At 33.2% G+C, this 144,179-nt stretch overlaps 6 protein-coding genes across 11 annotated transcripts in view; 3 read left to right on the top strand and 3 right to left on the bottom strand.

Annotated features, from left to right (window-relative positions):
• Positions 1-2,475: 2,475 nt before the first annotated feature.
• LOC133173304 (F-box only protein 8-like) lies at positions 2,476-18,854 on the top strand. The gene is made up of 8 exons (XM_061308296.1): positions 2,476-2,512; positions 3,983-4,547; positions 5,305-5,306; positions 14,620-14,822; positions 15,651-15,780; positions 17,152-17,270; positions 17,849-18,033; positions 18,270-18,854. Exons 1-8 carry the CDS (start codon positions 2,504-2,506, stop codon positions 18,467-18,469), a joined length of 1,413 nt encoding a protein of 470 aa, XP_061164280.1. The 5' UTR covers positions 2,476-2,503; the 3' UTR covers positions 18,470-18,854.
• A 6,423-nt stretch (positions 18,855-25,277) lies between these two features.
• Positions 25,278-90,968, bottom strand: LOC133173514 (arf-GAP with Rho-GAP domain, ANK repeat and PH domain-containing protein 2-like). Of its 4 annotated transcripts, XM_061308496.1 has the most exons (45): positions 89,110-90,968; positions 65,138-65,256; positions 64,491-64,534; positions 58,581-58,659; positions 58,371-58,433; positions 58,071-58,199; positions 52,012-52,065; positions 51,443-51,526; positions 49,728-49,834; positions 49,394-49,478; positions 48,953-49,013; positions 48,701-48,754; positions 45,689-45,774; positions 45,275-45,457; positions 44,670-44,738; positions 44,536-44,566; positions 44,096-44,136; positions 43,971-43,998; positions 43,844-43,875; positions 43,661-43,733; positions 43,084-43,145; positions 41,806-41,876; positions 41,610-41,642; positions 40,002-40,110; positions 39,308-39,394; positions 39,120-39,176; positions 36,835-36,883; positions 36,648-36,723; positions 36,435-36,507; positions 35,705-35,795; positions 35,516-35,593; positions 35,045-35,179; positions 34,721-34,735; positions 33,924-34,029; positions 31,402-31,489; positions 30,256-30,336; positions 29,928-30,008; positions 29,629-29,703; positions 29,202-29,310; positions 28,760-28,893; positions 28,290-28,421; positions 27,961-28,049; positions 27,758-27,796; positions 27,468-27,558; positions 25,278-26,613 (listed from the first exon to the last, which is right to left on the bottom strand). In XM_061308496.1, the coding sequence occupies exons 1-45, from the start codon at positions 90,881-90,883 to the stop codon at positions 26,590-26,592; spliced, it is 5,181 nt and encodes a 1,726-aa protein (XP_061164480.1). In that variant the 5' UTR covers positions 90,884-90,968; the 3' UTR covers positions 25,278-26,589. The 4 variants fall into 4 exon arrangements, with proteins under 4 accessions (XP_061164480.1, XP_061164482.1, XP_061164481.1 ...); XM_061308498.1 differs by lacking the exon at positions 41,610-41,642; XM_061308497.1 differs by lacking the exon at positions 34,721-34,735 and having other exon boundaries at positions 89,110-90,967.
• Positions 90,969-101,488: 10,520 nt separating this feature from the next.
• LOC133173824 (autophagy-related protein 101-like) lies at positions 101,489-111,214 on the bottom strand. Its single transcript, XM_061308873.1, has 8 exons — positions 111,093-111,214; positions 110,383-110,419; positions 107,066-107,106; positions 106,873-106,956; positions 106,456-106,554; positions 106,192-106,306; positions 105,320-105,486; positions 101,489-101,988 (listed from the first exon to the last, which is right to left on the bottom strand). Exons 1-8 carry the CDS (start codon positions 111,120-111,122, stop codon positions 101,905-101,907), a joined length of 657 nt encoding a protein of 218 aa, XP_061164857.1. The 5' UTR covers positions 111,123-111,214; the 3' UTR covers positions 101,489-101,904.
• A 3,112-nt stretch (positions 111,215-114,326) lies between these two features.
• On the top strand, positions 114,327-118,487 carry LOC133173918 (uncharacterized). The gene is made up of 4 exons (XM_061308982.1): positions 114,327-114,342; positions 115,596-115,709; positions 117,945-118,026; positions 118,313-118,487. Exons 1-4 carry the CDS (start codon positions 114,327-114,329, stop codon positions 118,485-118,487), a joined length of 387 nt encoding a protein of 128 aa, XP_061164966.1.
• A 2,710-nt stretch (positions 118,488-121,197) lies between these two features.
• On the bottom strand, positions 121,198-123,072 carry LOC133173269 (cilia- and flagella-associated protein 68-like). Its single transcript, XM_061308255.1, has 3 exons — positions 122,815-123,072; positions 122,224-122,311; positions 121,198-121,743 (listed from the first exon to the last, which is right to left on the bottom strand). The coding sequence occupies exons 1-3, from the start codon at positions 123,034-123,036 to the stop codon at positions 121,595-121,597; spliced, it is 459 nt and encodes a 152-aa protein (XP_061164239.1). The 5' UTR covers positions 123,037-123,072; the 3' UTR covers positions 121,198-121,594.
• Positions 123,073-125,308: 2,236 nt separating this feature from the next.
• The window catches only part of LOC133173288 (protein capicua homolog), a 61,307-nt gene continuing 42,436 nt past the window's right edge, over positions 125,309-144,179 (top strand). Inside the window, exons 1-4 of one of the 3 annotated variants that reach the window (XM_061308276.1) lie at positions 125,309-125,471; positions 128,910-129,004; positions 130,492-130,650; positions 131,155-133,410. In XM_061308276.1, the coding sequence (XP_061164260.1) occupies positions 128,926-129,004; positions 130,492-130,650; positions 131,155-133,410 (2,494 nt within the window). In that variant the 5' untranslated portion in view covers positions 125,309-125,471; positions 128,910-128,925. Of the gene's footprint in view, positions 125,472-125,551; positions 125,920-128,909; positions 129,005-130,491; positions 130,651-131,154; positions 133,411-144,179 lie in introns of those variants that run through there. The other 2 variants (XM_061308278.1, XM_061308277.1) reach the window with 2 other exon arrangements.

The following is a 144,179-nucleotide window of genomic DNA, read 5'->3' as shown; positions in this document are numbered from 1 at the left end:
CTAGAACCTATTTTCCGGGGGGGGGGGGGGGGGGGTACTCTACAAGTCCATTTGAAGTTGTTGTATTGGAGGGTTACACTATAATGTGACAACATAGAAAATTCTTAAATATGTAGGAGGGGTAACTTAGAGGAATTAAATTATGGGTTTAATACGAGGGTCCTGGGTAACATTAGCCATCAAATTGATTTTGATTACTTAGACACACCACGTGGAGTAAACTGTCTATGATACAGGTATATTATTTGGGGAAAATGTTAAAAGACACCACATATGCAAAAATATATCAGTATGATTTTTGTTTTTGACCATGGTGCTTCTAATATACATTAGTTAATAAATTTATCTGCTAATGTTACCCAAGTTCAAGTTCATTTATTCTATCAAAACCATCTTAAACACACGGTACATGACAATGTAAAATATTACAGAGTACACAAATTCGGATCAGATGTACATGAAATTCCAGTATGGAGAATGAAAGTGAACAAAAATTATGATGATAAAATCATGGAGGACACACTAATTAACATACCTATAAAATAAAATAAACATATACATATTTTTTTTGGTCGTATAATATATAGAATGCCATAAGGGATTAGATTTTATTAAAGTGCTTTTTCCCAAAGAAATGTAATTGGTAATATTATGTTGGACTGTTCACACTGTGATACCTTCAAAATATCTTTTAAAATTTGGTTTTATATATCAGTGAGGGGTCAGAAAACAGGAGAAGGGACAGATCTACAGTGGTATATGTTCAATATTTTAAAAATATTTTGAAATCTGATATTTCAATATGCATATTTAATTATTTGAAAAAAAAAATCTATATATTTTCCATTGATCTTTGCTTTGTGACCGACCACAGGCCTTTAGATCGCTTTAATCCGACTTACCAAAAAATATGGGGTGTAAAAAAAAAATGTATCATTTTTTACACCCCAATTTTTTTTTTTTTTTTTTTTTTTTTTTTTTTGTCAGTCGGATTAAAGCGATCTAAAGGCCTGTGTGACCGACAATTTCACGAAAACAACATACCATTTTCCAAAAGTTTTTTTTTTTTCTCTCTTCTTTCTTTTACTCTTGTTTTAGTGACAAATAAGGAAAGGGATTTTCAATCAAACATTGATCTTATCATTGACGTGTCAGAATCGAGGGGGGTTATGAACGTGTTCTTCGTCACAATGAAATAAAAAGTGGCGTTTTAAGGCATTGATATCATCTCTATATCCATGACTACCGTAATCTCTGGCGAATTACACACTGTCGGCCCTCTCTTTAATTGATTCTGATCCCATCGATTGACTTTTATTGCTGTTTTAAAACAAATTAACGAGATGGGTTACGATCAATCAATTATGGCGAAAGAGAAATAAGAAAATATTATACCTTGTTATCTAAATGCTTTCTTTATTGGACAATGTCCTGTTGATATGTTTTCGTTCAAAGGTTGCCATTTCATCGCATTACAAAGACCACGAGGATTATTTTATTGAAAAATTTCTCTTAATCCGTTTACAAGCGAGTACACATTTACATTTTGCCCGATAAATCGGAGAATATATAGCTGTATTTAAAATCTAGCTTAGGGACTCTCCCGTTGAGTTGTTAAGTAGTGATTTGAATACATTTTGTGCGCATAATGCGTTTGTAGAATACAACGAACACATCATGAATAAATATGACTGAGATAAACGTGAAGAGATTTAATTAAAAATAAATTTTTGGAGAAAAAAAGAGAGAGTGTATTATTCCAGCGAAAGTGGTGATATCTGGTTTCACCTGACTTAAAAGGTCAGTATCGGGATTTGCTTATTCTTATTTCTTATTTATTCTCTTTGTAAGTTATTGTTTTGTTTTTTTAAATTTTGTTTTTATAATTGTCTGTTTGTTTTGTGTGTATATATATATGTATTTCATTAAAGAAGCAAGAATTCTTTTTTAAACATTTTTTAGGGCATCATTTCCATTTTCGTACCAGATTTAATATGAATGAGCTTAAATATGGGTTAATGTCATTCATAAAAACAGAACATAAACATTTAAAACAGTTTGGGGATGCAACTTTGTAGTGTTTTAACTATAAAATTCTGCACATTTCTACACACTTCCGTTTTTATAAGCAATCTTCATTACATGTGCAATGTGATAACTTTAACAAAAAAAAAGATCAAAAATGTTGAAATTATCGTATCTTCTATAGAGGAAGAGCATTTTTTAAACGTCTTCGGGCAATTTAAACAGGTAACACAAAAAAGAACAAATAGTAATCTTGCGTATTGTTTGCACTGCTTCCCGTAAATCAATCTATATTGCAAATTATCTTTTTTAAATACTTGATCTGAATTTTTATGAACTAGGTTACGTGAAGTGTATTTAATTTCATCCCACAAAACTGCATATTTGTAGTCAAAACAGACAAATGGTGTCTCGTGTGAAACAATTTATGTCTTGAATTCAATCTATTGCAGAGTGAAAATTCACAGAAGTCTTGACAATGGATTCGGTAAGTCCCAGAAACTTCTTACATTTTATAATATTAATGTCGTTGAATTATTCAAAGTTGTTTGATTTTTTTTTATTGTTTCCACCATTTGGTGGTGTAGAAATATATTTTTCTGGATATGTAAGTCATTTTTTCATTAATATGTTCACCATGATTTAAATTTTTAATTAACAATTCTTTTAAGAAGATTAGCTATGATGCATACATATCATGGCACTGATCGTCAAAGACGTAGATTAAGCCTTTAAAACAACTCAGACAAAATAGTTTAATCTACATATATACTTCATGGATTAGTTACCGTTAGTTACATAATAATAGTTATCATACACTATAGCTAGTATGTTTTTCCCTTTGTTTATATAATCCTGTAAAGTTTACCACCTTTATCGTATTGATGAAACTTAAGGGGTAAGGCATATTGAAGACACATGTCCTTGTGACCCCCCCCCCCCCCCCCGTACAACAATAATTATTTATTACGTCGATCCAGGGTATTTTTTAAAATTATTTTTCCTGTTACTTGTTCCTGTACACGTGACAAACAATTTCAATGTTTTCAAGGTAATAAAAAAAAATAGAAAAAAGGGTTTATGTTAAATTCGTAATTTTGTTTGCAGTTTATCAATAAAATATTAATGCCAAAAGTAATGGTTAACAGTGTATAATAATTTCAATATTTCTATGACCAACAACCTTGGCCCTTGATATATGACCCTGTGTCGAGATCATAACGCACCTCAAGGTCATCAGCAACAACATGCTAACCAGTCAAGAATTCCAGAGTTAAATTCCTGAAACCATTTTACTATCCAGCGCCTACTTAGTATATTGACCTTGGGATATGACATTGACTCACCTTTATGTTAAGGGGAAACATCCAAAGTTTGAATTCATTTCAATAAAGGATTTAAGAGTTACCATATGTCTCGGACAGACACACAGATAACTATACCAAATGCAATAAAATAAGTCTCCTCTTGTCGGGGGAGACTTAATCTGAGAACAAATTGTTTCTAGTATCAAGAGGGAAAATGAATCTAGTTTTACTGTTAACTATGAAAAATGTTCAAGCTATTCTAGTTTAATAGGCATAAAATAAAAATCTTGAACCTTTGACCCTTTAGAAATCATAGGGCAACGTTAATAGTCCATCCACGGATAAAACCAGTATATATTGATTGCATAGTTATATTTGCACAGGCATCGACCATTAATACTGGTAATCCATGTCCAGTGTTTAATATAATTAGATAGCCGATCATTTTATTTTTTCCCCATACATATATAAATAATCTACGCACAGAAACTAACGTTTGAAATCACTTGTTCAGATTCTGAATAGTTTTGGCGTCGTATGACCGGAATAAAATGGTTACAAGGACAAATCACACCGCAGCATTCCCGTTTTCATATAAATTTTTGAAGGTAAGCAGAAATTTAATCATTTTTGATTTCTTTTATTGACAGATGAAGGAGTCCATTCCTGTTGTGGTGACAGATGACGTCGCGGATGTTTCTGGGGGTAGCAAATCCTCCAGAAAACAGTCCATCAAACCCCCAGGGGGAGGAGGTCGCCGAAAGTCCATCATGAAAATGTCCGGGACCACCGCGTTAGCGGGTCGTCGTCTTACTAAAGCTCTTCTAGATCTCCCAGAGGAACAAAATAGCATTGCTTGTAAACCTAAAGTTCGGATGGAAAATACTTACAAGATGACTCCGGATGAAGACAGCACATTCGTGCCATGGAAAGTACGGAACGCCGTCAAAGAGATTTTAGGTGAACAGCTGTCCAGCGTGTCATATGACAATAAAACTGCCAGTAAATTATGTTGTGATCTTGCCCAACTGATTCGAAATAAAGTCAGAAATATGGAATTTCCCCGATATAAGATTATCTGTAACGTTATTATTGGACAGTGCTCGGAGCAGGGTTTGGAGGTGGCCAGTCGATGTCTCTGGGATGCTAAGACGGACAATTACTCCTGTATTGAGTATAAAAACCATTCTCTGTTTGCCATTGCCATGGTTCATGGTATCTTTTTTGAATAATCGTCAAAGACGCAAAACTGTGATCTGTCTGTTGGTATTATTTGAGACTGTGTATAAAGACTGTGACTGTTGAATGAAGGAACTATTGATGCATTTTCAATGCAAAGAAATTACACTTACTATATTAATGAATTTGTTTTGTATGTGATGTTATAAATACAAGTATACCGATATTTGAAATATCGAAACTGTACAATTATTTCCCAATCTTATTGGATTAAAGACTTGAAGGATTGAAATACTAGTATCCAATCTTGACACACTCTCAAATGCAGGAAAATCTCTACAATGGTACTCTAATGAAGTATTTAAATAATATCTATAGTTTTCCTATATTTTATTCATAAAATACTAGTACTAGTATGTTAGGACTTAGAGGGTTTTATCTAAGGGTCTGTGGATAAGGATTTTACGATGAGCTTGCTCTTTCCAAACTTCGACAGTCCCATCTATTTATTATGGCTGCTCTAAAATCGTGCCATGTAAAAGAGTCTAATAGCAGTGACTCAGTCACAACACTGGTCGTGAAACTGCAAAGCTGTACCACCTGATTATTGTGAGACAAATCTGTTGTCCGAACTTACAAAACTATGTATTTGAAATGACGACTTTGAAAAAAGTTTGTTCACTAATTTAGGAAAAATTGATGGGTCCGCCCTTGCTGTTGTCACGGCCAATCATGTGACTGAATAACAAGGACTGCATGGAAACTTCAGAGGTGGAATCAGGTGCCTAGCTAGGAGTGGAAAGCACTCCTTGTCTACCGGTCACCCCCACCGTGAATCCTCTGAGTTGATCCATTATAAATCTGGGTAGTCAAAATCAGTATAGAAACAATAGCCTAACAATTAGTTAGAAACGTGTCAGTAAAATATTCTACCCAATAATAGTTTGTATATATATATATATATATTAGGGATGTCAATTTTGTCAATAATTCATATTCGAATATTCAATGCAAGTATTCGAATATATTCGAATATTCGATAAAATAAATAAAATCTGTTTTATTTTAAATATGCATCATCCTACTCTCATGAAAGGTTTAGCGTAGGTATACTTATATTGGAAGTAAATTTGTATGAAGACTTTCGTAGGTGTGCAATAAAATTCCATTTGATATTTGTCAATGTTTGAAATAAATAATTGATTTAAATGTAGAAAAGTATATTTTTAACAAATGAAACATATGTATTTATAGTAGCTCCGACTGAGGAACCAGTCGTCTTGCCAAAGGCAAGATATAGTCGTAACGGTATACTGTCCAGATTTCAATACGTGTAATAAATTACAATTATCTTCCTAATAAGAGATGTGACTATAATCTTTGATACAATGGTTTTAAAATATAAATAAATATTTCCATAGACAATTTTCCTAGGTAATTAACTAATTTCCCGATAATGAATATAAAATTCAGGATTATGTACAACCCAAGATATAATCATTTATTCTGAAATTGAGCCCTTTACAAAATTAATTACAGTGGACATTCATTTGAATGATCAATTAAATTTGTTTTGATAAGTATACTATTCACGTCTTTTAGACATTCTAAGAAGGTTTTCATTTTGTTGTCTTCTATTCTAGACCCGATCGTATTTAACTACATGTAATAAAAATTATGAAAGTTTTGTATTATACATAAAGCATTATTGTACAATTCTTTAACACCTTACTCAAAACAAAATCCATGTAATTTAGTAATTCTATAAGATAAGAAAGTAGTGAAAGAAATCAGACGATCGAAATTGATCGCTAGTAAATTAAAGAGGGATAATTCCAGCACTGTTCTAATCAAAATTTATTAATCACAGTACTTCTTTTTATGAAATCTGAAAAACACCGAATATTCGAATCTTAAATTCATATTCGAATATCAACTCATCAAATGAATATTCGAATGTTCGAATATTCGTTGCCATCCCTAATATATATATATATATATATATATATATATATATATATATATATATATATATATATATATATATATATATATATATATGCAAAAGTTATTTTAACAACAAGAGAATTTACACTGTAGAAATGATGACTTTAAACAATGTTGAAAGCCCAATAACATCAACTTATTTGTCAGTTGTTTGTATCGGTTTAAAAATTGATCGTACTCGGAACATTCTCTTGCATACCGAATAAACGTAATAGGTGATAGAATATTACTACATAAATAGGAGAAGTTGATGACGGAAAGCTGAAATTATCTGTGTAATTGTCATATACAACTTTTTAGCTCGAGTTTGACTGACGTTTTTAATGAAAATTATTAGAACATTACTTGCATACTAAGGACTTGCGTACGGCGAGATCGAGTGACCGATCTACAGGGGATTCTCAACTGATGATCATATTTTGGGTTTTTGAGATTGATTACTATTTGTTATTTTTCTATTTTTATTGTTTAGTTGTTTGTCTGCCATTAACCTATCTATTCAGTCCAAATAGATTGCCAGATAGCTCTGTGTTTAGACCAGCCAGCTGTATATGATGTAAAGACTCTAAGGATAAAAAAAATCACAACAACAGTAAATGAAAAACAAAGTAAAAAAAAACAAAACAAACAAACAAACAAAACAAATGAAAAAATCTATATTGGCACAACAACCATATTGTTTCAACATTGAGCCTACGTGTATAATTAAGAAATAAACAACAATGTTAAAAAGTTCACTGGGAAATGAACGTGGTTGGTCACTTGATCAAATCTTGTGATGCCGGAAGGGGCTTTTCAGTAGATTTGATCACGTACCAAACAAGTTAATTTCCATCGTGTATATCCCAACACTATGTTTTGCACGAGGTGTATGATTTCGAAGCGATAAAAAGGGGATCAAGGTACTTTTTTGTCCAATTTCTCAATTTATGGATACATTTCGCCGGAAAGCATATGCTTACGGAAGAAAACATTGCTTTAGGAGTATATGGATACCTCGTATAAATTGTCTGGAAATAAAATGGTTCGTATGTAAAGGTATTGACGAAAAATGAATGTTGTACCCGGGGTGTATGCAATCTATTGAACCCGGGGTGTATACTGCTTAATTCTTCTTCTTACAAATGTTAGTGCGAAAAATCATTGAAAATATTATACATACAAGTGTAAAAGCGACAGAAGATGTTAAAAAGGACCTTAATGCCGAGCCAAGAATTAATTTCCAAAAACATATTGACGTACAAAAACACGCTTAAAAATCAATAGACTCAGTTAACAATTGCTAAAGGAACGATCACAACAGTCATTAACAGAATTATCGCTAGATAGTTTGCAAAGAACGAACGTTATCAGAATTGACGCTAGATGTTGCATTGGTTTAAATCTACATAATCATGGAATCGCCCAAACGACCCCCCCCCCCCTCGCACTGAGGACACTTTTGCCCTTCTTGAGTTCAGCTCATTCAAATCTAATAATTTCGCCCTGTTAAACATAATACAAACACTGTATAAATTGTGTATTATGAATATATATTTATTCAATACTTCGAAATGGGTAAAGATAACGAACAGTGATCGATCTCATAAGGACTTCAACCAATACAAATCTGTGAACAGGGTATAAACACGGACCCCTGGAAATTCATATGTATAATCAATATTTTTTGCCATTCACATATATATTTCCTTTCAGTTTCAGAAATAGATAAGCTCATTTTATTCCCTCATTTGAAAAGATCTCATATTTCGCCAAACTATTTATAAGAAAGAAAGTCGATTATAAAAATGAACATTTTAAAGGGATAACCATTCTGTGCGGTTGTGGGGTGAGGGTACGTGGTAGAATGTAATTTCAGAGAAGACTCGCTACTCTCAATGTTTTGGACACAATTGTAACATTTCGTTTCTCCTGGAATTTTCAGAGTTATTAATCTATATAGGAAAGAAACCAACAAAATTACCTTGAACTCCACCCACCCCCACCCCCTTGGAAAATAACGACTCCTGAAAACAGTCCGATACAATGCTACAATGCAATACAAATGATTAATTGCCAAAATATGGGCTCCTGGGGGCATAGTATACAGCATATAAATAATACGAAGGGAAGCAACTTGTCAACCAACCCCCCCCCCCCCCCCCACCACCACCACCACCAAACACCACAAAATAGACTACACGTAGGTATTTCGGAAATTCAAAAAAAAATGTTTGATTTTTAAAATTATCATTATTTATACTTTTTATATTTAATTTTATATTTTATATTTAATTACCCAGTCTTTTTTTTTTAATTTGATCTACGTATGTCTAATTTATTAAAATTATCATAATGCATTAAATTCTTATTTATTACTGTTCAGCTTTGAACATGAGTTATCTACAGCTTAATTACAGTTTTATTATGTTATGGATTTTAATAATAATTTTGAAATATCATGTTAGAACTAATAATTAAATTAAGTAACTCTTCCCTGATAACAGACGTGGGTCTGTTTATATTGTGCGATATTTATGGCATGGCCGTAGGAACCGGGGGGGGGGGACGGGGGGGCCGTGCCCCCCCCCCCCAATAATTTTGCCGACATATAGAGTACTGTAGAAAAAATAAATACTATATGCTTGTGCCCCCTCAATAAAAATGCCTGATGCCCTCTCGACTGAAAATGTATGGCTGTGCCCCCCCCCCCCCCCCCCAACTGAAATTGCTTCCTACGGGCCTGTCATGACATTACAAAAAGACCAAAAAAGCTATTTATTCAGAGTTAACGCGCTTCATGAAATACGCCGGGTAAAAATGAAATTCATTTCTTAAATATAAATACACCTAAATATCTTAAGCAGAAATCATGAAAAACATAAATTTAATTGTTAAAATGATGCATATTAAACATTCTTTAGGAAAACATCTGCATGAGTTGCCTTTAAATTGAAAGAAAGGGGTGATTTGTTGGTCATCATATTGGGTCTGATGATTGGTTTGATTTGTATTTGAGTATGTTTTTGAATATTACAAACTTCCAATGTATGGTGAATCTCTACATCTATCTGCAAAGCAAAATGGAATGATTAAAAGGGAGATAAACATGTATCAAATTCGTTCTGTAAATCGATTTCATGTACTCTGGGTTGCGCTATATTGCATATAAAACATTAAATAAAACTATCACAACAATCTCTTGTATATGTTATGTTTTTAATGATATTTCGTTCCAGGATAGTAAGAAAAAAAAGGGGTATACAGCTCGGGCCCAACAGGTTGCATACACTGCGGGTACAACATTCATTTTTCCATTAATATCTTTAAATACGAACTATTTTATTTCCAGACAATTTATACATACATTTATATAAGTAACATCTGTTTAACAGAAATATATATATAAAAAAAAAAGAAGTGATGATATAGCAAAGCTTTGTTCTGATATTTAAGGAATAACTGACTTATTTTTTGGATTCATGATGTGAATTATCGAGTGGCTTGCGTGATAATTTGCATAAACGCCGAAGGCGTTTATGTATAAAATTATCACGCAAGCCAATCGATTGATCATCGTCATGAATCCAAAAAATCTGACAGTTATTCCTTATATTTACATGCTCTTGATTCTGCAAAATTCATATGCTACAAGCCCCGCTTCTGTCTCTATGTGTCCCGCCCCGCACGTGATTTTTTTTAACCGCGCCTATCGATGAACCAGTAAATTTATGTAGAAATAAAGTATTTTTACAATTTGTAATTTTATCTCGGACAAAGACATTGGAAATGTAAATATTTGATCATAAACCCAAAGCAACTTCAATCTTGCTCCGATCTTCGGAATTATGTTGAGGAGTTCAAGATAAACTAGAAAGTTTACAGTAGATTCACTGGTATCCATGTACTCCTAAAATAATGCTTTCTTCCGTAAGCATATGCTTTCCGGCGAAATGTATCCATAAATTGGATGAAAAAAAACCCGTACCTTGACCCTCTTTATATCGCTTCGAAACCATACAACTCGTGTATAACATAGCATATACACCCCACATGTTGAGATATATACACGGTGATTTCCCGGCATTGTTGTTTATTAAAATTTTACATTTACATTTGAGACGAATATTCGAAAAGAAATATTAAACAACTATGTTGTGACACGCAGTGACCTAGAATTGGGAGTTATTTGATTATGAAAGTTCGCCTAGTAGCTCCAAGATTTGAATGTTTATCTTGATGTTTCGCGATGAAGTTCAGCAAATCTCTGTCAATGATGATAGAACAATGATCGATATTGAAAATAATCCTCATGATTTGTGAGTTCGAATAGGTGATATCATTCAAATTGAATAGGTGATATCACTTATTCGAATACGTGATATCACCTGTTGGAAATGAATAGGTGATATATCACCTATTCGAATTGTTTACAATTTGGAATTTATATATAACTTCAGTTTAATGACTTGAACTTAGATGAAAATTCTAAATATTCAATGACAACGGCATTCTTCACAACCTTACACCAATAAATACCTGTGTATGTAAATGTTCATTGTTTATGTTAATATTTTACGGATGTGTTTGATTTGCTAATTGGTAGCACTGCTTACATTATTGAACAGAGCAACACTGGTTGCGTTGGGATTTCTACTCTTTTCTTGATTGTACTTTTCTTCTCTCTCTCTCTCTCTCTCTCTCTCTCTCTCTCTCTCTCTCTCTCTTTCCATAAAAACATCAGATTTCCCATTTTCCCTAAATATTAAGGATAAATTTTAGTACCTGAGAGTGGAAGAATGTGTGACAAAGACTCCCGTTAGCTTTTGATAATTTTTAGGTACGTTTATGAATGTGCACCTTGGTATGACACGCTGGAGATCGCAACATATAAGTCATAAAATTCAACTGAAAAAAAGAAGGATATTATTAACTTCCAAACTGTGTCCATGTCCCTTTAAGGATATCCGATCCTCAGGCAGGAAGGATAACTCTTAAATTTATTATTTTATTTAAAAAGTCTCAAAATGAAGCTTGAAATTGAGATCTTTTCGTGCAACAATTTTCATTTTATGCATCTTAATATGATTTAAGGTTCTTTGAAGTCTTAGAAACGGTCTTGTAAAAAGTTGAAATTTGTATCCCACAAAAGAAAAAAAAATTCATTTTTAGAGAAATTGAATTTCCTTTTTAGTCTAGCATTAGTTACGACTGCTTTTTAGCATGGTATGAAATTAGACGTGATATGTGATGTCTAGCAATGATAGCACAAACTTTTTACACTATGTGTTATACCACAATTGAAGTAAAAAGAGGAACTAAAATACTGTATAAGCATAAAAAAGATCAAATTTTCTCCAAATGCCTGGATACCTATATTTTACTATCCTAAATTATATTTGTTGATCAATTTCCAATTAGAAAATGCATAGCTAGTGTTTTTATTCACATTTCCTGAAAATATATTTGAGATTTGATAATTTTCCCTATATAATATGATTAACTATAATGACGAACTTTGAAGAAATTCAATGGGTAAATTCACGTTATTAGGTGAAATCAGAGACATTTTTGTGAGCATTTTCAATCACTTAAAAGCTGATTTTCAGAACCTGAGGATTGGACTACCTTAAGATTATTATACATCCTTTTTTGTACATTTTGAAAAATGAGTTAAAAAATCCTCCACATTGTTTAAACTAGAAATGAAATAAAAACCGCAAACCTTTTAACACAAAAAATTGAATTTTCATAAATCTTAGCAAATATTTTTTTAACCAATGAAATTCCTTCGTTCCATGAAGTGCTGAGTATAAAAACAAATCAGGGTTCCACGTCATTTTCTACATTTTGTAATTTTTTACAATGCATTATCATTGATAACTGGTCACGGAAGTGCTATTATGTAGTTCAGTGGAATGAGTTTAATTTGTAAGTAACATTCTTTTTTACATTAATAGCAACCCTTATTGATTTCATAAAATTATCGATTGTCTTTTATCCTGAATTTCCTCGATGTAATCATGGTAAACAAACATAATTTATCATTTCTTATTGCTATCACTGTCTACGAAGCTATGATTTTTCACTAAAATGGTACTTTTATTTAAATTCGTTGATAGGAAATGTGTGATTTGACCACAGTTATTTCTCTGTGCATTATTCCATACTGTAGTTCTCATAAGGAAATATTTATTACAGCTCTCCTGAGCCAAAGCCTCAGGGGAGCTTCTTTTAGAAGTTTGTTTGACTGGTGCCTGTTATTCAAAAACATTGATCTGTTTTCAATCAATTCCAATCAGATTACCACAAATTATTCTTGGATGGATGGGGATCGATACAGTTTTGTATAAACTGAGGATAACCTAATGATTTTTTTTCTCAGGGGAGATAAAAAAGAGATGGCATCATATGATTATCATCCTCTAAAGAATAAACGGACTTGAAAACAAGCTTTTTGAAATTTCTTACAAAGTAAAGATTAGGGGGTACAAATTATAGGGGTTCATACTAGCTATGCATGTCTATCTGTCTAGTTCTGTTTACAGTGTCACTGTGTATAGCTCATAAGGCCATCACCAAAAGACTTCCCCTAGCTGGCTTATGACTTAGGACAACCTGTGAGCTTTTTCCCCAGATCAGGATGTTTTCCTAATTGTTATCTATAAAACAGTCTTAAACCACCTTGCTCTCAAGAACAAGAGAGGCACAGGGAGTTACTCTCATTAAAGTGTAAATTCACACTGCTAATAATGGTCACCTGGATGAATGTGGTGCTACAATAGAGTACTATTCAAAGTTTTTACATAGGAATATTGAAGACACTGATAATTCTCTTTATCCGGCCACATTGTGTAAGTACAGTATCTCAGGCCACAATTAAATATTGTTGGTTTGGCATTGCCGACTTGGTCTTTATACGTTCGGGTCGGTAGGTAGGGAAAATATTTTTTTTATTTAAATTTCAGAAATGGTACATGTTGTTAGTATCTGAACGTCACAGGTTTCTGATAGTTTAACAACAACCACAGTCCGAATTGATTCTCAGTTTTGTCATTGATTTTCAAACCCTATTAGTTTTAAACCTTTTATATACATAGTATTAAAAATCACTGACATTAAATTAGTGTAAATTCGAATCATGTGCACGAATCCAAGCATGGCAGCTAGACTAGCAAACCGGACAGGACATTGTACCGTGAAATTTCTATTTCGAACTGGTATATCTTATTCATCAGTTTACTTTTTAAACCACATTACCACAGAGAGTCATTCCATCAACTTCTGTTAGACTGTTATACCGAGTTTACATTTTACCGCTTTCGACAGCCATGCTTGGATTCGTGATACTCAATAATTCAACATCACATAGACGCTTATAAATGAAAACTGTTTGATCAATCAAGCGTTTACATGATTCTTTCCCCTTCTGTCTATATTACGCAAACATACAAACACCTAAATCTGGATGAATATAACAAAATAAAAATTATGATCAGTATCCGATTTAGGTGAGTCAGCCGGCAACGTCAAACAAAGCTAATTTTATTTTTGGCCTCAATATAATGTACTTTTAGCTTTGTTCAGATCCTGACACTGAGGACCAAGTAGGGAATCTTTATCTCAAGAACAGGGGGAGTTGGACCAAATAATGAAAACCAAAATAATGAAAATGCATTTTAGTGTTGTATCTGTTGTTATATAAGCTAAGATAGGGCAACAACAGGGAGTCAACATTTGAACATGTTGAAATAGAAATATATAAATAAAATTCCTGTGAAGTCTGATGAAAAAGAAGAACAGGGTCATGATATACAGTTCATATTGCAATACTTCAGCTTCCTTATAAAAAAGTTGAGTCAAGTGTTTATTCAAACAGGGTTCTTGGGCTAGGATTGGGCCACAATAGGAGAGAAAAATTACAATGAATATAAAGTCTTTCATAAGAAGAACAAGTCTGCAATCTCTAAATTTGTTGCCATGCCACAATAAACTTTCATTTAAAATTGGTGAAACAATGGAATTTAAGTTGATAGCCACAATTATGTGTTTTGTGTAGCTGTCATAAAGAAAAACATGACCTAAGTGAGTGTTTGACCAATGAGACTCTTGTTATATATAGGATATGGGACAGATCCTAAGGCGGCATTTAGAATCACAAAATGAAGTTGAAAACAACCAGGTGGTGGCCACAACATTTCCTAACCTGGCGGAGTTGCCGCCGGAAATCAGCATGGCTATCCTCTCCCATTTAGATGCCACTGATCTGTGTCTAGCTGCCTGTGTCTGGGATAACTTGGCCAATGACGATGTCTTATGGATGGGGTGAGTTTTATTATTTCTTCATAGTTTGATATGTATCTTTTATATTTCAATTTTACGCCAAACTATTTTGGTCATTGTTGAAAATCGTTCACATAGCAGTGTTTTTATGGATTAAGGAATACAAAATGAGTAAAATCCATATTCATGATATTCACTGAAAATTCAGTCAGTAGTTATGATAAAATTTGAAAGCAAAGAATGAGATATTGATTGGGTATGACTGGTCAACAGGGGATGCTTACTCCTTCTAGACACCTGATCCCACCTCTGGAATTTTCTGTGTTTTATGCCCTGTTCACAAATTTGTAATTGTTTGTATATTTAATGAGATCGATCACTGTTTGTTATCTTCACCTTTTTCACAATGACCCATACATTGTCATATTATTTCAGGTTAAAGAGTCTTTTACAACTTTATACTGACTCAGATATTTTTTCTCTTGTACCATTTGGATTTTCTCAGACATAATATTTATGTCAGAATGTTATTTTTTAGCTGAAAAGTTCAGCAGAAAAAAAGTGACCTCTCCACTAAGCCTCAAAAATAAGCGCAAAACTGCAAATACAATAGAATACAGTAAAACATGCTTATAACTCGACATGCGAGGGATGGACAATTTTGCTTCCTTACAAGCATATTTTGTTATCATCGTTAAGTGTTCAATATATTCTAAAGTCGAGGGAAATGAAAATAACTTCACTGTAAGCATCAATTTATTAGAATCATGTTTGCTCTATGCATGTTTTACTGTAAACTGATTTTTGTGCAATTCATACCCAAACATTTAACTTTCAGTTTATGGTTTTATATTATTTGTTCCTTTCCAGATTGTGTAAGGCATCCTGGGGATATGCCAGTGTGTATAAGTACATAAGACAACCAGTGAAACTGTCTTATAAGAAACTTTTCCTGTTGTTGGATGAGGCATCACTCACATTTAATGGCAATCCATTTGAGGCAAGAAGATTTTTATTTCACTGTGATTTTTTAGGACAATTTCCCAATTAAAAAAAAATGTTATAATATGACTTCTACTTTGGCAACATATTTATAAACATTAATTATGAAAATAGAAATAATCCAAAACAATAAAAACTTGAGAATTTTATTCCTGACATAGAGTCTGTTTATAAATTAATTTTGTGAATCTTAACTTGTACAGTAGCAACTTAATTTGCATCACCTCTGCTAAGATTTGCTCCAATTTTCTATGTATGTGATAAAGCATTGTCGGAAACCCACAGCCAATCTCGCATACGCTTATTCAATAAGTGTATGCTAGATTGGCCATGGGTTTCCGACGATGATGATAAAGCGATCATGTTTACATTTTGTCCAAAGATCTATAAAATGAGTACTGGTAGATATGACAGACTGTTTTAGGTCTAGTTTTTAGCTCACCTGAGCTGAAAACTCAAGAAGATTTTCTGATCACATTTTGTCTGGTATCCATCTTTCTGTAAACTGTTCATATTTTTGACTTCTTCTCAAGAACCACTGAGCCAATTTCAACCAAATTTACCACAAAGCATCCTTGGATTTTGTTCAAATGAAGGGCCACTCCCTATTTCAAGGGGAGATAATAAAGAATTATTGAAATATTAATGACATCTTAAAAAAACCATCTTCTCAAAAACCACTCAGCCAGGATAGATGAAACTTATGAGAAAGCTACATTTTGGTCCAATATGGAGTCAAAAATTTTAATTAAATTAAGGAGGAAAACTTAAAAAAAATCTTCTGATGAAGAACAACAGGGTCCATTAGACCTCCTGTGCTGCTGTATTTGTATTTCAGACATACTTTTCCTTTTTATACCCTGGCTTGATAAGCAGGAGTATATAGTGATGAGGGTTTCTGTCCACCCATTCATCTTTCCATCCATCCTTAACACTTAGGAGTAGCCATCCGATGTTATCCGCATCTCCATCTATACCACTGAATAAAATTTATTGAAACTTTAACAAAATCTTAATTACATAGTGCCATTGCACACCTTCTATTTTACATTTTGATCAGACACATATTTGGAGTTTCCCATAGCAAAAAATGGAAAGTGCCATTCTTTCTATAATATTTTGGGTACTCATGTCTTATTTGCAACTCCTCCTATACCACTGATTACAATTTAGTGTGACTTATTACATAGTGCCATTGTACACCTACTATTTTTAGTTTTGATTATACAGACACTTGCAATTGGAATTTTCTGGTAACAAAACATGAACTTGTCCATTGTATTCATATGAAAGTAGGGGTATCATTTAGAGCTCAGTGGTCACAGTACCTCTGTTTTTTTCACGTGTGGAACACTGATATCTTTTGCAGGGAGAGGAATATCTTTTCAAAAGAGGCATTATGGAAAATAATGCATTAGAAATGGCAAAATTTTTACACTTCACAAATAAAATAAAGCCTGATAAAAAGAGAGAATATTTAGATATGAGGTGAGTATAGTACAAGGTTGTCTTACTAACATGTAATTACAACACTGTATCTAAATAATGCCATTATCTCATCAAGTCCAAGTACAGTATTACTGTAGGTGTACTTAAAAAGGGGGGGGGCTTTATATTTCATTGGCTTTGGCATGAACAACAATGCAGTACATTGTAATTCATGAGCTCCATTAATAAATCATAAATAAAAAAAAATGCATGGTGTGAAATCTATAGTGATAATTCATGGTTACAGCAACCTCACCGTGCCAAGTCATTGCACCAAATTTTGAATAATTCATGTACCTGTACAATAATTTGTTGGAGGGGACCTTTCACCCAAAATACTTAATACATGTACTTTTACCCCTCAGTATCATAGAATGCCAAACCAATGAAAGTATATCAAATAATATTTGAATTCTTGAATATTCTTAGCAGAAGTACAATGAAAATATCACAAATGTCTGGTGCTGGTTAAAAGCATATAACACAAAAAATCTTGTTAACTCAATGCAAAATTTGTGCTATGATTTATTATAAAATTGGCAATTTTATTTTTTGTTAATTGATTTTTTTTTTCACAGGAGAGATGTATTAGACCACCTTCTGCAGTTACAGAACTTTCAAAACCAGTTTTTACCTAACGCCCTCCGAAAACTGTTTGGCAACATCTCTGCTCCAAACAACAGGGGCGAATATCTGACAGATATAATTGATAAATTCTCTGACAGATTCTGCCTGTGTAATCCTAAACTAGGACTAGATAAAGGTAATAATTGTTTTGTTGTTTTTTAATCGTTAAAAAAAAAAAAAAAAAAAAAAAAAAGGGTATAAATTGTGTAACGTACACATCTCAAACAATTTATGCTTGTAAAGGGATGTAACTTTTTTATAAGTGATATTTACTACTTTTTTATCATCTCAAATGAAATATAAAAGCAAGTTGTATTTCTTTTTAAATAATGTAAATTTTATTGTGGACTTATGCTTCTAATGCTTTTTCAGATACTGTATTTGTGTTGTGCTTCTCCCTGATCATGCTATCAGTGGACTTAAGCAGTCCTGCAGTAAAAAACAAAATGTCCAAGAGAGAATTCATCAAGAACACCCGCCGAGCAGCACAGAATGTTGATGATGACCTAGCAGGTGACCTTTATGACAACGTCTATCTTATAGGTCACGTAGCTACAGAGACTGTCAGCTGACCTCAGTTGCCTTGGCGATTTCAACACGTTGATTAGTCACTGTTTAAGTTTTTAATTTTATATATATACTTATTATCCCTTCTATTATGCAGGAATGTTGTACACGTATCAGAGTCTATAACAGGAAGTTGTGAATATAAATGTGATACTTTTCAACAATAATGAGGCTTCAGTATTTAAATAAACCAGTCAATTTGATCTAGGCATGGACAAAATAGGAGAAAACTAAAGGATCAATTACACTGTGTATAGCTGAAAGATTTATTCTTACAGTCAAGAAATACTAGATATATAGTATATATACCACCATTAAATGAAACTAAGCAGGTAGCTACTAGTGTACAATGTATGTTTGTACTATTATTATACCTGAGAGTTTGGGGGGGTGGGGGGGGGGGGGGGAAATTACCCATCTTGTAAGAAAAATGAAAATCATGAATCTTTCTTTCAGACTACAGTCTCTCTAAAACAATTCTTGATTTAAAAAAAATATATATATATATATCTTCAAATAGAAATGTGTATCACTAAATGTATTACTTACTTTTGTGCATATGATAAAGTTATGCATCCATCAATATTAAACTGAATAATGTGATATTATGTAGAATGATAAGTTTCTCAAGTCCTGGCCCCAAGACCATAAACTGAGAACAGACTTAAGTCGAATTTTCAAATTGATATAATTTTTGAAATAATTTTCATAATCTAACAAAATTTTCATCACTTTTTTATATTTGAACATTATACAGTCCTGCAGTTCTTAAAACACATATGTCAAACAAAACCCAAGAAATTCATAATCTAAATTTTGACTAAAGTCTGTTCTCAGTTTATGGTCTTAAGGTCTGATTGTTAAAGCAATAAAATCTGCTCTGTGTTACATATGTGATAATTTAATGGTATTACACTTTGTTATTTTATTCACATGTACATGTATTTATATATATAGCCAGTTATTGATTACTACTCAGAGTTTTCTGACTGAACAAAGATAAACAGAGGAAGAGTGTGGGTTAGATTTTTTATTTTTTTCTCTGTAGTTTTGTTGACCATCATCCATACTCAACCCAGTGATTTGTGTGTACCTTAATTGTTCATTATTTTATATTTGGAATGTTGTTACTTACTGGGTACTTCCATATTAATCCCCCTGAAAAACTGAGCTAATATTAAATATTGAATGGATTGAAACCGATATACATGTACAAGTTATAACAACTATCAAATGAAAGAAGAACACAAAATTAGACATGGCCTAAACTCCTTACAAGCATATTTACAGTAGTAATAGTACAAGTATTTTAATTGACATGGGTTGTGACCTGAATAAATTAATAAGTATTGTATTTGGCATTAGTTTCATTTTCATATGATAATCTTTATTTCACAGGAGTCATCTGATGTACATGAAGGTACATGAACTCAAATATTTAATGTATTTGAAATTTCAGATGTCAGTTAAAACAAGAAAAGAAAAATGAAAATCATTTACAAATTAAGCATAAGGATCAGAAGATTAAAAACTTTACTTCTGAAAATTAATTACCGGTATAAAAATCAGTGACCATGGAATTCACTTTTTGATTATAACCACTTGTGACTTTGTGTAACTGGCAATCATATAATGTGTGAAATGAAGGCAGCTTTAGTGTAGAATATCCTTATAGGGTCAGGAGTATAAATTATATGGCATAACATCAAATTTTGGGTTTATTTAGAAAATTTATTTTTATATATTTCCTGTGTATTTAAGTCCAGTTTCATAAAATTTAGTCATGATGTGATGAGAACTATTGAGCCAAGGTAAAGATAAGAAACAATCAAAACTGATCGGTTGTTAAGAAAGCAAAGTACATGTAGTTCATAAAGAAAAAAAAACTTCCACATTAAAAAAGAATTGTGTGTCCCTCACTCTGTTACATTGCACTTTTTTCTTTGTTATTTACAGATTTGTGTAGTCCACATACTTATGTCCATTTACTATGGCAAATTGATACCATGTTTGTTAAAATGAATATTTTATAAATATTATTGTACATGTAGATGTATACAATACAATAATGAAATTTTACACTTGAATTGGTTTTTGTGTATTCCTTTTCAAACATGCAGGCTACTTTACAATGGATAAGGGGGAGGGGAAAGTGGAATTCAAAACTTACAGTTGAATAGGTTGTGCGTGAAGAAGCTCAGTTATGAACAAATGTCTGTCAGAAATCTGTTAACTACATGTATATATAATTTACGTGTAATAGTGTCATTGCTGATGCTTTGTTAATCTTGTATTCCATTGTTAAAATGGAACTATATTTCACATGCAAGAAACATGAATGCTGAATTCCAGTATTATACCAAGATGTTGCTGTTCGTCATTAGTAGAGTTAAAATGTCGAGACAAATGTGCATGGTCATTACACATTCTTTATCAAACAACACACAGGTTGGGACCAATTGCCAAAATGGAATACAATAGACCATTTGCGACATAATATCCCAAATGAATATAAATTTACAGTGCAGAAAATAAACAATCTTATTTTGGTTATAAATATTGTAAATCTGCATAATTATAAAATTGATCGCAAACTTTTTGACATATGTGTTTTGACTGAATTTTGATGAAGTCACAGCACATCCTTCTCCTAATGATTGAACCAGATAAAGCTTCTGGAAGAGAATAGAAACCCAAACTAAGATTGTACATAATGTTATAGTGTAACTCTACCTTTCAGTAAGAAACTTGGTATCAACCTCCCAGTAGGACCCCTGGGAGTTTAATTCATAGCAGCTTGGGCCAATATGTTACTAGATATATTCTAGAAAATTTTATATAAAGATGATCTAACCTTGGCCTTTGAGATCAACTGAATTCGACACTCTTCCACTAAATTACTGTAAACGTATTATATTTCGCTGTGTATTCTTTTTAGCGCCTTTTGCGGTAAGGAACTTCCGCTAAATCAAGTACAACGATAAATGTTTTACACATAAATTAGAACATTAAGAAATGCGCTAAATCAAATCTATGCCATTTTGTTCAAAAATAAATGCCAAATATTGTACATGCTTAATGTAATACATTTACAGTATGACGCAGATAAAGCCAAGGAATTTAGGCATACTGTGGAATCATTCGATTTTGTGGTGGCTCAATATTTGTGGAATTTGTGGGTACCTCTCATACATGAATTAACATCCTCCACAAATTTATAAACTACTGTTTCAGTCATCTAACCCTTTGTAGATATAAATGAGTACACATAATTACATCCCCATGAACCTGTAAAATTCAAAATTCAAAAACTCCATGAAAATTTGCCCCCATAATTTGTAATGATTCCACATTACTTTTTTGAGACATGAATTTTACACAAAGGTCTGCTTTGTCTGCACATCCCTTGATCAGGACATGGGTGGAGTTCAATCCTTCGCCTCAGGACACTGGGTGGAGTTCAATCCCTCGCCTCAGGACACTGGGTGGAGTTCAAACCAAATTGGGTCAAAGAAGAAATATTGAAATGTTTTATATCATTCTCACAATATTCAAAGGTCACAAAGAGCTAGGTTCACTTTATGCATAAAATGGCCCAATTAATTGACTATCACCCTCTGTCCCATTTCATATATCAAAATAAAGTAGAGACTTAGTGCTTTCATTTCCTATAACAAAATTTCTAAGAGAATCCAGATATTGGAAAACAGATTTTGAGAAAATGCAATTGTTCTTGAATTTTGCAGAAAACATGCGTATTTGACTACCTTCAGCAAAGAATTAAAATATGAGCACAGCTCACGATCCAAAAATTAAAACATGTTTTGTGATCTTCAGAAGCAATTTGTTCATTACGTAATTGCATATTTTGGATCATAGGTTGTGCTCTATATGTAATATTGAAAAAATACCTCAACTTTTGGCCATTTTTAAGGGAATTTACAGGATACGGGAAAATGACGCATTTTATGACGTCATAATGCATTGACTAGAGAGAAAATTACGTCATGTTCAATAGATACATGGTCACCAAGGGTCCAAGTTATAAATACTGCATTTTTAACCAAAACTGAGCAGTTTCGATTTTTCAGAAATTCTCAGGGCCAAAAAATTCCTAAGTGGCTCTTGCTCTTTAGAATGTTCTTGACCTTGGAGACACTTCCTTTATTCTCTTTTAGATCACTATCAAAAATCCTGGAATAAGGACAGTCCATTACTGTAGATTCCTTATTTTACGAGAGTACTTAATATCGCGAAATGGCCCAAGGGCGTCAAATCGCGAGAAAAATAATTCGTGAATGGGTGATTTATCTAGAGATTTTACATATATTAAAGCGTCATGAAAATAAAAGCGAGTAATTTTATTTCGCGAGTGGTGCTTCTCGCGTAATTACGCGATAATTAATTCCTCGCGTATATTTAGGAATCTACAGTATTTTGAGGTATGCTCAAAAACTACAAAGTAGTCAATACCAATTTTAAATACAAAGTATTGGACAAAATACCACCATTTTTTGTTTTTGACAAGGAGTACAGGAGTACTTTACGTCATGCTTCCAAAATTTCAGCAAGTCAGAAACATTTAAACAGTTTTAAAACATTTATTGCTGTAGCACATTCTTAAAACATTAGGAGCTTTAAGTACACATTGTCAAATCATACCTTGGTAATTTGTAAATTTTAAAGCTTCATTTTTCTGCAATTATTATATGGAACATCATAAATAGTTATCAACACTTTACAACCATGACCAAGTTGTACATAGTCATCTGAAAAATGTAGCAAAATAGCAACTATGATAACCGATTACAATTTTTCATACACCTTTCAGCAGTAACTGGTGACAAGCTTGCTGTTGCTGATAAAGCAGGTATTCTGTGCAAAATTTGTCTTAAATAAAGAGTGCAGTAGCACTAGCTTTGCTATATTTGTGTAATGAGAAGTATACAAGATGCTTCAGAACAACCAATTATAAGTGAGTGGAGAATGTTCTAAAATTCAATGTCAAATATAAAAAAAGGTTATAGCAAATTGACAAATGGAAAGTTCAATGTCTTTAGCATTTACTTTTAAATTCTTTTATAAATACCCTTTTTATACATGTATAATGTACATGGTACATCAAGGTTTTGAAAAAAATATTCAAAATGAGAGCAAGAAAAAGATCTTTATATATATATCTCTATTATCTTTTTATAAGTAATTACTGTTCATTTCCATTTCAAAATACGAGTTATTTACCCCGATTCCCTTTTATTAATTTTTTCGAAATCCAGCCAAAGCAAGTAACATGTAGCACGAGGAAGTTAAACAGATCATTTGATAAATCACTTGATGAAATGGAGTGCAAGTCTGCATTAAAATTATTCTGCTAGATGTTGTATAGGAAAAGTCTGACACCAGGGTTTCATTGATATTTTCAGTATTTCAGAAAAATTAAACTTTAACAGTTTATTAGTATTTAACATTACTCTTTAACAAGAATGAGATAAGTGATTCATGGAAATTCTGACTATTATTATTAGTCATTTGTCAACCTTTCCACATCATCAATGTTTCCATGTTCACAGTATTTCCTCATCACTCAAAGAAATAAGTATTTAGTCTTCATGGTAATCCAATGTACATGTATGTTAACTTACAGAGATAACCAATAGATAACAAAGAAACAAAAGAATAAGCAAGAGTACAGGTCTGCTCCTTAGTGTATACCCAGATGCTACTCAGTAACTCCCAAAGTACAAACAGTCAACCTTCAGTGAAATAAATGTATACAAAAAAATATCCATAAAATATCAAAATAATTAAAAATACACATAATACAAAAACAAATTCACATCTCTGTTAAATCATTTTCAAATGACCATTTCAAATGAAACAAGTAAAAATCAACTTCCATTCATATTTAAGTATCATATGAAACATATGTGTAATTAACTTTATTTAAAGATGAAAGAACTGCATATTTACATGTAACCATGAAAGGTACTAAAAATTACAACATGTGTAAATGAAGATTACACACCTTAAGCTACCTTCATAGATAAAATACATATATACATGAAAGTGTTTTATTATCCGAAAAAAATACTTCATATAAAACTTCTGTATATTGCACTTTGTGGAAAAATTAAACATTTAATTACCGCAAGTAATATAAAAGATCAAACTACAACATTATATTTAACAAATAAAACACTTTCAAAAAAGTACAAAAGCATTTTTTCTATTTGATAAATCTACTATGATGTATGTAATAAAAGTGTTTGATTAAGATTTATCTATTACAGGTAACGATTACCTAAAGAAGTACAATTATTCTCTAAAAAAAATATAAACCAGTCTTTCTTTTTTTATCATTGAACTGAATATATTCCATTCTAGACTCCATCTTTTTAAAGATATCCACGTAAAAAAAAAAAAGAAAATAATATCTCAACAGTAAAAATAAACATCTATTGAAATAAATATACATAATACTCTATTTACATTTTATTTATTAATATGCAATAGAAATATGTATGTACAATATGTACATTTATACATAATATATACATTATCTACAATATGAATCCTGTATGATTCCTGTCATAAATAACTTATTTACATTTCTAGCTAAAGAACTATTAATTATATTGATCATTTTAATCACATCTTTCCATTATAAATTCACAAGTCTGAAAAATACTGTATATCTACTTTGAAAATACACTGTATTTCAGTGTTCAATCTTATTTGTAATAGTTATTGTATATTTATTATGGTGTATCCTGATTTATTTGGACGAAGGGCGGTGACGAGTGCCAAGCACGAGTCTCCGCCCCTTCGTCCAAATAAATCAGGATACACCATAATAAATATTCAATAACTTTCTTGTATCATGGCCAATCAAAACGTCAATAATTGTTACGTCCCAAATTTTCAAGCATGATTTTTAATTACAAAAATAAAAAAATATAGTTTTTGTCAGGTGACCGCATGGATATTCTCTCCTTCCCGCCAGTATTTTTTAATTCGCACATTTTATGTGTGTGTTCATGAGAAAAGACATCAGATTGCAGCTCTCCAACTTAATATAAAAACGGATTGTTAATGAAATTCAAAATAAAACTTTTGGATATCAAGGATGAAAAATTCGAAGTTGAAGAAGGGAAATTCAGGTGTTAATCGAAAATCAAGAAAGAAAAGATACCCGTTGATCATTTGACATATTCGAGAGCTGTGGCATGAACAAAAACGCTGTGTTAATAACTCTTCATCTATGGATGCAGTGCAGCTGAACTTTATTCTAGTTGAGCAAAGAATACAGCAAAGATGGTATATCCTGCTAAAAATCTCTATTACAACAGGTGTGACATTTTAAGGTATTTATTTGTGGAATTCATGTCAAGAACTTGATTTCTCGATGCGGTGGATCGAATATTTGCAGAGTTCCGTACAAAATTTTGTCTCTGTATATAACAAAGCCCATTTCATTCTGTAATTCGGATTCAATATACATGTAATTTAAAATGTTGAAATCGCCTTGGTGTTCAATGATTTATTTACACGGCACAGTTTTGCTGGCTCCGCCCATCGGTGTATCTCCAGTTATTGTACACTTGACTTCAAAGGAAAAACACCACAGCCATGATACAAATTTTTTTAAACACATTAACACACTGTATTTCTCAAACACACCCATAATTTATACAGGTAGAACACAGGAATAGTGATTAAATGTGTTGATTTGTCTGAAAAAATTGATGGAAAAATGATGTACAACCCACTGAAAACTTAGTACTTCCTTGCATCTTAAGCCGAACAAATATTCCAAACATAGTTCTGGCAATGTGTTTAGAGAAATCTCACATACAGTGTAAATGAATGAAATTTTTACATTGAAATGCATACTACATGGAGAATACAGGTCATTAAAAAATTAAGTAGTTCTTCATTCATGTAAGTGTATTTCGTATAAATCACTCAAACTGTGCACTTCAACAAAGATATGTCAGATTACTTGAACACCACAGGAGAAGCTTTGTAGTGATCTTTATAACCAGTGTCTTCCATCTCAGCCTCCTACGGATGTGTGGATATGTGGAGTGTATTTACACCTACATACTGCTAAATCCCTGCACCCTCAAACTAGCAATCCTTCAGGGTGCTGTATAATAGACATCTATATGATAAACATCAGTATAACATAACAAAAACAACATAGCTCTATTCTTAACATACATGTATAATAATTCTAATACATGAGTTTTGAGATTGTAACTCTCCTACGATAGAGGTGCAAAAAGTATCCATACATGTGTCAGCATGGAAGTGGGACAATTTGTTAATGTATAGAAACCTGCATAAATAAATGAGTAATGGCTACTGGCTAGAGCTTTTAAAATTCATTTAATGTTCTAGAAAGATGATAATGCTAAGCAGTAATGATTTTGATGATTTTATTGAGCTCTACTATACATGTTTTTGAATTCTACTCTCAATTACGATAGTTGAAAACAAAAGAACCTTCATAGTCTTTGCGAGAAAGATGTTTATTGATTGCAAAAACCTTTTCTAAAAAGTTAGTGGGCTCTTTGAAATTATTATTATGGAAAGAGTCGGTGTGTCATTCAGAATGCCAATGTGCAATGATCAGATGCATGTGTATTTATTAGAGATCCATATCTCTTCCCTCATTTGATATGTCTTATCCACTGATATTTTCTTTTGCTCTGATTTTTTTTGTTGAAAAAAAAAAAATTGACGCCTTTAATTCCGTAATTTTTTAGTTGAAGAGTGCATCCCGACAATCGGTTATGACAGACCAGTGATGTAAGGTTTCCAATATAAATAACTGTCCCACCTGCCGGTTTACGTGGAAACAAAACTCCCCTCCGTAACAAAAGAGAGCACCAAGGGAGATAATCTCGAAACTTGCATATATAATGTTTCTTCTCCTATTTATAGACCTTTGTCATCATAGTGTTAATATTTTGTTCCTGTGCTAATTTTCACACTCACCTGAGCTACAAGCATAGCAGACATCCAATATAGTGACTCGCTTTCTGAAGAAAAGCACAAAGTGTGCCCAAAAATTGGGGTCTCCTTAGACCTGAAAAATATCCAGGTTCTAAGTGTTTTAAATAAAGGTATATTTTTCTTAATTTGTGTATACTAAATTGAAAACCTTGCTGTATTTAACTTTCCTTTAGAACAAAAATAACTATTTATCAGGACATATTTTAGAAGGGGATAAAAGAGATAGTGTTAAATCATTATGTGTAGTGGATCAAAATTCAATACAAACTCACCCAGGTATTTCTCCTTTTTTAAGAAATGTGACTCCATACCTAAAAAGAATCAATTTAAACTCTGCTGTATTTCACAAGTAAATATCTACCCAAAAAAAGTGCATAAAGCAGATTTTAAGGGGAAAAAGGAAAGACAGTATTTGTACATCATGTACTGATTAATGCAGATTCAAGTTATTTTTTTCAGTAATATTTTTACTTACTTGTCACCTTTCCTAACTAAGGGATCCATTCCATAATATATGACCAAATCTTCAATATTCCAGGACCCTACCGGTGAACCACCAGCTGACTAAAAACACCAATATACAATTTATTACAAATAAACAAATAACAAATTAATGCTCCTTTCATGTGCTTTAGAAATACTGCCCATGTCTCTATACACATGTATCTGTTGCTATTTTTCTTACTTTTGATTAAAATGTTAAAAAGTACTTTTCCATTATTGAGAATAACTTGTGCAGTGCACTGGTAAAGTAAAACACAAGTCCACCTTGTACAAGGAGATTTTTTTTTTAATTAAGCTTACTTTGGCATCTTTGTAGTATGACAGTCTGGACTGCTGGAACTGGAATGCATACTTATTGGATTTACTCAGCAATCCCAAAGGTTTCTTTTCTATCAACTTTATATCTGCAAACAGGGCTCGACTCGGATCGTACTGAAAATGTGTGTTAGATACTTTGTATGATTTGTTGAGATCTTACATGTTCATGCACATATTTATCATAATGAAAATCAAAAGGAAATGAAATAAGGATATTGTTCTCAGATTTAAAAAATAAATATTGTTACTTTTCTCATTTTTCACTACAAATCTGATCTGTTTATATGCATACTTGTTATCAATTAGCCTTTCAGGTTAAATCAAAATCTTAGATACAACATATAAACTAGAGCACATTTAGATGTTGTACTGGATATACCAGGTTAATTTTCTCTTTGGTGGACTTAGCACATTGGACAGTATCAGGATGAGATCAGATGTGGGTGACTTACCATGTTGGACAGTTTAAGCATGAGATCAGATGTGGGCTTTAGACAGAGACAGGCCTGCTTTCTGTAACACTCTGGCCAGTCCCACCAAGCCTTGACCACAGAGTGGGGGGTGTCTGTGTTGTGGAGGGGACGCTCTATTAAGTGCAAACAATTTAAAATTTCAATTTTTTGGCATTTTATACAATATCCACAATATTCATATACAGAACGTACATATCAGTATATAATTCACCGCAGTATTTTTGCTAAATTTCAGGTTAAGGTTACTAGATATCATTTGTAAAATTCATAAACTTATATACAGGACACAGTGTTCAGAAACTGCAGCTTAAAGAGCAAATTCTCTTTCAAAAATATTAAATATGAAGTGAACGCTAACCCACTTGCCGATCTACCTTCTATTTAAAGTACATTTAATTAACTATTGAACAACTTTTTTTACCTAAGCCTCCATCACACAGCACTTCATGTAAGGTGTAATCTTCATGGGTCGCATTAAATTTGCGTTTCAGTTGATCGATCACTTGTTTTACAGTGGTGTGAATATTAATCTGAAAATTTACAAACACATTATACATGTACATTGCCATGATTTTTAAGTTGCACATGATATAAACCTTTTTATAACATGTATGCTCATAAATTTTCTACCTGTATGCCAACAAAGATACTATTCTACAGTTTCTAATTCATTCAAATTCATTATATACAGTGTACATGTAAATTAATTGTTATCCTCATTTTTGAATGCACATTTTTGAATACAGGCAGGGAGTAGGCAGAGAGAAAAAAACAAGAGAGAGAGCATCTTGTTTGCCAAAATGAAGCTCTTTCAGAATCACATGAATTAGTATCTGATGAGATTATACCTCTGGGTTGTAGGTGTTGCCATTACGACTCAGAAAGTAAACACTGATCTTCAAAGACTCGTTAATATCCACGCTCTGTAGTACAAAATTAAACACTTGATCATGATAGAGAAAAAAAAAGATTCAACAAGCATAGTACAAAACTATCCAACATAACTGTCTGCCATAAAAATGATAAAGGCACAGCACATAAGAATCATAATCAATAATAGTATACGGTATTACAGACTTCATATCATTAATGAAAGTCCTAACACAGGTTTGGAATAATAAACACTTGTATAAATCCTCTCTCTTACTTCTCTGTTGTTATTTATCACTTCTAAAATCTGTTTTCCCTTGTCTACTTTCTCCTGCATCATCTTTTCTTCATCCTCCAACTACAACAGAAAATACATACATGTATGTAACATAGCATTCAACAATAAAAGAATTACATATGTACCACACAGTTCAATGAAACAGAAATTACATGTGTACCAAACAGTTCAACGAAAGAGAAATTACATGTGTACAACAGGGTCCAGTGAAAAACTTGTTCAAATCTGTATGTGAAATAAATTGTAATGGATTTCTTACGGACAAAACCTCAGGAAAATACTTCATTAAAAAGTCAGAATCTCTCACCTTGAATAGTTTCTGGTGATGTTTCATGATGTCTCCTATCACAACCATCTGTAACTGTACGTGCGTACTGTTAACTTCAGACTGTAAAAAGCAAAAAAGATATAAAATTTAGGAGGAACTTCATTGGCCACTCTCAACCTTATATTGCTCAACAGAAAAAGAAAAAAAAAAATACAAATTTCAAAAATTAAAAAAAAAGATGCTGAAAACTGTAATTTTGTTGTTTTTGAAAGGAGTTGAATATATACATGTACATGTACATGAATATAAATATACAGATATAAATATATAGAAATAATATAATGCTTGCAAGTTTATTTGTCATTCTTTGGTGGTCCCATCCAATCTAGGGCCATTGAATAAAACAAACTTGAAATCTACTGTAAATTTTGTAAACATTGTAGATTTCATTCAAATATGACATTTCTTAAAGGTGTTTTTTCTTCTTCTTGCAAATGAAATTTTAAATATTCAATTTATCAATTTTTTTTTAAATGATACCTGTACAAAACTAACAACAAGAGGACCATGGGCCACATCGCTCACCTGAGCACAATGGCTATAAGTTTCAACTTTTTTGGGTCAGTGGTTCTTGAGAAGAAGATTTTTAAAATATGCCACCAAATTTTCACTATTTCTGAATTATCTCTGTTTGAATGAAGTTGTGGCCCTTCATTTGAACAAACTTGAATCCCCTTCACCCAAGGATGCTTTGTGGCAAGTTTGGTTGAAATTGGATGGTGCAGTGGTTCTGGAGGAGAAGCCGAAAATGTGAAAAGTTTACAGAAGGACAGACAGATGGACTACAGACAAAATGTGATCAGAAAAGCTCACTTGAGCTTTCAGCTCAGGTGAGCTAAAAACAAAATGTATAATATGCCTGAACTACTGTTAATCACTTTTTATCTGCAAGAACTTTATTTTTGCATAATTAAGTGAGACAGTGTGCTCGCAAAAATTTCATTCTCGCATATAATAGTATTCCATTAGATTATATAAAGAGCAATGACCACAATTTGGGAAAAATTTTGTCTCGCTAATTAAGATTCAAAGACTACCTCGTGAAAATAAGGTGTCACAAAAATTTAGTGATGTACATTTCACTCAAATATTCTATTTTGTAAATAAATCCTATAATGTTCATACTTCAGCTTCAGTCTGCATCAATGTTGGACCAAATGCAATAGCAATGTTCTTTTCTGTCATCTTGTTCTGAGCTGAGTACTTTGATAGCCTGAAAAAAAAGAATATAGACAAACCCTCAGAGGAATAAATTACTTGTTAATCTTTAAAAACTAAATACTAAATTTTTTATTTATTCTTATTTTAAAGATGTCTTTGCTACTAGTTACTGCATTTTAAATTTTTAAAAATAAATTAGTGTGCTATAGATTATTTTAAATCAGATACAATATTTCTGAGACAATCTTTACATTGTCTGAAGGAGAACTACATGTTATACAGAAGGATCATAAATACTCTAAGACATGCACAGAATTACTTCAAAATGGTGGTAAAAATCTTCACTATAATATCACAGAATTATAATGCAAACACTTCATTTATAATCAAATCAACTATTTATTATGAAGTATCATGATCTACATGAGAAACATTTTGCTCCTCTTCCAGTCCACCCTATTTCCAATTGATTTTTCAAATGAATTGCCACTATAAGGTCCATAACATTTTACCGGTATGTTATTTTTTCGTGAAAAAAAGTTTTGAAAGTACATTGTATGGTACAGATGGATACTCATCAAATAAATATTGATCTGAAAAGCTCAGGATTATTTTTTTTCTCCCTCAGATTGAAATGCCCCACATTCACTGATTTAAAACACGACTAGTGACTGCCAGCTGTCTGGCCAACACATTGTGTTTACATTTTAATATTAGAAATCATTTATTACAGAAACTACTTTCCGTAATGGTTTCTAAATCAGAGTAGCGGCCCTTTTAAGAAATGAAGTCAAACTTGTTTGACTGCATCACAAGCGATAGAAGGGTCGAAATTCACTCAAACAAGATAGGAAAAGAATCTACCGGGTAATCAGAAACAAATTATTTAAACTAAGATGAAGGTGCCTCAAAGAATTACCAAGATTACTTGATGGCTAAAGGTAAGATTGATAATTTTGAAGAGTATGACTGCATGTGAAATTGGAGAAAACATGATATTGTCGATAGTAGAGATGTTGGGACACTAAAATTTTGAATTAAAATATGTTGTACTTAATCATCTTGCTCATCAATTCTTGTAGGCCCATTATACTACAGGGTTGGAGAGGGGGCACCCACTGTTTTAAGAATATTGTCTAGCTGTAGACTCTATTGTACATCATTCAATAGAGCCATGCAACCCCCCCCCCCTCCCCCTTTCCTGTTGCAGTTTGGTGGAAAGTGTGCCATGTTATTGCATTAAAACATTCCCAACAATTTAGAGGAAGATTCTAACCCCTCAAGAGTTTTAGCAGGTAAGTTAAGCAATAAGCATTAAGTTCTTGTCATTTCGCCTTGCCGTCTATGATATTGATCAACCTGATATATTTCTGTATTAAACAGTCAGTAACAAACCTAATAATACTACTCTGCAGATTTTTTTTTTCTATATGCTGGAGTGGTTCATTTTTGTAGCAGCCCTGTTATCTAACCTTGGCATCAGTTCGGAATGATGTCCACTATGCATGTGGATACCCCCAACCCACCCCTTACTTTGATTTAAGCTTTGCAGTAAACTCTATTTAAAGCCCTACCCTAGCATGGATGATTTGAGAAGACTTGAATTTACAACACAAAAGAAAGCTTAAATTTGAATGATTATTGAGTAATGTTATTCTGTTTGTTCAAAAGAAGATAAAATGTGGTGTAGAAAGGGAAATAATCCAATTATAATGTGCACATGCCATAAAACTTCACGAACATTTCAAACTAAATAAAATGCACTCTGGCTATGGTAGTGTTTAGGGTGAACAAACTGTACTAAATACTGTAAATGTATCAATACATTTTCTATAATACAAAAAATATAACTAATATTAATTTGGTGAAAACAATACACATTTACATGAACACAAACTGTCACAGATAGTACCTACACTCCAAATTCAACTCAGCTGTTAAAATCAAATAATTTATCCAGATCAGCAGTATGTCTGTACAAATCTTTTTGTCCATAATTTGAGCTATAAATTTCTCAGTAATCTCATGTTTCAATACCTTGGATTAGATTTTCCATTTACATTTGAAAACTCTTGGATAAAAATGATTTTTGATTGTTACATTATCCTCTGACTGGTCAACATGTATCATATGTAAATAATGATCTGCTTATTTAATGTCATCTCTGAGGCCTTTATCCTTACTACTCCTAAAGCAGGTACAGAACTTAAAAAAAAAATCCAATTTGAAGCATGAGCATTTTCCAGAGGTAAATCCATAGTCCATAATTTAAAACTAAAATCTGGGATAAATACAAAATTTCACTAATAGTGAACAGCTTTGGATATATTGATGTTTTTAACAGTCTCCCATAACAAAGTCTTACTGCACTAATATCACTAAGATTATAATTTCATTTGGAAAAAGTCCTTATCCATTCTTCAATGAAAGCTTTGTAATAACAAAAATAGGAGGATTTTTAGGGTAAATCATTGGTATCAATGTACCTGTTGAAGTGGTGTATAAGTCTCTTGAGTGTGTTGTAATTAATGGGAGGAAGCTCTCGGATCAGAAACTGGTACCACTCTAACTTCACTTGTGGATCCATACGACCTAAAAAGTAAAGACATGCTTTTAAAGAATATTAATCAAACATTTCTTTTAAAGCTGGTGGCACTAGTAAAATATTGTCCCACCCACTCTTGGAAAAAAAAATTCGGATTAAAATTCATGAAGAATATCATGCCTAAGAGGTTAGTCAGCAATAATGTATTCTTGTGAGTTGATTCGCACAATTAGGGATTTAAATAAAGTTCAGGGCATGCTTTGAATAAAATACTGAAAATCTTGATTACAGATTTTTGAAGAAATACAATGTTCTTGTCATGAGGAAAAGTAAAACTATACTTCATTCATTAATAATATTTTAGAACAAATTGTTACATCACCAATCAAATAAAAAAAAAAACTTAAAAAATTGCAAAAAGTACATCAATTTACATATGCATACATATATTTTTTCCTTCTGATGAAATAAGTATACACTACTGCTATTTAATTATAAACATCTTGATTTTGATTAAAATATTCTATCTCGCCAAGAATTATGGAAAATGTTCCAGAAACTAAAAACAGAATGCACAAGAAGGAAAACTGAAATGTTATAATAGAATGTCCCGTATAAAGTGTAATACAATATATCTGCAGCAACACAGTATATATCAAACATTCTCTTTCCCCTGTGTACTGCTGATTAAGCATCACATAAGATCACACACATCATAATAAACAGCCCCAAACTTACCATGCATAATATCATCTGTAGAAATCAAAATATTCATCACCGTCACATTTTTTTTTAATTTTTAAAATCTTCATTATTGACAGCTTAATAAAAACAATTCAGTTGTCAGTAATTGTAAAAAAAAAAAAAAGAAAAAAACATGAATAGAGCATCCTGGGCATATTTGCTTATATTTTAGTTTTATGCCAATGTTCATCTACATGCATTTCAGCTAGAGAGCAAAGCAAAATTGCAAGCCAAAATAGTCTGGCATCTAATTATGTCTTTCTTTCTCTTTTGAGCAACAATATTCAGTTTGTATTAAATTATTTTCTTAAAACTTACCAGCATTTTCTATCCACATGGGATACTTGGAACTCATGAGCAGGGGGTCCTTGAGACTACGGAAGAATAATTTCAGACAAGCTGCCACCTCATGGACCTGGTTCACTCCCTGTTGAAGCACCACAGAGTGGGCATCTATTGAAAAGAAAAATAATCCTAATCAAGTGGAATTTTAAAATGTTACGAAGCAATAACAGAACTTACAATATATGATTTTGGGAAATACATGCAATATACTGAAGAATCTGTCCAGCTTTTGTTTTTGTGTGTATATTTTATGTTGTTGTTGTTTTCTCATGCACATATTTTATGCCCATTCTATTACAGTATAGGAAAATGTATTGAATTCATGGAATTGCCAGAGAAAAGTAGGTTTTCAGTCTGGTTTGTATGAGATTGGAGAACTTGTTTACATACATGTATTAACTGAAATAGATGATTTGAAGTCCTGCATCCCCTAGCATAACAAACCTGACATGAATTTGTCCAGCAGAGCCTGTACTTTGGATTTAACCCCTGAGAGTCTGTAGATTCCTTCCTCTTGTATACCTGATAAAGAATCAAGGAAAATTTAACATGTTTTCACTGTGTTAATCATTGTTTTCTACTGTGTAAATCAATTTACTTGTTATTTTATTTGCTACATGTCAACAGGCTTACCATAGTCTTCAATGAAACAGACACACTTTTCAATGATCACTGGAACATTGGAAGGAGATAGATGTTGATCCTCTAATGTGTCCCCTCCTGTCTGAAATAGAAAAAAACATCATCACAAATAAAGGATTATATACTACTAATTCATCTGGCAATCAAAAAAAAAAAAACAACATCAAGAGGTCATGGGCCATAAAGCTAATCTGAATCACTATAGAACTGCTGTTCTTCATCGGCAGATTTTTTTTCAATATATTCCTATGTAAAACTTTGTCTATTGCAGCCCATCCCACCTCCAAAGATCATGATTTGAACACGATTAAACCTTCAGTATCTGAGGATGCTTTCATATTATAATATGACTAATCATGGCTTTGTTGTTCTTGAGAAGAAGATTTTTAATTGTTTGTTCCAATATATTCCTAAGTAAAACTTTGATCACCAATTGTGGTCCCATCCTACACCTGGGTGTCATGATTTGAACAAATTTGAATCTACATTACCACAGGATGCTTCCATATTGATATGACTAATCAGCACTTCATTGTTCTTAAGAGAAAAATGTCTGCTCTTTGTAAATTACACTTACTTAAAGGGATTAACCTGCATTAAATTTGTCCTGTCGAGAGCAATTTATACTCATTTACTAATTTTAGCACCATCTAAATCAAACAATTGATAAAATGGCCTGTATGACCAGGGAACAATTTTTTTAAAAAAAATTAACCCTTACTTTCATGGCTCTACTGAATGCATTTAACAACCTCTCTGTGTCACGAGCTAAATCTGCTTGAAAATACAGTGACCTGGAATTAAAATGTACATATTCAATGTACTGAAAGAAAAAATAAAGATTATAACTTTACTTTGATATAATGATTTGATGTTTCTTACAGCTGTAAGAATATAATACATAAAGATTTATCTTACAGGATGATATACATACTTTCCATGAACATCTAGTGCCAAACATTTGCCCACTTCCATACAGACTTTACATGCAAGAGTGGATTCACTGTATTCTAAAGTGTTAAAAAAAAAAAGAGAGAGAGAAAGTTGCATACTTTTCAGAGAAACAAACACTTCAATGTAAATGTGCATTTACAATATTAAATATAGAAATGGTCACTTACTAATATTAATAGCTTTCCTGAGATCAATTTTGCAGAATTCTTGTTTATTCTGAAAGAAAGAAAAACTACTTCATGTACAAGTAATATAATAGATTTTTTAATTCCAGATATATTAAATATGTCTTGCTACTTTATTTATGAAATCAAATTTCATTTCAAAAATTAATTTGAAACATAACTATTAATTATAGTTTATTACCTGCTATTGATTAAAATGTTAAAATCATTAAATATACCTATAGATTCAGAAAATTAATAACTAAATATCACTTTCAAGTAGATATTTAATTGAGGGTGAATGAAAGAGCTTGGGATGTATTAGTTGCTGAAGTCAATTACAGCTTGGATAAGCACACCATTAGAAATGGTGCTAATGGTCAATCACAAGCCCAGTCCCTGTAGCAATGACCACTGTTCATAATAAAGTGGATGTCCAAGCTGAAATCCATAATTAGAATATTCTGACCAATAACAATTTACTTCATCAAAATTAATTCTGAAAGTGTCCAATGAAATATTGTGTGCTTATAATTTCAGACCCTTTCAACCAATGAAAATAAAGCTTTTTTTTTTAGAGTTTCATCAACTCCTACAAAAAGGCATGTCAGTCTGCCATATGTCACAACTGATCATTGATCAATGTAGACTTGTTCTCTGTCACAACCTTCAACTCCTCTTGTGATATTCTATCTCATGTGATGTGATATATCTGATTTTTTAAGTGTCATCTCTAAAGTGTTCTAGTGTTATTTGTGTTCTGCTTCTATAGTGCGTTGTATTAATTGTGAATCATCATGGATGACTTGGACTTTTTGGAAACTGCACTAGGACCAACTTCAACATTTGATTCCTTCTTACTGCAAGATCTAGAAGAAAACCTGAAAAACTGTCCAGAGCCACCAGAACTGGATCTTGAGGAAGTGATAGCAACACTGGATTCTTTGTTACCACCACCCCTCACAGAGGATCCACCAGCAACAAAGACATGCAGCAGTCAGACATCACCACCTCAATCACCACCCAAAGAGCTCAACACCTCACCAGCAGAAACAAGGATTGACAACGCACTCTTCAGTCTTCTTAGATCCGATATACAACAGTCATCCAAGCAGGAATTCTTCAGTGCCCTCCAATCAACCTTGATGAAAGAGTGCTTCAGTGATTCTACACCTGACATTTTGATAGAGACCATGCACACCCCTATCCCCCATTCTGTGGCTCTACGTGATCAGCGACTTCAGATACAATACGACAAACTTCGTCAACAGTATCCCTCCAATATTGAAGAACTCTCCAACTTCCATCGCTATCACGCTGCAGTAATTGAAACAAATCGCTTCAAGATGCTCCACCTTCATAACAACAGTCCAGACCACCTTAAACAGATGTACAACGCTTACTACGACAGCATGTTACACAGAATGATGGAGCGAGTAGAAAACAGTCTAGGTCAACTGGAAAAGAAGAGATCAAAGTCCAGGAAACCAGCCAAAACTTCCCTCTTCAAGAGCCGACCAGTGCTAAAAAAGGACGCCACTGATATGATGGAGGAGTGGTACCAGAACAACACCAAGCATCCCTACCCCTGTCCAAAGGTTGTCCAATCCCTGTCTGTGTTTGGAGGCATCACAGAAGGACAAGTCAGGAAGTGGTTTGCCAACAAGAGAACTCGCCAAGGACACACCCAAAAGATTCACAAGCTCAAGTGTACTAGTGTTTAGTAGATTCATGTGATTGTGATGCAATTGTGATGCAATTTAATGCTAGTGTTGTTTTTGAAGACTTCTGCAAGTGATATTCAATGTAAATCATTCTGTGGAGATGTTACCAAGTGACAATGTCATGTTATTCAGTGTAAATGTAATAATCCTGTATTTTCATTGTTATGTTTTACAATGGAACTATTCATATGAAAATCTTATTGAGAGTAGAAAGTATAAATCACTGAAACAAAAGGAGTTGAACTTATGGAGTGCTAAAATATTTATATCCAGAGAGATACAAAATGATATGATGTGCTCATTATTCTCAAAAAGCTTATATTAGAATTGCTTAACAGTGTAAAATGTTGCAATTCATATGTTCAATTATGTAACATTATGTACAAATGTTTCTTTTTCAGTTTTTAATTTAAAAAAAAAACTGTTTTAAAATTGCTGTGTTGTTGTGTCAAGTGCTATAGACTTATCATCAAAAGTGCTGTATTTATCATTGTTATGCATGATTTACTCAATAAAATATAGAAATAACATCTTCATGTGTTTGTCTTCTTCACACACTTTTACCTGGTCATAGTACTCCAATATTCTGTTGTTGATCATTAACCATGTTTTCTCCCAGTCCTAGAAAGAGAATGTAAAAACGGGAATTATTATTTGTTAATATTATACAAATAACATCATGCAGACAACAAATGTCACTTTATCATGTGCTGTGCTCTCCTTAAAATAATTACAAAATGGATGACACTTACAGAGATTACATCCTTGATATAGAAGTTACCAGCCAAGTTAAACTCTGATTGACCAACATCTTCCATTAAGGAGATTGGACAAAATAACTGCAAAGAAAAAAAAGCAAATTTCAAGAATTGTGGTCCTCTGTTTTTGGTTGGGATGCAATTGAGTGGTTGGGATGCAATTATTTATGGTACATTGTAACTGTCTTGTCTGTCCATCATACAAAAAGTACTTAAAATTTTTTTAATAAAAGTTATGGTGGAGATTCAATTTCTTAAAACTGTGTCAAGCTTCAAGGTCATGACATCAAATATCATATCAAAACAATTCAAAGATCTCTATACAAGTATTGCACATGTAAAAAATATGAAAGGCTGTCTCTTCTGGAGCAGAAATTATGGCTAAAGTTAACATTTATGATAAATAGGTCAGACTTCTAGGTCAGATCATGAAGTTAAAAATGACAAAATTCTTTTTTTTTCTGAAAGTGTTGTCATAGGCAATGTTCATGTAAAATATGAAAGCCCTGTCTTCATTCAAAGATATCACCAATGTTAAATTTCAAAAAGTACTGTACATTAAAGTTTAAGGTTAATGTCTGAAGGTCAAAAACCATAATACATTCATAAAGGTCTTTACTCATTCAAAAGTTAAAATATTTGAATATTAGGTCAATATTCAGGGTCAAAGTCACAGTAAATTACCAACCTTAGCTAATGCAACCATCCAGCTTTTCTTTTCTTGAGGAGTGGAAGCCGCAAATAAATACTCCCTGTTGTCTTTTTTACAGGTGCTTAGCTCAAATGCCTCTGGATACCTGAAAATTAGATATTATTCATCTTAGGCCTCTCCACACTAGAAATTCAGAATATGTGTTCAGTAAAATCCTCAGAAGACTAAGTAAATGGTATACCTCTATCTCTCACTCAATAAATTTAAAACAATTTTGTTTTTGTTTTAGAAGCAATAAATTTTTATCAAAAGAAAGAGAGAGATTGATGTTAAAATTTTTTGTTCTCAATCTAAAGTTGAGAACTTCAAAGGCCAAAGCGTGAGAAGTTCAACAGAGAGATGGCCAAGTCTTAAGCTGATTATTGTTAGGTTCTTAATCTTTTTAACTAAAATCTTAACATTTGATTTTGACCGAATTAACTATAATATTATTTAAATTTAAAAAAAAAAAGACTTATTTCATAATTTGCTATCCTTGTCATACAGAGGCCAGATTTAATGACAAGATTTCATCACACATGTGACTTTAAAATACATACCGGTAAAAAAAAAACCATCTTTATTTCCTCTACCCCTTATGTTATTTTGGTAAAAATATGTACATAATTCTTTTCTCAAGTGACAATCCAATGTTCATACAAATATACCAAGATGTAATTAAGACTATTTTTAACAAAGCATGCAAAAACCAACTTGCACAAACCAAATAACTTTCAACTCTCTAGTCAAGTCTTTAGCAAACTACTGTAAATGAAAACTGATTAATCTGAGATTGCCTAGCAGTGGACAAACATGTAAGGTCCTCATAAATAATAATGGGCAATAACTCTAATTACTTCTTGCTGAGAGGTAAATTTCAAGGATACCATGAATATTAATAAATATGATGCTAAAAAACTACTTCAAGTGATATAAATAGTGTTGAAACTTCATACTGATAGTGCAGTGCCTGTACATCAAAACTCCTTATCTCAAACAGAGCCGGATTGTTAAAAAATTAGTTATTCCAGAGTTTGAGATATTAAAATCAAGAGTAAATAATGCCAATCTCGATTTTGATATGTCATTCCTGAATATTCAAATAATGGTGATTAATTTCAACATACCCCATGAATTTAGTAAATCAATGTTCAAGATTCATAGTTTCACTGTATACTTGAATGTTACCTTGTTTATTCTGGCCTTTTGTAAATTAACCAACTATCAACTAGAAAATGCATTCACACACAACAAAACATCAAAAATCATGAGATGATTGAAGTTTTACGAAAATATCAAACTGGTCTGGCAAACTATCATCATCCAGCATGCAATATATACATCCTACATTAATTTTACCTCAGAGTTTGCACATAAACATAAATTACTAGACTTCAAAAGATTACAAATACCAATGCAAAACCAGAATTATATTTTAATATAATATATACACACATGTAACTCTTACATTTTCATGCAAACATAACCTCTAAAACTAATAATCTAGGCATGTATAGTTTTACTAAATGTCTTTGTTAGTGGAGACTTTCTGCAGCAGTGTACAGAAGGGGAGGAGTGTAGTGTATGAACATGCAGTGTACTGACCTTTTATTTAAGTTTCTCACATTAGACAATGACCTACAGTAAGTAATTCAGTACTTATCAATCACAAGTCTATTTCCGTTTCTCAGAACTTTGAATTTCATCTATCTGGGCTTCAATCTCACATCTGTTTCAACTTTTCCCTTTACATGTAGAGTTTTTTCAAAGTTGGAGAAAATTAATTTTCCCGATGACTTACTTGTCCGAGATAGTAACGGCTTGGACACACATCATGACATCATTGTCCACGCTGTCCTTAGCTACAGAACTCTGCAAGTATACATAGACATTATTTTTCTTTAAGGAAAAAGAACGCTTTTACATTTTCTCCACATAGAAACTTTTACATGTACACGTATATGCACAAATAATTTATATATCTCAATGTTGAAAACTTTAAGGACTTTCAAGCATATTTTCATCTGATTCATTTCTATCAAAAATAAATTCAAAATTTATATGTTTATAGATCTACATAGAATAATATAATTAAATTTATTTACTGTATCTCATTTTCATGTACAGTACAATACATGTATTACTATTTTTTTCCTTCATTACTGCCAATTTGTTGACTGTATCATATACATTGATTCACAAACTTCATTACTATGTTTGTGCAAAAAAAACTTTCAATAGGTACTTCAGAGAGGAAATCTTAGGAGTGAAGTCTGAGGGAAGGGGAGAAAAGGTTATGATGATATATGTCAACTTTTCTTGGCTGACGATCTAGGAGATATGGCAAACATGAATAAAATTTTCAAGCTAAGCAAATTTCTTGCGTTACTGTAACTTTTGACATGATGAAACACAACACTTGCATTACTATCCAGTTTTTTGAAGGGTTGATTTTACTAAAAACGTGTCACAGCCTGCATGTTTATTTATTTTTTTTTTTTTTTATTTTTTGTTAATTTTATTTAAATTTATTATTATTTTTTTTAATTCTATTTAAATAATTTTTTTTTTGAAAAAGAGGGAGGACTGGAAAAAAACCTCAGTTAAATGATAAAACCTTCTGAAAAAAAAAATGCTTCAAATTTTATTTGTTGATTGTGGTCAGTAAAGTTTCACTGAAAGCTGAAAAGGCAATACACCAGCTATTCAGATTATTTTCTATGAACTACAATGCATTTACACACATCTAAATGATGTAAAGCAAAATTAATCTTTAGATATGCCAACACTTCTTACTATTTCATTATTTCACCACAAACACAAACACAAAAAGGCAAAATACCTCCTGAGATATGCATAGTAAAAAAAAAACAAAGCAGAATATCATACTAGTTCAAATAAAATTTCACATTTACATTTATTCTTTAAATTTAGTCTAAAAACTCAGAAAAAAATAAAATGCTATATGGTGGTAGACAACTTTTTATTGTAAACTAACTCATCAATTTTCTAACAGTTCACATCTACAAATTACAAAAAGAAAAATTATGTGAATATTAAAAAAAGCTTATATACTCACAGTTTGACTTGAAAAATATCGCAGACATCCATGTTCAATAACACACCACCTCCTTAAGAAATCTGTTTAGAATTTTAAAAAGGGCTGTACAATTGTACACAAAATCTGACTTTCATATATTTCAAACTTCAAAGGTCTGATCTAACTAACTAAGAAGCAGATTTGAACCCTGATATCTAGATAATATATATGAAAACTACATGTACTTGTGACTATTAAAGACATATAATACAAACTTTTTTAAAAAAACCATGAAAAAAGCAATGTTGGTCATATTTATAGAAGTAAAATGAATGAGTTTCACTGCATAGATTTTAATTTTTCATTCAACATTTCACAATAATGTGCTATAAAAGGATAAAAAAAAAAATGTAAAGATAAGGATGATTGCAGAAAGGTAAAATTTTGAACATCGAAGAACGTTTACAATTTATTAATATTTTAAAAATTTAATATTTGCATCATTTACAACAAAAATAGGTCCATAAATATAAACCAATCCAGGCATCCATTGTTTTGTTTGTATCATCTATCCTTCAAGTATATATAAGTTAAAGTAGTAAATGACAAAGGTTACCTTTCTTTTTACTTCCTGTCTTTTGTAGATAACCGTCTAAACAGACTTCACCACGTAACTTGGCTGCCTGAATCTATAACAAACATCACTTCAGAGTTCAAACAAATGTCCAATTTACTAGTAAGACAATTCTGTTGTAAAACACTTGTAAATTGATAATTAAGACTAAAGACCTAAACCTACCTCATCATTATCACTGTAAGTGTTGGAGGAACCTAAACACAAACAAGACATTAAAACACATCAGTAATGAAAGTCATTCTTTATGTCAATTAAAGTCTACAAATCTTATGCAGTAGATTGAACTTACGATCCCCTCCATTCTGATAAAGAAATTCCTGAAAAGACAAAAGATCAATATTCATTTTCTTTCTACTTTAGGAAAAAATGAAATAATATAAAACACAAAGTATCTTTATATTAATTTTTTCTTACCATGGTGAGTCTTTGTCCAAAACGTTTGGCTATCTTGTATGCTACAAAAACACAAAGATGACTATATTTATACATGTATAAAGCACCACCCTGAGTTTAAGGTAATAAAACAGGGAAGATAATCTAGAGGGAAGTTGTTTTGTATCCTCTTCCCTCACTCTCCCCCCAAATCTACTGAATAAAGACATATCATTTCTAATTCACTGGTGGGAACTATCCTATTATTACAATCATTTTAAACCATTGTCCTTCCAAAGAAACATGTCCCAATAAAACTCATGACAAATATTAGATTATCATTGTTGACACAGATTTTGTAAATAGAAATCCTTCAGTTTTTTTTTTAAACTTTCAAGTTTTTTTTTTTCAATATTAATATATGGAAATCACTGTAGAGTTCATAAAATTTCTGAATTAAGTTTGCAAATAAATATTCTTACCATTTTCACCTTCACTATTTGTAAAGTAAATCTGAAAGGAAAAGGGTATATTCATATAAACAATAGAATGTAACTAAATTTAACAAAACAGAATGTCTGATATTTTGAACATCACAGACAACATGCATGCTTACATTGGCACCTGAGAAGAAAACTTTCATTGTCTCCAATAAATTTTCATTTTCACTCAATGCTAATAACATCTGCAATAAAACAAGAATATATTAAATCTTACTGAACAGAAGGAATACATTCTTTTAATGTATACAATATTCAATATACAATTTAGTATGTTTGGAAAGTGGATATATAGACTCTGGCCCGTAGTAACAGTTTTAAAAGTGGGCGGGGGGGGGGGGATTCCCCAAAAAAATCTGTCAAGCAAAAAATATAAACAAACAAACAAACAAACACAAAATAAAAAAAAAACAAGAAAAACCTAATTTACTGACCAAATCCCAGACTATGCCAGCTAGTGCTTGACTTTACAGCAACAAAAAGTGGGGGGGTGGGGGGGGGGAGGCAACCAGCATCTTATGGAAAATTTACTGTAGCAAAACACTATTCTCAGGGAAAAAGTGGCCCCCAATGTTCTACGGACCTGAGACTAGTATGTGTATTCATCTGTATATTCCTGAATTACATTGTGTGTACCTGTATTTTAACTTAAAAACGTACATTCTAAGACTTCTTTTTTTCTGTCATTCAATTCAAAAATGCTTTTTCCAGTTATCTGTACCTCATTGAGTGCTTTTTGGTTGTCTGATATGGAAATTTTATCACAGTAAAGCTTGGCTTTGTATTTATTTTCTATATGGGCTTTTCTATGGGGGGCTGATGTGTCAGAGTTTATCCTCTTGTCTCGTGGTAGACTATGCTCCCAAAAGTCATTAGCATTTCTGTTTCCAATGGCCTTCATCAGCTTAATTAAAAAACAACAAATTATAGTTGAGTAAAATATTTTTCATACAAAGGCTCTCAGCTTTAATGCAGATGATGATGTTTGTTTCATAATAATCAATAAAACATCTCTAATTAGCAGGGCATAAAGCATAATTAATTTTGATAACTTCCAGGAAAAGTAAAGTGTCTCCATTTGAGTTACTTCCATATTGACTTTTAAAAGAGATTTATAATTTTTTTTTAAATACACCTCAATAAGACTTGGCGTCCATATTTTGGTATCCATACGGAGAGATTTAACACGTGATAGGGAGTGCTCAAAATTCCGATGAATCCCTAAAAAAAAATATTAAAATCAACCTATTAAATCATAATAAGCATAAATTATTAAACAATTGAAATCTTCCAATTTTTTTTTCCTTCCTTTATTATGACAATGCATCATGTTTCTTGTTATTCTTATGGATGTTGATAAGCATTACTTCCTTTTTGACAAAAACTCTTATGATGAATGACCTACAAATCTTATAGCAAATCTATGCATCTCCAAATCTTGAATACATGTAATTCTTATACTTCCTCAAGCTTTCTTGTTAAACTAACAAAGGCCACAGCAGTGATTTGTTTACCTCATGATACATCAATAACATTTAAGTTTGCACACAGGAGTAAAGCACACCCACCAAAGGAGGCTTACCAGCAAAATAATGTACTTAAATGTCAAAGCCAACTTCAATAGTTCAGAACATACCCGGTACTGTGTACAACTCTGTATTTTTGATAAGTTTATAAACTCTTATACTTAGTGAAGTTTTTTATTAGACTTAACATGATAACTGTAATTACTGGTACATGTACCTTTTAAAGTCAGTACATATATAAACTGTCCATTTCAGCAAGTACAGGACTAATTATGACAAGTACAACACTAACATAAATCTGATTATCTCCATGCATTGATACAATTTATGCCCTTCATGCATCCACAACATATTCTGTGGAATCATTATATATATTGGCCTTACCCATGATTTTACAACTTCAACAAATATTGAAACACAATACATGTACTTTTAATATATCTTTCCTAAGGAGATGTTCACCCACACAACTATTTCTTATTGCTTGACCCTGTAAACTTAAACAGCAATCCATGAAAAATGCCTCCCTCCCTTCCCCAACAAAAGGCAGACAGCATCAAACCAAAATACATCAAAGATTCTAAAAGAAATGATTTTGGGATAAAAAGTTCTGAATATGTATCTCTTTGATTCCAGTATAACTTTACAGCATTATACATACGTACTGATAAATTCAACGTAATCTCCAAGTCAATTGTTTTGATAGCTTTTCAAAAATAGATTAGTCTTTGAAAACTTATTTAAGCTCTGAAAAATATATCAATTGCAGATACATAATCTGTGAAAGAATAATTTTTTAAGATCTACTCTACAAATATTTAAAAAATATATATATTTTTAAATTAAAGGTTATAGACAGTGTAGAATTTCACTAGCACATTTCTTTGCGTGTGAACAGGTAGAAAAATGTGAAGTCTAAAAAGCTTATTATTTCAAAACTAAAAATTTAATGGATTATTTGATTTAAATTAAAAATTTGATTTCATTAAAAGCTTGTAACCGGCTCCAAATAGATCATACCAACTCTGAGAACCAGTCCGCAGTGAATATCTTCAAATAAACAGATAAACACAGAGTAAAAGTAGAGGAAAGACAAGGTACATTAAATTTATAATCAAATGAAAAACTTAAAAAAATAAATCTGGAATCAAAATGCTCTGTGTAATATGAAGCCTGGATTTTGGGCTTGGATAGAAAAGGAAGTGTGTTAAGTAACTGATACCAAGCATTGACCTATGGAACCACCACCACTTCAGCCTACTAAAGGCAAATCTACAGCGAGGGATTCTGTGTTGTCCGAGTGTCATACAGTGTAGAGCTGTGAGTAACACAAACTTACTTCTGTATCTTATTTTTCCATTGCCAAGAAGCAAAATTAATCCATCAGAAAAAAGACATATAAGAGGTCATGTTTAGTTTATAGTCATAAGGACAGGGTAAACATAATAATTGCATTTTAAATGGACAAAACTCTCAATTGCAGCTATACTCTGACAAAAACCAGAATGTCATCAAATCAGAGTCTTTATACAGAGCAATTGAACATGATCTGAGCAAAGCTGAATCTATACATGTGCATCATAAAAATACTTGGCTATCAAACTGACAAACTGAATATGCATTCTTGTATCCTTTGTGATAAATTAGGACAGATCTGCATGCTGAACTTAACCAAATTCATTGCAGCATAATATATAAATCAGCATGCATCACAGTATCCACAGCTGTTTAAAGATACAGATAAAATATTCATCTTTAAAAAATATTCACATTACATGTAATTTTTTTTTTCACATTACATGTATTTTTTTTTCAAAACTAATAACCAAGTTACTAGTAGCTACATAAAGACGCTTCATGTACAATTGTACAATCTACAACATGATTTGTTTTCATTTTAGTGACACTAGAGAAGACTTAAAAGTAAAGAATCATACAGTATTTTCACCAGTCATTATCTGAAAATTTAAATCACCTTCAACAACAGAATTTGCTGTGTTCAAAATTTGTTTAAAATGATCTTAAGTTAATGAGGGCAAGATCAGTAGTTGAATGTCTGACAAAAAAATCAAATTAACATACCGGGGTAGTTTACATCAAGACATCCTCCCCCCCCCCCCCCCCCACCTCAAAACTAAATGTGGTGAATGTTGATTGAAATTTGATTATTAAACAAATACATGTCTAGGTTTTATAACTGTTAGCTTATAAATGTATTTCTTTTGTTTACTCTAAACTAAAAAAAGTTTCATGTACAATATGCTCTTTCTGTATAATAATATAAAAAAACATGGGGGCTCTTGAACTGACATCAAACATTTCATCTTCCCCCTAATGTGAAAAGTTATCAATACACACTGTACAAATAAGGGCATACACATTATTGACCTGCCATAAACAGGTAACTATACAAATGGATCACAGCCAAAATATAAAGAGGATGTCCTTAATAAATAAAGCTTGATACCTAATGATAACCCTGTCTGAAAATAACACATTTCCTTCTAACAGTTTCTACATTACACCTCCCTATGTAACTCAGTAATAAAAGCAAGAATAGAACTCAATGGTCAACATTGCATCTAAATTTACAATTAACTCAGTATAGTTTCTAAACTTACCTGCACATTTTTTACACAACACAATACCCATATTAATGGAGGCCCAGTGTGGATCTACAAATAACAAATATAAATGTCTATAAATATGTATATAACATTACACTAACAAAAAAAATAGCCCCAGTAACATTTACTATAATAATATTCAATCCTGAGAACTAATTTTTAAAAATTATGATTTCTAAGACAACTTATAAATACTTTAACAAATCTCTATTGGTATATTGTGGGTGATTATAAGAGTTAGCCTACCTTCAGCAGAGCAGTCAGCACAGACTCTGTTACTGGGGTTCTCCATCACTTGGTCAAGAATCTGTAAACATACAAGACATCACCTGATTTCATTTCTTACATGTGATTATTTTTGAAATATAACAGTATTTTTCTCAACAATGGCTGTTTAAAGTGAGTTCCTTAAAATATTATAAATAGTTCACCATAACTTTCTTTAATTAAAAAAAAAAAAAAAAAACTACATATCCCTGAACCTTCGATACAGGGGCATTAAAAAATTAAATTAAAAATATCTGAAAATCACGAAATTAAAACCACCATAAAATGTACCAACATTGAAAATTGTAAAATACTGAACACGTGGAATTATAGACATTTACAGTTTACGCTAAAATAAGCTAATACAGAAAGCATGGGATAAAGTTTTGGTAATTGAAAAAAACCCGAAGTGATATGTACCGTATTGTCACCGAGACCATCAGCTATTGCCTCTTCAAATGCCATTTTCCAGAGCACGCACTCACTGTAGCTCTCTGGCATCAATCTGTGAAAAAAATGAACAATTCATACATTATATAAAAAGTTTGTTGTGCCTCAATACTCCAACAGGGAAGTTACCCATGATATTTTCTCATTTATTTCCTATATATATGAAGACTTTAGAGTGAAATGTTTTTGAAATTCTGACACAATTACCGGTATACAAATTTTGATACAGACTAAATTTGTCAATAAAGAGAAATAGGTACTTAAGATATTATTAACATTTTGATACAGGAACAAGGAAACTCACAGAAAGTGGGCATAATGTGTAGATAACTGTAGCTTTCCTTTGCCGACTTCTTTAACAGCTGCTAATTTCATGTCTATTTCGTTTATAGGAGATCCTTGTTTAAAATCCTTAAAGAAATAACAAAACATGAAATTAAGATTGCCTTTTTACAATGTTCCCTGTTACCTCAATTAAAATCTGATGTGATATAACAAGATAACTCCATACATATAACATTCAATTTGTTTACACTTCGGCAGGACAACTAAATTTCTATATCAAGTGTTAAATTTTGTAATTAATTAATAAATCAATTGGTAAGCAGACACAGTTCAATGATTCAATGCGAAAAGCATTGTTATATGCTCCTTCTTAAATACATATGACTGACAATTCCATGTCAACCCTAATTCTTTTGCAAATTTTGATTTCAGCTGCATGAAGGCATGAAAAGGTTGTTTATAGTAAATTAATGATAACATTAACTTTGCATCTTCTCTCTATAATTAAGACTATGACACTTGTTGCTTTCCTTCTCTGTGAAAAGGTCTTCAGCAGCATAAATTCAAATTTACAAATATACACAATGTACATGTACTTGGTAAGAAAATCAGATCTGTATTGGGACTCCGTTCTGCCTCAGCCAATGCAGCTTTTATTATAACCTGGATTTTTAGTCATTGTATCAACAGACCAGAGGTCTCTGATGAGACTGTAGCTCTACTGGTCTGTACGTATAACAAAGTAGCACTTGGATTTGAAACTCTGCAACATACAACAATAAATAGAATTGTGTATCTTAATGTAGTCTTCTTCTGTGCCAAGTTATATTGAAATCAAACGAAAAATGTAGGAGGAGTAGCATTTTGAAAGTATTTCACAGAAATTTCAATTTTTAGTAACCATGACAACACCATTCCCTGAAATCAAAACCAAAATACATATTATGTATCGTAGTGTATTCTAATTGTGTGCCAAATTAGATTGAACTCAGACCAAAACTGTAGGAGGAGTAATGTTTTAAAGGAATTTCACAGAAATTTCTATTCTTAGTAACCATGGCAACACCGTTCATTGAAATCAAAAACCGATGCACTAAATTATGTATCTTAGTGTAGTCTACTTGTGTGCCAAGTTATACTGAAATCAGACTAAAACTGTAGGAGGAGTAGCATTTTAAAGGAATTTCACAGAAATTTCCATTTTTAGTTACCATGGCAACACTGTTCATTGAAATAAAAAAAACGATGCACTAGATTATGTATCAAAATGAAGTCCACTTGTGTGCCAAGATATAAGAAAATCAGACCAAAACTGTAGGAGGAGTAGCATTTTAAAGGAATTTCACAGAAATTTCTATTTTTAGTAACCATGGCAACACCGTTCATAGAAATAAAAAACGGATGCACTAAATTATGTATGATAGTGAAGTCTACTTGTGTGTTATATTGAAATCAGACCAAAACTGTAGGAGGAGTAGCGTTTTAGAAAGACAGACGGACGGACAACGGACACCTTACCATTGCATAAGCTCTTCTGGTCTCTGACCAGTAGAGCTAAAAATGAGATATCCCACTGAAGACCTTTTCACCCAGAAAATAAGCAACAAAATATCACAGACTAGTAAGGTCACCAACAGTGTATCCAAAATTATATGGAACAAAGCACGATATGGATTCAGTTATATCTTGTATCCCATTATGATTTCTCTTAAGAAATTTATCAAAGCCTGTTACCTGTTCGGAGTGGTAATAACACATCTTTGCTTGTTTTACTGCCACATAATACTTATTGTTGCGTCTCTCAAATTTAATATAACCCTGAAAAAAAGTATCAACTCATATATCATATACATGTACATACCCATTTACTTCTTAATGCTGAATAATGCTGAATAACAGCACACTAAACTTCTTTACAAACTAAGTAAAAACAAAGGTAATAAAAAGCTAAGCATCTCCCTGCAACAAACTGTTAACAAATGCAAATATTTCATGTCTTCCTCCTGAATCTACCCTACATTTCTATATCACATATGTATTTTTAAAATACAAATAATCATCCCTAATTATGAGGTCAACATGGTGAAATAAGGACCCAAGACCTGGCCCATGAGAAAACTCGACTTACAAAGGCTATGTAATGGCTGAGGTCAGGTCAGCAAGTAGGTCAGGTCAAGGGTCCTTGTTTCACCATGTTTAACTTATAAGGGGTACTTCTTTGTTTACCGGTTATTACACTGGCATAAGACGAAAGATGAAATGCTATAAGTACTGTGTGCAATATTAAAATTAGAATATGTTACCTGTTTATCTGGCTCATTCATATCCAGTCCTACAGGTTCTCCACCAGGTGGTGCCTAGAAAAGTAATGTAATGTTTAGAAAGAGTACTTTATTAGGACAAGAGGTCCAAGGGCCTTAACACTCACCTTAGTATAATGAAACCCAGTAAAGTATCAACTGAATGGTAAATAATTAATTGATACTGTAATTGTACTAAATTTAGTCGTATTCATATTTTAGTACATGTACTGCCCCTTGTCTGCTAATTCAAGTACAGGCTAATAAATGATTGGAACAAATAAATATAGAGGCTGGGCTGCACTAATTCATGATTATGCTAATTAGTTGATGAAGAAGATTGCACTTAATTTTGAGTGCTCTATCTCATTTCTGTTTACAGTAACACAAAATAAACTGAGAAACTCAAAAACAAGACAAAGGATGATCTGAGAACAACAAAAAAGTTAGTTAGGTAATCAACAACAACTCGGAGACTTTTCTATATAGGCCAGTGCTATTTACCCTAGCCTCTATCAGTTTAACCATACATAACAAGACAGAGTGGTCTCTCTTCGTCTTTGTATTATATCTAATGTACAAATATATGATAATTTTCATCTACTATTTAAAAGTCTACATAACTATTAAAAATTATGAAAGCATTTTTTATATCATATATCAAAAATTATTTTATATTTTTTTTTTATTCACTTTGCTTATTTTAATTATACATGTAATAACATTGATTGATTATCATAAGTGAATGACAAAGAGGAATAACTTCTCTTATAGCAGAGTACACATTCCACCTATGTCTCAGAGGCCAGGAATTTCATTATAACCCTGAACCTAGTTTCTTTGCTAAAAACTCAAAAGTAAAGAAGATTTTCAAAGAATTAATGCACTTTTACTTCATGATCAAATGAGCCCACCTTAACTCCAAACCCCCCTGATCCAGGGCTATGAATTTTACAATTTTAAAAGAGGCACTCTTGTTCATCATATTTATGCACTTAGTTTGTCTGCTAATACTCAGGAGCAAAAAAGATTTTCAAAGATTAATGAATTTTCACTATATAATCAATGGAGCCCTGCCTTAACACCAAACACCTGACCCAAGAGCTGTGAATATCTATACTTATACATTAATAAATTTTGCAAATAAACTCCAAAACATCTGGCGGATATGAGTTACTGGCAATTTTTAATGAAACTGACAATAAGCAAAAGTTTAATTATTTGATAAAACGTCATTAATTTAATGAATTATTTAATGAAAACCTGACTTAAGTAATAAAGAAAAAATAAGTAATATGATTACTGATTAAAAAAATATGTGCAAATCGTTTTCGCCAGTATCCAGTCTTATAGTTATAGCTTATGGAATTTTCTAAAACTTTAGATGGCAACCAACGTGATGTTTAAAGAAAGATGAGGCGATTAATGCTGCGCAGGATTTTTTCTAGTGTTTCACAATTTTGGAAGGAGTATTCTTGCTTACCATTACCATGCACCTTGTTTATCTGATAAATACCCAGTAGCAGAGATGAAGATTATCAAAGTTTAGAGGTATTTTCACTATATGATCAATAGAACCCTTCTCTAACTCCAAAATCCCTGACCCAGGGGCTATAAATTTCACATTTAGGAAGGAGCATTCTTACTCATCATAACCATGCACTTAGTTTGTATTCTAAATACTCAGGAGCAGAGAAGATGATTTTTAAAGAATTAATGTATTTTCACTATATAACCAATACCTTTCCTAACACCAGAACCCTTGGACCATGAATTTTGGTAGAGGGCTCAATGCTTATTACATTCATGCTAACAGTCAAACTGCCTGATGTCCAGGAGTAAAGATTTTCAAAGACTGTATTAATTGCTATAATTGCATTCATTGTTATAGTTTTAACCCCACCCCTCAGGCCCAAGGGAGGCTTGGACCATGAATTTTTCAGATTTTGTTCCCCTTCACCCATAGATGCTATATGCCAAAATTGGTTGAAATTGTTAGTGGTTCCAGAGAAGAAGCTGAAAATGTTCAAATGTTATCATACAACAACGAATGAGAATAGACAGCATAATTCAAGTAATTATTTTTTACCGAAATACAGGCTTGAATTACTAAATAAGTCATTTGTCCCTGATACTATTCGCAAATGGAATTCATTGAGTAACGAAACAAGGGAAATAACTTCAATAGGAATTTTTAAAAGAAAATTGAATACTAGTAATAATAATGGCAAGCCTCCCAAGTATCTATCATACGGCAAAAGGTATTTGAACATCTTACATACAAGATTAAGGCACAGTTGTATTTTAAATCATGACCTGTATAGATGTAACATTATAATGAATCCAAATTGTTCTTGTGGATATAAGGAGGATAGTCATCATTATTTCTTTGTGTGTAGAAAATATCTTGAAGCTAGATTTTAATGTTGAATGCATTACTTGTAATTAATAATGTAAAAATGTTAAATGTGCATAAACTGCTATGGGGAGATGAATCATTATCTTTGCAAGAAAATGAAAAAATATTTGGTATTGTTCAAAAATTTATTCAGGATACTGGTCGTTTCAATTAACACTTACTTGTATTTACTAACTTTTGAAACTATTTTAATATGGTTATTGCCTAGAATGTGGATAATGATTGACTCGAGATGCCAAAAAGAAAGTAAATGAGGCCAAATCTCTGAGACTTAAAGAGAGACATCAAAGGGAATACAGTGAAATAGAAAGGAAGTGAAAAAGGCTCTACGTGCAGACAAGAGAGCACACATAGATGACCTAGCAACAAAAGCAGAAGAGGCAGCCAACAGAGGAGAACAAGGAAACCTTTACAAAATAAGCAAGGCACTGCGTGGCAGGAATAGACCATCTCCCAATCTACCTGTCAAGGACAAAACAGGAAAGTTGCTGTCATCAGAACAAGAGATGGAGGAACGATGGACAGAGCATTTTAAGGAAATCTTAAACAGACCACCTCCAACTCATGAACCTGACATCAGTTATCCAGCAAATGACCTAAACATAAGCATTGAACCACCACAAATTCCAGAAATTGTCTTTGCAATACAAAGTCTAAAAAATGGAAAAGCCCCTGGATATGACAACTTAAATGCAGAATTGTTCAAAACAGATCCACTTCTTACAGCCACAATTTTACAGCCAATTTTCCATGACATCTGGGAAAGAAACACCATACCAGATGAGTGGAACCATGGAGTCATCATTAAAATACCAAAGAAAGGCAACCTAAACGACTGCAACAATTGGCGAGGAATAACACTGCTTTCCATCCCAAGTAAGATCATGGCTAAAATCATCATCAGAAGGATATCCATGGCTGTAGATGTCAAACTGCGTAAAGAACAAGCAGGATTTAGGCCAGGGCGAGGGTGTATTGATCAAATATTTACACTAAGAAACATCACTGAACAGTGTACAGAATGGCAACGACAGTTATATATTAATTTTATTGATTTCGAAAAAGCCTTCGACAACATTCATAGAGACAGTCTCTGGAAAATTGTGCGGTCATATGGCATCCCACAACATCTAATAATTGTCATCAAGAGTTTTTATGTCAACTTCAGATGCAGAGTTGGAAACACCAGCATCGAGTTTGACATTAAAACAGGAGTCCGTCAAGTTTGTGTGATGTCATCAACACTATTCATCATAGTCATCGACTGGGTCATGAAGAATACAACATCTGACATTCCGAGAGGCATCAGATGGGGTACATTTACAACACTAGAAGACCTGGACTTTGCTGATGATATAGCCTTATTCTCCCACTCCCACCAGCACATTCAAGACAAAACCAGCAGGCTACACAAATATGCAGGAAGCATTGGACTGAAGATAAACACCAAAAAAACAGAGGTCATGACCCTAAATGTAGACAACCCACAAGCGGTCAAAGTGGAAAATCACATCCTTCCATGCACCAACACCTTTACATACTTGGGTAGCAAAGTAACAACAGATGGTGGAGCAGAGACTGACATCAAAGAGAGACTATCCAAGGCAAGAACAGCTTTTAACAACCTACATACTGTTTGGAGATCAAGTCAGTACACAACAAGAACAAAGCTGAAACTATACAAAAGCTTCATTCTACCTATCCTTTTGTATGGATCAGAGTGTTGGAGAATGACAGAGAGCGACCTGAACAAGCTGTCAACATTTCATACAAAGTCCCTGAGAAGGATCTTAAGAATATTTTGGCCCAATAGCATCTCAAATCAAGACCTTCTCAACAGGTGCCAGCAAGAGGACATGGCCACAATCATCATCAGAAGACGCTGGAACTGGCTTGGCCATGTACTTAGAAGGGACTTGGACAGCATCATAAAGACAGCTCTCTTCTGGACACCAGAGGGAAAACGGAAGAGAGGAAGGCCCAAAGTCACCTGGCGGCAGACAGTGGAAGCCGAACTTAAAGAACAAAAGAGAAGCTGGGGCACACTCCAAAAGCTAGCCAGTGATAGACAAGGATGGAGAACCCTCGTTACTGCCCTATACGCCAAAGGTGTCACGGGCAGTAAGTAAGTAAGTAAGTATTGACGTCATTACAATCATCATTATATCAATTGATATTCCTTAGCAATAATAACTATTGTCTTTGTTCTTCTACGTTCATGTATAATATTGTAAAATTGTAAATTTTTGTAAATGTTGTATGGCTATTAAGATTTTACGTATGGGAGAGGACTATCTAAGTTTTTAGAACTTGTGTCCAATCCCTTTGACATATTGTCAATAAATTATGTTCAAAAAAAAAAAAAAAAAAAAAATAGACAGCGAGACAGCAATAGGTCACCTGAACAGTCAGGGGCATAATGCAAACAGGTTATCAGAAAAATAACTTAAATTAGTTATTTTACACACATGATGAGTTTTTTAATAATAACTTAAATAAGTTTATTTTAATAATATTTTAATAATAACTTAAATAAGTTATTTTTATATCCTACTTGGACAGTGATTTCTTGGAAGTTTTGTATTTCCTGCCAATATGCCTTGCATTTTGGGATTCCATTATGTAATATTAGGTGGAGTGCACTGACTCCAATGGAGAATTGGAGAGGAGGTGGAGATAAACAGCATTTTACTCCTTATTTTGTGGTTTTATTTACATGGTTTATATGTCAAATTTTTATCATTAAATAAAAAAAATTTCCAAATTTTCCCAAGACTTTGAACAATTTTTCTGGATTGAGCAAGGTTTAAATTTAATCAAATGTTTGTTTTTGTCTTGGTGCACGAGCAAAAACCTTTGGTGCACGGGGTGTGAAGTTAGGGAGGAATGACATAAAATAACTTAAACAAGTTATTATTTTATTGAAACTATTTTGGAAAGATAACATGTTTGAGTTACTGGGTAAAAGTAGGTCATAGCAAAGAGAGGTAACTCATTGTGACAAAAAAATAACTCATTTGAGTTATTTTTGACAATAACTTGTTTGCATTATGCCCCTGACTGCTGAATGACTCAAGTGACTTAAAAAAAACTTAAGGTTGATCAAAACATATAATAAAAGACACACTTTGGAATCATTTTACTTTATAAGGACCAATTTCCATGGATTAGAAAAAAAAAAAAAGATCATGAAGATGTTTTGTGAGCAAACTTTTTGATGTATTTATAATAAAGATATATTTATTTTAATACCAGTGCTGTTGAGTTTATATATTCATGGAATATGGAACAATTGAAATCCATGAAAATTGGACCACCATGAAATACAATTTTTCCACAGTAATGTATACAGTACAAGATAGTAATTTATATAGTCAGTGAATTTTATCTGTATAGAGACAGTATTTTTCTTCAAAATTAAATACATGTATAATTTTTTTTCCAAAAAAAAAAAAAAAAAAAAAAAAAATTAAAAATTGCAAAATGAACATTTGTCAAGGCTTAATCATAGTTTTCTAATATGGTGAACTATACATGGTGAAATGATCCACCTTGAGAATTTTTAAATTAAAGCACTTTTTTTTTTTTTACAGAGCTTTTATTTACAGAACTTGTAACAATAACATCCTACTATTATCCTGACCTTGTACTTGAGGATACATTCCATCAGGGTACTGCACCACAAGGTACATTCCTGTAGAGAATCAGCGGCGAACTGGAACACACGGTTGGTGGTATGGAGGTTAAACTTGAATTTGTCCTTGTCGCTATCCTGAAAGTCAGGTACTCAATATAGCGTACTAACTAAACACTCTGCTCTAACCCTACACAGATGATCTCTTTCACAATTCAATAGAATTATATCCTATGACTTTATTTGGTGAATTTTTGTAGTCACTTTGTAGAAAGTGTTCCAGATTCAAATTAAATGTTCCATATTTACCTTGACAAGTGTTTCAACCTTCTCCATGTAAGACAATGGAACAATTCTTTTTGAAACTTGAGACTGTTAAAAATTGAAATAAAAATGTTGCAAAACAGAATCACTCATTTACACAGAAACATTTCTCATCTATTAATCATTTTTTAAAGTTAAATAAAATTACACATAAAATCAGATTCGGAGAAAAAAAATCTATTGCTAAAGATTTACTTTTCGGCTGTCATAGTAACGCAGATCATTTCCTGTGAAAAGGACCCAGCGCTTCCTCCAACCTTTGTTACCCTTCAACCTGTATCAATATCATATAAAGTATCAATACCCACTGTTTACCTTCAATCTGTGTCAATATCATATAAAGTATCAATACCTACTGTTTACCTTCTATCTGTATCAATATCATATAAAGTATTAGTACCCACTGTTTACCTTCAATCTGTGTCAATATCATATAAAGTATTAATACCCACTGTTTACCTTCTATCTGTATCAATATCATATAAAGTATTAGTACCCACTGTTTACCTTTAATCTATTATGACTATCAATATCATATAAAAGTATAACTACAGTGTATATTATGTTACATTTCAATCTGTGTCAATATCATATAAAGTATCAATATCCACTGTTTACCTTCAATCTGTGTCAATATCATATAAAGTATCAATACCCACTGTTTACCTTCAATCTGTGTCAATATCATATAAAGTATCAATACCCACTGTTTACCTTTAATCTATTATGACTATCAATATCATATAAAAGTATAACTACAATGTATATTATGTTACTTTTCAATCTGTATCAATATCATATAAAGTATCATCACCACCTGTTAACATTCATACCAATGGCCCATGGGCCAGAATACTCACCTGAGTCACTACAACACTACCGTTTTTCATCAGCAGATTTTTCTCCCATATATTCCAGGGCTCGACATAAACTTTTTTTCCTACTTGTCCATTCGGACAAGTGACCAAGACATTTACTTGTCCGAACTTCAACTTCACTTGTCCGAAAAAATTTTCAATAAAGATCTAATACTGTCAACTTGAAAACTAAAATGAATTCTATTACATGTGCTTGATTGATTCATGATATTATTGATAAATACAACAAACACATAACACAAAATTTTATCTAGACTTTCTGTCCTAACAACAACATAAATGGGACTGTCAACATCAAAAAGAATCCAAACTTCATAAATTCCATGCCTTTGCAGTAGTATGCAATTAGTAAACTTCAATCCCAATCAAGTGTGAACTCAACTACATAGTGATCCATATTGGAATCTAAGTTTGATATTAGGAACATACTACTTCCATCTTTGAACTTACCGGTAAACGTTCGACAGTCATTCTTTTTATTACTTTGAGACTTCTTTACATTTAAATGCACTTGTCCAATCAGACAAGCGCCCAGCAATATTCACTTGTCCGTAATTTTTTTTCACTGGTACCGAACAAGCGGACAAGCGTTAATGTCGAGCCCTGTATTCCTATGTAAACCTATGTGCTGGATTTCATCCAGTATCATATAAAAACATAAGTACCACTTGTTACCCTTCAATATTTGTACCAATATCATAAAACAAGAGATGTTTATGAAACACTTATGCAAATCCCCCCCCCCCCCTCCTTTGGACAATTTTTCTAAGTCCACGGGGCATAACTCTGTCAGATATTGCTCGATCATACCCAAAACAGAACTTGACCTAGATATTCTTATAATAAATTTGTATACCAAATTTCATTTCAGTATGTGCAACCTCTGCAAAGAAAATGAAGGGAAACTGCAAATAATTGGAATTTTTTTAAGTCCAAGGGGCATAACTCTGTCAAAAATTCCTCGATCGTACCCAAAACATTTCTTGATCTAGATATTCTAATGATAAATCTGTATACCAAATTTCAATTCAGTATGTGCAACCACTGCAAAGAAAATGAATGGAAACTGCAAATAATCAAATTTTTCTAAGTCCAAGGGGCATAACTCTGTCAAAATTTGCTTCATCATACCCAAATCAGAACTAGATCTAGATATTCTTATGATTAATCTGTATACCAAATTTGATCTCAGCATGTGCTACCTCTGCGAAGAAAATGAACGGAAACTGTTGGTGGACCGACAGACCGACCGACAGACAGACAGCAGCAAGGCAATATGCCCTCCCTTCTTCAAAGAGGGGCATAAATATCTAATTCTAGGGAGATTTCTTAGCGTGTGCGGTGCACATTGATTAATATACTTAACAATTTGTATGTAAATGTATATACAGAGCACATGGACATATACATTTCTAAGTATTACTTTAACATTTGAGAAAATACTCAAAGACAAAAAATTGAATAAGTAAAATCATTTGATGTTTTCCAAATGAAAGGCATATAAATAACTAGCATTAGGATAAAAATGCACATTCAATATAAATAAAATAATCTAGACCAAAGTATCAGTTTGCCATTCCTGCAAAATTATTATATAAATATTCATAAATATTAAATATAAATAGTCCCATAAATATTCCCTCAAAACCCCTAAAGCATGACAATAATTTCCAAAATTTACCTAACATGGTGTATTATTGATTTTTCATCATCATCATTTTGTTTTTGCTTCATCATTACTCTACTTTCTAAATTTAGAATAAAGTGAATGTTTTTTTAAATAGTTTCTAAAAATACAACAGCAGTGCATGTATGTAACTTGCAGTGATATACCAAAGGAATAAAGCTTAACTATCTATGGATTGATATTTCAAATAAAAACAAATACTGTAAACGTGGAAATTTTGACGACGTGCTAATTTTGACTATATTGACGATTTTTCTTTTCTCGTCAAAATTTCCACTCGTCAAACTTCATATCATATATATAGCGTCACAACAAACATTGACCGTTGTACAACTTTACCTCATAATTTTCTCGGCTTCCCCCATTAAAACTAGATCAAAGTTACTGTTTAATTTTTAGTAAATAGTTATGAAAACATATAATCACAGTTTTAAAAACCATTGAGTATATCATATATTATTATTACCCATGGTCACAACATTCTAACTTTGCGTAATTATCACCACGCCGCGTTTAACCTACTTTGTCACCTCAGGCAATCGGCCTCGTATAATGAAAACAAAATACAAAAGAGCAATTAATTCAATCAAATCTTATACACTGTATATGGTTTTTACAAGCAAATTAATTTTTATTGATGAGAACGCTTGTAAACAAATTTCCGAGGAAGTCGCGGTCCTTGCTTATACTATCGTGAACTCGCACAGAGCGGCTCAATCGTAGACGTTCTCAAGTCAACTAAGCCAATGTTTCCATCAAGTTTTTGGTCCTCTAGCTTCTGGCGAAGTTACTCTGAGTACTAGTTTTGAAACTCGTTTTTTTTTTTTGAAGTTCTTTGTATTTATCTTTGTTTTAATCTTGTAAAACAAAAGATATACATAACTCTTGATTCAATATTTCGTCAAAATTAACACTCGTCAATTTCCATAAACAAAAAATCGTCAATTTTTCAACTCCTCAAAATAACCACGTTTACAGTAAAACTGTATTGCTTTTAAACAATAGGCCCATGGCCCAATACACTCATCTGAGTAACTTAAGCCCTGCTTATCTTCATCAGATTTTTAAATTTGCATTAAATACATGTATTGTAACCCCATATTATGGTCCCACCCTAACAATTAGGGGTCTCCACACAAGGTGGGATGTCTAAATACCAATATGACTAAAATGACCTTGCAGTTATGGAAAAGAAAATCCTTTTCCTGTGCACATGCATTATATAAAATTTGACCCTGATTTTAGCCAATTCTAATATGGAGTCCATTATTTGAAGAAAAAAAAAATTAATATAATACAACTAAGGAATGTTTGCAAATTTTAAAATGGTTCCACTTTGGTTCTTCTGAATTTTTTAAGTACTTTTTAAAAAAGGATTTTCCTATATATTTCATTTGTAAAAATTGATTCCCTACTGGCCTGCCCTTACCCCAAGGGCCATGATTTGAACAATGTAGAATTTACATTACCTCAGGAAGCTTCCACATAAGTTTCACCTTTTCTGGCTCATTGGTTCTTGATTAGTAGATTAAATGAGCCCACCTATTTTGCCCTTTTCTTGGAAGGGAGCTTGAACAATTTTGAATTCCCTTTACCAAAGAATGCTTTGTGCCAACTATGGTTAAAATTGGCTCAGTGGTTTCTTTAGAAGAAGTCAAAAATATGAAAAGTTTTCTATACATTGTACATGCAGACAGACAGCTGGATGGATAGACTGATGCCAGATAATGGTTGATCAGAAAAGCTCACTTGATCTATTAGCTCAGGTGAGCTAAAAATGGAGCTGCATGATTGCATCATTGGAAAATTTTTAACAAAATCTCCAACACATGCCAGTGGCTTATGGTTTATGTTTTAATTGCATATTTTAAACAAAAGTTTTTAAGTTTTATGTAAAAACCCAACCTCCTACTCTCTGAGCTGAATAAGAAGAATACCAGGTAATCAGGTTTTCCATTTAGTTAAACTTGGCTAATTGAACAAATATACCTTTATTTGATTGCAGAAATTTGTTGAGAAGAAGAACAAGCTTTTTAATTTTTTTCCTTTAAAAAATGAGTTAATAGCATTGCACTATTCAGGAACACTAAGTGTCTTGAGATAGATGATACAAGAAGCAATAAGTTCTACTGTTATTTGAGGCATATGTTTTCGTGTGATAATACTTAAAATTCTTGATGGCTGAGTCCTTCCTACTTCCTACTTGCCATGCTTACTACATGTAATAGACGTCAAAAACAAACACCTAGGGAGACCAACTTAAAACCACAGAATGTGATTCATGGTTTGTGACTGACAAATTGTTATAAAAAGTAAACCATACTCCTAGTCTGCTCATTATCCTAAATAACAAATAACATTGATTCCAAATTACAATTTATACCAAAGACTACAGCAAGTATCAAAGCTAAACGAGCAAGTCTAAGAGACAGGTCCTGGATTTTAAAATATTCTCAATCAATTCAAAATGCAGCAATACTTTGTTTTTGAAACAGTTTATAAACACACTACACCTTATTGATTAATTTTTCTCTGATACTAAGTTTATATCACTCTATGATGGACATTTATATCTCTGAACTCTAGTTCACTTAACTCACTTAACAGATTCCCGCATATGGTGTACATTAAAATTGTGAGTTTGCCAGCAAAATTTGCATCTACATCCATGGTATGTAACTTCATGCCGTAAAGGTATAAAGCCAGGGATTACCTGGTAGATATCAAACCCATTTTAAACATGAACCAGCCCATGAGCAAGAAGGTAAATAAAACTTCCTTGTAATGGAAAAAATTAAGACATAATCCTTCATACCAAACACCAAGCTAAACCAGCGAAAAAAAAAACAATTATAAAACTGAATGCAAAGTTCAGTGCATCAATTTCGTAAGTGTGAAGTTCAAACCTAATTACAAGTCAATAGCTGCCAAATGAAATGAAATCTCCGTGACTAACTTGGCTAATGAATAAACTTAAAAAACTTAAATGTGCTTGAAGTATCACTGACTCACTTATTCATTCACCTCATTAAATATTTCTATAAAAGCTGGACATGAAATCTAAGTCAGATAGGCATGATTTACTTAGGCATGAATTACTATAAATGGGCATGAATTACTACAAATGGGCATCAATTTCTATAAATGGGCATGATTTGCAATAAAGGACCATCTCAATCCTCTTGCAATCTTTACAAAGCTTTATAATTTATATTATTTTTATAATTATCACAACAATCAATTGCAAATGGTTTTAAGAAAGTTGAAGCAAGCATGGAATATGACTTGTGCCACTTTCCATTATACAATGCTTCCATATTGGGTTACAGTCAGGTATTCAGGTCAGATATTTACTGAGTAATTTACATGAAAACTTTTTACATGTACATTGTTTACAGAAATAAATAACTTCTGTCAGACACGGAATAAAAGCTTTTTAAAAAATTGTTGCATTCATTGTTTGTTCAAGAAAATATGCATGTATATAAATTGAAAAGTAACACTTTCTAGTAAATGAAAATGATATTATGAAAATCTTACCCTCCTTGTTTAAACAGGTATCCTGCTTTTTCATTTCTTCTTTGCTACAAAAATTTCATTATGAATTAGAATTGAGAACAATTGGTTTTAAATCTTCAAAACTTGGATCTCTTAATCAAATCCATAGCCCCTATGACTTTAGACTTACTTGACTGATTTGTCCTAAACATACAAAAAAGACTTGCCTGCGTGACTTGTCTTATAGACACAAACTACCCCTATGACTTTAAACTTACCTGAGTGACTTGTCCTATAGATACAAGCTACACTACATGACTTAAGACTTTCCTGAGTGACTTGTCCTACAAGTACAAGCTACAGCATATGACTTAAGATTTATCTGAGTGACTTGTCCTACAAGTACAAGCTACACTATATGACTTAAGATTTACCTCAGTGACTTGTCTTATAGATACAAACTACCCCTATGATTTTAAACTTACCTGAGTGACTTGTCCTATAGATACAAGCTACACTATATGACTTAAGACTTACCTGAGTGACTTTTCCTTCAAGTACAAGCTACACCATATGATTTAAGATTTATCTGAGTGACTTGTTCTACAAGCTACACCATATGACTTAAGACTTGTCCGAGTTAATTGTTCTACTGGTACATTAGCTACACCATATGACTTAAGACTTACCTGAGTGACTTGACCTACAGGTACGATTTCTACAGGGGACATGGCTAAGTTAGACAGTCCATTTTCCATGGAGTCGATGGACTTTTCGTCAGCATCAGAACTGTCTTCGGAACTGTAGTCTGAAAAATTCCAAATTAGCAAATTAATTTCTTGTGTAAAATATTTTTTAAGTGCACAGGTACACACATTTCTGTGGGTTAATGAATATTTTTTTCACACTTATACATTCCATCACAATTAGCCCTTTCACGGTAACTGCGGTACTACTCTTTTGCAGGGCAAAATAACAACATTTGGCGAAGTTTTTGATGACAGATAATTAAATGACGTATATTTAACAATTACTTTTACGTCATATTTCACCAAAATATATCATTTTGCCCTGCAAAAAAGCAGTACCACAGTTATCGTGAAACAGTCTATAGAGATGTGACAAAGCATTTATATTTACTATGAAGCATGTTGTCTTTGAAAACATCTCATACATTTCTTTACATGTAACACATATTTTACAAACATTTCATACCCCTTGAAAACCAACTACTGAAAATCACCATATTTTCGCAACACCTTATTTACGCGAGATAACAATTTGTTATTTATAAGCGAGACAAAATTTTCACAATTGAAATTGGTTATTGTGATACATAATGTTATATACAATTCTTTACATTACATATATATATGCAAGAATAAATTTCTCGTGGATAAAAAGTGATTTACAATATTATTATTCATGACTTTTATTTGGGATTAATCAATTTTGAAATCCATCCGCGACGATTAAAGGATGAAGGCGCCCTAAACATGGACAATCTCCCGCTCTGAGAGAAGACATTTTTTAATTCTAAGAGTTCACGAAAAGTTATGTTTTTTCAAAATTTATATTGTCAATATCTTTTACACACTTGCTTCCTATATTTTGTTGAATAAATTATTGACAAATAACTTATTTTTCACTAACGTTTTAAGGTATGTGAAAAAGAAAAAAAAATCACGCATGATTCCAACTCTCTCCGAAGTTCACAGTTAGGCGTAAGACTGAATGCGTTAGCCACTAGGCTACGAAGCTTGCTCATCTTTTTGTGTGTTAGTGTGATTTAAATAAACAAATTTGTTGAAGCATAATTTTTTTCAGAAATGTTCGATTTTCATATAGAATGGGCTCAAACTTCATTTTTTTGAAACATGAAATAGATTTTACATTTACTTTTCCATCATTTAAACATTAATTAATGAATAATGGAAACTTTTTATTTGACCCATTCATATTCAAAAATAATTTTTATGGCTCTAATAAACCCACTTTCCACTACATTACTGAAAACATTATATAAGAAAAATATAACTTTTCCATGAACTTTGAAAATTGAGAAATGTATTGTCCTAGAGCAGGGGGTTGTCCTCATCTTGTACACCCTTTTTCTTTAACAACTGAATAAATGTACTATATAAACGCATAACTGAATTTATGGTTCATGGTGAGAAATATCTGCAATGAAAAGAAGGTCACCAAACTTGCAGATATTTCTCACATGCGAATAAATGTTGGTTTACAGTACCACCTCTTTTTTTTTCATTTGTTTGTTTTTTTTTTTCTGCTTTTGTTGTTGTTGTTGTTGTTTTTTGATTAAGCTTGTAAAGGATTAATGAAAAAATTAATTTTTGCTCATTTTAAAGTCAACTGCTCTAAGCTACCTAAACCACCTGTTTCCATAACATGTATAAGAACTTGATGTATTTATTGTGCTGTACATAACCTACCTAAGACATGTAAGATAAATTAATTCACTTCTAACATTAAACTTTATCTTTATTGATACTGTTGACCTAAATATACATTAACTAGTAAATAAATACCTTAAACCTAAAGTAGTATATAAAAAATCACATTCTATCTATACATTAGGAACAAATGGTTGAAGATCTTTTTTCCCAAAATAATATTACACTTGCCTGAATCACTGTTAGAATTCTTCATTCTCAAAAATATTAAAAATGACCATCACAAAAAAAGTAAATCCCTGAATATCCTCTGTATCCAGTGTTAACATTTTAGGATAAACCAATATCCTAAACATGGACTATTTAACTTAAAATATCCCTTGCTTCCTCCAAAAAAAACTTCTGTAAACTGCATCTGCATTGTGTTAAATTCAGGAAGCTCTATATACATCATCTATGGATATCCTATACAATGTACTACTTTTATATAAAGGTATACTGTTAAGTATGTGCATACATTTGATATCTCATAACCTGGGGGTTATCTCAAAAATAAATTTACATCATTATATTCACAACAATTATTTTACAACGATAAAGAAAAAGTACATACCATCAATATCAGAAGGAGAAAGATCCTCTCCCCCTATTTACACACTTTATCAATTATTTTATAGTTCTACAAGTAGTTCTTTTTCATTAGAAAACAATACTAGTCACAACATTCTTTTGTTATATGTTACCCAAAACAAAGTCACTGTCAGAAGTTAGAAATTCAAATTTTGAAAGTCATCATCATGTAAAGACCACTCCTTTATCTTTTCTCTGTAAACGTACATGACTTACATCACAGTGCGCACATAGATTTAGATCATATATGATCATTTACACAAAATAACAAAATTAAAGAGATTTTAATTTCAATTGCGGTAACTTAGGAACCTATTATTATTTGAAAATTGAAATAATAATTTGTTGTGAACTGTTAAGAGAACAGAGTACATTGATGATGTGGATGTTTCTCTGACAAGTCTAATATTTGAGACAAATCTTTGCTTGCAGTGTACATATAAATAATGATTTTCAAACAAGAATAACAGATTACCTGTTAGGTACTGCATGGACAAGTATGGCACAAATAATTTCTCTGTTAAAAACAATTATATGTGAAATGGACACCAATGAAATCCAAAGTAGGTAGTATATTTTATTTGAGATGTTTTTATTTTTTTCCCTTTCATATCTAGAACATAAAACTATCTTTATATTCTAATGAACATACATGTACTTTTTTTCTTTTGTACCAATTTTATGTTTTTGAAACCTTGCCTCTGGTGAAGTTGACATGTACTGCATGTTGTTGATTCAGATATTTTTAATATCTAGGAGATATCATTTATTCTACTACGGTTATTGCCGAGATCAAAGAAATGCCGCGGACATTATTCTCCAATAAATCACGAACGTCATCAAAAAATTATCAGATCAGAAACACATGTCAAATCTGTACAGTTGAAATAAATATTTCACTGTATAATCTAATACTTATTTAGACCATATCGATGTGTCGTCTTCCGCAGTCTAAACGTGTGTATTGCCTGAAACAGCTGATAAATATCCATTTTTATAGCCAAATGGGGCTGTTCTACGGACCTCCCCACAACATTTACACTCCCGTGATTTTACTGATAAATCAATGAAATAGACAACTGATTTTGTTATTTTTCATTCATAAAAATTAATCAATCTATGTTACAAGCAAATTTATAAATAATTAAAGGATATTTTTAATCCAACAAAAGCTGAAATCGTCTGCATTTTATGCAATCGATTGACCCTCTGGTGTTAAATGGAACAGCGAAATTGCGACATGGTGACCTAATTCGTTTCTCTATAGAGAAAACGATCAACTGTATTTTAGAGCCGTTAGTAGAATAGAAATAAAGTCCTTGTTGTCGTGAATGATGCAGGATAACCTCCTCGGTCTCGAAATGTTGTCTGAAATATAAAAGCCTCGGCTAACGCCTCGGCTTTTATATTTCAGACAACATTTCTCGACCTCGGAGGTTATCCTGCAACATTCACGATAACGCGGACTTTATTTCTTAAATAAACTCCAGATTTGAATAATATAGATAAACTGCTAAAAAAAAAATACATTCCACATTATTATATTCAAAATTAATAAAATTTACGTATTTTGATGATGATTAATTAAACACTGAATACTTCTTTGTCTTTTTGTAATAAAGATGATCTGCTCTGCTTTCTATTATGATTGTGTACCATGATGTACCATGTACACACTGAGTTATACAGAGAGCTTCAGTTTTTTGGGATATAACATTATTTTTGAAAAGAAGGTCACCTTCAAGGTCAAGCTCATGGGGCCAAAACTCAGAGTACATTTGGAAAGGTCTTATCTAAGGTAATGTACATGAGAAAAATACAGACTGACAAACAGGCAGATGGACAGATAGATGAAAGTAATTTAATGTATCTCACTTTTGCAGAAGAGAAGGAGACAAAAATGAACAGAAGTAGTGAAAACTGTTGATCTGTAGTGTTTTAAATCTGATAGGTCCCCACACTTTTGCTCAGATATAGATATCTTAATAATGAAGTGTAGAGTACATATATATGAATTCGGTCTTACCAGAATAAAATTTAGTGACAGTCACTGGCATTTCTTAAAAAACAGTCTGTATCCTGCTTGAGTGTTGTTGAATTGAAAATTGTGAACAGAAACCTTTAATTATAATCCATAGAAGTGGAGATTTCCTTTCGTCAGACACTTTCCGGAAATCTTGGAAAATCCACAGAAGTCAAATCAAAACAAGAAAAAATTATTTCTAACACTTTATTTTCTTACTGCTGTATAATCAGCATTCTGATTCTCCATTATCTAGAGAGAAAAAAACTCTCATGTCTTGAGAATCTGTCAGTTTTCTTATAATAAGGGTACGTTACAACTAATCTGAACAAATTTGGGGATTGTTAAGTGCGTCCATCCAGATTTACCACAAACTTAAAGGTAAACCTTAATTCAACCACAATGGTTTTCCCCTGTGTCTCAATAAGTAACTGTTAGTGAAATAAAAACAACAGTTTCAAAGAAATGGCCTGCTTTTACCAGTACTTTAAAAAAAGGAAACTAAGCAATCATTGTAGCACTTACAAAAATTGTGTACTAAGGCCATCCTTAAAAAAATGTGTTTGGAATTGCCGCCTGGGAGGTTTCAGACCCAGGAGGGAGGGAGGGAAATTTTTTTTTTTTTCAAAATTAAAGTTAAATTAAAATTTATGATAAAAATCTCAGTAAGCAGTGAACACATTATTTTCTGCCTTTTTGTAAAGGGTATCTCCCATTAACCAGGAACCCAGTTTTGCTTAGATCCGACACTCACGGTGGCACATGTGATAACAGGCCAAGAATTGATTAAATAAAAAAATATTCTTATTTTTGGTCAATAAAATTTTTCCAGGAGGGGTCATTCAATGAGGCAGAAGGCAATTCCAAACAAACAATAATTTTATTTTGGTCTAACTGTACCTTAACACTGACCTTTGACATCTTCCATAAAGGTCACTAGATTACTTTTTAAAAAAAAAAATTTAAAAAAATTTCTGATAGTTAATTTTGCTTCCTTGTCCTGAATTTTTTATTAACTTGAGTTATAGGTTAAAGCTAAAACACCTGCTTTAATAAAGTAAGTAACACATCAAAAATAATTATAAAGATGGTATACAAAATTTTCATCTAATAATATAATATCTTCAAATGCTGATGCACATGATGGAACACCTTTGCTTTACTCAATGAATAGTTTCAGCCTCTCCCCATTACCTTTCTACACCACTTATTTCTGATATTATAGTGCTTGACAAGGAAGTTGCATGTTATATCTGACTCAAATATAGACAGTCCACCTATAATCATGATAATAGTGCTACAGGTACTCTAAATTCATAAATAGGAATTTAAAATTTATATGTAAGTGCACCTTTTATGAGACTTTTTTTAAAAATCTTGTAATACTATCTGAAAAACTGCATATCACTTTAGGTCAGTGTTATACAAAAATCTCTAAAAACTTGCAACATACATAAAATGGGGAGGTTTTACTTTGCAGAGTCCAATATATATTAATTAATGTTCAGTTCTGGAATGTATAGGAAAGGTATAAAAACACATTTTGATAGTAAAGTGGTTTATTTAGAAACTTGTTATTATCTATAGAAATGTAACATACTAAAGCATTATAACATCACAATGAAGTAAACGTTATATAAAAGTGCAGATAATCCATGATAGTCCAAATTCATGATAATTTGTTTAAATTTAATGAGATATCTAGATTCCATTTAAAAGAATTCTGTTTTGCACAGAAATGATCAGTATAACTTAGAACATACTTAACACAATACCAGGTACTCAAAATGGGTATCATCAATTGTTACAAATGATTTGGATAAAACTTTAAGGTTGTTTACCTGACTTGAAGTATAAATGTCTCATCTCTACATTAACGTACATATGTTCAGTTCCATCCTGATCCATTTTAATCCTCCAATAAAATTAAAATTAGTTTATAACTTCCATGTTGTACATTTACTTCATCACTGAATCAATTATAACATGTCCACACTGTAGTTATCCAAGGAAGTTGTAAAAATGAACACCATTATGATCCTAATTCACTTGCAGTTTTACAATAGGCCATATATCTTGAACAGTCATTCTGTGTTCATAATTAAGACTGTGTATTGATCACAGTTTTATTTACAATATTTGGTGGCAATGTGTAAACGGAAGTAAAATATCTGTGATATACCTATACTGTCAATAAACTGTCATTTTATTTGATGCTTCATCTGTCCATTAAGGAAAAGTCATTTTGAACAAAAATGCCTATGGGCTACCATGCTCATCTGAAATTGATTTATGCTGATGAAGTGTATTTGGGGTACAATTTAAGTTAAGGGCAAATTGCCCTGGTACTTACACTCCTTTTCAACTCATCTCTACATTAACGTACATATGTTCAGTTCCATCCTGATCCATTATTTCTCTTTTTGATACAAGGCATGGTCAGGTATAGACATGCTCTCCAGCTAGGCTGTTGGTTTATAATTATTTAATGTCTGTTATTTATATATATAAGCAGAATATTTAGTGAGGATTCAATTTTGGCATTATTAGCTAGGGTTTTGAGATTGCTAAAATTGAATATTGCTACCAATTTATTCTGTATCGGTTGATATAGCTTTCTTTCTTGACATAATGAAATCGCTAAAATTACTTCTTGCTAAAAATATATAGTGTACCAATTTTTGGGGATAAATCGCTAAATTTGCATCTCACTAAAAATTCCACTTATATAGTATAAATATTTTATAAAGTGATAGGAGTTTTTATTTCGGCCACAAGGATCACTTTCATTACTACCATTATTTTATACTTTAGTTGACTTACATTAAGCATTCTCTGTTTCCTTCTCTTTGCCTGATAAAAATCTTTAAGTTCAGAATGAACCAGTTTTTTAAGCAGTTCAGAAGTTTCTCAGGCTATACCCATTTTGGGCTCACCTGAACTGGCCTGACCAACTTAGCCCCTCCCTGTGGCCCAAATGCTGGTCCCAGCAGACTTGAATTCACAAATTTTGGTAATGTTTTTCATTTATTTCAATCTTAAAATCAGTCTGCCTAATAGATTCCTTTAGAAAATAAGAATTTTTTCAAAGATCTTATGATGTGTTCTCAATATATTATATAAATATTGCGTGCAGTTGAGTATAACATTGAAAATTTTCACCCCAAGAAAACCATTGTCAACCGAGGCACAGCAGAGGTTGACATTGGTTTTCTAGGGGTGAAAATTTTCAATGTTACACTCAACTACATGCAATATTTATTTTATTATACTGAATGTTTTATACAAATACATATAACAGTTAACCTTGCGCACATAAATACTGTGCAGTCACTATTTTTTGGAATATCACCTGTCGTCAAGTAATGTTGACTGTTGCTATGCTGGAGGGCATGGCTTCATTTTTCAGTGGGTAATAGTGTTTTTTAACAAATGTTTCTAGACGAATCAGATTCAACTAATTTACATGAAAGTATAATATAAACAATTAGCCCACCACTAGAGATTGAACCATGGGCCACTGGGAGCCATGATTTTACATTTGTTGGTAGAGAGGCTTAAAATTATTAATTAAAAAAATTAATTGTTTGCCCATTGATATGATTTAGTGTGGCCTTGCTGTTTTTGCACACATTGATTTGTAATTCCTTATTGAAACTTTGATTCCCTAATGTGGCACAACCCTATCATAGAGGACCATGATTTGAACTATTAATCTTAGTGTGGCCTTGCTGTTTTTGCAAACATTGATTTATAATTCCTTATTGAAACTTTGATTCCCTAATGTGGCACAACCCTATCATAGTGGACCATGATTTGAACCATTAATCTGCACTAAATAGGGTTGCTTACCAGATACATATTATAATTCATCATGGACAAGCTGTTCTTGAGAAGATTTGTTTCCTACGTATTCCCTTAAAAAAATTGTATCCTTTACTGTGGCCCTATTCTAACCCCAAGGGCCATAATTTGAACAAACTCGAATCAAAACCAGTATGACTAATCATGGCCCTGACGTTCTTTAGAAGAAGATTTTTAATAAATATTTCATATGAATTCACATTCCTTTATTTCGGCCCTACCCTACCCCCATGTAGACCAGGGGCCATGATTTGAACAAACTTAAATCTATACTAACTGAGACTACTTGCATATCAATATGACTTATCATGGCCCTGCTGTCCTTGAGAAAATATTTAAAGTTTTTTTCACATATATTTCCATGTAAAACTTTATCCCTTACTTACAGTGGTCTCCGCCTATTCCCAAGGGACCATGATTTGAAGAAACTCGAATCTGCAATATCCGAGAATGCTTGCATATTAATTAATATGATTAATCATGGCCCTGCTTTTCTTGAAAAGAAGATTTTTAAAGACTTTTTCCTAATATATATATTCTCATGTAAAACTTCTATCCCCTATACTGACTGGCCCTACCTAACCAATGGGGCCATGATTTGAACAAACTTAAATTTGCATTATGTAAAGAAGCTTTCGTATACATTTCATAGTTTCTTAAGAAGATTTTTTTATGACCCCTCCAAATTTTCACTATTTGTTAATTATCTTCCCTTCAAAGAGGGTGTGGTCCTTCATTCGAACAAACATGAATCCCCTTCACCTAAGGATGCTTTATGACAGGTTTGCTTGAAATTATTAAATTTTAACATGATGGTAAAAACTTGTATAACTTCACCTAAAGTTTGTTGACTCTGATGAGCAAAAAAAAAAAAAATCCTGCGGAAAAATTATATAGGTGTTGTACAATGTAGATTTCCCTCTTTCTTCTTTCATAAAAAGATTGATCTAGATATAGAAAATACGCTTATGGCTAAGACCCTTACAATGAATTTACTCTTATAGCAAAGTGATCTTCATTCCCCTTCGTTTTGAATAGTATTATGAACTTGACAGATATAAAAAATTACATTTATAATGAAGCAAAATTGTCTGTCCTTGGCACTTTGCAATAAGCATCAATGTTTTACTATAGCTGTTGTCAAGCCAATAATTTTGAAAGTTGTCCTATTTGGACAGACATTTCCAACACTCAGCATCTTCAGGGGTTTAATAGAAACTATCATCCCTAGAATATGTTCCATGTTTCTGAAAATGTTTGAAGTGTGTAAAAGAGGATATGCTTGAGAGTCTCTGATGATTTGTCAGTGTATACTTGCTTGCATTACCCTATAATATGTCTCAAGCTATATGCATATTACACTAAGCAACCCCTTCTTTATTATTACATGTATTAACAATTGATGTGTATTGGTACAAGGCAAATTACACCCATTCAAATCCTCTGTGATTCATTATATGTAACCATATGAAATCTCGGATATCATTAATGATTCCATCAAGCTACAGTACTTAAATCGTGTTGATGCATCTTAACATACTAATTAGTATCAAATTAAATTAATCAAATCATGTACACTGTAATTGCTTTTGAACAACTAATCACATCAAAGCTCACCTTTGTACTCTATAAGCTCTCATTTTATATGATTATATCAAGTGCTCATATTGATACACTTAACAACTAAATACATGTATCAGTGATTTTTTTAAAAAATGCTTTAATACAATCTTGATCTATTTATTTCATTAATTTTTTTTTTAATCTTTAAACTGCAGTCTTTATACATTATAACTTTCTCCAGCAGAAAAATAGAAAAAACTAGAGCAGAGCTCGTTGCAAAGCAACGAATAGGTCTTCCGTTGGAGCTGCGAACAGGAAGAAGTGACCTTGAGTCAAGGTCATGCCACATTCTAAGGTTATAAGCAATCTTGTAAGGGGTATCAACTTGCAATGTCTCACCAGTAGAAAGACAGTTAAGGAATGTTGTTTCTCCGTTGATGACCTTGAACTCGTTCAAATGACCTTGCATCAAACCATGACACACTCTGTTTATAAGCAAACCCCATCTATGTGTTACCGACTCGACAAGTTAACACATGTTCTTTCAAACCATTCATCCAGTCAAAACATTCTTTCCTTAGTGACCCTAAATTTAATCAACATGGCCGTAGGAACCGGGGGAGGGGGGGGGGGCACGGGGGGTGGGGGCGTACCCCCCAATAATTTTGCCGATATATAGATTACTATAGTAGACATAGACATAGATACTATAGCTTGTGCCACCTCAATAAAAACGTTGATAACCTTCTTTTTTTTTTTTTTTTTTTTGCTTGTCAAGGAATTTTTGGTAGTTGGTGACCTTTTTTTTGCTTGTCAGGAAATTTATGGTAGTAGTGCCCCCTCAACTGTCAACTGAAAATGTATGGCTGCCCCCCCCCCCCCAAAAAAAAAACAAAACAAACTGAATTTGCTTCCTCGTTTCATTAAAAAAAATCCTACGTGACAAGTTTGTGTGATCACACCAGTAACATTCAAACACCACTATTTCATTTTTACACATTTAAATCGACACAGTCAATCAACGATAATATGTTGACGGTGCGACCGTTGGGGGGAGTGCATTGTTTACTTAATTTTAAGATCCGCCTCTTCAAACAGCACGAGACATTTGGAACGTCTAGACTGTGACGTCTCATGACATATGTTAGCTGTATTTCCATAATCGAATTTTGAAAAGTGCAAACATTTTAACAAAGAACGTTTAATCTACTATCTGTATGCAATTCCATTAATTAAGGTGATTTTTTGGGGTGAATTTTTAGTTGTTGTTACCGCGCGAACGAAGTTAGCAGCGTCGCTATAAACAATCTAACTCCTCACTCGTTTAATTGTGACGTCACAATCGTGAAACACGACGTTTTGTTGCAGGGCAAACATGATGGACACGTGACTTTCTCGGCCAATCAAATTCTACTAGTGATTTTTCACTTGTAAGCTAGTTTTCACAGAGGTATAATAAACGTTTTTTAGACCATACATCGAAATAAATTATCATAATTTCTATAGTTGTAATTTATTAGGTTCAACTCACTGCTTTAAAGGATCATTGTAAATGTTTTATGCCCAATTTGGATACTGAACAACGTGTGATTTTTGAAACACTGATGCCCCCATATGGCATCTTATGGCAAAAGTTAAAAGTTTCTCAAATGCAAGTCAAACTCCATGGTCAAGATCAAAAGATAAAAAAAATGTTATTACCCAAATAAAGGTCTTGAACAAAGAATATACTGTGAAATATATACTAGTATGAAAGCCACAGCAGCAACAGTTTAAAAGTTATGGCCAAGGTTAATTTCTTTAAAAGGTCAAACTCCAAGGTCAAGGGATCATAATTGTTTGTACTTGAGGGAAGGTCTTAATTGTTACAAGGAATACACATGTGGTATTAAAAAAGCCTTAGCACCAACTGTTCAAAAGTTAAAACCAAGGTTAAAGTTTTTCAAAAGTAGGACATACTCAAAGGTCAAGGTAAAATGGTCAAAATTATAGGTATACAATGACAGGCCTTGTCACAAGAAAATTACCTATGTAATATAAAACCCCTAGTACTAGTCATTCAAAAGTTATTGTCAAGGCTAAAGTTGTTTAAAAGTTGGTCAAACTCCAAGGTCAAGGTCAAATGGTCAAACATATTTATACCCAAGGAGGAGACTTATCACAAGGGATACAGATGTGAAGTATAAAAGCCATAGCACCAACTGTTCAAAAGTTTTGGCCAAGGTTATAGTTTGGTAAAATTTTGCGAAAGAGGATCAAACTCCAAGTTCAAGGTCAAGAGGTCAAATATGTTGGTACCTGAAGGAAGTCCTTGTTACTAGGAATACACATAAGAAATATGAAAGCAGTAGTTCCAACCAATCAAATTTTATGGGCATAGTTAAAGTTTTTGTGGACAAAGAGGCTAACACAGTCTAACAGACAAATAGACAGGTCGACAGGACAAAAACTGCATGCCCCCGGATCTTCGATTACAGTAGCATAAAAAAATGTCGGCGTCTTTGGGTTTTCGCATTGGCCTTAAATCTGAAAATCCAAAGGATTACAAGGTGCATTACGATACGCTTTCACATCATGTTCTATAACCCAGAGCATATTGTCTGCAAAGATAAATATTTAATTCAGTATTTAATTAGCTATGCATAATTATCTATGTTGTTTTAAAAAGGAAATATAAAAAAAAATATTTGTTTTATATTTTTCGATGTAGAGATATACAGAAAATGTTTTCCAATTTTAAGTCCTATCGCAATACACATTTAAAAAAAAGTGTGTGTTGGAGGGGGGGGGGGTCATTACATTTTTGCTGGGATTCGCCTATGTATGACCGTAGAGAAACAAAGAGTGGGGAGGGGGCAAGCAGCAACTAAATCAAAATTTACATATTAAAACTACAGCAAAAGACTATTTTCAGAAGGTCTGCCCCCCCCCCCCCGTACAATCCGCACAACGGACCTGTGAAAAAAAATACTGATCCTACATTCAGGGTCCCAGGGCACCAGGAAAGAGTGGCAAAAAGAGAATATTGGTTTATTTCAGTCTACAAGTCGAATCAAAATATCTTTTCCTCAAGAGTCTTCTTTCTTTGAGTCCATCCCAGTGATTGTGTGATTTATTTCATTTATTTTACGTTTTGTACTGGACTTGGAAAATGAGGACATCTTTAGGTTCCTGAGCTGGCCTTGAAGCCCGCAGAACAGATTTTCTGCTTTATGATAAATTCAAGTGATATGTAATTCGGTATTAATTTTGTGTTGATTTTTTAATGTTAATTTCATCAAGAAATATGAAAAATTAATGTTTTAACTGTACATAGTGAGGCATTTTTTGTGTGGAACGATTATTTTGGGGTTTTCACGATTTTTTCATATGGTACACATGATGAGTAAGTGCAATAAATATAATTTGTGGAAAAGATGTCCAACAAGCCTCGGGGTTGAATACCGGGGGGGGGGGGGGGTCTGTCCACAAGTACCTGTTGTCAAGCCCGTAGAAAACAATTTCAGTTTTTTTTTGGGGGGGGGGGGCAAATAGAAATTTCCACAGGTAATTGTTCTCGATTTTTTCCTATGGTACACATGATGAATAAGTGTAATAAATATAATTTGTGGAAAAAAATGTCCAACAAACATTGGGGTTGAATTGGGGGGGGGGGATCCTGTCCACAAGTACCTGTGGAAATTTCTTGATACATAACAGAATTTAAAAGCATGTATAAGACATCAATTGAAGGGGAGAGGGCACGGCCGTAATTAAAAGTTATATAGAGACTAGGAATGAATGAACTGTCGTTAAATTTTAATTGGTTAAGAACTATTACCTAAACTCTTCACTTTCACATTTTCAATTACAGATTCTTGTTTTTAAAAAGCTATACATGTACATTTATATGTATCTATTAGATGCATAAATTATGTTATTAATCATTTTATCTTAAAGGAAAAGCAAAAATCTCAATCAAACTTGTTCCGCACATTATGCTCTCTGATTCATTATGTTGTTCAATTATAATGGCAAATTTGCTGAAACACAGAAACTTTTTCATGTCAGGGTAAAAAAAAGCTATGTATGGTGTAAATTGTAAAACCAGGGATTTGCATTTTAACGTAGAAACACAATTAGCAGTATTCGATACCTATATTAACAGTGTAATGAGTTATGGAGCTGAAGTATGGGGATTTCACAAGGGTCAAGATATAGAAAATGTTCACTTAACTTATTGGAAAAGAGTTTTAAAAGTCAGACAAAGCACCAGTAATGATGCAGTTTATTGTGAATTAGGTAGATTTCCACTTATACTAGAAAGGAAAAAGAAAATTTTGATATATTGGGTGAAATTAAAAAACAGTGATAATTGTATTTTACAATCATGTTATCAAGATATGGTGGAAAATAATGATGAATGGATTGTAAACATTAAGAAGGAATTTCAAAGGCTTGGTTTAACTGGCATGTATAATAGCAATTGTATTGATAATAATTCTCTGAACATCGTATTTCAAAGAATGTATGACGGTTATAAACAAGATATTATGGCAAGAATTTGTAATTCTCCTAAATATTTTTATATCAACATTTAGTGGATAATGTTGTACTACAGACGTATTTAAGAAAACCATTACATTCAAAGTATAGAATACCTATTAGTCGTTTAAGACTATCAGCGCATGATTTAAGGATAGAGAGGGGAAGGTATTGTAACATAGAAAGAAAAGATAGAAAATGTGAAATATGTATATCAGATGAGATAGAGGACGAATTTCACTTTGTATTAAAATGTCCTCGATATGAAGAACTAAGAATTAAATATAATTATGAAGAGTTATTATTTTAAAAAACCATCAGTATTTAAATTAGTACAGTTACTGAATTCCACAAATACTAAAGAACTATGTAACCTAGGTAAATTTCTGTATTTTTCTTATCAATTAAGAAATGATGTTTTAGATAGTGTACAATAAGAAGTGATAATACATTAAATGCTATTGTTTATGTAAATGCCACATGTAATGTATATTGTATAGCATATACTACACTTATCCTGTGCAAAGCTTATGTATAAATATTTATGTACATATTTTGTATACCTATGAGATGTAATGTCTCTGGTTCAAATAAAACAACAATAAAACAACAAACAACATTACTCAACAGATGCTTCATATACATGTAAGATGGGAAGACTGCAGACTGCAGGTGTGATAAATTCACAGCATGCAGCTCCAGCCTTAATTCCAACTTTGTTCCAAAATTTTATTATACAACGCGAAAAATTAGAATAAGCCGAAAGAATATTTTGAATCACTTCGGAAATGCTGCCGTAGCACCAGACTGAGTTCACAATATCGAGTGATTTTGATTGACAGGTGTAGCGCCGTTGTGCATGGATTTCGTGTAACTATACATGTACTGCAGATTGTGGTTGAAAATAATAAACAAACAGATCTAAAGAAAAGATATTGTATACTGTAGAACCAGTTCATTCATGAAACGAATTTAGTCGTATTATGTGGGCCCATGTTAGATTTGACAGGTTAATTCAATGGACCACAGTCATTTAGGGTATTCCGAATCACCCCGCATATCGCGACTCTCGGTAATTTACCTTACCGCTGTACCTTGCACGACACGTGCACAGGTGTGACAACCAAACAGTCATTATTAGTAAGGTCTATACTTATTGCATACAACAAATAAAGAGGTAAACATAATGCGTTAACTAAAAGAATTAATTATTTTAATTCATTAACTTCTTATCCTTTTCGAAGAAAATGCCCGTGTAGAAACGTTGCATGGTATTTCTCATCGACGTCGTGGCGTTGTTGGTGGATGAAACATGGCATATAAGGTATCGATAGAACGGCAATTTTATAAGCTTTTGTGAGTATTATTTGTTTTTAATAACACCTCAAAAATATACTAGGTATGGCCGCATTTGTAGCCCCCTACAGTTTCGAACCACGTGTGTACATGCCCCTAGCCAAATAAATTGCACACGCTACATGTATACTTGTTATATGTCAGATTATTATTATTATTTTTTATAACATTGTTTTTCTTAAATGCAAGGGGTATGAAAGTAATGATTTGACAAAGCAAGAGCTATAATAAGACTATCCCGGGTCCCGGTATACACGTGATCAGTGTTGATCAATGTTGATATGTACGAGTACACGCATGCAGTGATATACGTCATTCTTAATAATCATGAAATCTAAGCATGAGTTGGTTTAATTCCTTTTCACAATTTTTTTTATCATCATTATATCATTATTTGGTAGCCTACTCGTAGAATTATGACAGTTCAGTGTTAATTATTTGCATTAAAAAAATCACATAGGTAAAAAAAAAATTACATAATTATCATGATCAGGCCCGTAGGAAGCAATTTCACTTTGAGGGGGCACAACCATACATTTTCAGTTGGGGGGCACTATCACCTACCAAAATTCCTTGACAAGCGAAAAAAAAAAATGTCATCAGACGTTATTATTGAGGAGGCACAAACACATAGCTATATTTTCTATAGTATTCTATAAATCGGCAAAATTATTGGGGGCATGCCCCCCCGTGCCCCCCCCCCCGGTTCCTACGGCCATTATGATTATATTTACAGGACAACAATTTACAATCAGGTAATTTCAGAAAGTAATATTCTGTTGGTATTTGCTTTTCTGCATGATCCGCCTCTGAGAACGCTGTTTTATAGTGTGTCTACAGAAGGGGGGGGGGGGGGGAGCTTTAATAACTTAATAAAAAAAACAACAACATTCAACAAGAAAATAATTCTTTTTATTTTTTGATACTTTTGGTAAACAATACCAACTAATTCATTAATTATAATGTTGTTATCTGACTGTTTTTAGCCATTTACCTGGTGATTCGAAATACCCGGAAGTGACCTGCAATACACTAAAAAGGTGATGTAAATATAACCCCTGTCAAGGCCTGTATCGTAGATAGACTCGCCGTGTAATGTAGATTTGATTTTTCATTGAATTGGCTTTCCTTTAATACCAACCAACCATTTATAAACTTGTTAATAAAATCGTTTACAGTCAAAATGTAAAAAGTGATTCGGAATACTCTAAATGTACCCGTTATAAAAACAACTCATTATCAACTCAGTGGACCGATAATTTACTTCAAAATAAGCTATAGATCAATAAAATTGATTTCAGATTAACCAATATTTTGTTGCAAAGATAATGTAAAACAGAGACCGGGGATTTTGTATTTCTCTGTATTTTAAACACTCGATATGCGTACATTTGGGGCGCTCTTGCATATACATGTACACTTGTACATTCGAATTCAAGATCGTGCTTATAAAAAGAGCATGTTCTGTACTTGCATGCATGTATGTATGTATGTATCCGTAAAACTTTCCGATTTTCCCGAAAATTCATCCTCACAATGTCAATTAAGGTTCCGAAATCACAATACCTTGACATTGTGAGGATGCCGAGAATTGAAAAAGTCACCTCCACTTACAATTATCATGCATGTGTACATGCAGTTTAAAACACGAGACAGAAAAATAAATTGTTGCAAACTTAATGGTTAAGTCGGCAATTAAAATGCGTAAAACTTGAAATGAATAAATGCACGGGCGGTAAGGATTGATAAAAATAAGCGTGAGATAGAGTAAAATAAAATAATATGTAAGATTCGAAATGATTTCAAACCCAATTTTCCATTAATCGCTATGAGTACACAATGTATTTTAACACCGATATGACCCCGGCTCTCTGCGGCCACGTGTGCACAAAGACTGGGTTACAAAGCGACAGAGCAGAATGTAAACTGTGCTGTAAGAAGGCGTGAATTATTGTATGTTTAAAAGTATTATTTGATGTATATAGTTTAATATTTAATGAAAAATTAAATGAAGAAACAATTAAGAGACTGATAGTAAAAATTATACTTTACACAAGTATTAATACTTAATACTTCCATCACTAATTGCAATTATTTGCCTTAGCACCTTTTCAATAACAATTGAATACAATTACACTGGACAGAGAAATAAATTGTTTGTTTGTTGTTGTTTTTTTTTTAAATCGTATTGTTGTGTCGACAGTGAACAGGCCGGTAAAAGCGATTAAAATTAGAAATGATTTTATGCACTAGTGTTTGGAACGCTTAAGATTAAATCAAAGATGAGATTAAGTTATCTTAAAGATTCAATATAAATTAAAAAAAAACATAATGTTTCATTAGTCGTTGTTTCTGCACGATGGATTAATGATCATTAATTATTCGATGCTTAAAGTTTAATATTACTTATATAGTTATATAGATACATTTAATTCCTTCCTTTATTAGAAGACGCTGTTCCCTTTAAAACTAAATTAAAAAAGAAAAGAAAGTTGTAAAAAATAATTTATGAGTTAACCATAGAACACGTTTAAAACCTTATTTAGAAGAAAATTAACATTAAATACAGTAGGGTATATTATTTATAGCGAGTTTGTTTAAGTTATACACACGAAGAGTTCTGATTTACTTGCCGAATGAAAACGCTTACCTGTTTAAACATTGTTCTAAGTGTTATACATTTACTTTATTTTGTTCTTATAAGGTATCTACATGTAAATAAAATTTTAAAATGAATGCTTCGTAGCGAACACATGCCAGTTTATATTTTTCAAACAATCTTTGCCAATTACTACACTGCATGTACACGTTAGTTGTTTGTGCTGTGTAGAGCAACTATCAGAGTACACAATGTATTTCAACATCGAGGTGCCCGCGGCTCTCTGTAGCCACGTGTATGTAAACAAGGACTGGACTACAACACTTAAGACACAAAGCGGCAGAGATGGATGAAACTGTTTGCTATATTACAAAGACTTGAATTATAGTACATGTATATTTGAAGGAATTTTTATTTATGTTAATGTTTATTTAATTCTATAAATAATAAATGGACATTCACAAGAGTGATGGTAAAAATAATATGTGCGTAGCATGCGTAGTAATTACAATTATTTACCGAAGCCCCCATTCAATTACAATTGCAGATGAATTAAAATACAACAACACGGGATAGAGCAATACTTTTTTTTAAATGTATTGTTGCGTGAACAGACAAAAACAGCGATTAAAATTCAAAATGATTTTTATGCACCAGTGTTTGGAATTAAGATTATAAAAGATCAGTAAAGTAATCTTACTGATTCGATATAATTAAAAACATAACTTTCCATTAATTAATAGCTCTTTGTACAAAATTGACATTATACGCGATCACAAATACTATCTTTGTTTATGGCCACAGGTGGCTAGTACACTAGTGACCTCGATCAACAGCGTGGGATTCGCGCGTTAGGTTACATAACTAAACATCGAGCTGAACATGGAGACCGTAATATGCATACAGCTAATGATCGTGAATTATTCAATGCATACAGTTTAAAATCACTTACAAAGTTTGTTGTAATAATAAACGTAGAAAGATAGATTTAATATTCTCCGCTTTTGAACACTATTAATCTAATTTAAAAAAGAAGAAAAGAAAGACTAGTTGTAATAAATAATTTAATAGTGAACCATAAACCACGTTTTAAACCTTATTAAAAAGAAAATTAACATTAAATACCGCAGGGTATATTATTGATAGCAAGTCTGTTTAAGTTATACACATGAAGAGGTCTAATTTCCTTGCCGAATGAATAACGTTACCTGTTTACCTGTCCTGCTTTCTAATACGTATTACGCAATACCCATGGTATACTCGAACAAAACAACATTTTCATTAGATCAAAAAGGTGTAAAAGAACAATTTTGTTCCCAAGATCCAGATCGAAATATTTACCGTTTTTGAGTTATAAAGCAAAAACTTTTAAGGGCCCAAGATCCCTAATCATAGGGGCCAGCCCCTTTTAAATAGTATAATATGAAAGCCCTTGCAATTATGCACAACTTTTGTTCTACATGTCTTAACAAAATATTTCCAGTTTTCAAGATATAAAGGAAAATATGTCAAATTTTTTGCTGTTTTCCGCGTTCTAACTTTTGACCCCTCTCTAGCGCCATTTTTAATGCAAAAATCAAAAAACAAAAACCGATGTGCACAACTTCAATGCTTCCTCTTTTCAATTTCAAAGGGTTTTGTGCTCCAATTATAACCATTTCTGAGCCTTTGTCTGGAAATCGGAGGCATGCAAAATTCAATCAAAGGGGAATAACTCGTGAACAGAAGGTAATTTCCGAATTGTATTACGGTATTCTGAGAGTGTTTTGTAAAGTCTAAAAGCTCTGAAAATTTGAACAAAATCTGTTTAAAAATGAGGAAGATATGAAGCGTCAAAGTTGGCGTCTAGGAAAAAAAAAAAAAAAGAATAATCTTAATCATCACAATCAGTAGAAGGTCTTCCGTTGGAAACGGAAGACCTTAAAAAACTAAATAACTAGGTCACTGAAACTTATAGGGTCTACATCCAAAGTAGTTCAAGCCTGAAATTTTGAATACAGTATTGCTTCACTTTATTCAGCAGGGATATCTGAGATAAAATACACATTATTCATAATGTCTATGAAGAAAAATACAACACAGAAATGCATTAAGACATGTACTGGATGTACTTATGCCCTCTAAGGATACTAATATCATCTTTGCTTCTATAAAATTCTGAAAAAATATTTTTAAGTAAAAATCTGTAACATCTCACAAACGTATTAATTAGAGATGTCATCTGTAAAATGTTGTAAATCATTGAATATATTAAGTTTTTTACCCCTTTACAACATGTATGCATGAACTAAAAACACACACAAGTGTTTGACAATATGCAACGCAACATAACAACATCACAAACTATACATTTACATGTATACATGTTGAAGTAATAATCCATGCTGAAATTAAATTGAACTTGTTTTCTCACTTTTAAGATGTAAGTGTTCTCACTCAGAAATTGTCTATCTATTTCCTCTTGAAATTCTAGGGAAAAAATCAAAAAGCATGGTACTCCAACAAATAGGAAGTACTGAATAACGACTTCAGAATCTCAAAATTCACTCTTAGGTAACAGGATGTGATCCCCGAGAACTAAGACGTACAATTAAAATAAATACAACAGCAATACAGAACAGATAGATGTTCAAACTACAGGACTAAATGTCAATGGCTGCTACAGTCAGGACCACTTTCTCACAAGTTACATCTCCTTTTCTACAGAATTTGAATTCATAATGATATATGTATCACTTTGAGACAGAGGTCCATGGGCCATAATGCACACCAGAGTCATCCCTGGCTCTTTTTCTTCAGAAGATTTAAAAAAAAATTTTTCATCTCTACTTCCATGAAAAATTTTGCCAGAATTAACATGAATCCACACAACATGAGGATATGACTAAACATTGCCTTACTGTACTGGAGAAATTTTTTAAAAAGTTTTTCCTTTGTTCACTTTGAGTTTATAAGAGTCACGATCAGCTGTATTATATAGACAATTAAATTAAGAAAAGAAAACAAGAGGCCCATGGGCCACATTGCTCACCTGAGTAACTTTGGCCATGCTGTTCTTTACCAGATTTCCAATCTTTTAATATACCTATTGTGGTCCCGCCCTACCCCCGGGGGTCAAAATTTGAACAATTTAGAATCTACACTACCTCAGGATGCTTCCAAATATGTCTCAGCTTAATTGGTCCAGTGGTTCTTGAAAAGAAGATTTTTAAAGATTTTTCTTATATATTTCAATGTAAAACTTGGATTCCCTATTGTGTCCCGCCCTACCCCCGGGGGTCAAGATTTGAACAATTTATAATCTACACTACCCCAGGATGCTTCCATGTAAGTTTTGGTTTTTCTGGCCCAGTGGTTCTTGAGAAGAAGATTTTTAAAGATTGTTCTTATGTATTTCAAGGTAAAACTTGGATTCCATATTGTGGCCCCGCCCTACCCCCCGGGGGTCATGATTTTAATAATTTAGAATCTACACTATCCCAGGATGCTTCCATATAAGTTTCAGCTTTACTGGCCCTGTGGTTCTTGAGAAGAAGATTTTTTAATGACCCCACCCTATTTTTGTCTTCTCTTGATTATCTCCCCTTGTGAGGAAACTTGGCCCTTTATTTTAACAATTTAAATTCCCCTTCACCCAAGGATGCTTTGTACCAAGTTTGGTCAAAATTGGCCCAGTGGTTCTTGAGAAGAAGTCAAAAATGTGAAAAGTTTACAGACGGACGGACAGACAGACAGACAGACGGACAGACGGACGGACGACGGACAAAATGTGATCAGAAAAGCTCACTTGAGCCTTCAGCTCAGGTGAGCTAAAAAACCCTAAAAATTAATTGAGAAGACTTTTGGACATTTTGACCAAATATTGCAACTTTATCATCAGACCTAATCCGATATTCACTGGATTTATCCGATAGACAGGTCCTTTTGAATAGACTGACAAGAACCTCATGGATGCATTTTCGTTACCAAATCCTTGGGTCACATTAAAGTAGCCTTCCTGACTGTAAGTGCAATTGGTTTTTATTATTATGTTAAATCATTAGACTTCCACAATTTCACTTGTGTTTAAGTATCACGTATGTATTGTTTATGAAACACAAACTGTGAACTGTTTGGGAATATAGAATAATCGATATAATCATGATAATACCTTTCAATTACTGAATGTGTATTTAAAAGAGCCAACTTCATATTTTAGTGGGTTTGGTGCAGAAAACAATGCGCTAATTCATGAATACCGCTAAGAAATCATTTATAAATACAATATACGGCACGGACATGTATAGCACTAATTAATGTGACTGCGCTAAATTTTGAATACGCCAATTTCTGTACACGTACAGTATTAATTGGTAAAAGGGCGTAAATATACTTACATGTTCAACCAGGAAATAATTACTTTTTGTAATTTACATGCATAAAACTGGTACTCGTACATGGTATTAATGAAGTGTATGCACATCTGGGTGAGTAAGTGCAAAATATTATTGATCAACATGATCAATGCATTAACTGTTTATTTTGTTCATTTTAATAAATGCAACTGCAGGTGAGTTTAGTTGTCACTTTATAAAATGCCACAAAATTATCTAGACAATATCACCACTATAACATATACTTTATTATTATGCATCAGACAAAGAGAAATTTCTTTGCATATACATCTAATGACATTCAAGTTACCAGTTATACTGGTATCATTTTTCAGTTAAATAATTTACTAACCATCCAATTTGAAAGCCCTATAATGAATTTCACTAAATAAATCTATTGAAATAGAATTCTTTAGCATTGTCCACATACCATAAAATAGGCCCAAGGACCAGAATGCTAATCTGAGACACATTTGTTCTGCTTTTCTCATTAATACCCAAGCATATTGATACCACTAATCATGGTTCTGCTGTACTTGAGATGGAGTTTTAAAACATATTTTACTACATATTCTCATGTAAAACTATTGGGGCTCCACCTTATCTCAAGGGCCATAATTTGAAAAAAAAAAACAAACTTGAGTCTGAAAAATCTGGGGATGTTTTCATATTAATATAAATAATCATGGTCCTTCTATTCTTGAGATCTTTTTCAACATATTTTCTTATAGATTCCCATTTTTAAAAACTTTGACCCCTATTGGGGCCCCACCCTATGCATGGGGGACTTGATTTGAACTACTTGGTGATGTTTACATATCAATATCATGTCATGGTTCTGTTGTTCTTGAGAAATATTGAAGAAATTTATTATATATTCCTACGTGAAACTTTGATCTTTCATCTCCAGCCTAACCCCCTGGGACTATAATTTGAACAAACTTTAATCTACACTATATCAGAAACCTTTTAAATAAGTTTCATAAATTTTTGGCCCAGTGGTTCTTGAGAATAAGATTTTTTACGACACTTACCCTACTTTTGCCTTTTTTGATTACCTCCCATTTCAAAAGGCCTAGCTCTTTATTTGAACAACTTGAATCCTTTACCCAAAGATATTCTGTGCAAAATTTCATTGAAATTGGTCCAGTGGTTCTTGAGAAAAAGATGAGATTGTGAAAAGTTTACAACAATACCAACTACAACAGACAAATTTCAATCAGAAAAGCTCACTTGTGCCTCTGGCTCAGATGAGCTAAAAATGTCTCTGCTATATAATAATGGTTATAGTACCCCAACCTCCAATTGTACTTACTTGGAATCGGTGATGCCATGGAGTACAGATCAGAAGAGGTACTCATATGGCTCTGAGGCAGAGTCTGTCGTGGACTAAAACTGCTAGAGCTACTTGCTTCTGAATAAAGACATTTATCATACATGTCTTCTGATCGCACACTACTGTTCTGTTTAGGAAACTGCTCATTAAATTCCTCACACTCCCCATGAAAGTCACCAAATGGATCCTCCCCTCTGAAGGGATCTGAAGACAGAGAAATATTGGAAGTCTGTGATATGAAGTGATGTCTAGCTTGAGGTGAACGAGAGGGAGAAGGGTCTGAGTTTGACTGAATGACATTGCTTTTGGTTTTAGGTGTGCTGGTGACCTGCAGACTGGAAAAGTTTGCCAAAGAATAAATGTCTCTGTTTTCTGAAGTATTAATCTTTGTGCGTTTTTCCGCTTCAGAATCAATGTTAATATATCCATGTGAAGTACCCTGGGAATTAGTCGTGGTACGTGGTGGTACAGGGGGAAAGACTGGAACATTTAAAGGGTCAAATTCTGATAATACAGAGAGGTTTGAATTGGTAGATCCTGAATCTGGGAGGGGTGGAGGTGCAAATTCAGGGGGAGGTAAATCAAACGATGAGTTCAATCCATCACTCTCTGTGGAATCATTCAAGTCTTTTTTACCATTTTCACCCCCTATTTCATCAGATGATGTTGCCAATCTGGTAGGTGCTGCTTTATCTGGCTCTTTAAAAGTGTCTGTATTGGAATACACAACATCCTCCTCTAACTGAAAATCTTTTCTCACAGGACTGTCAGTGGGATAAGTGCTAGTACTGCCAAAGCTCTCATTTACATTACCTTCAAATGGAAAGTAAGTTCTGCAAGGAGGTGGTGCTTCTGGGGTGGAAACAGCAGTTACACTTACAGCAGGTGGTGACAAACCTTGAGTAGTCTTTTCTGTCTGTCCTGATCTTTCTGTGTCAGTCTTTGACATCCATATTGGTTCATATGTTTCTGAAGATCTGTTCCCTGCATTTTCAAATTTGACAAACTCTGCATAATTTCCAGGAGAAGATTGATTTTGTTGCTGTACTCCACTAAGATGATTTAACATGAACAATTCATTCTGAGAAGTCACCTCTTGCACATGGTTTACCTGCCCTAAATCAAAGTCAGCAAAATTATCAGCAAAGTTCATATGAACATCATGAGACACATTTTGCCATGCAGCTGATGGACTTCTTTCTATTTCCATGTCATCAGTGGAGGATTCCTCATTGGTGATACCTCCAAGGGAGATAGATCCCTGTCGATTTTGTAACACAGTGTCATAACTCGGAGGAAGGCTATCATCTGGGGTGACACTAGGGCTGTGTTGTGAGCCCCCAGGGCTGGATCGCACTGTCTTTGAGGCTCTTGGTCTTGGAACAGGTTTTTTCTTGTTAAATGAATATGATATACTTGGCTTTGGCTCTAAAGTTTTTGGCACCGATGGTCGTCTCTCTGTTACATTTTGTGGAATATTGGCATAAATATCCTCTACCTGAGGACCTAAGCCCTGTGGAGAGGGACAGTTTACATAATCTTCTTCACAAGTTGAACTTCCTGAAACAGATGGAAGGTGTTCAAGGATCCTCTTACGATGACCCAGAAGAGAAACACCAACATCAGTCAAAAAGCCATCATCTAAAGCAAACAGATGTGAAATTTCCGTGATTCCTGCAGCATGGAAATTTGACAGGTACTGTCCCAGATCCAAGTTGCTCAGCCATTCCTCCAAGGTTCGACCCAGGTCCATTACTCATACCGGATTAATGTTTTCTGAAAACAGAAAAACATTCCTTAGTCCTATTTCCAATATCAGTGTCTCATAACTAATTCATTCACACTCCTACACTTAGAGCATGTGAAAGAAAAACAATAATTTCTATCAAGTAAGTCAGCTTGAACATACACAATAGACTTGTAAATATAGTATCAGAGGTCACAACCACTGCCTGTTGGACCATGCCCTGTGGGGACAGAGTGATAATGACTGTCTAAGGCCAGAGATCCCATCAAAACTTTGCACATTGTTTATAGACAACCACTCTTAATTCCAAATGGACAACATTTCCTGTTCAACAATTGTTGTGAGAACGTATCATAAACATTTCCCTCATAACTTTGGATTAATTTATAATATATATTTCTGAAAATCAAAAACAATACAATTTATTTATATCCCATTTTTCCATTAATTAAAAGAGGATACTTATCAACATTTGTATTTTGAATATTGTGAAATATTTAAATATTTTATGAGATAGCCATAAGGAAACTCCAAACCTACTCAATTCTTTTAAAGGAAATATCAAAATTAATCTATACACAAAAACCTCTTAAATTATTTTATAATTCATCATGTTTGATGGCCTCAGCTAGGGAATTATACAAGTCTTTTTATCTTAAATTAGTTTAACTTCACCAAGAAGCTGAGCTGCCATACCTAACAATGCCTAAGGAAACTTATCTAGTCACTACCAGTGAAAGTAGTTAAAGAAAGGGATATAACTCCCAATGTTTATTTCAAAGGCTGAATTATTTCAAAAGGGGTAATTCTACCAGATCACTTAATTTGACTGATATATACACAATGATTTTTTTATCCATCTTAATAAAAAAAAAACTTTGTGTATATCAGTCAAATTAAGTGATCTGATAGAAATACACCTCCTAATTTTGAATCCCACTGATGGATGTGGAGACCAGTCCTTCAGATGAGACCATATTTAAACCCTGGGTACCAAGCATAGGTCTAAATTTGCAGCCCTCCACCTGCAAGTGGTGGCATCTCCATATGAGTAAAGTGAGAGGGACATTAAACAACAAACAAACAAAAACATAGATAATTAGTGTGCATCCCTAGATGTAACATTTATGCAATTTTAGTCCAATAGGGCTTGCAGTTACTTGGGAATGGACTTACCTAAAGACTTTAAACTATGTCACTCATCCAGAAAATGTAAGTCATATACAGCATCTGAAGCAAGTTTAAGAGTGTTCATCCAGTGATGCATCATCCATGCAAGTTTGGTTCTGATAGCCCTTATAGTTTACTTCAACCTGGTCACTCATCTCAAAAGTGTAAGTCAGATACAGCATCGGAAGCAAGCCTGCTAGTGTGCATCTTTAGATGTATCATCCATGCAAGTTTCGTCAACATATGTCTTAAAATTACTTGGAAATGAGACCTGCTCCAAAAACTTTAACCTGTTCACTCAACCGGAAAATGTAGGTCAGATCCAGCATCCGAAGCAAGTCAAGTAGTGTGCATTCTTAGATTTATCATCTATGCAAGTTTAGTCAATATAGGGCTTATAGCTACTTGGAAATGAGACCTGCTCCAAAAACTTTAACCTGCTCCAAGAACTTTAACCTGCTCCAAAAACATTAACCTGGTCATTCTTCAGCTGAAATTGAAGCATCTGAAACCTTGACTGGTACAATGAAACATACTAGAAGCATCCTCCATGCATCTCTGATTAATATAGGGCATAGAAGTACTTGAAAAGAAATCTGTTGCAAAAAATTTAACCTGGGACACCAACGCCGACGCCAAGGGTATTACATTTGTTGAGGTAAGCTAAAAAAAAAAATCCATCTTAATACCACTTTACAGTGACAATAACATTATATTTACACATGTACTTCCAAAATCCATGCATCTATAATAAATCTTGTACAGCTAAATAAATGAAAATACAATTTACAATACTATGAGAACTAGCTATAATATATTTCCAAAATAAAAATTTTGAAATCAATTGACAGAATTAATGCTAGCCACAATAATGTAGCCCTCTCAATTTTTTTTTGGGGGGGGGGGGTCTTTTGAAAACATCATAAAAAAATTGGAGAGGGCATCATTATTGCAGGTAAATTATGCATTTAGATCCTGAAACAAGATGTTGCATGGGACTTAATTTTGCTATAATTATGCAATTTGCATCTATAATTTGTTTAAATTAGCTTTGCTTATAAGGGTTTAAATAGTCAGTGTAAATTTATCTGATGCACTTTAAATTATTTAAAATAAAGTAATTTGCATTAATCCTCCATGTGAATGCAGTTTAAATTTAATTAAAATTTAAATTTGACTTGAACTCTCCATGTTCATGATGTAAAAAAGGGATAAAAGAGTCACTAAATGTTTATGACTTGTCATCAAAGACCTGCATCATCTTCAATTAATTAACAATAAAATATTTACATCTATTTGTACACAACTTTTACGAACAATCTTGTTTGTAAATTCAAGATAAGGACAATTTTGTAAAAGCTAAGAAACACCTATGTGACCAAGCAGTTATGACATTATTAGTAAATTTGTTTTTTACTTCATTTACATTCTGATGATCAGGTAGAACTGTTTGACAAGTAGTTGTTCCTGTAAATTTGTTTTGCATTTCTTATCATGAAATATGGGGGGGGGGGGGGGGGTTGCATTTTTAATGTTATCATACGTAAGATCCACATTTATAATTTTTGAAATATATATTGTAAATCTATAATCTAGGAGCCTAAAAGTTTTATACTGTATGAGGAAACTGGATTTACCCAATGTTTGTGGGTATTTATTAAAACAAGATATCGAATTATAACTTTAAGGAAAATCACTATTTAGAAATGAAAATATGTTGTGTAGAGCTATCTATTTTCCCATGTACATATACAATAGATATACAATCAAGAGGACCCTGGGTCTAAACATTCACCTGAGTAACATTAGCCATGATGCTGTTCTCATTTAAGAAGATTTTTAAAAGATTTTTTCTCCTTTATATTCCCATGACAAAATTGTGATCCCATATGATGGGCCCACCCTAACTTCAAGGGGTTTCTGAATCCACACAAAATGAGGATTCTTCAATATCAATATGACATGACCTTGCAGTTATGGAGAAGAAAATTCTTACGTTGTAAAAAGTATTAGGTAAAAAAAATTGATCCTGATTTCAAAGGCCTATAATCTAAACAAAGAGGCAAATGGACCACAATGCTCACCTAAGTAACTTTAGCCTTCCTGTTCCTAATCAGATTTTTAAAAGATTTTGATTTCCCCATGAAAAATTGTGATCCCATATTATGGCCCAACCTTAATTCAAAAAGGTCATTAAATCCACACAACATGGGAATGCTTCAATATGACTAATATGGCCTTGTATTTATGGAGAGAAGAACATTAAATTCTTTTCCTATAAAAATGCATAATGTAAAATATGATCCTGATTCAAGCCAACTCTAACCCAGGATCCATAATCTGAACTAAAACTAGATGTGTCGTAACACCATGAATTCCCCCCGAAGGACCAAAATTTCAAATACCATATTTAGTTTTAAATTTGTTTGCACAAAATATGCATTTATAACTAAGATAATAAATAAGGACTGCAAAATGTAAATTGCACATTTATAGCCGAGAAAATGATTAGTCTAGAAATTGTGAATTTTTAAATCTTTTCCAAGTTCAAAGGGGATAACTCTCAAAAATCATCAGACCACGACCAAATTTGAACTTGACCTGTATTTTCTGGTAAAATACCTGCATATGCAATTTCAACCTTATACATACAGCCCTACAAAAGTTATAGAGTGGAAACTGAAAAATTCTTCTTTTTTCTAAGTTCAAGAGGGATAACTCTGTCAAAAATCATCAGACCATGACCAAATTTGAACTGACCTGCATATTCCTATCCCCCCCCCCACCCCACCCACCACCGATTCTGGACCCATCCTACCCCAAGCCGTGAATTGATCTGAACAATTTACATTATGACTGGAAGCTTTCACATAAGTTTCTTTTTTTCTGGTTGGTCCAGTGCTTCCAGTGCTTCTTCAGAATCAGATTTTTTCCCTATATATTTCATTGTAAAACTTTGATCCCTTATTGTAGCCCAACCTATCCCAGGTGCCATGATTTGAACAATTTTTATTTTTACTACCTCAGGAAGCTTTCAAATGAGTTTCACACTTTCTGACCAACTGTTGTTTTTGAGAAGATTTTTTTTTGATCATGTTGATGACCCAACCCTATTTTTACCTTTTCTTGATTATCTCATTGGAAGGGGTTTGGTCCTTCATTTGAATAATTCACAATCCCCATTACCAAGGGAAGCTTAGTAAAAACTTTGGTTAAAACTGACCCAGTGGTTCTCAAGAAGTCAAAAATGTGAACAGATAGATGGACAGACAGATAAATGAATGCCAGACAAAGGTTGATCAGAAAAGTTCAGGTAAGCTAAAACTGAGACCAAGAGCCAAAGAAACTGTTGCATACATGATATTCTTGACACTATAGGAATTTGTAATATATATTTGGAATGCATTAACCAAAAACCCTAAGATCAGTTTTCTCAAACATGGTATTATATTAATAATCCCAGTATATATATACATATATGTTTAATTTACATGAATTTTTAAATAATGTTTGAACATACAGAATGAAATGTGATATTTTTTCTGTTGACATAATTAAGTTTAGTTTCAGTTATATATCTGAACCTTTCTTACAGACTTAGTCATCTCTTATCAAATTAGTTACGTCGTGAGTGTATATCGTTATTGGATGCCAGTGTTCAGAGACCCCTCTCCTCTCTTAAAAACCAAAATGGGCAACAAGGAAATTTATCAATGTATTTCAACAGCTATTCATATCACATATAGATCTATTAAGTACTTCCTTCTTTGGTAATACTTACGCATATCATTACATTTAAAGGCTAAACATTCAATATAAATATTTCTTCAAAGATTGCCACAAGTACAGCTGTATCTCTTTAGAAATCAAAACAATGTACATGAGTCCCACACTACTTTTTCAGTTCAACCTTAACTAGCTACTCTCAATCCAGCACAGCACTGTAACGGTAATACCTCAAATGGCCCAAAAGCTGACAAATTCAGTCCTTTTGTAAGAAAATTTACTTTGATAGCAATCAAGATTGTATCTCTCTCTGTTTTTGATGCTTATAATATAGTCACGTCATGTTCTCGCTTTAAATGAAAAAGTTTCCAAATGCTGCCTTTCTGTGCTTTTTTATAAATTTTACATACTAAGTAAACACTTACTGTAAAAACAATACTTAATATTTTTAAAAAAGTTTGTAATTGTCACAGATGTACTAGTTCTTTTCTGCTTAATCTTGTTTAAGGGTCTCAGTATATATAGAAAGCATCACAGTCATATCCCTGACAACTACCTCGTACATCAAGGAGGATTTCTAGAATGCAGACTTTCTCATGCTTGCCATACTTGATTTGCTGAGATACTTGTTAAGATGCCACCAGCCTTTCCTCTGATGATAATAATACATGAAACTGAGGGGTGGAGCTCTGGATCATTGTCTCAATTCAAGAGAAAAGAAATTGCATTGAACAAGCAGTTTTGGATGTTTCAAGTGCATATGCAAGGAAAATCTGAATATTGACAATGGTTTTCTTGGGGGTGAAAATTTTCAATGTTTACTCTCAACTACATGCAGTATTTATATATAATGTTCAATAGACAAAATCAATACAATTGTGTAAAGGTGAATATCACATTTACTACATGGCTAACCACTGACTTCAGTATTTCTGCACACCATAACTATTTCGGTACCATTTTGAATTTCTTTACAATGTTTACAGGGAAGGTCAGAAGTTATATACACAACCAAACAGCAACTAAAACATTGAAATTTTTATCTGTAAGCAATGACCTTGCAACCTATATGAATCTATCTACAGTTGAACTTCAGTTTAAAGTTTTATCTTTAGCATTTCCCTTTGCATAGTGCATTTTCTACTACAGTTTGTCTCTTGCAGGTGAAGGTGTGTGTTTGTGATGAGGAGAGGAGCAAGAAGGGGGGGGGGGGGGGGGGGCTTTGTTCAGGGTTATGACATATCCTAGGCCAAGTACAGTGGAAACGAAGTCATTCCACAACAATTTTATGGTCTTGTCTTGTCAAGGAGAATTGTTCACTAACTTGAAAATCTCTGAAACAGTAAATATTCATGCAGGTCTATAAATGTAATCATACATAGAAATATCAATACACAATACTAATCTGTAAATCTGTTCAGCAGTAAAAGTGATATATAGATCATATCTCCGATACTGATTACAGCTGACAGGTGTTACAAACCAGTATGATTTTCTATTGTGTGTGCTGACCTGCATTACTCATGATAACTGTTAAAGCTACCTTAACTCAAGTAGGGGAAAAAATGATTCATCTTAAAGTTTTACATCAAAGTTCCAGAATGAGCGTCTGATCCTTTTGGTCAAAAAAATTTGTTCAATTCAAAGTTTGATCTACATTTGAATGCTACATGTATCATTCAGACAATGTATATAAATATAGTTACGTATATATATGTAAACTTTTTTTTTTAAGTAATGTAGATGAATATCATAAAATATTATAATACTGTGTACTAAATCAAACAACTCCTTGTATTGATCATATAAATCATCTGTCCTACTATTTTGATTATGGTGTCAACTGTCTTGATTTAAAACTCACTACTTGGCATTACAATTTAAAAGTGGATATTAAGCATATAAGAAATATTTCCATGATGACAAACTTCCACATGTTTTGTGTGCTTAGGTTGTAAGTGCATGCGTGACAATATTAGGTCAAAGGCGTCAAAACTTGAAAATCATCCACAAACTGTTCTACAGTGCCTTGCACTAATCTCACTGTTTTTGTTAACTTCGTAAATATATACTGTGAAATTCCGCGGTCTTCGATTTTTGTTGTTGTTAGAAAAGATAATATTGACATATATCGTTAAAACGGTTTCTGATCAAAATGTCCAATAATTTGTCCGTCAGTGTGATGATTTGCAGTGAAAGCAAGGCAATAATACCGTTTTGGTCATTAAATTGCTAATACGTTGAATAAGCGTGTGTAATGCTAGGATTACCCTGTTATTATCGTACTTGCCTAATACATGTGTCGTGCCTCCTTCCTCGCTCGTTTCCTGTATCGATTGAGTCACTGGTACAGTTTTTCGAAAGTTTCCAACTTTTCCCTTCCTTATAACTTTTTTTCCTTCATACAAGGGCTGAATGAGATATTGTACTTTGATTGGTTAATATCATGCCAATATTTATGTACAGGTTCGTCCAAAAGTTAGGTTCCGTTCTACGGCGTTTGTAAAGAGTTTTAAATAAACATTTTACCGTTACCAGGGACTTATACTATACATTACTAATATAATATAGACCTACTAGATATGTCTTCTTAAAAAATGCCATCACATGTAAATTATTCATGCTGCAGCTGCTCACTCTAATACTTATTCATGAATTAACAAATTATACCAAATATAAAAGGACATCAAATTTCATTTTTTTTTCTATGCAAGAATCATGAAAAGTATTAAATTATACACAAAATTTATTGCGACATTGTCCTCATGATATTTCATTTGGAAAAATAAAAGACCTACATATTAATGAAAATGTAATACATGTAATTATACCAATATTCCAAGTATCTTCTGCCAAATACAAAGGATTGAAACTTAATGAGCAGAAAAGAATACAACATTAGAAAAGTACATGTACATGTAAACAAATCACCTGTAAATCGTTGAATTACATACATGTATAAGTATTCAACATTTCTTCATGAAATATGTCAAAATGAGTTCTAGAAGATTTTTCTCGTCATAATGTTTTCAAAATTACATGACTAACAGAGACCCATGGGCCACAATGCTCACCTGAGTCATGATGGTCCTGCTGTTCTCCATCAGCAGATTTTCCCCCACATATTCCTTTGTAAGCTTAGATCACCCATTATGATCCCAGCCTACCCCTGGGGAACATGATCTGAACAAATTTAAATCTACGCTACCTTAGAATGCTTCCACATAAATAAGACTAAGCAGGGCTTAAAGCCTCTTTGCTGATCTTGACATTTTTAAGGATTTTTTCCTATATATTGTAAACATTTCATAGCTCTTTGTGTTCCCATCCCATACTTTGAATCTTGTGCACTACCTGCAGATGTTTCCTTATAATTATGACTAAACATGGCTTTGCTGTTCTTAAGAATGATTTTAAATACTTTTTCTTATATATATACATGTATTCCTAGGTAAAAATTTGATAGCCGATTGTGGACCCAATAAATTCTTACCTCCGGGGGTCATGATTTGAACAAACCTAAACCTACACTATCTGAAGATGTTTCTATGTCAATATGAATAACCATGGCTTTGCTGTTCTTGAAAAGAAGATTTCTAAAGATTTTCCCTTTATATCCCCATGTAAATGTTTTATTGCCCCCCCCCCCCCCCCCAGGTCAGGATTTGAACAAGCTTGAAAGCACACTACCTGAGAATAAAAATGACTAAACATAACACTTTGCTGTTCTTGAGAAGAACATTTTCTAAAAATTTTCCTTTATTCTCCTATGTAAAATTTTGATTGCCACTGCTTCCATATAAGTATGACTAACCACTGTTTTTCTGTTTAAAAAAAGAGGAGTTTTAAAGAATTTTCCTATGATATAAACCTTTGACATCCATTGTGGTCTAACCCTACCCCAGGGGTCATGATTTGAACAAACTTGAATCTAGGTTATGTTATGAAGCCTATACATAGTTTTCATTTTTTCTGGCCATGTGGTTCTTTATAAGATTTTTAATAGATTCCATTAAATTTTCACTAATTCATATTAATTATATCCCCCATGAAAGAGAGGGTGGCTCTCCATTTGAAAACTAGAAATATGTCCATAGGACATGAATGCCCCACCGAGGGTATATTAGTAATGCAACATTTTAACACAAATTGAGAAAAGTGAGGTCAAGGTCAAAGGAAAGGTCAAGGTGAAAAAATATTGATGCAGTTGAATAGCTCTCATCAGTATGTATCAGCATATGAAGTTTGACACTAATTTAAGAAAAGTGAAGTCAAGGTCAAAGGAAAGGTCAAGGTCAAAAATTGTTGATGCGGTTGAAAAGGTTACATCAGTATGTATTAGCATATGAAGTTTGATAAATATATTATAAATAGTTTCTTTAAAACTGAGCTAAACACTAATTTAAGACAAGTGAGGTCAAGGTCAAAGGAAAGGTCAAGGTAAAAAAAATATTGATGCAGTTGAATAGCTCTCATCAGTATGTATCAGCATATGAAGTTTGACACTAATTTAAGAAAAGTGAGGTCAAAGGAAAGGTCAAGGTCAAAAAATGTTGATGCAGTTGAATAGTTCTCATCAGTATGTATCAGCATATGAAGTTTGATAACACTTTCTTGAATGGTATCTTTAAAACTGAGCAAAAAACTTATTTAAGAAAAGTGAGGTCAAGGCCAAAGGAAAGGTCAAGGTAAAAAATATTGATGCAGTTGAATAGTTCTCATCAGTATGTATCAACATATGAAGTTTGATTACACTATCTTGAATGGTATCTTAAAAACTGAGCTAAACACTAATTTGAGAAAAGTGAGGTCAAGGTCAAAAGAAAGGTCCAGGTCAAAAAATTTTGATGCAGTTGAATAGCTTACATCAGTATGTATCAACATATGAAGTTTGATTACACTATCTTTACTGGTATCTTTAAAACTGAGCTAAACACTAATTTAAGAAAAGTGAGGTCAAGGTCAAAGGAAAGGTCAAGGTCAAAAAATGTTGATGCAGTTGAATAGCTCTCATCAATATCTATCAGCATATGAAGTTTGATAAAAATATCTTGGATAGTTTCTTTGAAACTGAGCTTTGAACAGAGCTAAACGCAAAAAGTGACGGAAGGACAGACGGGACGGCAGGACGGAAGGCAGACATGACAAACACTATATGCCCCAGCCATATTCATGACAGGGCATAAAAAATTGAATTCCATTCACCCAAGGATGCTTTGTGGCAAGTTTGGTTGAAATTGGACCAGTGGTTGTGGAGAAGAAGTCAAAAATGTACTAAGTTAACAGACAGAGAGATGGCAGACAAACTTCAATCAGAAAAGCTCACTAAAGCCCTCAGTTCAGTAACTGAGCTAAAAGAAAAAAAGGCAATATTAGTCTCTCAGGAATTTTGGAATCTTTTAGAAGTGTGCTTTCAGGCTTTCTAAAAATGAATACCAACTCATTTGTGTCTTTGATAACTGTCATGTTTTCCTAAGATTTGGATGAATTACATGAACATTACGATTGTGAAAAAGTATTCAAAAACCCGAATCAAAGTACAGCTAAATTTGACTACATAATATATATAGCTTCTAGAGTCATCTCTTTAATTATCATTTCATCAGCTAATCATATCTATACATACACTATATACATAAATAATAAAACCATGGACATGCTCTGCATTGTAAAAGAAAAGGAATTAGAAATTGCAGTAATTAAAAATAATGTTAATTTGCCTTTAACTTTATCTTTATATTCTTTTTTTTTTTTACTTTTACAATCTTCTTGCAATGCAGGTTTCATCTTAAAAAAAAGTTTTTATACAGTTTTATAATCAAATTAAAAGATGTCAGTTGCTTGTAATATCAACAAATGAGTTTGTCAACCTGATAACTTTAAACACCTCTAAATATCTGAAGCAAACTTGTACATGTATATGTATCTCCCTTTTCAATCAAAATTATTACACTTGCATGGCACACTTAAATATAGCAAATCACTCAAGTAACATTCACACAGTTCTAAGACAAATTCACTAAATCCACTCATTCCACATGAAAGACACTTGTTGAAGAGAAGCTGGCTTTATACAGGTGCTGCTAAAAGTCACTTTCTGTGAGAGTTAATGAGCGATCCCTCACATAACATCATAAAGCCAAGGTATCCTTAATGAATTTCCTCATCGTCGTTCCAACAGAGGACTGGGAGGGGCCGGTGGTTTGGTGAGATATCTACAACAGACAAGGTCATGTCTGACTGAGAAAACAAAATAATTCTCATTCCATGTTTAGTTACAAACACTGGCCACTGTTTAAGGAACAAATAAATCAGAAGTCTCTGACAAAACTATAGCTCTACTGGTTTGTACTTATAATAAAGGAAGAGAAAAGTAGCACTTGCACTTGAAACTACATGTATGCAACAGCAATAAATGAATAATGGTCCTTGGTTCAGTCTCTTTTTCTGACAAGATTTATTGCAATCACATTAAAACTGTTGGAGGAGTAGCGTTTTGATTGATTGATTGTATGTTGTTTTATGTCCCATTGAAGAATTTTTCACTCATATAGAGACGTCACCATATACCGGGGAAGGGCTTCAAATTTTGACCTTTACTCGGCACTCAGGGCCATTGAGCAGTGAAGGATCTTTATCATGACAATGCCTTCCGTGACACGGGGCCTCGGTTTTTAAGGTCTCATCTGAAGGACCCACAACTTTCACTTCAAAGTGCAGAGCGCATGGCGAAGGAACAGTTGCTACCCATTTTTTATCGACTTAGGTCAGTCACGGCCGAGATTTGAACTCATGACCTCCCGATCATGGAGCGAGCGCTCTACCGACTGAGCTACCGTTCACGGTAGTAGCCTTTTGAAAGAATTTCACAGAATTTCATTTTCAGTAAGCATGGCAAGACTTTCATCAAAATCAAAAACTGATAAACAGAATTTTGCATCTCGCTGATCTCAGTGTAGTCTACTTGTGTGCAACATTATATTAAAATCAGGCCAAAACTGTAAGAGGAGTAGCATTCTGAAAGTATTCCTCAGAAATTTCTATTTTTAGTAACCATGGGCATTGGCATGAAAAATTGTTTCAGACAGATAGCTACACAGACAGATGGATGGACGACAGTCACCTTACTATCACATAAGCTCTTCTGGTCTCTGACCAGTAGAGCTAAGAACAAGAAGTCTCTGACAAGACTGTAGCTCTAATGGTGTGTACTCATAATAAAGATTTATCTTAGTATAAATCTTAGTATAATCCACTTCTGTAACAATAGAAATCTGACCAAAACTGTATGATGAGTAATGTTTTGAAAGAATGGCACAGAAATTCCATTTATGGCAAAATTGATTAAATCAATTAAGTGCACCAGCACAGTGTATGATACCACAGACACCTGAAGCGTGGCTCAACCCCCCCCCCCCCCCCCCCCTCAACTAATAAAATATAAAGTCTTTATTTTCTCAAAAATATGTGATTTCTCTGTCAATTCCATCTGTAAGCCATTCTGTGCAATTGGTTTGTACTTTTGTTAATGTTAAAAAAAAAATTGGCCATATACAGTATAATAAAAATACACAAGGTAAGAAACAAAAATAATAAACAAATGGGAGGTTCCTCCACTTCGAAGCTGATTTCCAAGGTACTAACCATGTTACCTATCATATTTTTGCAACCATTCTGTTAGGAGATGTTCTTCTACTAGTCTCTTTAACTAAACCCCATCTTTAGTGTTTTACATGCTGTAAGGCTGTTTAAAATTAATTCTACGTTTAACGTCACCCGCGCGCGTAGGTTTAGGAGAAATAGGTCTTTGAAAAAAACAAACAATTCGGAATTTCATATATCCGTTCCGGTTCAGTTCTACATTTAGCGACTTAATTCTGCATCCCGTAATGACAGAAAATGTGCTTTGATACCGCAGTTGTTGTCTTATTAACAGAAAACTAGTAAATTAAACAGTATGGGATCATAAATGTAAGTAAAAAATAGATGATTTTATGATTGAAGTTAATGACAAAGCCTAGTTTGTTGAGTTTTTATCAGTTTTTGTATCACAGACTCAGTTCGTAATTATGTTGGCTGAACTCTTCATTGCATTTGGAGAGAATTGCAAAACTTATAACTGAGTGCAAAGTGTGTCAAAAACAAATATTTTATAATATACAGTGAGATGCATCATTAAAATTTTATTTAATAGTTTCGTCTTAAAATATTTTTGTAAACATTTAAGATGTAGCATTTATGTACTTACAAATGGCAACAATTGTAGGGAAAGATAATATTAGTCATTGCCATTTGAGCAGGGATAAGCTTAGAGAAGATAGGGCCTTTTAAGCAAAGGAGATTGGAGTATTCCAAGAAGTGAAGAATCCTGTCGTGTGTGGAATTCAAGGTAAAATTATCTAACACCTATGGTCCAAATATAGTATTTACACTTTCAAAACTAAATGCTAGTAGATCTAGTACTATGAGTAAAAATACAGCAGAATTCAATTTCGAGATATTTTGAATTTCAGAATGTATTAAATACTGTCAACATAATTTTAATTGTAGATATCAATCATTGACAACTATTCCCACAAGAAGAAGCATTTTCCTACAGGATACCATGGACGTGTGGCAATATAAATCCAATTCAGTCTACATTGTTTGCTCACAAAAGGATTCAAACCAATATACATGTACATACTAAGGAAAAACTCTGCTTAGGAAATTAGACTTAGATGTCATATCCAATACTCTTATTACTCAATAGTGTTTTTTTTAATGTACTGAATAGGTTAATTTGAATAAATTCACAAATGTTTAAAAATTTTGTTTGTTTATTTTTTTCCTCCCTCCCTCATAGGTTTTGAACTTTAGAGGTGACGTTAAACGTAGAATTAACTTTGAACAGCCTAATCAAAAACTGGTGCTTAGAATTATGTATCTTAGTATAGGTCTCTTAAGTCTCTAACCAGTAGAGCTAAAAAAAACATCCTGTGGAAAAATTATAAAGATGTGATGATGAAATAGCATTTATTAGGGTGTACCAGTATCTTAAAGGGGAATAAGCTGTAAAGGTGATGGCAACCAATTTTCTCTCAAGTCCCTCATTTTCAAAGAAATATATTAATGACCAATAAAAACATTTAACTCCTATAAAAATAAGAGAAACCTTATAGAACTACATAAAATACCTGCTCGTACAGTAGTGAAAAGTACATAAGGAACAATTACAGACTTTCAAGCCAATAATTATTCAACCAACAAAAATAAATGTGTATCCTTTGAGTGTAAAGAGTGCTTAAAATCATTGATTATCTTTGATATTAAAGTAATATGTACGTTGGCACAATTTTTAAAGAATTGAATGTTTATGAAAATAAATACAGTAAATAACTCTCAAACATCTTCAGATTATATTGCTTAATTTCAACTTATCAAACACATGCCATAATAGGTTCTGTTCTAAGTCATATAATAATGGATTTTTTTTAAATATTCATGTAACAATAAACAGCCAGGAAACATGACCAGATGTATCTCAATCATGTTTCTTTCACCTACCCTGAATAAGTAAGGTTGTACATCTGAAATACTTGTATCAAATACCAAATCCAGTTCTGCTTGGTTTGGCATCTTGGGAACATATTCATGGCGATTCATTAGATCTGCAATATTCATGACCTTCTCTCCTAACATTTCTCCTAGTTTTTCCCTGCAAATCTGCCTCTCTACAAAATATTTTTTTTAATTAATTTTTTTTTTAAATTTTTTAAACTAGTCAAGAGGTACTATGAGCACTGAGCTCAAAAAATGATACCCCCTGCATCACAAATGATTATGATTGCAAAGTCCATGTTTTGTGATGGGAGACCCAATATAAGTGTCCGATCAAAAAGTAAAATAGTAAGTGCAAGATGGCACTATGTAATAAAGATCCTGTGAAAGTACCATTAAATTTTATTCAGTGATATAGAAGGAGTTGCAGATAAGAGATGGGTACCCTTCTATATTATAGAAAGAATGGCAGTGTCTATGTTTTGCTATTGGAAACCCGAATTATGTGTCTGATAAAAAAGTAAAATAGGAAGTGCACAATGGCACTATGTTACAAAGATTCTGTGAAAGTCTCATTAAATTTTATTCAGTGGTATGAGGAGTTGCTGATAAGAGATGGGTACCCCGAAATGGATGGATGGACAGATGGATGGATGGACATCCCATCACTATACACCCCCCACTTTTCAAGCGGGGGGTATAAATATGTTAAGAAAATACATTGTACAATGTTATGATGTAAAACTACATGTCATTGTATAAAGTTTTCACAAAGCTTTCTTTGAAAATTGTGAAATCTTAGAAAAACTTTATTTAAGATGATTTATAAATCTAGTACCGATATTCTCGTGCATTCCTTGACAAAAATTCCCTCTTACCATTTTCATTATTAAGAGTTAAAATGTCCAGTTTTACTGTCCAGACTTCCCATGGGATACACTCGGCAGGAAATGGCCACCGGGCTCTCTTCTTCTGGTAGAACTCCAAGGAAATCTGTTAATCAGGATAAGCTGATCAAAATTTACATTAAGTTTCAATGCAATCATATTTCTAAGTAAAAATGCATTTATGTCTTGATATGTAAGACTATTGCTTAAAATGCAGTGCTTTGTTACTCAATGAGAAAAAAAAAATTATAATACTTGTCCCGATCCAGGATTATCTGTGCTGCGGAGTGTATCCCTGAATAAAGCAATGTCTTTCTTAATGGTCTGATCAAGACCATCAGATGCCACTCTCACCTGAAAGATAAGTGTCCAAATTTATTAATCATAAAGTTGTTTCAAATCATAATTTTCATTGCTACATTATAGATATTAATACATATAGAATGAAGAGTCAACTGTTTAGTATCAATATAGAGCATTTATACTAGCTATAATCAAAATGACACTATTTTTAATACAAGTATTCTATTTTCCAGACAAGTCTTCATTTGTACAATCCAAATTCTTTAAAAGAAGCTGAAAAGGTGTAGTACTGATGCAGGCATAAGACTAAAACAATACACATTATAAATAAAGGTAAGGAGCCCAAGGTAAAATTTAAAGTATACTTACATAAGTAAAATCTACAAAGTCACAGTCTACATCCTGTATACCAACAGTCCCTATAGAATAAGTTCCCTCTTGTTTGTAATGGAACTTGAACAAAAAATAAATACTAGCTTAATTAATTTACCATTGATTCCAACAATGATAAAACTTAAAAAATTCACATCATTGACATTATAGAATAATAATGTGTGATTACCTTTCCAACAGTTCTGTGAAGCAACAATGTATGAAATATACCTGTAAAAATGACACAAAAAATATTTCCCTATGACAAAATATAAATATTTGCTTTTATGTGAATTTAAATACAGAAGAAATATACATGTAATAGCTACAGACTAGAGAACCTACAGTTGATCCCCATCACAACTGGGTTTTGCTAAAATGCGGAATGGAAAATGGAGCAGAAAGGAACAGAAACAGAAAATCTTGTATGAAGTTATTTATATACATGTTCTAGGGCGTGCGAAAAATTCTATTGAATTAATGTGCAGTAGTCCGAATTTTCTCTTTGCACAGGCATTGTCGTTAGAGCTCGCAGTGAAGAGCGCCGCTCACTGTGCTTGCTATTAATGGTAGCTTTCATAAAATAAATTTTGAATGAGAAAGACACTTTCATATTTTACATGTACATTATCTGTGTGACAACACCTTTCAGAAAGAACTATCGATTTTGACTTCATGACCTTGACCTAGAAGTTTGACCTACTTACAAAAAATTTTATCTTTGATCGTAACTTTTGCAGAAGAGACAGGGCTTTTACATTTTTTTTTACATGTGCATTACCTGTGACAAGATCTTTCAGATTGTATTATGTATTTTTACATAATTAATGATGGATAGACAAGACAGGAAAAACACACAAGACAGTTACATTATGCCATAAATATTTCATCCCAGCCACTAAGACACTGAAAGTGACGGACCACAATTCTCTGAATTTACTTGTTCCTATATATTCCTATGTAAAACTTTGATTGCCTATTATGGCCAAACCTTACCCCCGAGAGTCATGAATTGAACAAACTTAAATCTACACTACTACCTGAGGATGCTTTCATACATATCAATACAACTAATCATGCCTATGCTGTTCTTGAGAAGATTTTTAAAGATTTTTTTCTTATATATTCCTATTGTGGCCCTGCCCTACCCACAGGGGGTCATGATTTGAGCAAAAATGAGTCAACACACATGCTTTCATATCAATAACTTAAAGATTGATCATGCCTTTGCAGTTCTTGAGAAGAAGATTTTTAAAGATGTTTTCCTATATATTCCTTTGTGAAACATTGATGACCTTTTGTGGGCCCCACCCAATCCCAGGGTTATGATTTGAACAAATTTTATTTTACACTACCTGAAGATGCTGTCTTATCAATATGGCTAATCATGCCTTACTGAAATTATTGAGAAGATTTTAAAAGATTTTTTCCCGATTTATTCCTATGTAAAACTTTGATTGCCACATCTGTCCCAACCCTACCCTGGGGGTCATGACTTAAACAGATTTGAATCTACACTATATAATGATGCTTTCATATAAGTTTCAATACATGTATTTCTGCCCAAGCAGTTCTTGAGGAGAATATCATTGAAAGACGCGATTAAATTTTCACTAATTATTGATTATCTCCCCTTGAAAGAGCATGTGGTCCTTTATTTATATAAACTTAAATCCCCTTCACCCAAGGATACTTTGTGGCAATTTTGGTTGAAATTGGCCCTGGTGGTTCTTTAGATGAAATTGAGGAGGAGATTAAATGTTGAAAAGTTTATGGTGACAATGCCGACAACAATGAAAATGATGACAACTAAGGCAAATTTTGATCAGAAAAGCTCACTTAAGCCTTCAGCTCAGGTGAAGCAAAAAGCAGTCTTGGTTGCACTGTGTCCCATTATTTTTTAGTTGACTAAAACTTTACACATCTGTTGAGCATTTACTATACATATTCACTGAAAATTATGTTCTGTTCCCTCATACCGTGGTTCACACAAAAATCAAATACTGGCCATTCATGTTGATCAGATGGGGTTTAATGAATTTATTCTATAAATAAATAGAGGATATTCAATGTTTTGTAGATGAATATGGAATTCATTTCATGAGTGGGACAGGATTTTTTTTACATTTTCACAAGTATGAAGCATGAGTGAAAATATCAAAAAAAGCCTGTCTCACGAGTGAAATAAATTCTATATTCATCTTCAAAACATTGAATTTTCTGTTTATTACATTTTCTTAGATTTTCCCTTTGCGTTTGACTTTTCGTAACACAGTGTCATATGCTGTGATGTCATAGTTAAGCGGTTGAGACACTGTAGCTAAGTGATTGCAAGATTGAAAAACGTTGTACACATGGATTTTTAATGACAAATTTGGAAAAACATTGGCAGTATAACTATTAGTCTCATTAACTCTATCTTATAACAGACCGGGGATTTTTTTAAAAACACTCTTAGTGTATGGAAGAAAAATCGTAAGTTTTGCGCACTTCTGATATACTCACACTGTGAGAATACCATTTTGATATCCTCTTACACTCTGTCAAAATATCACTTTTATTCAGTAAATAAATTACAGTATTTCACTGTTGAAAATGTAATAAATATCTTTATTCTTACTGTAAAATTTTATGTTTATAGATGTACTGCATTATTTATAATTTTTGTTCTGCTTTCCGTACCCTATGCTATGTGCAACTATCTTCACATGAGAATAAAGTTAACATGACTAAATGATAATCCTTGATTTTATATATATATATATATATATATATATATATATATATATATATATATATATATATATATATAAAATATATATTTATCATATAGTCTAGTTATACTTCCTATATAATCTATACAAACACAAACGTAAGCTGTATTCACTAGAGGGTCAGTGCTCATGCAGCTGCAATTGTGACATCACAAACAACACCTCAAACAATGTTGTAAACAATGGATGCAACGGACAAACCCAACCATGAATTTGAGCAGGAAAAATGTTGCATAAGCCCAATGTTTATTTTCAAAACATTTTGATGGGAAATGATGTCTTACAGACTTACACACAATGAAAGGGAAACAGATATAACTTAAAGTCTGACATATCAATATTGATATTTTTATGGTGAATATCAAACCATATTCACTACCTAGAGAGTCATTAATTGTATAATATCATTTCTTGTATGATTTATATACTGTAAACATACTTTTTCCAACAGAATCATAATTCAACAGAATCACAATTTCTGTTCAATCTGCGGATATAAAATTATGTAGATTTCTTAGACAGACATTTGTATTTCTTTAATGCACTTTAAGTACTCTGTGACAAAATTCCATGGAAAACTTGTGACTGTGTACATACAAAAATTAATCCCAAACAGTAAATGATATGTCTACAGTATTTGTCAAGTGATTAACCTGGATATCATATTTTCCATTCCAATCCGCATTTTAGCAACAACCATTACAATCCCCTCTTCCAATTTAAATTTACTCACCACTGACTGTCTCTTCAATCTGACGACCTTCTACTGACTGCAATATCAAGATGCATATATTATTAAAATCACAGGTCAATGACAATAAATCAAATACAGGTAGCTCTAGATATTTTGAAATACCAAAGAAAAACTTTGAGAGATCAAGAGTTCGAGTTTTCAAGAGTCAAGAGTTTTACGGGTTGGTTGACAGGTTGACAAATTAGTCTCACCGGATGTTAGTAAGTAAGTAAATTTTATTTAAAGTCAGCATTTTTTACATAGATTAACAATAAACATGAGCTCTGTAGAGCTCTTAAACCGACTATCACAGCTAAAAATATCACATATAGAAAACGTTTACAACATAAATTAACATGCAAAAAACACATGTACATATATAAACAAGCATGGCAGATAAAACAAATGTTATAATTTTCATTCATTTCCAGTGCTATTCTTATATCACACATATGATTTAACAATGATACTTCTTTGTATTTTTTTTTTTTCAGGGTAATATCAGGGACCTATATAGTATATAGGTCCCTGGTAATATAGAGGTCTGTTTTTTTTTTAATTGAATACAGGAAAATGAATCATATGCCAGGCCATACTATGAAAATTCAGCTACTTTACACGTTGAATCATGACATTGCACAATGACAGAGTATTTTCGAACTAAAATTACGCCAAAACGGGAGAGAATTTAATCACTTAATGCGACTCACCAGTTCGAGCATTTGTGTTCGAGCGTTCATCGTTTCATCTTACACTGAAATACGGACACATCACCGTTCAATTCACAGGTAAACTGACGAACCTTTGAGAGTAACTGACTTCGTCTTTTTCAATAGTTCAGTCTTTGTTTTCTTTCCTGATCCGCAATCAGGTCGTATTTGTTTATCGTAAATGTCCAAAGGTTGACAATCAAAATATATATATACAAAAAAGAAAAAAATATGCTACAAAGGTAAGATACACTTTGTGTTTGTCCAAATCAAGCAACAAACCACATATCTATGGGAAAATTGCACGAAAATAACCATATATATTCTTTATATTTTACGACAATATATGGAAGGTCAAGGTCACTACAGACTGACACAAAATCTCTTTCCATAAGACGAGTACAATTAACCTTTGTTTAGTTTCTGACGTTTTAAATTCTCTTTTTTTCCATACAAATACCTTATTTGTAGACAATTCTGATTCATCTTGCTCTAGACCATGGAGACAGCGTGTAAAAAGGACAAATGAAAAAAAAAGTCACACGGGGACCACGGGGATCCTAACAGTACACCTACATGTAATTTAAAATTAATAACACTATATATTATTTTTCTCATTTATCCCAAGCTCTCTGATTGGCTCAAACTTAATCACATGATTAAGTTTATAAGAGCATATAGACTTGTGTTACTATTTAAAGAATTCTGAAATGCATATCGACTTGATGTTTCTAAAAATGGAAATAATTTTCTGTAAAACAACAAAAGTGCTGATTTCACAATAGTTAATACAGTGTATGACTTGATGTTTCTGACAAAAAATACTTCAACTCCTATTTATAATTGTGATGTTCTGTAATAATTGGTAAGACGTAACAATGCCTTGAATAAGGATCTACTTTATATTAAAACATATATATTAGATATGTTTTTCAAAAAATGGATACAAAACATAATAAAACAAATGTAGCCTTTTAAATTAGTAAATTCCCTAAATTACTCTATCGGTATAAAGGAAATACAATGACATTAAACAGACTAATTTATTTTATTTTGATCTTTAGTCTCTAAGTGTAAAAAAGACGAGAGAGAAAACTTGTGACTTGTTCCCATAATTTTAAAATCTCTATTAAAAAAAAATAATATATTTATATTTATATATTTATTTATTATTCCAAATCGGGGCCCTTTTGAGCATATTACATACATGCTTATTAAACAGAACAAAGAAGTATAATAATTATTCACAATATGTGATAATAGTAATATTCAGCATATACTTAGTCAATTTACTCATGGTTCATAAGCTGAGATAATTGCTAACATGTACAATTTGAAATACACATTGTAAAGTATAAACAAGTACCACCGTGTATACCATAATGCAAAAAAACCCAGAGATATACATATACTGAATAGATATATTCCACTAAATTGCAAAAGATACCACGGGACAGTGCATTGGTACTTTATAAGTCACCATGTTTGCATATCTTATGACCAAACTAACATTTACTGAGTGTTAAAAGTATACAATTTTTAAATTCTTTTAAATTCAAACAAATGTAGCCCTTTTATGAGGTCGATCCATAGATTCGTGCTCGGTCGATATGCTTTTCTGTGGAGTCGATATATCTATGGATCGACCTCATGAAAAGACTATATTTATATAATAATTTATATACACTGTCTTCAAAAGCGCGAACCTTGAAAGGTGTACTAGCTACAAACATAATTATTCTAACATGTCAATGCCAGTCACTGGAATGTTACGTAACACCTTTCAAGGAAACTTAGAGTGTTATTTTCTTCTTTATATTTTTATTCAGGCAAGTAGGTAGTATCGGGGGGAGGGGAGGGGGAGGGTGTCCCCAACTTTTTCCCTAGACCCCCCACCCCAAATCCCTTAGAAAAGTCTTTTTGATTTTAAGTTAGCATGAGAATTTTCAGTCAATGGCGCGATGGACTCCATTTATTGAATTTTTTTCCGAAAAGAGAGAGGATCCCATCCCCCATCCTTTAAACAGTTTCTTTCGAGCTTGGGGAGTATTTTTTTCCTTTCTTTTTAGACACCTTTTTTTCCAATTCTGGCTGTCTCCCTACCTTTACCTCTTAAATAAGTGTTAGGTCCATGCCAGTCACTAGATTCCATCACAACTGTGTAACACGCATTAGTCCCCTACCCGAGTGCTGATCGAAATGGGATAGTATTCAAGTTCAATTTTCAAAGTTTATTTATAGATGTAAACAATTGTTCTATGGACGGTGGAGTCCATTTCAAATTGTTTTGAAGCTTATTAATAAATAATAACAATAATAAAAACAAAAATAAAAATCAGAAGAAGAAACCTTTTCAAATATTTATATGCGAACCGATATTTTCAACAATCCAAAATCAGATCCGACGGGGAGGGGGGTAAATTCCCTTTAGGAATTTTTAATTTTATTACATCGACATGACAATGTGATTTATGTCTTCGAACTCCAACATTTCCTCATACTATGTTTTTTGCAATTATTTTGTTCTGGCTCGTCAATTTATATCTTAATTCGATACCCCCCCCCCCCCTTCTAATTAAAAAACAATCAGGAAGTCTGTGTGCCAATGCTCACTAATAATACCCCCGCTCTGATGTGAATACACAAGTTCAGTTATGGACAGACACAGTGATAATCAGGAAATTGACATCGGATTTGTACAAAAATGAATCCACTATATGGCATGCCTAAACAAAGAGTGTGCTAAAATTTCAAGCTTCTGCAATGAGTAGTTGCTGAGAAAACTGCGACCAAATTTGTAACGGACAGACAGACACACAGCTAGACGGACGGACAGACAGACAGCACGACACACAAGGGTAAAATAGTATACCCCCTCTCCTTCGGAGCGGGGGTATAAAAACTGGATCCACCCTTGCACAATATGCACCGACTATATGTCCAACACCATTTTTGTCCGTTTGTCACACATATGCAGATAAATGTTTATCTCGAGTGATACAATAGATCGAAAATAAGTAAATAACACATGTATTAAAATACAAATATGTTTTAGCCATGTATAAAGATTGCATCATACACGAATCTACATGAAGATAAGTGGAAGCTATAGCTGTGTAATCTCTGAACTTTGATTATGTGTAGGTACACATTATTTTATTAGACTGTTAGATATCGGCAAATCTACTTGAATGAATGCAATCTCTTTGTTATGTACCTACTAAAACTATAGTAATGTTTTGGGGAAGAGGTAAGTTTTTAGAATCCCTTACATTCTTCCAGTGTATTTTTTTTAATCCAACTACATGGAAGTTGCGTTTTTTAACAGTATGTACACCCTGAGATGCAGGTATATACATGTATACGTATATACAGATGTCTAACCTGTTATTCTGTCATACTAAAACAATCATCGTTAATTTATGCCCTCCTCCCTCACCCTCACTCACGATACGTACCCCACCCCAGGGTTTTAACCATGTTATTCATTGGCTCTCGTTCTCTTTTTTATTAAGAATGAAAAATACTCATACTTTGTCATGCTTAAAAAATGTCATTCTCATAAACTGAGCACGAGTCTCGGTGAACGTTGGAGACTGGCCATGGGCAATGGCTACTACCATACCTAGCCCAAGTCGACTTCATATTGCAAAGAAACACGGTATTGTACGGATTCCTATTTTGTCTCTCCAATGATCCAAGTAGTTATAAATCTATATTTTTTTTAACAAAATCATTTTTAATTTGTCTAGCTGAAGTTGATTTTTTAAAATAAAAATTAAAATAACGTTCTTCTTTTCCCCTAAATTTTATGTCTGTCTTTACTATCCTAAACATTACTAGTAGCACCCAACCCAACCCATGCATCACATTTTCAAGTTTAATGCCTTGTGTATAATTCTTTTACTGTGGAGCTGCTTAAAGCAGAGCCCTAAATTTAGCAGAATTTCGCGATAAGTGCTGGTGAGATCTTAATTCCAAATTTAACATCTATTTTATCGTGTGGTTTGAATAATTTAAACCGTTATTCCACCGAGTTACTACCTGATTTGTGACGTTCGGACTCAAATTCAAACTCCCCTGCTAAAAACGCCCATAAATTGTTTTGCTTAAAGGATGTTAAATTTCTTAAAATAAAAAATAATAATTTAAACAACTTAAATAAAATAAAAGGGAAAATAATAGGAAACTTACACGGAAATAACAAAACCAGAACAATTAAAGGGGGGGGGGGGTAATCAACCAAACAAATTAAAACTACCTTTCCTCACTCATTAACAATTAAGTGACGTTTCAGTGATTGAATTTTCTACATATTTAAAAAAGAAAAGGTTTTTAAACATAAATACATGTATTTGGACAATTCTTAGTTTTCATTCGGTTGCATTTCTAAAGACTTTCTCATTACTTCTGCTTGATATTTTTGTTTGTTTGTTTGTTTGTTTTTTCTTTTTGTTTTGTTTTTAAAGTAAAAGTTGTTTAATATGCACTATTATTTTACAGGAGATTCAGATACCACCACTATTGTTCCAACAACCGAGAATATCTCAAATCAAACTCTTACGGATGGAGGGGAATCTGAAAACAAATTCGAAACTTTTGTAGAGCATGAAATAGGTAAACTCTCTCTCTCTCTCTCTCTCTCTCTCTCTCTCTCTCTTGGACACACATATCCATGGGCAGATACAAGATTTTTTTTCCGAGGGATACAAAAAAGCTCAGAATTAAAAAAAAAAGTAATGCGGAAGCCCATTGAGATCATTTTCGTATGGTAAAAAAAATATTTGCGTTAAAACGCGAAACCTTCGCAACTTTCGCGTTTTGGCGCGAAATTATTCATTCATAGTCATGTAACTCAGGAACCTGTGTTCTTGACTGACAGATAAGAAACATATGAACGCAGACGGGGACTTCTGTGAATTTATAAATGACATTTCTGCAGAAGATGTAAAAGAGAAATGATGCGAGAAATGGATAGATTAGTCTTGAGAAATTTGCCTTTAATCTTTAAACCGTACTAATTAATAAAAATTAATATTCCTTTAAAGATTTTCTTGTTTTTCACTTGTTGAATCAAAGAAATTCTTTAGTCTGATTTATTTTTCAGGAAGATTTCCACTTGTCACTTTCTTTTTCAAGGCTCTTTTTTATCATTAAAGTTCACAACAACTTTACCACTGTAAAGAAATCCATCATTTTGGACTATAAATTATACACTGGAGAAATCTGGCTTAAAGTAAGGGAACAATGTACCATTTCATGAGCTTTTTAAATAATAATTATAATAGGATATTTATCGGGGATGAGGGGTCTACTTTTCCTCCATAATTTATATATACGAGACTTATGTAAATGTCTGTTTTACAGGGAAAGTTTTGCGTTTATTCGCGAAAGTTACGCGTTATAACGCGAATTTATTATTATTTTTTTTTAATTTTTTTTTACGAAAATGAGCTCAATCGACTTTCGTTAATAAATAATGAAAATCAAGAACAAAGTAAAAAAAAAAAAAAAAAAAAAAAAAAAGATATGTTTGTGAAACACTGGTGCCCCCGTATGGCAGGTTATGGCGAAGGTTAAGGTTCCTCAAATGCAAGTCAAACTCAAGGTCAAGAGATCAAAGCACAGGCCTTTAGATCGCTTTAAAATTTGGGGTGTAAAAAAAATAATAGTAAAGGTATGGAACTCATTTTATAGGGTTCCCACTTTCGCCAATAAAACACTTTTAAATCAAAGATCTAAAATTTTACTTTCTATTCATATCTATTCACATATAAACAACCTACAATAATACCAAAGTTCATTCCGAAATTCCGTATATTCTTCCCGAGATATACTGAATTAAATTCCAACATTGACCTATTTTTTCACTCTTTTTTTTTTTTTACACCCCAAGTTTTTCGTAAGTCGGATTTAAGCGACCCAAACACCTGTGACCCAAAGAAAGGTCTTGTCACGATGAATTTCTGTGAAATTTGAAAACCCTATCACCAACCATTGAAAGTTACGGTAAAGTAAGGTTTTAAGTAAGTAAAACGTCAAGGTCAAGGTCAAATGGTGCCCAAGGGAAAGTCTTGTCACAAGTGATACACATGTTCGTGAAATGTGAAAGCCCTAGAATCAAACGTTCAAATATAATGGCCAAAGTAAAAGTTTGCTTTTTTTTTTTTTTTTAAAAAAAAGCAGGTCAAACTCCAAAGTCTAGGTCAATGCCAAAATTGTTGGTATCTCAAGGAAGGTCTTGTCACAAAAAATGTACATGTGGAGTATGAAAGCCCTAGCACCAACTGTTTAAGTTATGACCAAGGTTAAGTTTTTCAAAAGTAGGTCAAACTTCAAGGTCAAAGGGTCAAAGATGTTGGTATCCCAGGAAGGTCTTGTCACAGGGAATACACATGTGAAGTATGAAAACCCTACCACTAACTGTTTAAAAGTTATGGCCAAAGTTAAAGTTTTTCAAAATTAAAACAAGTCAAACTCCAAGGTCAAGGTCAAAGTCTCATAAAATTTTGCAAAAGTGGATCAAACTCCGAGGTCAAATATGATGGTAGCCAAAGATAGGTCTTGTCATAAGGAAAACACATGTGAAATATGAAAGCCATAGCTCCAACCAATCAAAAGTTATGGGCAATGTTAAAGTTTTTCGGACAAACAGAAAGACGGATGGACAGGGCAAAAATTATATGCCCCTGAATCTTCGATTACGGGGGCATAAAAAGAAAGAAAGAAAGAAAAACGCTTTTCCAAAAACTCGACTTGTCTCATGGAACCCCCCCCCCCCCCCGTAGTAGACATTTCAACAAAATTAGTTACATAAATTATTTTTAATAACGAATTTTTGACTTTTATAAGGTGGCATTGTTGGTTTGGTGTTCGGACTGTTGTTTTCAGCTGCTCTGATTCTAGCTGCATGGATAACTTACCGACGACACAGGTATGTTATTTGATAGATATAGGTAGCAAGCAAGTCGGCAAGTCAATCACTGCGTTATGATAAATATCAAGAAAATGAATGTCCTTTGTTCATCGTAATTCCCACAAAAGTTAAAGTACAATATTTCATTTCTTACGTAAAATGTACACAAATGTATTTCGAAAGAATGCATATGATATCATTAGACTAAAATCTGCAAGAGCATTATACATATGTATTTGAAAAACAATGATATCCCTTTTTTTCCTATACCCTTAATTCCATAGATATAGATTATTATTTGAAGAGCAAGAAACGAAGAATATCGGAGAGATATGGAGGTGTTCTTGAAGTCGAAGAGAAATGCTGGGGTATATGTGGACACTACTGTTGACACGCCGCCTATTGTGAGACAGAAGGATGCTGTATATGACTCTTTACAACAAGACTTGTATGAACATGACTCAGAAGAGGAGTTCTGATTCCCCCGAAATAAATTTCAAGTTGTCATTGATCAATACTCATTACAGTTAAGGTTTTGTAGCCGTGATCTGCTGTCTTGTGCAAAAACAAACGTTATTTTTGTGAAATGAGAATATATTGTTTTAAAATACTCACTACCAATTAATTAAAAAAAAAACAAAGTCAATGAATACATAGAATCGATGCCTGTAAGACGGTGATCAGGCGGAGCACATACATACACACACACTCATATTTATTATCTATATCAAAAGAATATACTTGAGTGTGATTGGCCATGTTTACCCAGCTATAACTATGTAATCTCCCATATTTACCAGAAACACTTTGACGACGTTTTTTTTTTCTATAGATCACTGTAGATATATTGCATGTGATCTACAATGCAGAAATGCATGCTTTCCTTGCAATTTCTTGTGTACAGCTCTTTTCTTTTTAAATGTTATTTTCCTATTCATTTTTGATAAAATAACTTATGATCAATTGAACACAGCTTACATTTTTTAAGTACAGCTCTTGATTTTTATTATACATTTGTAGTAAAGTATCTTGGGATCAATTGAATACAACTATCTTTATGTGCTTTTGTGGTACCTTAATAATGATAATCTACTTTGAACATTGTACATTTTTAGTAGGGTGTGCATGTCGGATACTTTCCAGTTTTTTGAAATGTTTCATCATCTATATTAAGAATTTAGATCGAAAATTAGTTGAATAGTATTTTCGACAAAAGTTTGATAAACATTTAATAATTTTTAGTTTTTACTATCAAACACGCCTACAAACACGAATTCAGACGCCCATTCCAGGATTCCATGAAGGAAAAAAGAAATTAGATATTTTATCCTCATTTTATTACCAAAGAATCTCAAACATCTAGTTACATAACCCAAATAAAAAGTTCACCAGCCGTTCTTTCGCGTGAATTTTGTCTACAAATATAGAGAGAAAAGCCCATCTCCCTATTATCCTTCCACCTCAACAACCAGAATCTCTGACGAGACTGTAGCTCTACTGGTTTGTACTGATGATAAAGGGTACTGTGACGCATATGAAACAACGCTGCGTGCAAACGTATGCGCAATCAATTAGATTGAACCAGGGTTCCACTGTTGTTTATCATCGAAAGCCTTGATGTGATTAGTCGACAGATAAGAAAAAAAAAACAATCAGGATTGTAATTTTCCCGAAAAATGTCGCTGCAGTCACTCCGCAAAAAGAGGTCCCACGGCCACGAGTGGACTAAAGACCCCTAACGTTCACAGGTGCTTGAGGACAGGACCCCCCCCCCCCCCCGATATACACCCCGGGCCTGTTCTACTTTTTTCCCCTTAAATTATATATGTATAACACATCTGTGATATAATCTATATCATTAATTCGGAAAATTGGCTTAAACAAACATTTTATAAAAATTATTACCCTACTCTATACATATATATAAATTAACAAGGGTTGATTTATATAAAGAGAGTGGGTAGATTTTGTAAAATGTTTGTTTTAGGTAATTTTTCCAATTGTTGGTATAGATTATATCACAAATATATCATTGAAAGATAATTTAAGAGAAAAAAGTCGAAAAGGCCCGGGGGTCTATATCGGGGGGGGGGGGGGTTCCTGTCCTCAAGCACCTGTGCTAACGTTGTGAGGATAGAGTCTAAGCTACATTACACCAGTGTATATTTACATCACAACAGATGTAAGACAATCTGCTAGTCTCAGTGTTTACATGGAAAAGACAGGTCAAATGACAATCATGACAAAGTAATAACATAAGATATAGGAACTCTATCCGAGGGTAGATTTGAAACACCATTTTGACAATCGCGATATTCCTTGTTATGTTGGAATGCACACATCAAGATAAATCCCTAAATGACATTGTAGAAAGGAGTATACATGTCTTCAAAAACATGATCGAGCTAAATAATACAAAATCGATGATCGAAGAAAGACATTTCAGAAGGTCACAAGAAAGACCAAGGTTATGAAATCAGTTGAATTGCTTTCATCATGTAACTGTTTCGGTATGTTGGTATATCTTAGATTTTAAGTTTTGAAATTCGATGAAACGCAAATGAGGACGGACAGACGGAGAACGCTAGATGCAAAGGTCATCTATATGTATGGGGCAAAGTATTTAAAAAAAAAAATAAGCTGATTGTCTTCAAATAATTCCATTTTCAAAAAAATGTTTAACATCATTTTCATTGAGTTGAAGGCAATGAATGGCTATAATTCTGTCCAAAGGTGTTTAGTCTTTCTAAACAAAGCCGATTTTAACTCATGTATGCATCATACTTATTAAATATTTTATAGTTTAACCTTGAAGCCTTCCGAAAACATAACTGCACACAGAAAAAAATATTTATACTAGTAGTCCTCCTGGAACTAGAAGCCCCCCCCCCCCCCCCCGGAATTCTCCGCTATTAGAATGGATGTCGTTTCTATGTTGCTATCCTAAAAATAGTAAACTGATTGGTGATTTCGTGTTTCAAACAATTTGAATTATATTTCAATGTAATGGCTGGCTCGTTCCCAATATAGATCATTCAGAAATTGTATCTATTGCATACCAAAAGAAGGTAGTTCTCGATGTCTTTTTCAAGTAAGTTGGTTTTTCCACAAAAAAAAAATCTTTGTAAAAGTTTTATTCAGTCTGATAACAAATACATAAAAATGTATTTTTAAAAAAGTATTTATAAAATCAAAGTCTAAGTAATAGACTACATAAAAATGCATTCCATGTGAAAAGGAAACCCAGCAAGTTAGCAAATAGTAAAATACGAAATTGAGCAGTAAACAGAGCAAATCAACCACCAAGAAATTATGCAGTTCTTATATGACAAATATAATACTGAAGCATATACAGGCTCTGGTTACAGTTATATAATACTGGAGTAATACTGTAATGAAAAAAAAATCTCATAAAAATATAATATATACTCTTACAGATAAGTAAAGAGAAAAGAATCTTGTTCACATCACTGTCTCAATATATTATATCTATATCTTTCGTAAGGTGTACGTTGTGTTACATGTACCTATTTAAATCAATATTCAATAATGAAATGTCAATACTATTCTAATGGCTATCCTTTGACTAGCTGATTGGATCTTTCAGGGGCTGTCGGCGGATCTTAGGATCTACATAGGCGGCGCGGGTGGTAGTTTCCCAACTATTATAAACGGATTTCAGCTTAGGGTGGTCAATTTCAGGTTGGTGTCCCGGAAATGCATGAGAGTGTCTCTCTGTGAAGAAAAGCAAACAATCTCAGATTCAGATTGCATGGGCTTAAAACATTTCATTATCTGAAACATAGCATAATCTATAAATTAAATCATTCTGTCCGCATGTCGAAACTTTTGGTTATGGAGAGGTAATATTCTATTGCAGCATTGTCGTCCTGTACCACAAATTAAATCATAATAAACATGTACACATTTCATACTGATGACCCAAATTTAATGCTTTGTTTTTGTCTTATCGATCACAGATGGCTAAGACACATGCATTCACTATTGTTCATTACGAAGCACTTTCTTGCAGCAAAACAAAATTCTCAAAATACACCTCATATCCCTTCAAATAATCGCTGACATTTTTTTTCTCTTTGACAACAGCGTCCGAAGATAACCATTTTACGTCATGTATGTCGTCAATTTTTTACCATCAGAGCAAATATAAAAAAAAATACATATTCTCAAATCTAGGTTCTATGTAGTTGATACCTTTCAAATGAATTAACTCCTTAGGAACTTCATACGGTGGTGATTTATTATAACTGACTCCGTAACTTGACTCGAAGTAATGTTCATTCTGAAATAGAAATGAATCAAACTTATGAAACCATCATATATATTTCATGTATACATGTACATATACTTTATAATACTCACAAAATTAATTAGCATGTATTGTACAACTTCAATGTCAAATATATTTCTCCTTTAAGTTTGCTTGTCACTATACCCCCCCCCCCCCCGACTTTCTGTCTCTATTCCACAAAGGGGATGGAATTGGGGTTCAATTAAGGTTCTCTCTCTCTCTTAACGAAATATGATTTTTGACTTATAATAAACTCTTCTTTCTTTTCTTGTAGTAAATTAGACCTAAATTTTATGAGATGAGCACCCCCACAATAGTTTCTTTAGGCTATTCTAAATCAATTATTTTAATCAGGCCTATACTGTGTCATGACCAATATGGTGCAGCAATGCAAATGAGATTGGGGTGGGTGGGGGTCCCATAGGGAATGATTATTTTAGGAATTCTAGACATATTATTTGAAGAGAGATATGGCTAAATTCAATTATGCATACCTGGCCTGGGTTCCGTTTAGCCTGTTTTTCTATATCGATATCGAATCTTTGCTCATTCCAATTACCAATTAATGTGTCGTTAGAGTACGAGTTTTCTTTATTTGTACATCTCCAGCCAAATTGGTTGAATTTACTGGCTTCTGTGCTGTGGGTCCAGACTTCGCCTAGACCGCTAGCCCTTACCATAGCACGAAAAGGGGGATCCGTCTCCGTCACCGACATCTTTGCAAAATGTAAACAATACTCTGACGTAGCGTCTTTCGTTGCTATAACGAGGTCATGACCTTAAACCATGTGACATCTACAGTAGAAAGAAAGATAACTCTAAAATAAATTTGCGACAGTTTGCTTTTTACGGGCGCGGATCTAGAGGGGTCAGACCCCCCCCCCCCCCCCCCGGGATTTGCAGAGTTATTAAAAGTACATAGTGAAGTAAAATAATTTTTTTTATTTGCTTGTCAAGAAATTTCTGGGTTGGAAATTTTTTGACTGGGGTGCCCCCCCCCCCCCCCCGGAAAAACTTCCTGGATCTGCGTCTGAATCTACCATATGAAAGAATGTGCAAAACAAAGGAAAAGAAATTAAATGTTTGCATTTCTGTTATAGGCCTAGTGTAACTTAATATTAATCAAATTCAAAATTAACTCTTCCTGACCAATTAAACCATTACTTGTAGCTAGTATCGTTACTAAGCAGGCCGTAGGAAGCATTTTTAGTTGGAGACTGGGGGAGGGGAGCAATCAAATATTTTATTTTTAGCTGGGGCACTATAAAAAAAAACCTTGACAAGTTAAAAAAAAAAAGGTCATCAGACATTATTATTGAGATGGCACAAGCGTTAAGTAGCTTTGTTTCCTTCAGTGCCTGTACACGATATATATGCAAAATTATATGGGAAAGTATAGTCCCCCGTGTGCTCCCCCCCACCCCTACCCACCCTCGGTTTCAACGGCTAGTAAGGACAAATGACAATTTGAAGATAACAAAAAGGGTAAATAGTTTATATACATGTATTTTTTTTCAAACAAAGTAAACAATGATATAGGCGGTTTTTCTGGCACCCAAGTATTGAAAAAACAAACAAACTAACATTTGAATATAAGCTGATAAATGTACAAAAAGCAAGTTAAAAATATTAGGAGTGATAACTAAAGCCTGTTAAATCTATGGAGATTTTAAAAAAAAAAAAAAAAAAACGTTATAACGCAAAATGAAAAAGAGTAATGCGAAGTGAACAGGCGTTATAAGGCTCTATTCCTGAGTTAGAAGATGAGATTTTGCTCAATTGTTCAAAGGTCATATCAACAAAAGTTTTATTTAACTGAAACCTCAAATCCTTATGGGAAATTTTAAAAATATTATTCATTTCCTTGCTAGTTGAGAAGAGATTATTTATTTTCAAAATCCGTCACCCATCACCCCTCTCACCTTAGAATCAAACGTTTTCCCCCTAAAGTACTTGTAACTTGTGTAGATAGAAGTTATAGTGTTAAGAAAAAAAAAAGAAAAAAAAAAAGAAATAGAAAATAAAAAAAAAAATCTATAAATTCTAGATAAAAGAATTACTATTAAACCTAGTGGACGATTATAACTTTGAGTAATATTTTTAGAATATTTATTCAACCAATAATTAATAATAATAAACAGAACAAAATAATTGCATTGTGTAATGAAAAGATGGCCAGCTGTCAATTTTAAAAATGTATAAAAATAGTATGCGTATAATGACTGTAATATGTCTATATTGTACATGTTTGTTGTTTTCTCATGATTTTTTAAAAAAACTTTTATGTATGTTCAGGAGACATAGTAGAAGTTCTAGATGTAAAAGCAAGGGGAAAAAACTAGGAAGTCCTATCTAACATGCTAGAAAATGCACCATTTGAAGCTTTATTTTTACAAAAATGTGATGAACCCCCCAATGGGTGGAACACCCCTTCCCATACCCTCCTTCGGGCCTCGACCACCCCCCCCCCCCCGATCTTCTGGATCCGCCACTGTTAAAAACTATATAACATAGACACCCCATTTTTTAAAATAAAATCAAATGTTAAGATATATTTGCCTGAATTGAGTCTAAAATAAGTAACCGACGCAATACGATGGGTGCTTGCGGCTGCAAGAAAATTAATACAGGCCCCGATCTGGCATATTAAAAAATAGGTCACATAGTAACTGCATACAAATAGTAGTAACGTTTACGTTGGAACACCTCAGCCTGCATTTCATTGGCTGAATACCTTGTCTAAGAGAAAAGGGCGTGGCTATATATTCCGACAGAGCCCTACAATGTGCTTCCATATAATTTACAGCAGCATGAAGTGTCCCTGCATGCAACAATGACATTTGTCAAAGAACATTGATTCTTTTTATTCACTGTAATATGCAAAAGTTGCTTTTAAAAGATCTGACAAGCATACTGACGATAATGCTTCATTGAGGGTTGGGAGATTTTCTGGCGATTGAATATTAGAGGAATCTTTGTAGTAAGCCAAGATCAACCAATCCCGTTAGACATAACTGTGAAATCCGAGCACGTGACAATAAATTCACCAATGAAAATTTGTTTTATGAAAAGGTATTTGCTCATTCACCTTTTTTAGTTGCAAGATGGGCGACGAATGGTGAACCATAAAATGATAAAATTCAGGTTTAAGGTAAGATGCATTGAAGTGATTTTTTGTTTTAGATATTTTATTGTCTTTTCATGCTATATAGATTCATTGTTAATCCAAATAAAACTAATTTACTGGGTATTTTTACTGCCATTTGTTGGTTTTTATGAGCCATTGTTGTAAATCGCGGCCCTGCATCAGCTGGCCGTTGTAAGCTTAGCGTACAAATCGCCCCTGCCAGTTTACTACTACGCCGCTCTACGCCGACATAAACCTTGGTATGCGGCCTATATTCCGCCATTGTCACTGGGTGCTTTATGAATATTGACTATTGAAGAGATACTAAGGTGAAAATATTTTCCCCTCACTCAGTGTATCGTAAATGGATGTAAATATTCTTTGAGGTGGAGGTAAAACGAAGTGCGCAATGGAGGTCAGAATGGGAAAGAATGACATATTTTTGTAAAGGAAGTTTCATTGATTTTAGAAGGTAAATGTATTTTATCAATTTCTACGGATGAAACAATAGCCATCGTCTTCAGCTACATATAATTTGAATCTAAATATATAGACCTATGTTGGTTTTATGATCGATTGAATAAAAATTCCCGACAGAACCAGGTAACCCCTTTCACGTAGGCGGATCGAGGTATTTAAATCATGGTTGATTGAATTAGTAGGGTATATTTAATTTTACAAAAGTATTTGTGGACAACTAGATAAGAAACAGGATATATCCATGATGTAATAATATGTATCTATCTGCCTTATACCCTAGTCATTCTCTCGATTTGACAGTCATTCTCATCAGTATTAATACATAAAGTTTTTGAGTCAGTTCTATGTTCTCTTTCCAGAAGTCTAGTCTGGCATAGCCTCTACTGAGGGCTATGTAAATTTAAGAACTGTTTTTAAGCTAGGAAGAATAATCTAAATAACAGTGTCTGGGGTTTAATAAAGATTTATGTAAAAGAGGTAATCCCGCCATTCCAAAACAATATAACAACTAGGGCAATCCTATCAAGCTTTTATTAAAAGTGTGTATAAAAATAAATCTACCCACAGGCACTGTGTTGTTGAAGTTTGAGTCAAGTAGGGTTGAGGAGGATGAAAATATGCTGAAGAGAGAGATTTTATACAAAGAGGTCTTCTGACCTTGACCTTTGATCTACAAAATTGCTTTAAAGTTATTGCACACCCTCTACCCATGGGCACTCTATATGCAAAGTTTGAGCCCAAGTGGGCCAAGAGGAAAGAAAATGTGCTCTAGGCAAGGATTTTACACAGAGAGGTTTTTCCACCTTGACCTTTGATCTAAAAAAAATGATTCAAGATCACTGCACACATTCTACCCATGGGAAAAGTTTGAGCCACACTGGACCATGGGGAGAGAAAATCTGCTCCAGACAAATGAAATTGTATAAATAGAGTGAGACAGATGGAGGGACAGACAACTCACTAAAGGGCACCAGGAACTAATAATAAGTTCATAAAACTTCTCAATGAAAGGTTGAAACTATTACTGTAGCAGCCAGAGCAGGTGTCTCATAATGAAATAGTGCATTAATTCATCATGCTTCTCAACTCTTCAAACACCTTTTTGCAGATGTCTCACTAAAAATGTCTGAAGTCATATTTACATTTTTACCCCAACACCCTGACTGTGGGTAGTCATGACCCAATTTTCTGTATTGTAGGTCAATATTAAAAAAACCCATCTTTTTTTTTTGAAATTCTTGTCGAGAGTATATTTTTCTTCCCTTGGTCTAATCTTGTTTATCCTTGATACATGGAGTGCATCGGAAAGAGGATGTGTAGTGACCTTTAACCAATTCTGAGGTTATTTTTCTCTCCCCTTGACCCAGTCTGACTTGTATTTTAGCCATAGAGTGCTTATTGTTTATGGGTATGCAGTGACCTTGAACAAATTTTATAGAATCAAGGTCAAGGTTATAACAGATCTCTGTTTAAAATCTTTGCCATAAGTATATATTTTTCTCTCTGTGCCCCCATCTGGCTCATACCTCACCCTAGAATGCTCAAGGGTAAAGATGTATATCAAAAGTCAAGGTCAAGCTCCAGATATATTCTTTAACAAGACTAGTCCATTTCATCCCAAGAACCCTTAATAAAAGGGGGCCATTTGAGATACAGTTGAACTTTGGTATCTTGAACATGGATATCTCGAATACCAAAGATATGTCAAAGTGATTGGGAAGTCCTGACTAAATATTTCTTAAGTATTTTACCCTCAATCTTGAACCCTCTGATATCTCGAAGTTCTTTCTTGGTCCCATCGAGTTCGAGATAACGAGGTTTGACTGTAGTCATCATCTCGATGATATCTAATTTTATGTTTCTGCCAACCTTTCAGTGGTTACAATTTCACAACTTAAAGAGAATCTGGAGGCATACTGTAAACATACTTTTTTCTACAGGGTCATGTTCTGCAGAATCACAATTTCTGTTCATTCCACAGGTAGAAAATTACTTGAATTTCTTAGTAGTATCTCCAGTGTACGTTCTAAATGCACTTCAAGTATACTGTGACAAATTTCTGCAGAAAATTTGTGACCGTGTACATAGCATGAATTAATCCCACACAGAAAAAGGTATGTTTACAGTAGTGTTGTTACAATAGTCACTGACTATCAAAAAATCGTCGCTGAAAGTGACAATCAGTAGAAAATTTTAAAATCGATTGTTGCTAATTTTTTTTCAAAATATATTCTTTAAAACAAAATGTTTTATCTTTGATCATTATCAAAGCATGTTCCTCCATTTTTCTTGCAATTGGCGGACAAATATTCCCACTAAGCATTAATTAAAGTTGGTCTCACAGATTTGTATTAAAATATTGTTTTCATTTCCGAGGATATCTGAATGTTTTATCGTAAACTTTCTTTGTTTTTGCCTTTAAATTAAAGTTCAGATTATCGATCATATAATTGATTGTATGCTACTGATCAATTTGATAATCGATAGTAAATTTGGTCCGATTTTGCAACACTAGTTTACAGTACATGTGTATTCTGATCCTAAATCGTATCTCTAATCAGTCGTTATCAAGGGTTAAAACAAAGGATAGGACAATAATTTATATAATTTACACAAATTGGTTTCAGTTGAACTGCAATGAAATATCTAACGTAGGAATAAATTTGGATTAAACATTTTTTTTTTTTTTTTTATATGGCTAGGTTTTCATTGAACACACTTTAAGTAAGTTGCAGTGGGTGATAAATAATACAACTTCAAAGTAAAAGACTATAAATTAAAATGCTGGTATGTATGCTCCAATAAAAAGTGTTCCATCAGATCTGAAATTTCATACATGTACATCAAGATCAGAGTTGTAGTAAGAATGGTGGTTGCAAATGAACATTTTCTAAGTTTGCTTTCCAGGTGAAACTGTCATCACCACAAATCAGCCCAAAGCTATTTCTTATTTCATAAGCATATTTCTTTAAATGTTGTCAGATTGATGTGAGAAAACATGAGTAGGCGTGGGGATACAAGACAGAAAAGAGGACAATCAAACAGCCCGGTGTCACAGAAAGAACAGAAAGCTCCAGGTAAAATCTTATAGCAGTCTAAAGGGAGAGGAGGAGGAGATATTTGTCAAAGTAGTGAGAGAGATCCAGGTTCCACAGGTGGCTACAGAACTCTGGAGAAGGGGCAGTCAGTACCCATGTGTAGGAAGATGAATAAGCCTAAAGCAAGTAGGCAAAGTGTCTCACAAAAAATACCTATCTCCAAGTAGAAGGGGAGGGGATGTTCAATTATGGCCTTATAAAGAAAGAACAGAGAGCATCACATAAAGAGAGAAGGGCACCGCAAAGCAGAGCATCCCATCACAAAGAGCATATCTATAAATCAAGGCAGTATTCAACATCGATCCCGATGCAAATTACATCACTTCCATTTCACACAAAGACATACTAACACACCCACACACAAACACACACACACACAAGCATGTTACTATATATCCCCTCCAACTCTGTTGCAAGGGGATAAAAAAATGGGAGTTGTATATACAGCCACAGACTTTTTACCACTTGGGACTGATATCAATACTGTGTGCCAAAAGAGGAAGTATTTTGAGACAAGTCTTGTGGCAGGAACAGTTATAAATGATAATGATTTAATCATGAAATTTATTACATTTTCAACAGTGAAATACTGTGATTTATTCATTGAATAAAAGTTATATTCTCTCACAGTGTGAAAGGATACCAAAAATGCTATTCTCTCACAGTGTGAAAGGATATCAAAGTAAGTAAAAAAAATAATTTCTGGCCTGTCATAAGATAGAGATAGTAACTAAGCATCTTGATAGAGCTAAAACTGCAAATTTCTTCCTAAATATGTTGCTAAAATCCATGCTATGTAATGTTTTCAATCTGACACACAACTTCTAAGCTATGACGTCTCAACCGCTCAACTATGACGTCAGGCCTAAGACATTGTGTTAAGAAATAACAGAGGCAAAGGGAAAATCAAAGAAAATGTAATAAACAGAAAATTCAATGTTTTGTAGATGAATATGGAATTTATTTCATGAGTGGGACAGGATTTTTTGATATTTTCACTCGTGCTTCGCACTCGTGAAAATATCAAAAAATCCTGTCCCACTCATGAAATAAATTCCATATTCATCTACAAAACATTGAATATCCTCTATATATTTCTAAAATAGAACTATACCTCTAATAGAACTCCTGAAAAGTGTACCAAACTCAGGAAACTGGAGTTTAGAATTGGTATGTTTTAACTCAGGGAAATATGGAGAACTAGTAGACTGTATTTTATATATGTATTTTATTATGAATATGTTCTTGTAGATTTATAAAATATGTGGGAATATTTCAAGTTTTTATGACTTAGATTGGAATGATTTCAAGTTTCTATGACATAATGTGTCTTTGGAGAAGGGATTTACTTCTTGTAACTCTTGCAATTTGAAATGAAGAATATGATAAGAAATGATGTGTAAATTTGCTGTTGGTTTATTGTATTTCCAAATTTCTATTTAAAAAAAATCATTGTGTACATATAGGTACCAGGCAGACAAAAAGAAAGGGAGGCCTAATAGAGTCAAATGCCTCCCCCAAATCTGATACAAGTGAAAATATTCCGAATCCACAGACAGACACACAAGAAGACAGTGAGGGCAAACAGCCATCGGAGACTTTAAAGAAACAGAAAGCAGGCAGAGGTATGCTCACGAGACTCTGAGGGGACAAAAGCTATTTCTGGCATTTGGCATTTAAAAAATGTTAGGCTTGTATAAATGATGAAATCCAGCAAAGAATATAAGACAAAAAAAAACAAATCTTCAAAGGTAATTTTATTTTTCTAAGCATCTTGGGAAGTCTTATTAATTTATATACTTCAGTTCATGACTTCATGTTCTATATACCAGTATATTTAAAAACTTTGGAGAGGGGGGTAATTAGAACTACATTGTACATTTTTTAAGTTTACTTACCCCAAAAAAAGAAGATAAGAAATTTTTCAACAGTCAGTGACATTGTAATAGATGCTAAAGGTTAAGCCCAAGTTTTGTAGATACTACATATTAATAATTGTTACTGACATAGGTATTTAAAAGTAGATTTATGTAGATCTGAAGCAAGTTTTATTTTCAAGAATCTGTCTGGCATAACTGTGGAAGGACTAATAACTTGTGTGTTAATTTTTTTATACAATTATTATACAGGGCGAACAGGTAGAGGGAAGAAATTTCCACCAGAGTCCTCCAAACCAGAAGAAGAACAGCCTTCTAAAGAAGAACCCAGCAATCCAGAGGTAAACTCTTCCTCCAGTGAGGTACACAAAGTAGAAACTCAAGGCCTGCCTCCTCCACCACCAACTACCCTTCAAAGCTGTGACGCTCAATCAGGTGGTGGATCCAGACCAGAGTCCCGCTCCTCTTCGAAGAAATCAACAGATTTACAGGAGATGGAGACTCATGAAAAGTTGATTGCTATTCCTCCAAAGAAACGAAAAGGGAATGAAATAGAGAGAGAGCCTTCACCCCCATCCAAGAGACATTCCATTGATTTGAGTGAATGGATAAACCAGAGAGTTCTAGCCAAACGTGATGGGCTCTACCAGCCTGGACAGATCAGTGACATCAAACAAAACAGACACATAGGAGTACTCTTTGATAGTGACAAAAATACTGTTTATTTTAATGATGTTCTTGATCAGCGCACCCAGTTTGACATTATCAGTGACCATAGTCCCATGGCTATGATGACAAATGTTGGTAGCAGAGTGTGTGTGAGGATCATTCCTGAAGAAAATTTCTACTATGAAGGGGTGATAATAGACAAAAAGTCACAACCTGTTTCATACTATGTCAAGATACAAGGTCATCATGAGGATAAATTTAGGGAACCTCAGTGGGTGTCTCGTGCAGTGCTTCGACTAATTCAGCCTCCATGGTATGAAGACCTTGAGAATCTACCAGAACAGCAAGAACCAGTTGCTCCTGTTCCAACCATGGGATATCCCCTTCAATTACAGATGCCACATCATCCTATAGCTCATCATCATTATACTCCACAGATGGAGATAAGTCCCCCATTGCAAGGCAGGTTGGAAAGGTCTCCATCATTGCCACAAAGCACCAGTATAGAAAGAGGGGATTCCTCTGAAGATGAAATGAAGAGTGAGGAATTTGATTTTGACTCGGGGCTAAGCACTCCTAGATCTGGCAGTGCTACTCCTGGGTCTGGGTGTCGATCCCAAGGAGGAAGTGGGGGAAACCGTCCTCCTCCAAAAAAGCGGGAATTTTCAAGAAGTAGGAGTGTGCAGTCTTGTGAAAGCAGCAGATCCAGTACACCTAGATCTCCAAGTTCTACGCAGAGATACAAAAAGGGAGATGTAGTATCAACTCCTAATGGGATTAGAAAAAAATTCAATGGGAAGCAATGGAGAAGACTGTGTTCCAAAGAGGGTTGTACGAAAGAATCTCAGCGACGTGGTTATTGTTCTAGACATTTGTCTATGAAGGGACAAAAGAGCATGAGAGGAAACATGCAGCAATTTAGGAAGGGCGAGTTTAAAGATGGTCATATGGAGTGGTCTGAAAGTTCAACCAGAGAGAGTAGTGTGACTGACTTTGATCCAGAACATCCTCAGAGATTTGATGAAACAGAAGCAGCTAATATGTTGGTGTCTTTAGGAAATTCAAGATCCACAACTCCAGCATTCTCACCAACTCCCAGTAATCATCCTATTTCTCCACACCCTGTCCAGTCACCAAGTACCATGGGGCCAAGGGGTAATCCCCTATCCTTTGCACCTATTTCTCCTCATCCCCAGACACAGGGTTTCATGACCTCACCAACTCGTAGCTGGAGTTCAGGTACATCAAAGTCGGGGAGCTCCTCATCAGAACATGTGTCCCCAATCACACCCAGATTCCCTCCAACATCACATGCACATATGTACAATACCCCTGAAATGGAACAATTGTATCAGAAAATTGCAAGTGCGAGCAATTTTAAACTAGATCCAGTGAAAGCAGGCCAAGAAGCAGGCAAAGCCCAAGTGACTTATGACTCTGCTATTTTGCATGCACAGCAGAGGATTCCAACAGGAAGTGTGTCTGTGTTACCTTTAAACCCAGATTTGCAGGCTAGAAAAATGACACACAGTTTGTCCATGAGTGCTCTACCCTCTCCGAATCCTGATCGTCATAAGGAGCTCAATAATCGCAACACAACACCATCCTCAAGGATTTCAAAAACATCAATGTCCACTTTGAAAAGTCTTATAAATTCTGCCCCTGCACCAATGAAACCCCAGACAGCAGTGGTGGCACCAGTGTCCAGTCCAGATCATTTACCATCAGTCATTCAACAGCAGCTGCAACACCAAATTTCCGCTCAGTCTTTATTACCCATAATGCCTGTAGCCAATGGAGGAAAGAATGAACAACCTACAGCAGTCACCTCTGCACCAGGTATGTATGAAATTTTTAAAGAAATCTTTATCACAACTACATCTATTGGAAATAAGCTGAGTAAACAAACACAGCAGTGGGAAATAAAGTTAAAGTTCCTATCTGTTAAACTCTTTAAAAATTCTCCTCCTCCTACAGTTTTGTTCTGATTTCAATAAAACTTGGCTCGAGTATAAACAAGAAGATACAGTTGAACTTCGGAATCTCGAACACTGATATCTTGAATACCATGGATATGTAGAAGTGATTTGAAAGTCCCAACTACTTATTCTTTAAGTATTTTACCCTCGATATCTTGAATCCTCGGATATCTAAAAGGTTTTTCTCGACCCCATTGAGTTCGAGATAAAGAGGTTTGACTGTACATAATTATTAATGTTGGTTTTTTATTTTGCCATGGATAGTATCTGATAAATTCTTTTAAAATGCTGTGCTTTTGTCCTAATTTTGTTGTCAATCATCTGCAGAGCTGAGTGACACTTAGGGATCACTTTACCCACTGTCTGTCTGTCTGTTTGTCACACCTTATATCTTGAGAACCGTAAGAGGCTTGGATTTGATATTTTGGTCATGTATTGCTTGGTATTATGGTTTTTGTAAAATACCATGGTTACCAACCTTATGACCTTTCATCTTGACCTTTGACCTACTTTTCAAAATGTTTATAATTCCAATATTCAGCATATTTTGGTTATTTGAGAGGTAAGTTTGTGTTTTTTAGCATGTGCACTGTTTGTCTTAAGACATTATGAGCTTATGAGTAGTGACACTGTACTTTTAATTCAGAAATAAACAACATTATTCAGTGAACATGGTGTTATGAATAGCAATAGCTCTGCTGGCATATTGTCCATGATGCATGCTAGCATGCATCATGGAATATGCCAGCAGAGCTATTGCTATTCATAACGCCATGTTCACTGAATAATCATTGTTTATTACTTATTTTTGCATTTTGTGATGGGAATATTAAAAGAAAGCCTAGCGTGCATAAGCTTGTACTGTGCCAGTGTAAGAAACAAACTGCATTTATAGCAGAAGAAGTTGCATTCATGGTGCTATGACCGCAACTGGTGAGTGCAGGTTCATAGTGGGAGTAAACAGAGAGTATGCAAATATAAATGTATGAAATACAGTTACCACAAACAAAACTTTAAATACTATTGTGACATGACTTAGCATGTTTTCCTCTGAGGTCAACCGTACAATAACTGCGATTTTTTTTTTCCATATTGGCCCTGCCTGACATAGGAATGCCGAAGTCGCACATTTTTGTTGGTCTGTTGAAGAACTGTCATATTTACATTAAGAAAATATACTGTACTATCAATGGAAATGCTAGAGTTAAATATGGTACTTAGTCTTGATTTCATCATAAATTATATTTATTGCAATTAACTTCTTTAACAGTCAGTAAGCATAAAAAAACTCCGCAATTTGAATTACTTAAAAATAGAATTTTAACATGTTGCTCCTTTCTATTTGATTTTATATAATTTAAAAGCAGAAAATGTCTTTTTTAGAGGAACATATAAAATTCAAAAAAGAAATATTTCAATTCCAAATATAACCTTTCTCTTAGATAATTAAAAATTCAATCTAGACATGCTGTATTCTGAATAGTCTTCTGGTTGTGTAACAAATTTATACTGAAGCATATGTTTGTACATGACATGAGAAATTAGCACATGGTTAATTTGGTATATAATTCTAAATTATGTCACTAAAAATTAGGCAATCTAGAAATGTACTTTAATACTGATTGAGAATAAAAATCTTGATTTGCATTACTTAGTAATGAAAATTGAAAATGATCAGGTCATCAGTTTTTCCTAATATAGTGTCCAATATGAAAACAGAATTGATGGTTCTTGTAAGAAAAAAATTAGGTTGGCTATCACTAGACAGACATAAAAATGAAAATAAGAACTCGGGAATTATCACCAGAGCTTGATGTAAAATTTCAACTTTTAAAAGGTTCATCAGAATTATCGAGAAATGTTTCTAATTAACACTATATTGGTATTATTAGTGTTTGAAGAAGAATAAATCAATTTAAGTTTCTCTCTAATAGCCATCATTCAAGACGGAGAGTGTAGGCAGATATTAGGGCATACATGTCCTAATATTCAAGTTCATTTTATTCATCCAAGCCAAAATATTGGTACATGGGTACATTAACATATATACATTTTGTACAAACTGGTCAGGGGTACAAACATACAATACAAAAAATATTAAAACAGGAGGAAATATATCAAGGAGGACAGACAGCATCATAAATTTTTTAAATAAACAGGTTTTTTTGAGGACTTTTTTTCATTTTGAATTGACATTAGTTCCATAAATTTAATTTATAGTAAAGAAAAAACTCGTGATAAATAAAGAAAAAGCTTTAAATGGGTCATTGTGCTATATTTCTTCATACTAACACCCAAGCCAGTGTTAAACTCCTGTGCTGAGATGAGTTTTCAGAAACAAATTTAAGTTCCTGTACCATAAACCTTGCTAAATCACCTATAGGCTTGGAAGGTGATTTTAAAAGACACTGCAATTGATGGACAACAAATCTCTTTGTTATGCAATGTATGTACTTGTAAATGTTGCAAAATATATCTAGGTGATGAAAAATTGACTATAAAGTTCTTACTAAGGTGGCTTGAAACAGTGAGAATGTACAATGCTTATATTGATTTTTGTTGCAAGAAATGAGGTATTTTCTGCTGGCATTTATGTCAAGGTAACATTTCAAGTTTCAATAAAGCAGGAAAATCAAGCATTTATATAAATCCAGAAAATATGTTGCTTTACAACTAACATTAAAGAGGTGATTAAGTAGCAAAGGTCATACTAATATATTACTTTTTTAGTATTTTTTCTTTTTACAATAATAGTTTTTTTTTCCTTTCAAGATCATAAATACTATATAAACTTTCAGTAAGTTAATGTTCAAGTAAATTAAGAGTCAAAAAGACAAAATGGTAGTGTAGTTTACAGTGAGGGAACTATGAGTTCATGGTTTAAAGCTTAAGGTAACTGAAATGTTATTCATCTAGATGGGGTTATTTATTTTTTTTTTATGAGAAGTACTATTACTACTACCAGTAAAATTTTAGTTAAATATTAATGCAGGACAGGTATGGCTATGGATTTTTTTTGTATAAAATATTCAGAAGCTTGAATTGGATAAGAATCAAGGGATAAAAAAATTGTCAATAATCACTAGCTTGTCACTTTGATGGCTTGTGTTAAACATAGTCAAAACAGTGTATTATTTGAATTTGGAATTATTTTGATTATTGGAATTTGGGGTTTTCAAGAAAAAAGCCCTTAGTCAGACTAACTTAGACGACTAACAAGAATTTCCATTTCTTTTTGTGTTAGTCTTAACTTAGTTAACTAACAATAATTTTTCTAATAAATGTTGGGTTAGTCTTAACTAACTTAGCCAACTAACAAGAAATATTCTAATAAATGTTGGGTTATTATATAGTAATACCACTAATAATATGTTTGAATTCATTCTTTCTCTTTAATTTATAATGATTTTGTGTTTATCAATTTTATTTTTCTTATATAATGTTGTTTGTGCTGGTGTTCTTTTTTATTTGGACTTTATTTTGTGGACTTGGCCTAAAACCAAGGCTTAGTCAGTGTTTGTTCAGTCTCAGCAGGGTTAGTTAGCGCACGCGCACCATAGGGGTTAGTTGTGCCAGGCATGACTAACCCCCTCGAGCCTTCAACACTACAACAATAAAAAACGTCCCAAAATCATTTCAACATCCGTGTTCTGAATAATATGCAGTCTTTGCACTCAAGATATTCAAGAATCCTCACCAACATGCGTAATTTTCGTAATTTCTATCGTAAGTCATTTCACTGGGCGTGTCATTTCAACGTTCTCGAATTTTTCACTAACCTTGCAGTTTACATTCGAAAAATCCCACCTGTCGCGTCAATATCGCCGAGGAAATGCTGTAGTAAATAAAAAATGTTAACAATACGATTACATGCGTTGAAAATACGGCAAAATACGAAGTAATGTAGCTGCCTTCGTCCTAAACACAGCCACTGCAGACACAACTCGGCGTCACTTCCGCTGTGACGTCATATTCACTCCCTGCACTGAATGAGAGTATGTAGGTGGATCCAAGCGTAAAGGGAATTGCAATTTCATTCGTAACATACTTAAGACGCTGTTAGGCAATAATTTATCCAATGTTAATAAAGGCATACACATAGAGACTTGTAATGAAAAGTTCTCGAAACTCTATCACGCATAATTTAGTTTTAATGCACAATAAATTTATCTTTCTTTTGCAGCTAATATTACAGGTATTTCTGTTCTTCTAATCGTTCACTTTTCATCTTTTGTTCACTCGTATTTATTGTTGAGTTTGTTTTTTCCTTGGTGAATGTTGTTTTCATAAAGATGAAAAATATGTCAGTTCAAGAATATTTATTTTGATGCAAGAATAAAATCTGATAGTGTAGAGAGATACTCCTTAAAGATAGTGGCAACATATCACAGGAGGAAATGATACTATTATGTTTTAGTGCTAAAAAAGCAACGAAAAAATTGAAGATCTGTGATCCACCTATTCATTTCACTGTCAGTTAAGAGACGCAATTTAGGGTGCAAATCTTGAACTTTGGTATCAAAAGTGACGTTTACTTTATTGTTACGTCATAAAGTAGCTAAAGAAATCGCAGACTTATAGCTAGGTCTAGGACAATTCATATATCTTATAATTATAAGCATGGGGGAATACAGGATTTGTGATTGGGGGGGGGGACGTTTTCCAGTTTGAATAATTATGAGATAATATTTATAGCCTAGGGAATGCAAGGTTTTCAGACTTGATTTTTAAGAAAACCGATACTTGGTCATTAAATAAAATTACCATTTTTTAAATTGACCATTAATTATAAAACCAAGTATGGCATTATTAATATTAGTCATGTCATACTTTGAAAATTTTAGAAGGGGGGCGTGCGCGCTCCCCCTCCCCCTTAAATCCGCCAGTGGTAAGTAATATAAATAATGAAAAAACGCCGATATGTGTTCATTTTGTTTTGATATGTCATATTATACCGATGAATTAGCTGTATCGAGGAAAAGGGAGACATTTATATACTATATCTATACTGTAGTACTATACTTCGGCCAAAGAAAACTTTCCTACAAGTAAATACCTTAGGTCCAAAAGTTGTTTTTTTTTTTTAAACAATGAATAAGAACCTCAAAAATTGCAATGGTCTGTTTTTACATTTATTTGATATAATGTCATGTGATGATTCCGCAGATTCTCGGGATATGAAGAGTTTTCAAATTTCTGTAAAACGAAAGAGATTGAAAACCTTGGAGACACCCGACACCCCTAGGAAACACGGACCCCTGGTAATATAGTAAGGAGAGCCATGCATACATGTACATTATGAAAGTAATTTATCCTTAGTTACGGTAATAACCCCCCCCCCCCTTTCTTTCACGAAAAAAGGTTTTTCATGTTTTGACAAGTCTTTTCTTGTCTCTCTTTTATGCTTGTCAACAAATTTCTTAGTCCGGCATTTGTTTTGGTTGCTGTGGATCTCACCCCTTGAAAAGATTCCTGGATCAGCACATGGACTGGCGCGGTAAATAATGGACACCACAATAAGTGAGAAGCTTTGAAAAAAAAATGTGTTAATTGCAGCTGAGGCATACTCAAACAAAATTTACTTCCAACATTTTTTATTTCAATATTTATTATCCGGAAATTCGTAACAATTTTTTAACACATGTATAAGCTCCAGACAGCTTAGTATTACGTTACGCTACAACTCCATATAATTATTCGTAAGGGAAAAGTAGTCCCGGAGAATTGACACTGTATGGATGTGGACCCCCCACCCCCACCCCCCTTCGCACGTTGTACAATATGAAAACTACATGTAAAGGACAATAAAAAGGTAATGCAACAACTGAATGTATGTATTTCTAATGTCAATGTTCATGAATGACACATTATTATAGTACGTATACCTTTGTTTGATTTCAAGAACAATTTATATGTGAATATATTTTGCGGATACTGTAATAACAAATTTAGGGATGATACTAAGTAATTAAAAAAGTACATAACATCAGTTACATCACAAACTTAAGACAACTTTTTTCAGCCCTAGAATTCCCGGTCTTTTGTTGAACACATGATCTTCATTCTCGATATGGGGGCACCCTATAATTTTGGTTGCTATTAAAGGTGATTGAAATTTTCGGTATAATATCATGACTTATATGTTTTATAGCATTTCACATGGAAATAAAGTTAAAAAAAACTTATTTTGTCTGGAAATTATTGAAACTACAAATTTCGGGACGCGTTTGATTGACACATCTATGCACTTTCACAAAGTAAACTTTATCCTCAATACTTAAGAAAAGTAGAAATTTTGTTGTGCATTAAATAGAGAATATTTCCATTTCGATTTGTTTTCTCTGTGATAACCCTTTGAAAGTTAGAAGAGTTGATTTCTTGATCATTCCACTCGAATGCAAATTTCGCCAAGCGAAATGTCAGGAGCTAAGAAGGCCTAATATATGCATGTAATTCTCGTGCGGCTGTCTTTGTGTCTGACTCTAAGAAGGCCTAATATGCATGTAAATCTCGTGCGGCTGTCTTTGTGTTTGACGTCAGTGGGCGGGGACTATTGAAATTGACATGTGAGGCCTCACGTAATTTAAATCTATTAATCTACATTTTTAAAATCTAAATTTACAATTTTATTTCACAATGAAATGGAAATATAAGGAATCACTGTCTTGTTAGTAGAGTATGCCAGGGACATCAACGATAGTTGGAAACGTGGGATAATTTATGCATAACGGGCTTGGCCCATTATGCAAATTATCCCACGTTTCCAACTATCGTTGATGCCCTGGCATACTCTACTAACTAGACAGTGATTCCTTAAATAATACATGGCAAAATCTGTATCACACCCCATATCATCCCGAGACTCCAATATCAGCCCGAGGGCCGAAGGCCAGAGGGCTGATATTGGTCGAGGGTTGATATGGGGTGTGATACAGATTTTGTCTTGTATTGTTGTTTTTATTATATATTTGAAAATAGTGTCCTAAAAATCATATATAAACTTGCAAATTAATTACTGAATTTTTAATAATTGAATGTGTTGTGTTTTTGTTGAATTTCCGTTTCTCAATCTTTTTTAAAGGCATATAAATGCATTCAGCGATACGAAATGAAATTATTATAAATCAAACAAATGATTATTTTGAATAACATAATATGTCTGATGAAATAAAATTACAATTTGAATAAACTTTGGAAAGAAATAGGAAAAGATCCGAAGTACTCCGAATGAAAAATACAGAGGTGTTCCGGAAAGGTGTAATAAAGGGTCTGATAAAGGGTGAAATATAGGGTGCTGATACAGGGTGTGTAATACAGGGAGCGTGCCTGTGTTCATATTAGGGATGCAAAAATCCTGTATTATATAACAAATATATTTTATGAAAAATATTAAACTATAATCCAGAAAATAAAGAGTAGAAATGTGAGAAAGCAAAACCCGTGAAACGTAAACTGTTTTTGTAATCAGGGCAAGAGCTCTGTTATTGTTAATGTTTAACGTTTCACCGGGTGTGTTCAATTTGTTAAACTCTGAACACATCACTGAGAACGGACTGACAGTACTGGTGAATTGGTTTTGCTTTCTTACATTTCCACTCTGAATTTTCTGGATTATAGTTTGAATATATTTCATTAATACACAACAAAAATTTTACTTTTCTTAAGCATTAAGGATAAAGTTTGTTTTATGAAAGTGCTAGGATGTATCAATCAAACGCGTCCCGAAATTTGTAGTTTCAATAATTTCCAGATAAAATAAGTTTTATTTTATTTCCGTTTGAAATGCTATTGCAACATATAAGTCATGATATTATACCAAAAACTTGAGAAAATATTAACTTCAAATCTGTGTCCAAGCACCTTTAAATCCACATAGGACTCGTGCATGGAGCTTCAGTAACACCTTTTTTGGATCCGCTCCCAAACATCAATATGACAATACATTATCAACAGTAATATTTAAATTTCCTCGTACAGATATTTTTCGGAATCCTAGGTCATCACCACAGTGAGGATTGTGTGAGATTTTAATGTATGATCTTTGGGTCATGATGTCAACATTTGTCCTCTGTAAGATGCTCACATGTGTATTTCTTACGAACTCAAAATTTGCAAGTATTGTGACCCTAGCTGGATATTTATCTTAAAAAGCAGCTTTATCTTGGACCGTTTGACCTCCTCAACATTGTAGAGCAAACTGAAGAATCTAGGTGCTCTTTTGTCAAACTTCAGATGAAAATATGCGTGAATTTATTTTACTTAACAGGAATAGGGCCAAAGTTCTCGAGGTCGATAAAAAGAGGAACCGAACATTAACAGAGAGTTCCGAATGATCATAGACACTGAAAATAGAAAAAAGAAATAGAAAAGAAAGCACTGTATATAATACTGTGTCTACATCATAACAAAATGCAAAATATACCGTACGGACGTAATGCTGAAAGGATTTGGCATAATATTTAAATATCATCACAATCATAAAAGAAATACTACATATTACGATGAATATACTGTATATAATATGAGAAGTACATTATATATTGTTTTATTGCTGTTTTCTCGGTCAGTACGATGATTTAGCCACCTGAGGAATACAATATTCACCGAGCCAGAATAATTCTTCATATTTCATCCTGACGAGTAGAATTCAAACGTCCTTTTCAGAGGCGTAACGAACCATGGATGGGGGGGGGGGCGGCTATGGGGGCTTAGCCCCCCCCCCCCACTTTTCTTGCAAAGATAGACATAATAAAGGCATTGAACATTCGGGCGTAGGTTTAGCACCCCCCCCCACTTTCAACAGGCACATTGGAGTGTAATCAAAGAAGGGTAAGTGGTAGCGTTTGAAAAAAAATGGTACTGAAAGTAGTTCAATCCTAACCCTCCCCCCCCCCCCCCTAAGATTTTTGGGTTTGGACAATTTTTAATTTTCCCTTTTTTTTGCTTGTCAAGTTATTTTTCCGGTTTGAAATGTTTTTCTTTTTCAATTAGCCCCCCACTTTCAATTTGCTTCCGACGCCTATGCTTTCTTCATGCAAGAGTGCATTTTCTGGAAAATGTGTGATTCCTCCATCATAACAATTTCAATGTTATACTGTGTTGTTTTTCTGGTTTCACAATTTGGCCAAATATGGGGGATGGGGATGCAGAGCTGTACGATATCATGGTTATCCACGCTTTTGGAGCCTGTGTATCGAAAATTAGGCTGTGTTCGCCCGTATAAATATCGAATACTGGCCATTCATTTTGATCAGAGTGGTCTTTTAAAAAGTTACTTCACTCATATTTTACCACAATGTTATACAATTATTGCTTTGAGGTCAATACGAGGATTTAGACACCTGAGGAGTACAATATTCACCGAGTCCGAAGGGCGAGGTGAGTATTGTACTTCGAAGGTGGCTAAATCATCGTATTGACCGAAAAAAAGCAATAATTGTTTTATTATATGATTCAATGATTAAATGACACACACTATTAAGCAATCAGTGCCATCTTACTTGTTCACATCTACTGAAGTACTAGCCGAACATAACGAAAGAAACGGGCTTAAAAAGAATTTTTTGTTCTAGTTTAGGTGCTATGTAGAAAAAATAAATGTCAGGCACATATATACGATTGATTTTGAAAAGGGGAGCATTTAAAGGGGGGAAAATGACGACTAACCTGAAAACAAATCTTTGAGTAGCCCCCCCCCCCTTAAAAAAAGGAAAAAGGAAAAGAATTATCTCAAATCAAAATTTTGTTTGGTGGAATGTAAAGGTCCATAAACTTTTTCGAGGGGATGGGGGGGGGGGGCTTTCATTGAATTTTTTTATCCTTAGAATTTAAATAAAAACTTAACATTCTGAAAAGGTGGGGAGAGGGGCAGGCCTCCTGCAACCTCCCACCCCCGACCTCTTACCCAAGAATCTATGTGCCTTAATGTTATGGTCATATGAGTGGATGTCAAGTGCAAGTGAAATAATTTTCCAAAACTGTTTTCATCGATTTGGAATTTCCCTATCTATTTCTGGTCCAATGTAGAATAAATAATTCTTTATACTGACCTGGAAGATCACGTGCATGTCAATTTAACGTAGTATTTTTCTAACATTGTTGGATCTCAGCCAATCAGAGATGAGAATTATTCAATCATATAATAATTTATGATATACATGTATATGTACCATGTGTACCGCATTATATTTTGTGTTTTCAGTATACCCTATGCTTTGCTTTTTGTACAGGAATCTTCATATGAGAATAAACATGAATAAATCAATTCGTTCTTGATAATCAAGGTTAAATATGAACAACATACATGTATGTAATGTATATCGGTTTGGTATATATTTTCAAGGGATTAAAACTGGTATTATATTTTCTGTTTTCCGTTCCGTTCCGCTTTCCGTTTTTGTACAGGAATCTTCATATGAGAATAGATATGAATAAATCAACTCGTTCTTGATAATCAAGGTTAAATATTAACAACATATATAATGTATATCGTTTTAGTATATTTTATATATTATCAAGGGATCACTGTATATATTATCAAGGTATCATATATCCTGTTTTCCGTTCCGTTCCACTTTCCGTTCCGCGTTTTAGTAATAACCAACGAGGAAGTGTACTTCCTCACTCAGT

The sequence above is a fragment of the Saccostrea echinata genome, unplaced genomic scaffold (genome assembly GCF_033153115.1).
Source record: "Saccostrea echinata isolate AGI-Se365-2 ecotype Australia unplaced genomic scaffold, CSIRO_AGI_Sech_v1 ptg000056l, whole genome shotgun sequence".
NCBI lineage: Eukaryota > Metazoa > Mollusca > Bivalvia > Ostreida > Ostreidae > Saccostrea > Saccostrea echinata.
This window is presented reverse-complemented; position numbering and strand designations above follow the sequence as displayed.

Excerpts from the sequence above, each read along its gene's own strand:
- LOC133173269 (XM_061308255.1), bottom strand. The coding sequence starts at position 123,036 with ATGTCGGTGACGGAGACGGATCCCCCTTTTCGTGCTATGGTAAGGGCT. Across the intron at positions 122,312-122,814 it reads CTAAACGGAACCCAGGCCAG|AATGAACATTACTTCGAGTC; the intron begins GTATGCATAATT and ends TTTCTATTTCAG. Across the intron at positions 121,744-122,223 it reads GGAGTTAATTCATTTGAAAG|AGAGACACTCTCATGCATTT; the intron begins GTATCAACTACA and ends TTTTCTTCACAG.
- LOC133173918 (XM_061308982.1), top strand. Across the intron at positions 115,710-117,944 it reads TTTTGTAGAGCATGAAATAG|GTGGCATTGTTGGTTTGGTG; the intron begins GTAAACTCTCTC and ends GACTTTTATAAG. Across the intron at positions 118,027-118,312 it reads ATAACTTACCGACGACACAG|AGCAAGAAACGAAGAATATC; the intron begins GTATGTTATTTG and ends TATTATTTGAAG.
- LOC133173304 (XM_061308296.1), top strand. Across the intron at positions 14,823-15,650 it reads GACGATGTCTTATGGATGGG|ATTGTGTAAGGCATCCTGGG; the intron begins GTGAGTTTTATT and ends GTTCCTTTCCAG. Across the intron at positions 18,034-18,269 it reads TAAACTAGGACTAGATAAAG|ATACTGTATTTGTGTTGTGC; the intron begins GTAATAATTGTT and ends ATGCTTTTTCAG.
- LOC133173514 (XM_061308496.1), bottom strand. The coding sequence starts at position 90,883 with ATGGACCTGGGTCGAACCTTGGAGGAATGGCTGAGCAACTTGGATCTG. Across the intron at positions 30,337-31,401 it reads TGATGCAGACTGAAGCTGAA|TCTGAAGTTAACAGTACGCA; the intron begins GTATGAACATTA and ends TGCTTTTTACAG. Across the intron at positions 28,894-29,201 it reads GCTGTGTGATGGAGGCTTAG|AGCGTCCCCTCCACAACACA; the intron begins GTAAAAAAAGTT and ends TGCACTTAATAG.
- LOC133173824 (XM_061308873.1), bottom strand. The coding sequence starts at position 111,122 with ATGAACGCTCGAACACAAATGCTCGAACTG. Across the intron at positions 106,555-106,872 it reads ACTTTGTAGATTTTACTTAT|GTGAGAGTGGCATCTGATGG; the intron begins GTAAGTATACTT and ends CTTATCTTTCAG. Across the intron at positions 101,989-105,319 it reads TACAACCTTACTTATTCAGG|ATATCTCACCAAACCACCGG; the intron begins GTAGGTGAAAGA and ends TGTCTGTTGTAG.